Raw genomic sequence first — 144179 nt, 5'->3', positions numbered from 1 at the left:
GTTGAAAGAGTCAGATAAATCTCTCTGTTTGCTAAGCTTTAACCAGGTAGGTAAAGAACATGGATGCTCCGTCAGGGTCAGAGGTCAATGGCTGGAGTTCTAAGGTCCATCAGGGCACCAGGCAATGTGATTTTTTATTGCAACCACTGCACCCAAATGACACAGCCTGCCGACTGCACTATCAGTTCCTAGGCCCTAGCCTTTTGTGGGCCCTAAGTGATATTTGGTTGGGATGCTCCTCTTGGAAGTGGATTTTTTTCCTACAGTGTTGAAGTGCATTTCCTGTATTTCTACACATTTTGCCATGGGGTGTAGAGAAAGTGTTGCAGTTTTAAAGCAAATGTTCTGCAATTCTTCACATTTTGTCATGGAGCGGAGAACATTTTGCAGTTTCAAAACTAATCTCATGCAATTCAACTAATTTTAACATGGGGTGGAGAGAAAATGTTGCCGTTTCATCGGTAATATCCTGCAATTCTACACATTTCGCCATGGGGTAGAGAAAATGCTACCGTTTGAAAGCACATTTTCTGCAATTTTGTGAATTATTACAATAATTGTTCTATATTTATTTTAGGGGGTAGGTCAGCTTCTACTTAATACCCATACCGCATCCGGGAGCACTTTCCTAAACAACCGCTGAATTGCAGGCGCGCCAAATTCAAAAGCATCCTATAAATATTTATAATCATGCAATCACAAGTGAAATATAGCAAAACACAGCTTAGCTTGTTGTTAATCCACCTATCGTGTCAGATTTTGAAAATATATTTTACAGCGAAAGAAATCCAAGCTTTTGTGAGTGTAGGGGTTGGCATGATTTTTGAATGGCTACCCATTTCTCTGTCCCCCATACATACAACATCTGTAACGTCCCTCAGTCAAGTATTGCATTTCAAGCACAGATTCAACTACTGAGAACAGGGAGCTTCTCAAAAGCCTCTTTTAAAAAATGCCAGTGATTGGTAGATGGGTAACAATAACAAATCAGACATTGAATATCTCTTTAAGCATGGTCAAATTAATAATTATGCTGTGGATTTTGTATTAAACCACCCAGACGCATCAAAGATACAGTCGTCCTTCTGAACTGAGCTGCAGGAGAGGAAGTCAACTGCTCATCATGAGGCCATCGGTGATTTTAAAACAGTTCAGTGGCTGTGATGGGAGAAAACTGTGGATGGATCAAGAACATTGTAGTGACTCCACAATAATGACCTAAACTACAAAGTGAAAAGAAGAATACTGTCACGCCCTGGCCTTAGTTATCTTTGTTATCTTTATTATTTTAGTTAGGTCAGGGTGTGACATGGGGGATGTATGTGTTTTGTATTGTCTAGGGTTTTTTGTATGTTTATGGGGCAATGTTTAGTCTAGGTGTATGTATGTCTATGGTTGCCTAGATTGGTTCTCAATTAGAGACAGCTGTCTATCGTTGTCTCTGATTGGGAGCCATATTTAGGCAACCATAGTCATTAGGTAGTTTGTGGGTGATTGTCTATGTCTATGTGTAAGTTGCCTGTGTCTGCACTTGTCATTATATAGCTTCACGTTCGTAGGTTTGTTGTTTTGTTTAGTTTGTAAGTGTTCTTCGTCTTCGTTGATTAAATATGTGTTCATTTCACGCTGAGCCTTGGTCCTCTTCTCTTTCACGTAACGATGATCGCGACAGAATCACCAACCAAAATTGGACCAAGCAGCGTGAAAGGAGGGAACAGCGCTTTGTGGGGGAATGGACCCGGGAAAAGGATGAGTGGAGAACAACCTGGGAAGAGATTGACAGGTGGGCGATCGATCCAGAGAAAGTGCCGGAGCCCGCCTGGGATTCGCTGGAGCAGTGCGAGGAGGGTTACAGGATAATGGAGTTGGAGAAAGGAGCACGACAGCGCGGTATGAAGCCCTCGAGGAAACTCCAAATGTTTCTTGGGGAGGGGCACATGGGGAGTGTGGCGAGTTCAGATAGGAGACCTGCGTCAACTTCCCGTGCCTACCGTGAGGAGCCGAAGAAGGAACCAGAGCCAGTCAGGCTGATATTGGAGGTGAGCAATGGGAATGATACAGAGACTGTAAAGGATTTAATGGGGTTTGGAGGAAAGTGAAATGAGGGAGCTGCTGTGTTGGTGCTTGAGGCACAACATCCACCCGACAGAGCGTGTGCGGGATGTGATGAAACCTGAGTCAGCTCTCCATACTCGTCCTGAGGTGCGTGCTAACCGTCTGGGAATGACAGTGCCAGTCCCACGAACCAGGCCTCCTGTGCGCCTCCCTAGTCCTGCACCTCCTGTAGCAGCTCCACGTACTAGCTCTCCTGTGGCAGCCCCTCGTACTAGTCCTCCGGTTCCGGTACCACGCACCAGGACTATAGTGCACCTCGACAGTCCAATACGCCCTGTTCCTGCTCCCCGCACTAGCCTTGAGGTGCGTATCCCCAGCCCGGTACCACCAGTTCCGGCACCACGTACCAGGCATATAGTGCGCCTCGGCAGTCCAGTACGCCCTGTTCCTCTTCCCCGCACTCGCCCTGAGGTGCGTGTCCTCGGCCCAGTACCACCAGTGCCAATACCACGCACCAAGCTTCCTGTGCGTCTCCAGAGTCCAGTACGCCCTGTTCCTCCTCCCCGCACTAGCCTTGAGGTGCGTGTCCCCAGCCCGGTACCACCAGTTCCGGCACCACGTACTAGGCCTATAGTGGGCCTCGGCAGTCCAGTACGCCCTGTTCTGCCTCGACGCACCAGCCTTGAGATGCGTGTCCCCAGCCCGGTACCACCAGTTCCGGCACCACGCACCAGGCCTACTGTGCACCTCAGCCGGCCAGAGTCTGCCGTCTGCCCAGCGCCGTCTGCACTGTCCGCCTGCCCAGCGCCGTCTGAGCTACCCGTCTGCCCAGCGCCGTCTGAGCTACCCGCCTGCCCAGCGCTGCCTGCGCTGCCCATCTGCCCAGCGCTGCCTGCGCTGCCCGTCTGCCAAGCGCCATCTGAGCTGTCCGTCTGCCCAGCGTCGCCTGCGCTGCCCGTCTGCCCAGCGCCGTCAGAGCCGCCCGTCTGTCCTGAGCCGTCAAAGCCGCCCGTCTGTCCTGAGCCACTAGAGCCATCCGTCAGTCAGGAGCCGCTAGAGCCGTCCGTCAGTCAGCAGCCACTAGAGCCACCCGCCAGTCAGGAGCTGCCAGTGCCGCCCGCCAGTCAGAGGCTGCCAGAGCCGGCAGTCATCCAGAAGCTGCCAGTGCCGCCCGCCAGTCAGAGGCTGCCAGAGCCGCCAGTCAGCCAGGAGCTGCCAAAGTCGTCAGTCAGCCAGGACCTGCCAGAGTCGTCAGTCAGCCAGGACCTGCCAGAGCCGCCAGTCAGCCAGGAGCTGCCAGAGCCGCCATCCAGTCAGGAGCTGCCATCCAGTCATGAGCTGCCGCCAGTCATGAGCTGCCCTCCAGTCATGAGCTGCCCTCCAGTCATGAGCTGCCCTCCAGTCATGAGCTGCCCTCCAGTCATGAGCTGCCCTCCAGTCATGAGCTGCCCTCCAGTCCGGAGCTGCCATTCAGTCCGGAGCTGCCCCTCAGTCCGGAGCTGCCCCTCAGTCCGGAGCTGCCCCTCAGTCCGGAGCTGCCCCTCAGTCCGGAGCTGCCCCTCAGTCCGGAGCTGCCCCTCAGTCCGGAGCTGCCCCTCAGTCCAGTGGCGCCCTCTAGGATGGTCTTCAGTCCGGGATTCGCTGTAAGGGTCCTCGCTCCAGAGGCGCCACCAAAGCGGGTATTGACTATGGTGGAGTGGGGGCCACGTCCCGCACCCGAGCCGCCGCCGTAAGAAGGCCCACTCGGACCCTCCCCTTCTATGTCAGGTTTTGCGGCCGGAGTCCGCACCTATGGGGGGGGGAGGGTTGGGGTACCGTCACGCCCTGGCCTTAGTTATCTTTGTTTTTTTTATTATTTTAGTTAGGTCAGGGTGTGACATGGGGGATGTATGTGTTTTGTATTGTCTAGGGTTTTTTGTATGTTTATGGGGCAATGTTTAGTCTAGGTGTATGTATGTCTATGGTTGCCTAGATTTGTTCTCAATTAGAGACAGCTGTCTATCGTTGTCTCTGATTGGGAGCCATATTTAGGCAACCATAGTCATTAGGTAGTTTGTGGGTGATTGTCTATGTCTATGTGTAAGTTGCACTTGTTATTATATAGCTTCACGTTCGTCGGTTTGTTGTTTTGTTTAGTTTGTAAGTGTTCTTCGTCTTCGTTGTTTAAATATGTGTTCATTTCACGCTGCGCCTTGGTCCTCCTCTCTTTCACGTAACGACGATCATGACAAATACAAATATACAGATTTTTTATTTATTTTTTATTTTTACATGTATCCTGACAAGGCACTAAAATAATATTGAGGGGAAAAAACCCGGCAAAGAAATACACTCTTAGACCAAAATCAAAAGCCTTTTGTTTGTTTGTGGCAAATCCATCACTGAGTAACTGCTTCCTTATTTTCAAGCATGGTGGTGGCTGCATCATAGTATGGGTATGCTTTACATCGGCAAAGACTGGGGAGTGTTTCAGGATAAAAAGAAATGGGTTGGAGCTAAGCACAGACAAAATCCTAAAGGAAAACCTACTTCAGTTTGCTTTACACCAAACACTGGAAGAGGAATTCACCTTTCAGCAGGACAATAACCCAAAACACCGGGCCAAATCCATACTGGAGTTGCTTATCCAGAAGACTGTGAATTGTCCTGAGTGGAAAAGTTACAGTTTTGACTTAAATCTGCTTGAAAATCTATATCAAGACTTGAAAATTGCTGTCTAGCCATGATCCCCAACACCTTGACAGAGCTTGAAGAATTGAGTATTTTGTATAGATCGTTGACAATTTTTTGTTGTTGCATGAAATCCATTTTAATCCCACTTTGTAACACAATAAAACGTGAAGTAATCTAAGGGGGATGAACACTTATGATAAGATGTATATCAACTTTAATAACAGCATTACTTTTCCATGACTTTCTCCAATTACAGTGTATGATATACCATTGTGGAATTATGAGTCTGTAAGCCTAGGATCTTGTAAGCAGTCATATAATATCAAAGTCAGAGTGACTAACAAAATCAATGGGGGCCCTGCGAGCCTGGTTGGTAATTTGGTGATGATTGCTACAAAGTTTAGATAGCTGGCTAGACAACCTTACCTACAGTATCAATACAAAAAAGGTACCTGACATGGGCTAATTGAATGACTGTCAGTGACTGACAACAAGTGGATAACTGCTAATGCACTACCAAATGTTGAAGTTGCACCTTGTGTATTCTACTTTTATCACTCAACAGTACGTTTACTATTTTGGTCCGGGGCCCCCATAGTCTGCATACAGGCAGAGGCGGCACTGCCTTGCTGACTGCCAGTGAACACAGTAAACAGACTAGTATACTACAGATACAGTGGCAAGAAAAAGTATGTGAACCCTTTGGAAATACCTGGATTTCTGCATATATTGGTCATAAAATTTGATCTGATCTTCATCTAGGTCACAACAATAGACAAACACACACACAATTATACGTTTTCAAGTCTTTATTGAACACACCGTATTAACATTCACAGTGCAGGGTGGACAAAGTATGTGAACCATTGGATTTAATAACTGGTTGACCCTCCTTTGGCAGCAATAACCTCAACCAAACGTTTTCTGTAGTTGCGGATCAGACCTGCACAACGGTCAGGAGGAATTTTGGACCATTCCACTTTACAAAACTGTTTCAGTTCAGCAATATTCTTGGGATGTCTGGTGTGAACTGCTCTCTTGAGGTCATGCCACAGCATCTCAATTTGGTTGAGGTCAGGACTCTGACTGGGCCACTCCAGAAGGCATATTTTCTTCTGTCGAAGCCATTCTGTTGTTGATTTACTTCTGTGTTTTGTGTCATTGTCCTTTGCACCACTCAACTTCTGTTGAGCTTCAATTGGCGGACAGATAGCCTAACATTCTCCTGCAAAATGTCTTGATAAATTTGCGAACTCATGGGTCGGTCAATGATAGCAAGCTGTCCAGGCCCTGAGGCAGCAAAGCAGCCCCAAACCATGATGCTCCCTCCACCATACTTTACAGTTGGGATGAGGTTTTGATGTTGGTGTGCTGTGCATTTTTTTCTCCACACATAGTGTTGTGTGTTCTTTCCAAACAACTCAACTGTAGTTTCATCTGTCCACAGAATATTTTGCCAGTAGCGCTGTGGAACATCCAGGTGCACTTTTGCAAACTTCAGACGTGCAGCAATGGGTTTTTTTGTACAGCAGTGTCTTCTTCTGTGGTGTCCACCCATGAACACCATTCTTATTGAGTGTTTTACGAAAAGTAGACTCATCAACAAAGATGTTAACATGTTCCAGAGATTTCTGTAAGTCTTTAGCTGACACTAGGATTCTTCTTAACCTCATTGAGAATTCTGCGCTGTGCTCTTGCAGTCATCTTTGCAGGACGGCCACTCCTAGGGAGAGCAGCAACAGTGCTGAACTTTCTCCATTTATAAAGAATTTGTCTTACCGTGGACTGATGAACATCAAGGCTTTAAGAGATAGTTTTGTAACCCTTTCCAGCTTTATGCAAGTCAACTATTCTTACTCTTAGGTCTTCTGAGATCTCTTTTGTTCGAGGCATGGTTCACATTAGGCAATGCTTCCTGTGAATAGCAAACTCAAATTTTGCGAGTGTTTTTTATAGGGCAAGGCAGCTCTAACCAACATCTCCAATCTCATCTCATTGATTGGACTCCAGGTTGGCTGACACCTGACTCCAATTAGCTTTTGGAGAAATCATTAGCCTAGGGGTTCACATACTTTTTCCAACCTACACTGTGAATGTTTATATGATGTATCAATATAGACAAGAAAAATTCTATAATTTGTGTGTTCTTAGTTTAAGCACACTATGTTTGTCTATTAGATGAAGATCAGATCAAATTTGATTACCAATTTATGCAGGTAATTCCAAAGGGTTCACATACTTTTTATTGCCACTGTATCTATCTACCACCTTGACTTACTACATGATTTAAGTATATGTTGTGCTCTTTATTTTTGTATTTTTTTTACCCCTTTTTCGGGATTTCCAATTGGTAGTTACAGCCTTGTCCCATCGCTGCAACTCCCATACAGACTAAGGAGATGCGAAGGTCGAGAGCCATGCGTCCTCCGAAACACGACCATGTCAAGTCTCACTGGTACTTGACCCACTGCTCGCTTAACCCAGAAGCCAGCTGCACCAATGGTTCAGAGGAAACACCGTACAACTGGCCACACGAGTCAGCGTGCATGCGCCCGGCAAGGAGCCGCTAGAGCGCGATGGGACAAGGACATCCTGGCCAGCCAAACCCTCCCCTAACCCGGACGACGCTCGGGAAAATTGTGCACCATCTCATGGGTCTCCCAGTCACGACCGGCAGCAACACAGCCTGGGATCAAACTTGGGTCTATAGCGATGTCACTAGCACTGTGATGCAGTGTCTCAGGCCGCTGCGCTACTCGGGAGGCCATGTTATGCTCTTCTCATTGTAGGTTAAATCATTATCTGAAACATTTTATCCTGAACCTGCTAACTATTTCAAATGGCTAATAATGGCTCTGAGTTTACCATTATATGGTAGCAGTACACTAGACCTATGTTGTAAAGTTTAAACATGTTGGATCTTTCGTCTAAAATCTCAAACTACTGCCTACCTTGGAAGCAAACATTTCTTGTTAGTACACCCAGACACCTCTTCATTCTCCTCACTCTCTCTTTTCTCTGTCATGAAAAGGCCATCATCTCCACACGAGTTTTTCCAACATCCTCATCCTCTCATTTTTCATCAGTCCCTATCCCTCCATCCCCCCCTCCCTCTGTCAGTGGCACAAATGCATTTGTTCAATACCTCCAGCAAACAGATTAGAGGCCTCTTATCGGAGACAGGGAGTACGTGATAATGGTTTTCACCAGATCCCTGCACTGTCACAGATTAAAATGGCCCCGGCTAGAGCATTTTTTTTTTGTCTCTGCTTGCCATTGGATTTCCTGTCCAATCTATTGTCACAGGACCCTAAAGATACAAGGAGAAGTCAGTTTCAATCTGATAGAGGATTGTTTTTCCCCTCTCCCTGTTGCTGATTCCCTGGTCTGCTATCGATCGTGGCTTCGGCCGGCTGCTTGTCACCTTGGTGTGTGTTTGTGTGTATGTGTGTTTCTGCGTACCCATGCACGGGTGTGTGTGTGTGTATCTTAGAGCTCACCTCCCACACTTCCTTTAAACTTGATCCAAAGTGATTGATCTCGGGGTCCACTGAACAAAGGCAGACAAGTGAGCCTGAGGACAGACACAATGTGCTGTGCCACGCACCCACTGACGCTCAATTACCAGGGTTACCCGCTCTGAGACTACACCTCCCAATGGGCACCAAGGACCCAGAACCAGTGGTGGCTGGTGGCACATTAAATCGGGCAACAGGCTCATAGTAATGGCTGGAACAGAACGAAAGGAATTGTATCAAACAAGTTTATCAAACAAAACATGGTTTCCTTGTGTTTGATACCATTCCTCCCCTCACCAGCCTCCTCTGCCCCTAAACCCAGAACTCAACAGGTTCCCCTACCGCAGATGGTACACTATATTTTTCCCAACAAGCTCATTTGCATCCAACGACAGGGAATGTATAATAATACTTGATATCTGTGTGATTGAAACCTGTCTGGCTTTGCATGGAATCTATTTTCCGCTGCCTGTGTAGTGGGATCCAGTGGAGCTGGTCTATAACTAGAATATCTGAGCCATAACAGCGTAGTTATGCCTCTGCAGCAATGATTAATGAGCAGGATGCTAGCCTAATGTTTTCCTTGCAAAGCCCCGGGCAACAGGAATCAAGTCAATAATTATTGTTAGGATGCTACATTTTACAACAAACGCTTGTCTTTTTATCAGCAGGGAAGATCATTCTCATTAGGGACGAGTCAATGAAGACATACTGTACGTTGTCCTCTTTTATTATTTGGGAGGCCTCTGCCGGTGCTCCATTCCAGGTCCAGGGGAGTTCGCTCTCTCGCTTTATGTCTCTCTCTCTCGCTCTCTCGCTCTCTCTCTTTAGGTCTCTCTCTATCGCTCTCTCGCTCTCTCTCTTTATGTCTCTCTCTATCGCTCTCTCTCTCTCTTTATGTCTCTCTCTATCGCTCTCTCGTTCTCTCTCTTTATGTCTCTCTCTAACGCTCTCTCGCTCTCTCTCACAGCCCAGCCTGGCCACGCATGGCAGCCCATTAGCAGGCCAGTCCTATCCCTGTGAACACCTCAGCCCTCCCTGTCCCCTCCCTGTTCTATCCCTGTCGCTGGCAGGAATTTACTGCATGCAAATAGGCTCTAGCGAGCTCCTGCCTGCTGAGGGTGTGTGATGAGATATCCATATTTAATGAGACGGAATGAGACGTGGGCGAAGGTGAGGAGGGTGGAGGAAGTGCATGAGGCCACAGTCACACTCACGCAAACAGGCACGAACGCACACACATACACACACAAACCTACATATAGACACACCACCCCAAACACCTCGTTTGGCTGTTTTTATAGACTTACAAGGCACCAAATGTCAGTGCTGTTGTTAATCCCGCTACTGCTGGACTAATGAGGCTGTACTCGTGTGTGTGTGTGTGTGTGTGTGTGTGTGTGTGTGTGTGTGTGTGTGTGTGTGTGTGTGTGTGTGTGTGTGTGTGTGTGTGTGTGTGTGTGTGTGTGTGTGTGTGTGTGTGTGTGTGTGTGTGTGTGTGTGTGTGTGTGTGTGTGTGTGTCTTTGTGTACCTGATGCCTTGAGGATCTTTACATTGTAGCTACAGCACACACAACACTCCTTGATCTCTGACTCCAACCCTGTCCTCTTCCTGCTCTGAGGGGAGACCCAAACATGTCAGACTGGACCAGGATGAGGATGTGTTGCGAGACCTTAGCTCACTGACTGTCACCACTGTTGGGAAACCACTGTAGTACAGACACCATTTACAGTGTCCTTTGGATGGGGACAGGGAAGGAGAGGAATAAGGACTGGGTCTACGTAGGAGCTGCCAAACAAGCAAATTAAACCTAATGACTGGAATAGGATTTTGGTTGAGAGTTTCTCTTTTTGTACTTATAGTACATGTCTCGTTGAGTCTTGCCAGGTCTTGGATAGTGAGGGTTGGCTGGTTTATATTGTTAGCTTTGTGCAATAACTTTGGCTACCCTGGTAAGGAGTTGCCTGTAGCGTTTTAGATGAAGAGTGTCCGGGCTCACCGCATGTGTAGTTCAGAAGAAAATTGGATCTCTCTGGCCTGATTGTGCTGGTAAATGGAAGAATGTGAGTTAGGTTTGTGTGTGGGAATTTGCTGTGTGTGTGTCTTCAGTGTGTGTGTGTGTGTGTTCAGTGTGTGTTCAGTGTGGGTTCTGACTGTCTGAAGGGATGATAGTAGCCTGCAGTTAGAATAATTCATCCAGTTTCAATTTAAAGTGTGCAGAAACTTTTTCATTTATTTTTTTTGTTTTTTGTTTACTTTGCAATGATCTTATAGCAGCTCCAGATTTCTATGTGACTGTCAATATAGAGAGAATGATCAAAACTATTCTGGATAAATGTTTCATAGAAAGAAAGCTTATTGGTCAAAGTCTTGTTAGATCTTCACTCATGAGACAGCACTGCAAAGAATGACTGCAATAACCCTTGACTGTGAGACTTAGTAAACTCTTAGAAAAAAAGGTACTTCCTTCGGTTGTCCCCACAGGAGAACCCTTTGAAGAACCCTTTTTGGTTCCAGGTAGAACCCTTTAGGAGTCCATGTAAAACCCTTTCCACAGAGGGCTCTACATGGATCCCAAAAAGGTTCTACCTAGAACCAAAAAGAGTTCTACCTGGAACCAAAAAGGGTTCTCCTATGAGAACAGCCAAAGAGCCCTTTTGGAACCCTTTTTCTGTACCCTTTTTTTGTATTTTCTTCTTTTGAATGAATGGACTGCTTGAGCTGAACAGTATTGAAATAATAAACTATCCTTGAATTACGGAAAAACCAACATGAATAAAGAAAAAAGAGAAGAAAATCTGTAGAAAAATGCATGATGCAATGAAATACAGTCTGTATGGACGGGTGATCTTTCCAGAAATGGCCCAGCTTTAGGGAGCCTATGTAGGATTGGCAGAATCCCCCTATTACGCCATTGTGGTGGCCTGGGCCAGCACAGTCTCTGTCACCGCGCTATTATTATGAATAGTGAGCATAATGCATTGCTATGAATAGGATTGTCGGCCTGATTGTGATGTATAGTTTTTCATTACGGTTCCCCAGCCCCTGCCATTAGGCATGTGGAAAATTCTATTTATCCCCTAATTTGTAAAAATCCCCTCCCTGTCTGATAGCAATCAGAGGGCTGTAATTGTCTGTGCAGCTTTGACGGCTGGGGGCTGATGAAGAGCTATGTGCCGGAGCCTGGCCGCGGAGACCGGCCGCCCTGTCGCCCTGCTGCCGCCACCGTCACCGCCCGCCCGCCTGCCCGCCACCCCACACTTCATCCCGCCATGCAATTAATAACCATTTGCAAATGGCAGACATGTAACAGCTATCCCTATCCTGCATCCTCCTCCTGCACACCACCACAGCCACCCCTTCACAGGCTCACATATACCCATTTACCTGTATACAGGGATTGAGATAGGGATGGAGATGGAGATGGGGATGGAGATGGAGATGGGGACAGGGATTGAGATAGAGATGGGGATGGAATGGGGATGGGGATGGGGATGGAATGGGGATGGGGATGGAATGGGGATGGGGATGGGGATGGAGATGGGGATTGAGATGAAGATGGGGATGGAGATGGAGATGGGGACAGGGATTGAGATCGGGATGGAGATGGGGATGGGGATGGGGATGGGGATGGAGATGGAGATGAAGATGGGGATGGAGATGGAGATGGGGACAGGGATTGAGATCGGGATGGGGATGGAGATGGAGATGGGGATGGGGATGGGGATGGGGATGGGGATGGGGATGGAGTGGGGATGGGGATGGGGATGGGGATGGGGATGGGGATGGGGATGGGATGGAGTGGGGATGGAGATGGGGATGGGGATGGGGATGGGGATAGAGTGGGGATGGAGATGGGGATGGGGATGGGGATGGAGTGGGGATGGAGATGGGGATGGAGATGGAGATGGAGATGGAGATGGGGACAAAGATTGAGATGGAGATGGGGACAGGGATTGAGATAGAGATGGAGATGGAAACAGGGATTGATATAGGGATGGAGATGGAGATGGGGAGGAGGTATGGGTGTTTTGGTGTTCAGGTTCGACCTAGACAGGCAGGGTAAATAAAGATTTAAGGGGTGTAATGAATGAAGGCGTGTATCCTCTGGATTCTGTGAAAGAGATTGTTAATTGTGGGTACATTTAAAAAATATATGTGATGAAAGAACAAAAACTGTAGAGCTCCCTATAGAGAATTTGTGTATTTTATTGAAATCAAGTGTTCTTTTTTAGGTTGTGGCAATTAACTGAATATATACAGTACTTCTCTCCTCTTAGCTTATAAAGGTAAAAGCATAGGAAATAAAATACACTAAGTACATCTTCCTGGCTCATCATTCCTCTTATCTAGATCTATGTATGTACTGTATTCTGAGAGCTTTGTCCGTTAATTCAGTTACTGTAATTTATGATACAACATTATGCAGACAATACTGAATTACTTCTTGATTGAGGACCACTAATAACACTCCTTACCAACCCCCCAAATCTTAGCTACAGAGCTGTTTTTGTTCTACCCCTGTTTACAGTGAAGTGGCTCAGCATTTTAGTGGATCCTTTCTAAGTGGACATTGTCTGTCTTGATAAACACTTTATGCATATCAGCCTCCACTTGTAGCCTAGCAGTGAGAATAATGGCTGTCTAATTGTCTCATTTGGATGCTTTTTGCCTACAGGAAGGAGGACTTTGGATTAACTGTTTGATTGGCCAAATTTCCAAACACATCATTAGGTCCAGCTCGCTCTCCTCTCTTAATAAGGACTTTATGAGCCTCTCTGCTTTAAAAGTCTTTGTCTCTTAACGCCAGTTCCGGGACCATAATTAAGTCAAATATTTCAAAATATGGTAATGCCGGACCTGTTTCAATAAGTGTCTTCCATTTCCATAATTTCATTATCACGTAAAACACACTAATTGTGTGAGAGTGTGGGGCAGTGCTTGGCAGAAATGTTGTACTAATTACAATGAGTGGCTGGCCTAGCTGCACTCAAAGCCTGTAAGCAGCCAGACACCATTGAGACATGTTTGGCCACAGTGTCTTGATCAACCATTATTCTATCTTCCATTACTTGGATAGAGGACAGACTCAGGGCTTGTTTATGTTTATCGTCATTCATAAATTGACTTCCTAAAAGGTCAATATTATTGTATCCATTATGAGAGAACAATTGAAAACAGTTAGATTAGAATATCCAAGACCACTAATTAAAAATGTTTTAATCTGAACATAAATATTCACCTCTACTATTATTTCATCATGACAAAATACAGTATCTATCATTTTCAATAGATCTGTCTTGGTTTTTGGGCGTGTGTATTCAGTTCTTTCCTCCACTACCGCCAGTGAGGGAATGCTGTTGACAACCTGCCTTCCTCGATCCGTAGGATTGTTTTTGCACAGCCCACAGCTGTGACTATTGGTTCAAGTAGAACGTCACCATACTTCCCCTATACCCAAATGACTTGGACCAAAATAATATCCTGCTTTTTGTTCAGCTTTCCTTATTTACTAACTGCCTGGAAGTCTGCCGGAAATATCTTTATATGACAAAATGGATCTGGCTCTGGTCATAATTCTGAAGCTTAAAATGATACGAAAATGGTTAATTTGATGTTGTTGCTATCTCAATTGATATTCTAAAGAGAAGCAAATGTTATGTATTATGAAATTGTGAAATATCTGAATGTTTAGTATAAAGATTCAGTCAGAGGTTTGAAAAAAGGAGCTAGCTAAAATGGTGTGTTTCCATTCATGGAAATGTCACCTATTCAGAAATCTTAAAGCTTTCACTATTATCAATTTTAGTGACCAGGGTTTAAAAACATGGGAGGAAAATGTAATTCTTGAGTGGGGTTTCAAATAAATTAGCTTTTAGCCGTTCAGGGTTAGGCTAACCGATTATAATTTCCCATCTGCTCCACCTAAATCATCTCTGACTCTGCTTAGCACAAAGGGCATGCTTCTCATCTCTCACTGCTGGACAGATTGCATTATAGAGCAATATATACCTTCAATTTAATCCTTACCATGTAATGGAGGAGTGCAAACTCCAGTAATAAGCCACAACAGCCAAATGTAATTTTTAATCAGTCGCCTGGGCGATCAACTTGGTACTGTTTACCCAGTGCATTGTGTTACAGAGACCGTGCCAAAACATTCTCGGTGAGGGGGAGACAAACGGTTAAAAAACACCTTCTGCACTGCCACCTACAGCTTCTGCATCTGTAATCAACCTTGATGCTTAGTGCTGTTGTTTCCATTGATTTTTCTGTTTCACATGTGGGTGAAAATTGCACTTTAAGTTACCCTGAGTGTTAAATTAATAATGAAACCGCAAGAGTGCCCTCCTCTGACTTTCAATTAAAATGATCAGGCTTATGGGGATGGAGGAGACAGAGGAGAGGAGAGCCCAGTGGAAGAGAACAGACTACTCGGCCCAGTAGAAGAGATTTAACTTGTAGGCCCAGTGGAAGAGATCAGGCAGGTAGGCCCAGTAGAAGAGATCAGGCTGATAGGGCCAGTGGAAGAGATCAGGCTGGTAGGCCCAGTAGAAGAGATCAGACTAATGGGCCCAGTAGAAGAGATCAGACTAATAGGCCCAGTGGAAGACATCCGGCTGGTAGGGATGGAGGGGGGAGAGGACAGGAGAACCCAGTGGAAGAGAACAGACTAATAGTCCCAGTAGAAGAGATCAGACTAGTAGGAACAGAAGAAGCGATCAGGCTAGTAGTGATAGGCCCAGTAGAAGAGATCAGCCTAGTAGGCACAGTAGAAGAGATCACACTAGTAGGCCAAATAAAAGAGATCAGACTAGTAGGAACAGAAGAAGCGATCAGGCTAGTAGTGATAGGCCCAGTAGAAGAGATCAGCCTAGTAGGCCCAGTGGAAGAGATCAGACTAGTAGGCCCAGTAAAAGAGATCGGATTAGTATTGATATACCCAGTAGAACAGATCAGACTAGTAGTGATAGGCCCAGTTGAAGAGATTAGTCTTGTATGCCCAGTTGAAGAAACCGACTAGTAGGCCCAGTTGAAGAGTTTGGACTAGTAGTGATAGGCCCAGTTGAAGAGATCAGATTACTAGGCCCAGTAGAACAGATGAGACTACTAGGCCCAGTAGAACAGATGAGACTATTAGGCTCAGTAGAAGAGATGAGACTTGTAGGCCCAGTAGAACAGATGAGACTTGTAGGCCCAGGGAAGAGATCAGTCTGGTATGTCCAGTAGAAGAGATCAGGCTGGTAGTGATAGGACTAGTATAAAATATTAGACTAGTAGGCCCAGTAGAATAGATTAGACTAGTAGGCTCAGTAGATAAGATCAGGCTAGTAGGCCAAGTAGGAGCGATCAGACTAGTAGGCCCAGTAAAAGAGATCAGACAAGCAGACACAGAAGAAGCGATCAGGCTAGTAGTGATAGGTCCAGTAGAAGAGATTAGCCTAGTTGGCTCAGTTGAAGAGATTAGGTTTGTAGGCCCAGTGGAATAGATCAGTCTGGTATGCCCAGTAGAATAGATAGTGATAGGACTAGTATAAAATATTAGACCAGTAGGCCCAGTAGAAGAGATCAGACTAGTAGGCCCAATAAAAGAGATCAGACTAGTAAGCACAGTAGAAGCGATCAGACTAGTAGGCCCAGATGAAGAAACAGACTAATAGGCCCAGTAGAAGAGATCAGACTAGTAGGCCCAGTAGAATAGATGAGACTATTAGGCCAAGTGGAAGATATGAGACTAGTAGGCCCAGTGGAAGAGATCAGTCTGGTATGCCCAGTAGAAGAGATCAGGCTGGTAGTGATAGGACTAGTAGAAAATGTTTGACTAGTAGGACCAGTAGAATAGAGTAGACTCGTTTGCTCAGTAGATAAGATCAGACTAGTAGGCCCAGTAAAATAAATCAGACTAGAAGACACAGTAGAAGCGATCAGACTAGTAGTGATGGGCCCATTAGAAGAGATTAGCCTAGTAGGTTCAGTTGATAATATCAGGCTAATAGGCCCAGTAGAAGAGATCATTTTAGTCGGCCCAGTAGAAGAGATGAGACTATTAGGCCCAGTGGAAGAGATCAGACTAGTAGGCCCAGCAAAAGAGATCAGCCTAGTAGGCCCAGTAATATAGACGAGACCAGTAGGCACATTAGAAGAGATCAGATTCTAGGCCCAGTTGAAGAAACAGACTAGTAGGCTCAGTAGAAGAGATCAGCCTAGTAGGCCCAGTAGAAGATATCAGATTAGTAGTAGTGGTAGGCCCTTAAGAAGAGCCTCTACAGGGCTAGACAGCTGGGTCCCGTGACTACAGGAAGCAGGCCAGAGCCAACAGGCCAACAGGGATACAAACAACAGTGTTCCAGAGGAAACAGGTGCCTGCTGCTGCCTTGTAGCAGGGGCTCTGGAGCATGGTGGTGGAGTCCGCTCACAACTTCCTAATTAGACTGCTCTTCAGCCAGGTGCTTCCGCAACGGAGGAGTGCCAGGGTCCACGCCGGCAGTCCGGCATAAGCATGCACATAGCAGGAGAGAGAGTGTCTTATTGTCATTGGTCAGTGTCAGTCAGGAAAAGAACATTGTCAGCATTGCCATGTGGTCACTCTCTGACAGTCAGCCCAAACATTAGCCAAGCTATTGTAGACAATAGACATGCGACTCATACAGTGTAGGACACTGCCTCAGTGGGTGAATTAGAGGGCAACTACACACAAAGGCAGAGATCTTGTGTAGCACCACGTTAAAAGAGATGTCTTTTGGAAAGCCCTCTGGTGAGTCACTCCCTCAGTGTGGATGTGCAGGTGAAGGGAGAGTGTTGTCATGGCATGAGCTAAAAGTCCATCATGTGTTCAATAAACTGAGAGTCAGGCACTTCCTGTTGCCCTGGTGCGTCCTGGTGCGTCCTGCTCCCTGGTCCAAGCAGCGTCCACCCTCTGGGCCACGTGGAGCTATGCCCATAAAAACACACAGACAGACCCCCCTCTCCCCCCACCCCCATCCGGCTCAAAGAGTCAGGGAGCAGGTAGCAGGAGGGCTGGATGGAACAGTGAGTGGAACTCTGAGTGTGTGTGTGTGTGTGTGTGTGTGTGTGTGTGTGTGTGTGTGTGTGTGTGTGTGTGTGTGTGTGTGTGTGTGTGTGTGTGTGTGTGTGTGTGTGTGTGTGTGTGTGTGTGTGTGTGTGTGTGTGTGTGTGTGTGTGTGTGTGTGTGTGTGTGGAGTGGTTTGGAAGTCATTTCAGAGTTGTTTGATGATGAGACATCACATGGGAGGATGTTTGTGTCTAATGTAACCTCCTCTCGTCTCATTAAAGCGCAGTGCGGTCAAAGGAAATTCCATCACAGTGAGGTAATGCTGCTTCCTGAGCGATTAATATGATGTTGACGCTGGTCAAAGGGAATGAGATCTGCTGTACGTACATAGAGAGAATTCATATTCAGTATGATGAGCATGCGTAAAACAGAGTTGTATTGTCTATCACTGACTTACAATAAAGAAGTGTTCATTGTTTATTTGGTCTGTAATTTACTTTACTCAACCTTTAGAAATGTTTGTGTATGATCTATTGTATTTTGCTGTTTGTGCCTTCTCAGTAGTGAGAAGGGAGGTCCTCCCTCCTGTCACGGGCTGATGGCTGAAAGGACCATAGCTGTATAAATCGCCTGGCACATTTGCTTATGGGTGAGTGACATCTGCTGGGGACTTTTATGAGGGAGCCCTATCACTCTCCCTGACACACTTTGAGTTTAGAGAACCACATCTGGGTCTGGATTGGTCAAACCAAGAGGACAAAACCAAAAAATGTAGTTATTTTGGCCCGGTAAGGAGATGGGATATGTGCAGGATGGTGGGGATGATGAAAACATGTATTTAAGTGTAAAAATGTTTTGTTATTTATGCATGTGTACCATTAATGACAGGTTAGTTACTGTATCAACAGTGGGAAATGTATTTCGAACAGCCAAGTCCCTTTTCTTCCCCTGCCCTGTAGGAAGGAAAACCTCCCGTTTCTCTTATTCCTACATCATCAGGCACTCTATCATTACAATCTGGCTAGGACTAGTGTGCATTTGAATGTTCCCTCATAAGAAGTTGTGGGGAGTGGATTATAGGGTTCCACAGCCTATAGCCTGAGTGTCCCGGCTAGCCCGGCAGTTATTAAGCACAGTTAAATATCACTCACTAAATGAAATCCACTCTCAACACTGTCATATAAAAAACTGATCGAGGGGAGCAGGGAGGGTGCATTGCGAGTGTGCAGACAGAATCGGGGTGAGGAGAGGAGGGGTCTCTCATGACATACACGCTGAACACAAATATCATTCATTAACAGTAATCTGCTATTTTAACACTGATGTATGGCCCCCTGGTAGCTGAGCCACTGATTCACATCCCAGGCTACAATTTCAATATGGACCTGCTATGCTGGGGCTGACTGGCTATCCGTCTCCCGACCCCCATCCTGCCCTCCCCCCTCCGTCACTACCCCAGAGTCTCAGGTGCCACGCCAGCGCGCCGCAAATGAACACATTTCCAGCAGCCGGCATCTTTGATGGCTCTATGATTCCTAGTGGGTCAATAGCTGGCAGGCAGTGGGAGAGGAGAGGAGACAGCAGCACTGGAGTGGCTGGCCGACAGCATGGTGATGATACAGAGACACTGGAAGGGAGAGGAGGCAATAGAAACCACAAGGCTGGAGTGGGCCCCAGGGAGTAAAGGCAGAATATGTCTGGGTTCAGTTTGAGTTTGAGAACACAGCAATGCGGTAGCTAAAGTAGTGTTTATACTCCATTACACCTTATGCTGGAATGCAAACAATGTATTTAGCTACATTTGTTCAGGCAACGAGATTACATAAACAGTACCGCTCTTACTCTACTATTTTCAGTAACTATACTGTAACCATACTCTATGAATAAAAACAATATTATCAGTAAAAGCTCAATTTGGCTGCCATTTTCATCTATCTACTCAGCCCACTGTACAGCTTCCGTTGGTCTTTAACTCTGTCTCACATTTCAATTCACGCATTCTAGTCAGCTGCATCAATCAGAAAGCAGAATAACACTCCTGCCGGTCCCCAGGTGACTTATATGAATACCTTGGAGATGTTTTCCTGCAACAAGCCTGAGGTCCCAGAGACCCCTGGACAGACAGACAGTAGATAACCAAGCTGTCTCTTCCCTACAGGCATTGTCTGCTATATTGTTGTACAGCCGTGGCTCTTCCCCTGTCAAGCCCAGTAAAAACACTCCCCCCACTACACACCCAGCTTGTCAGCTGAAATGAATTAGTAGACATCTTAATTATCTTACCGGTCAGTTATTCGAGGTTCCAAATAAATATTTCTATAATGTGATCCATGGCAGTGTTTCCCATCAGGCCCGGCTAGCTATTAAACTGATTATATTAGAGAAGTGATAGTTTGAGAGATGGCTACTGCCATGTTTATGTGCCAATGGGCCTCAACCACCATCCACCAGGCTATTATAACACCTCAAGTCATTTGGCGAGACGCGTGTGGTAATATGAGAATTTATGCAGTCAGCTGACCTCTTTGTCCTCTCATTTCAATGCTGCCATTTTGTCGTGAGGATGGTGAGGATCCATAGTGGTGTCATGGTGGTAGTTTGTCCTCATTAGAACCACCTCTGAATAGGAGAATAGAATAGGACTAGTCTACGTGTTGTCGGACACATCTGATAACACAGCGCTGTGCAGAGTGAAAAATCTATCTGCAGAGGCTCTGACAGTGGAAATGTGTGGAGAAATTGCTTTCGCGTTGCGGGATGAGTCAGGAATGTATGTCTTCTTCACCGTGTGGAGAGAGAGAGATGGAGGGAGAGAGAGAGGAGAGAGAGTACAACAAGAGAGAGAGAATGAGATAGGGAACGCGAGAGAGCTGTGAATCATCTCTCTCCACAGTGAATACTAGGGTTATCATGACACCACATCAGTGATATGTAGCCGCTATGAGCATTATCATGCAGCGCCGTATCCTGATATACATAAGTTCATGTTTTCTTGCTGTCATTATTGTTATTGATTGGGCACATTTTATAAATGCGGAATACATAATGTAGGATATATAGAGTATATCACTGTAGATGAATTCATGTTAGAAAAAGGGTTAGCGAAACTGTTAATCATTGACTCAAGTAGATATCCTCGTCATTTTCTCCAATACTTATTGCATAGAGATCTGTAACAAAATATGCTTGGCCAAGAGTTGCAAATAATTCAAGTGTGTGTTTTGCCCAATACTGTTGTAGGCTACTGTACGTGAAGTGGAAAAACATTTTTATTCGACTACCCACCCTTCTGTCTTTTCTCCCTTTATTCTCCCTGTGGACTCAACCCTGTTTGATGTATAGACAGGAGAACACAATCATAGTGTGGCTTTTGAAGATCTAGTCATGTGCAATGTGGTCCACTGCGTCTTCAATACACCTGTCAAGGGTTATTTGAGAGCACTGGACACACACACACACACACACACACAACGGTAGATATTGGTCAGTGACAAGTGGTGACAGATTGATTTAGTGAGCATGCAGTCTGTGATAACCCCCACAAACATCCTATGGAGTCCTGCTGCTTTGTTTAGGTTTCCCCCCTGAAGGAAATACAGCCATCTCCATGTGGATAGAAATTTATGAAAATTGCATTTCTAATATTCACCAAGCCCTGCCCATGCAATGGCCCTATTAAATCAATTGGGGATGATTACATTGAGAGGAACAAATCAATGCCACCCTGTAATTGCATATTACAAAGTTATTTTCTGCATAGATATTGATAATACGTATGTTTACATTTCATGTGATTAAAATCAATGTAGTAAAGTGAGTTATGACAGCTGCCCCTGATGATACATATTTATGGAGCAGGCTTAATGGGCTTGTTGATGCTTGCCATGGATTGCCTTCATCCATCTCCATACAGAATGCTTCCGGGGGTCCCAGCCATCCAGGGTGCTCTACAGCTAATGCCTGCCTGCCTGTATCGCACATGTGCACCACTTTAACAATGCATTGTCTCTGGGGCCTGGTTATCACAGCTGCCCTGGTAAATCTTTGGCCTGCTCTGACTGTAAATATTTGATATGGATAATCTAAATATGAGTATGGATTTTGGCTTATATGTGTTGTCGTAAAATTACTATCAAAACCCAAATTTCCCGAAATGTTATTATATTCTATTTTTTTACCTACCCGGAGCCATGTTCGACCCTCAAATTTGATTCGATGATATGTCCATCACGGAAATTAGATTGAGTTCCATTTTAAGATGGATGCCCCTTTCTGATAGTTTTTTCCCTTAAATAGCTGTCATTTCACACCAGGACCACTGATCCAGTCAGCCTGGTTCTCAGCAACTAGCTAACAGCTCCTCTACTTAATAGTGTTATGTGGCTCTTTGGATGATGCATTTTACTTTGGGAGCCAATGTTTGCAGCATGTTCCTGGTATCAGGTGCCTGGGCCCTGTAGTGTGTGTGAAACCAGATCCACCTCAGGGAGACAGTTGCAGTTGAACATCATAAGAGGCACACACTCATCCTCAGCCGCGATGTCTTTAACCACCACCCGGCCCTCCCAGCTCTCCAGCACATCACAGAGAATCATTGACAGCCACAGGGCTATCGGATAGCAGGCACGCTCAAAGGACATTTGGATTCGGTGTGTAAAATGCTTTTAGGTAAGATGACTGTTTGCCTGTGTAAAATTGTTTTCCCTCCAGAGTAGACGATGTACACAATTGCTGCTTAATGACTCATAACTAGAGAACACTATGGACCCAGACAGGATTATACATTACCTTGCCACAAACATGGTTAAGCTTCCACAAACAAGCAAGACCACTGTACATATCATTGTGTCAGCCGCACGGGGGGGCAGAGAGAGACATTTACCAAGTGGATAGGTGGAGGTTTGCGGAGGGGAAAAGCACTCTCACGTTCGCCGGCATCAATCCATTGTTGGTTATTAAGGACATAACCTTGTCCATTAGGTAAAATTCATGGAAATTACCTCCTCTCTTCCGTGATGTTAGGGCCCAGATTGGGTAGAGGAGGTTAGTGGAGAGGGGCAGTGGCACAACTAACCCCTATCCATTCTACCTCCGGCCTCATCCCGAGGTTTCAAGCCGCTGCTGAAGCTTTAAGTTTAATTAAAAGTTTATTTCCTTCTAGGTGACTTATGTTCTCTGCCAAGGTGAGTGAGAGTCAGGAAAGTTGACAGAACTGATTAGAGAAGAGGGACGGGAGGAAATGAATGAAATGAGTGAAAGGGAAGGATCGTTGGATAGGCAGGCGTTCTGCAGGGACTTATGGAAATAAATGAAATGAGTGAAAGGGAAGGATCGTTGGATAGGCAGGCGTTCTGCAGGGACTTATGGAAATGAATGAAATGAGTGAAAGGGAAGGATCGTTGGATAGGCAGGCGTTCTGCAGGGACTTATGGAAATGAATGAAATGAGTGAAAGGGAAGGATCGTTGGATAGGCAGGCGTTCTGCAGGGACTTATGGAAATGAATGAAATGAGTGAAAGGGAAGGATCGTTGGATAGGCAGGCGTTTTGCAGGGACTTATGGAAATGAATGAAATGAGTGAAAGGGAAGGATCGTTGGATAGGCAGGCGTTCTGCAGGGACTTATGGAAATGAATGAAATGAGTGAAAGGGAAGGATCGTTGGATAGGCAGGCGTTTTGCAGGGACTTATGGAAATGAATGAAATGAGTGAAAGGGAAGGATCGTTGGATAGGCAGGCGTTTTGCAGGGACTTATGGAAATGAATGAAATGAGTGAAAGGGAAGGATCGTTGGATAGGCAGGCGTTCTGCAGGGACTTATGGAAATGAATGAAATGAGTGAAAGGGAAGGATCGTTGGATAGGCAGGCGTTCTGCAGGGACTTATGGAAATGAATGAAATGAGTGAAAGGGAAGGATCGTTGGATAGGCAGGCGTTCTGCAGGGACTTATGGAAATGAATGAAATGAGTGAAAGGGAAGGATCGTTGGATAGGCAGGCGTTCTGCAGGGACTTATGGAAATGCGTCCCTCTTGTAATAAATAAATGTTTTTGTACATTTGGATGTTTGAGTCCACCAGCTCTTACAGTGAGCTCCAAAAGTATTGGGACAGTGACAACTTTGTTGTTGTTTTGGCTCTGTACTCCCGCACTTTGGATTTTAAATGATACATTGACTTCGAGGTTAAAGTGCAGACTGTCAGCTTTAATTTGTTTTCATCCATATCGGGTGAACCATTTAGAAATTACAGCAATTTTTGTACATAGTCCCCCCATTTTAGGGGACCAAAAGTATTGAGACAAATTCAGTTATAAGTGTATTAAAGTAGTAAAAAGTTAAGTATTTGGACCCATATTCATATCACATAATGACTACATTAAGCTTGTGACTACACATTTGTTGGATGCATTTGCTTTATGTTTGGTTTTGTTTCATTTTGGAGTTTCTTATTGTAAATTAGAATAGATGTCACGCCCTGGCCTTAGTATTCTTTGTTTTCTTTATTATTTTAGTTAGGTCAGGGTGTGACATGGGGAATGTTTGTGTTTTGTTGGTTTTGGGTGTTTCTATGGTAAAGGGGTTATTGGGTGTAGTATATGGGTTTGTGTTGAGTTCAGGTGTCTAGCGTTGTCTATGTATGTTTAGTTATCTAGGAGAGTCTATGGTTACCTGAATGAGTTCCCAATTAGAGACAGCTGATTTCGGTTGTTTCTGATTGGGAGCCTTATTTAGGGTAGCCATAGGCTTTCATTGGTGGTGAGTAGTTGTCTATGTGATACGTTTGTAGCCAGTGTGTGCACATCGTTGTTTTAGCTTCACGATCGTTTTCTTGTTTTGTTTAGTGTTTAAGTGTTTTTGTTTCGTGTGCCTTCTTCGTTAATAAAAAGGAGATGGCTTATTTTCCTAAAGCTGCGTTTTGGTCCGTCAATCCTCCACACGATCGTGACAATAGAATATGTTTCTAATACAGTTACAGACGCACAAATATCATACCCAAAAGACATGCTACCCTCTCATGCCTCATCATTTTTTGGAGGGGTATGATATTTGTGACTTTGTGACTTTCTCACTCATCATTATTCACGATTCATTCACGATTATCCATAATCATGGTACAATCCACAATAATATAGAATTGTTTAGAGACATATTCTATTCTTATTTACAATAAAAGTGACTCCAAAATGACACTACATTATTTGAACCACTTTAACCTCAGTCATTGTATCATTTCAAATCCAAAGTGCGGGAGTCCAGATCCAAAACCAACAGAAATGGTCCCTAACTCAATACTTTGAGTTCACTGTACTTCCTGCATGAATAAACAAACTATGGTGCAATTGAAGTACATGCATGTGACATAAAATCACACAGTTTATAACCGTGTTGAAGATTTACATTTCACATTGCAGTTTAACCCTATGTTAAAATCAAACAGACATACATACTGCTAGGCCATGAATCTCTGGACGATTGCTGACTCTCCAGCTCTCAGGTAAGGCTACTCATGATGTGAGGCTAGTTGTGCTTTTCTATGTTAATGAATTTGGCCAACAATCAACAACAATAATTCCTTTGATATGCATTCTTATGCCTACATACAGTATAGATGTGACCATCCCATCCTGCTAAGCTAAGGGACTATCCTGAAACGTAACATCCTCATCTGATGTACACAGCCCAGGCCTGAACAGCAGGGAGATCCAACCCGGTTTGGGAAGGGGGTAAGGGGTGCAGAGGTGGAGGAGGAGAGGGGGACCCTCTGTTTCACTTAGTGTCTGTCTCTTCCCTCGCTCCCAGCTGAGCCCTCCCTGTGACTTGACTTTATCTGTGTTCAATCACGCTGCAGCTCCAGCAGGCCAAATCGTTCGCCACCCGGGCTCCCGGACAGTGAAATATGGCCACAATTAGCCCCGGACACAGTTCAATGATGATAAAGAGTATTCACACCTTTTAGACCATGATTAAAAGGCCTGCCTACTCTGCCATTGATAGAGAGAACTAATTTCACATTACTATTATTATCACCATCTCTTGATTATAATGCACTCATTCTCCTTCCCTCTTTTCTTTTTCCTCGGCTCTTCCTTTCCTCTCTTGGCCGCAGATAGATGCCTTGGCTCCTTTATCATTTACACATCAGTGGCAATGACTTGCCCCATTTATTTTGACTCCTTTTTTTTCCATTTATACCTATGCTAGTCTGTTTCTATTCACATCCTCCAGTCTGCATAGAGGGTAGCCCATCTCCCTCCTCCAGCCCATCACCTATACCAGCAACCCATCACCCCCCCCCACCCCCACTACCAGGCAGATAGTCACACCATCACAGTCCCCCCAAATTGTGCATGAGGAAAGTCACTCCCTAAAAGAAAGAAGAAAATGGGTTGATAAATGGAGGGGCAGTAATAAAATGGAGACATCAAGGAGCATGAAAAGGAGAGGAGAAAAGGTGAGAGGGAGGGGAGGGGGCAGTAAACCGGCAGCAACGGAGCTGTCCATAGAAAGAGAAAGGGAGCGAGAGAGATGGAGAGGGTGAGGGAGAGGGAAGGAGAGAGAAAGGCAGAGGAATAAGAATGATCGGCTCTCGCCTGTGTTCCATCAAGGGAGAAATTACACATTTACTAAGGTTTTTTCTTAAGACGACGGCCCCATAGATCAAACCACTGGATGTACGAGCCAATTTTCAACATGAAATATAGACACCAGGAATCAATTTCACATGTGTTCTCTATCACCCTCTGCCACAGAATACTACTCCTGGTTCTTTTAGGGAATGTATCTACCTGTGACTTTCACTGACAGTTACTGTACGTTATGCGATGTACTGATGATGTATTATATTGTTCATGATTATGTGAGCATTTAAATAGTCTTTAATAGTTTTATATATCTGTAAAATTGGTAAGCCAAGCCAGCACCTGTAAGGATAACAATATGTATTTGTTCTAGGAGATTAATCCATACCCTCATGAAACACATTTCATTAGACAAAAAAAAAACATTCGACACATTTCACTGATTTTAATAGAGTAAGTAATGTTGTTTTTATGAAACAAGAAAACGATTACCATTGTATACTTCAATAGAATTCAGTTAGATAATACATTATGTTTGTGTTACAGTAATTAGAAGTTTGTTTCCACACCTACTACAAATCATAAAAAAATAGGATTTTTCAGTAAAAGAAGCTGACATCACATTCATTGTTTCCTTGACCCAGGGAGTTTGACATGATGTCATGTTTGTGCTTATAGCGGTAATAGTCTTATTGTCGTTGAATAGATAGAATAGAGTACATAGAATGCCATGATACAGCTGGTGTCTCCTGCACCGTGTTGGCAGGAAGTGAGTCATCATCACTTCCTGTCTGCTCGGAGACAGACGGGAAACGCCACTGTGCAAACAGCTTCATCCCCTATGGAGCAGGAGGGCAGCTGGCTGGTTCTCTGTCTGACTGCAGACACCTTAGAAAGTCATGGTCAGCAGCATCTCAGATGACTAGGACAGGAATATGGGCTGAAATCCTCTGGGATATAGGAGAGGGAAAAAGATGTCAGGGGGAAAATAAGATCATACATGCACCTCAATGTAAGGATATTTAGGCCTGTAACAAAAGTCTGCATGTATATTATCATATTAAAACGAATCAAGATGTGTGTGTTTTTCTTCATTTTGTACTATTTGACTCTCTTATTTGACTATAGTTTACCCTTTCTTTGTCATTTTGGACTATAAGACGGTCTCCTCAGTATGTATTTTTTTAAACTTCTGAACCATGGCCGTCTATGAACATGGCATTACTTCAGCTCACCCCCAGCCCCAGTCATCCTCTGTGTCACAACGCAATTACTGCACAACCAGTCAGGGCCCGCGGTGGATAAGCAGTGGGTGGATCTTCATGTAAAATTCACTTAGGTGCCATATTTTTCCTCCTGGACAAGATTAATTGCATTATAACTCGTTTTGGGAAGAATAATGGCAGTGCTGGCGTGCTGCTCAAACACCCTGTCTCACAGCGATTTCTTAATACATCCCACCAAATGGAGGTTAAGAGGGGATATTCTGGAGGTTATCTGGATCTCCTGCACGAGGCGGAGGAGATTGATGGGCTAAAAAGACTAGTGTTCTCTGGGCCACATTCATATGGTAATGCTCTATTGTAAAGAGGAGCTGGGGCTTTTCTTAATCTGGGCTGGAGTGAAATGGAGCTAGCTGTGCTAAGCACTTTATCTCCACACCTTGATGATGCTGTATGAGTGTTTCGTGACAAAACAACATATTTTGTAAATTAAAGAGGTTTTGATAGAAAATAAATGTCACGTGGAAAATGATAACTATTTTCTGATTGAGTTATAATAACAGCTACTGTATGTCTGGTACTAAAATTATACTTCAGACATTTGACTCAAATACATATTACACTTCATAAAGAGGACAACCCTTTGATATCAGTCATGTCATTTTGACAAACTTTTGAGTCATTTAGCAGACACTCTTATCCAGAGCGACTTACAGGAGCAATTAGGGTTAAGTGTTTTGCTCAAGAACACATTCTTTACTTATCGTCTCAGGGATTCCAACCAGAAACTTTTACATTTCTAGTCCAACGCTCTTAACTGCTTGGCTACCTGGCGTACTTATCTTAGATCAAATGGCATACAGGTTCAATGTATGGATGTGTGCAAAAATATTAAATGTATGCATGTCTGCAAAAACTATTGTATATTTTCATTAAAGAAAAAATAACTATTATGATATTAGTTGCAGCATTAAATGGACAGCCCTTTCACTTTGAATGATACCTGCACTCTCTATGGATCACACATAACTGATCTATAACTAATCTATACACATCGAACACACAACTCTATGTCAGCATCCCAAATAGAAACCTATTCCCCATATGGCTCTGCTCGAAAGTAGTGCACTATATAGGGGATAGTGTGTCATGTGGTACACAGACTATATCTAGCAAGTATAGATACCCCTACTGAGAACCAGCGGAGCAGCGTCGATTAAGTTGGATGCGATGTTTTTGACTACTGGTCACTCTTTAAGTGCCCATTGGAAGCTTGTATCCTAGTGCTTGTGCATGCATTTTTCTCATTATTATCCACACACTTGCCAGGCCCTAATCAATAGGCATATTAATCATTTGGAAGAAAAAAAGGGTGACAAACCAATTATTAATCTGCCCTGTCAAGTCCAATACAGTAATGAATTTACTAAAAATGGTCTTAACTTCATCCATTCATTAACTGCTGAAGGGTGGCAGACTTCACAATGTCACAGGATTTTCTCTGCTATTGACGCCAGCTCTGGCAGCTAATTTACAACCCTGTCTCCTGTGCAGAGCTCCACCATGCGCTAATAAAACGTACAGACGAGCTTGAAATACAGCACCTTCCATCTGACTCCATGTCCAAAATAGCCCGGTTTCTGGAATTTGGAGTTCACCTTTAAAACGAACTTTCCCTAGCTGTAGTATGTGTGTGTGGCCCACTTATTCCTCTGTAGGCCACATCAATAGAGACTTCATTCCTCATATCTGCTCCTGCTTGGCAAATTTGAAATTAACTGCCTTTATGTGTTCAACATTTAGCAACAGGATTAGCTTATCCTGAACCAAATGCACATGAGCATCAATTTGATAAAAATAAAAGCTTTAAAATGATGCACTCAAATGAAACTGTCTATTGTGCTGTCTGCCGATTTCCAGTCAACACCAGTAGAGGGCGTACCGCTGTAGCTCTCCCCCATGTCTTCTCTTCACCGCTACTTATTGATGAGACTGCTTTACGCTCCACTAAGCCTGTACTCAACAGAAAAAGACCAAAGCAGGATGATGCATCGGGAAATCATTTACTGGGACCACCCCACTTCAGTAACCACAATTTATGAAAATTTGATGAATTGATGAGCTCATGTTTCAGATCGTAAGCAAGGCTGCTTGCGGAGCAGATTTTTACTAAATGAGCGCCAGCAGCAGGAGACTAACTCATCTTATATCTTCTTAAATGTTGAAACAAACATTGTCCCGTGTGGCTCAGTTGGTAGAGCATGGCGCTTGCAACGCCAGGGTTGTGGGTTCAATTCCCACGGGGGGACCAGGATGAATATGTATGAACTTTCCAATTTGTAAGTCGCTCTGGATAAGAGCGTCTGCTAAATAATGTAAATGTAAAAATGATGCATTCTTTGAGTTTTCTAGTGATAAAATCCTAGTTTCTCTAGCCCAGCCATGCAACCCAGTCTAAGATCATGTTCTATTTATACAATTTAATGTTGTTGAGTGGTGAACCCCTCTCCTTCCCCATAACCCTACATTTGCATACAAATGAAGTTCTAAATGGGCTCAATGACATAATTGACTTGCAATTAGAAATATTCTCGAGCTGGTCACTTTGCAGTGGACAGAGCAAGTGCAAAATGAGGGGAAAAGGCCTGTTTAGCATTTTAATGAAGCTCATTAGCTGTCACTTCACTAGGCTGACAAGAGGACTTATTTATGCAATGGCCTTACAGCTTCATTTGAAACGTGAGTTCTCAGCAGTAATTGTTTTTGAGCATGTTGTCCCTTGATCATCATCGAAATTAGGCCCATTTGACTGAACTTAGCCAACATGTAGAAAGTGTAGCCTACTATGTTTAACTTGGGTGTAGCTTAATCATTCTGTTTTGTTCCAAGGTAAAGCAAGTTCCAGAAGAAAGGGGTGAAAAACAATCAGACATGCTTCAAATACGTCCAAACCTTTTTATGGTTCAACATAGCTTTGTAAGAGTTCAAAACCCTATTTGAACTATACCAACCCCACTGCTTTGACATTCACAAGCCTGAACTGATTTGAACAGAGAAGTGCACGGCACACCTTACTTGGTATCCGAGGCACCTCTGTTTTATCCGAGGTACTCTGAGGAGAAACATTCAGATGCTTTGCTTGCCGGCACCCTAATTATCCTGCGATGCAGCTCTTTTTCTAGGTGTGTTCGTGCCAGGCAGGCAGGGAGGGAGGCAGCGCTACACAGGGAGGTGTTAGGTTTGGGGGGGGGGGGGTTATCTCCTATCTCCCAGACAGGTTTAGCACCCCCAGATTGTAAACAAGGGCCCCAGTCGCTTCCTCCAGCTTGTTAACATCATCTCCGTCATTCAGCGCACCGTTACTGTCAGGTCCTCGCTGCGCCCTACGCAATCAGCATTAACCATGTCAGGCCCTTAATGGGAGCGCTGTAAAACCCGCTGACAGGCCCCGCACTGTGGATTCACATGGAAGACAAACTGCCTCCTCCACCTCACAGTACTCATACGCTGTACTCCGAGACACACACACATAGCATGCACACACACACTGAAGGCTGTAGTATAGAAGTACTGTAAAGATGAGCAGCATACATAAACATCTTTCTCTCAACAAGTAGCATCATAATAGTGTTTGTAAATCTTTGTGTTATTTCCTTATTAGTACCTCAGCACTGACTGTGTCAGTTACAGTCTGATAAAGGATATTGTGTGACACCTGTGAATAGTGCATTATGAAAGCATATGTTTTAAGGGGCCATGGGCTGTGTATTTATGCATTATAGACTGTTATGAAGTACACTACATGACCAAAAGTATGTGGACACCTGCTCGTCAAACATCTCATTCCAAAATCACGGGCATTAATATGGAGTTGGTCCCCCCCTTTGCTGCTATAACAGCGTCCACCCTTTTGGGAAGCCTTTCTACTAGATGTTGGAACATTGCTGCAAGGATTTGCTTCCATTCAACCACAAGAGCATTAGTGAAGTCAGGCACTGATGTTGGGCGATTAGGCCTGGCGCGAAGTCTGCATTTAAATTCTTTCCAAAGGTGTTCAATGAGGATGAGGTCAGGGCTCTGTGCAGGCCGGTCAAGTTCTTCCACACCAATCTTGACGAACCATTTCGGTATGGACCTCGCTTTGTGCACGGGGGCATTCTCATACTGAAACAGGAAAGGGCCTCCCCCAATCTGTTGCCATAAAGTTGGAAGCACAGAATCGTCTAGAATGTCTGTGTACGCTGTACTGTAGCTTTAAGATTTCCCTTCACTGGAACTAAGGGGCCTAGCCCAAACCAGACCATTATTTCTCCTCCACTAAACTTTACAGTTGGCACTATGCATTTGGGCAGGTAGTGTTCTCCTGGCATCCACCAAACCCAGATTTGTCCGTTGGACTAGCAGATGGTGACGCGTGATTCATCACTCCAGAGAATGAGTTTCCACTGCTCCAGAGTCCAATTGCACCAAGCTTTACATCACTCCAGCCGATGCTTAGTATTGCATATGGTGATCTTAGGCTTGTGTGGGCTGCTCGGCCCTGGAAACCCGACAAACAGTTATTGTACTGATGTTGCTTCCAGGGGCAGTTCAAATCAAAATGTATTTGTCACGTACGCCGAATACAACAACCTTACAGTGAAATGCTTACTTACAGGCTCTAACCAATAGTGCAAAAAAGGTATTAGGTGAACAATAGGTGAGTAAAAAAATAAAACAACAGTAAAAAGACAGTGAAAAATAACAGTAGCGAGGCTATATACAGTAGCGAGGCTATAAAAGTAGCGAGGCTACATACAGACACCGGTTAGTCAGGCTGATTGAGGTAGTATATACATGTAGATATGGTTAAAGTGACTATGCATATATGATAAACAGAGAGTAGCAGCAGCTTAAAATAGGGGTTGGGGGGGGGGGGGGGGGGGGGGCACACAATGCAAATAGTCCGGGTAGCCATTTGATTACCTGTTCAGGAGTCTTATGGCTTGGGGGTAAAAACTGTTGAGAAGCCTTTTTGTCCTAGACTTGGCACTTGTCCTAGACTTACCACTTGCCATGCGATAGTAGTTTGAACTCGGTAGTGAGTGTTGCAACAGAGGACAGACAATTTTTACATGCTTCAGCACCCAGCGATCCCATTCTGTGAGCTTGTGTGGCCTACCAATTTGCTGCTGAGCCGTTGTTGCACCTAGACATTCCAATTCACAATAACAGCACTTATAGTTGACCGGGGCATCTCTGGCAGGGCAGACATTTGACAAACTGACTTGATGGAAAGGTGACATCCTATGGCGGTGCCACATTGAAAGTCACTGGGCTCTTCAGTAAGGCAATTTTACTGCCAGTGTTTGTCTATGGAGATTGCATGGCTGTGTGCTTAATTTTAGAACTTGTCAGCAACGGGTGTGGCAGAAATAGCTGAATCCACTAATTTGAATGGGTGTCCACATACGATTGTATATATTGTGTACCAATGAACTGTTATAAATGATAATATAAATGACTGTTATAAATGATAATTTAATACACTAAGATTTGATAGAAGGCATTATACATGCATTGCACATTATGCATCATGTTTATGTTTTAATATCCTCCATTAGCGCTGTGTCAGATTTCGTACAATTACAAAGAAGTTGTAGGCTACAGATAATTATTGCACGTTTATGACATTGCTACAAAGACAAACTAAGAGACATGCCAAAGAGGTGTGTGAGAGAGACATCTGTCTGAAAGTGAGTGAGCAGAGAGGTAAAGTCAGACTTAATGTGGTCTGTGCTGTGGCGACTGATTGCATCATCCCCCTTCACAGCCACTGACTGCATCCCAAATGACACACTATTCCCTACATAGTGCACTACTTTTGTCCAGGGTCCATAGGGCTCTGGTCAGAAAGTGCCACTATAGGGAATGGGGTGCCATTTGGGGCACAAGCACTGTCTGCTGCCTCTGCCCTTCATTTAGATTAAAGCCATTCTCCATCTCTCCTGTCCCACGATTAGTGCCCTACAGCAATTTACAGGTTATATGTGACTTCATTTTGGAGTAAAAGGGACACTCGAGAGGTGTAAGAGGGATGAATATAATGGAATGACATGTAATTTAAAGTCCAGTGGTAGCAGGGTACAATCATGGCAGAAAGGCTTGAGGTGATGGGGAGACAGACAACGTGATAAGGTTTGAGGATAGTCAGCATCTGGTTCATTCTATAGAATTGAATAACGCCATTTTCTAAGCCCATTAATAGAAACAGAGAAACCAAGAAAAATTTCTTAGAGGGGATCACTGAGGTTGAAGATGTTCTCAGCCAGGTATCCATTTGGGACATAAAAAGAACATGCGAATCGTGTCATGATCTTGCCCTTTATGTAAACGGCTCTTGGGGCCACAAAGGCTAACTGCCCCCTCGCTTGGAGCCAATAGGTGCTTTCCGGGATGCCACTTTGAAACAATCTCTACATGGTCGAGCCGAACGGCCACAACTGTGAATGCGCTTGACCTTTCCCTCCCTGGACTAATCTGATTGTGCCTTCTTTATGAAATCAGCCGGTAAAGGTCAAAGAGCTATTTAACATGGGAACCCTTTAGCTATGGAATTTGCCTTGCAGTAAATTACCTTTATTATGTTTCATTCACATGTCACCCATGCAAAAGGCTACTTAACTCATTGGGTGTCAAGAGCCAAGAGAGTCTACAGCAATGGTGTTTATGGTTAATTGTTAATGTAACTGTCTTATTTGACCGTAAATCATGTGATGGATCAGGAAATGCCAAATATGTAGGCTATGGGGTTCACGTTTTTAGGAGCAGAACCCTGAAAATGATCATACAAGGCTAGGACACATAATTTTGCATTGCTCTCGTCTATAAAAAAAAATCCACAGTGAAAGGATACGTGGTCGCTATGACTCCCAGACCTAAGAGAGCTTTCTGAATATGACCAATAATATCAATGTCTGACTTGAATATTCCCGACCATTCATCGTGAGTGTTGTTAGAGATATGTTAGAGAGAATCAGAAAGGATAGACCTTCAACAAATATCAAATCCATACTGGAGAGAGACTGTCTCGGAATTACGAAGCAAAATGTCAAGCCTTCGTTTTGGAGCAGATGTCAAAGCAGGAACTAATAATGGGCTTGTCATTTGAACTGTTGAGCCATCATTCAGTAGCTCATGACCCTTTGCTTTCATAGATACTGTATGTCAGATATCCTCGGCCCCAGTTACACTGTATGTCACTCATGGACAACTGGATTACTGTCTTATTGGTGACATCAGACTTTCTCCCGTTGCCTAGGAGGGGGATAAATGATAGGATGCATCTCAGAGCTGCAGAAGTAGGTTGAGTCCCAAACAGTGGCGTTGTAAGGCCTGGATGTTTTTGGTCCAGCCCTGAACCTTTTGATGGTCCAATAAAATAAATATTTGTATAATTTTATTAATTTCAGGCTGTACGTCTGATATGAGTTTCCATAACCGTGCATCACTTGAGCTATGCAGTATTTAAGCATTTTTTTACAGACACATTTTTATGACAAAAATTAACAATACAATATACTGCACTAGGTAGGAGCAGGCTTCGTAAAAAGCCCCTGGACTGACGATCTGGTGCCTGCTGTGATTGGTTGAGATTTCACAATGCAGTTGCCCATTCACGTTCATTGACGCCTCCCCCACTCCTACAACGACGTTCACATTTCTAGTCAGCACTAAGATAAACGACTGTCACTCAGTCAGAGTCTGCAGCATAGCACAGAGAAAATATGGATATTTGGAACTTCTTCCGAAAGAGAGGCAAAAAAAGCAAGCAAATCGAGTGTGAGCAGGCAGCAGGGAATGAGGTGGAGATGGCAGAACAGCCAGAAAGTTAAAGTGCAATAGCAGCAGAGTTTGTGCAGGGTTGGTGGTAGCCATAATTATTATTATTATTATGGTAGCATAAGGGTTAATTATTATTATTATTATTATTATTATTATTATTATTATTATTATGGTAGAATAAGGGTTGGCTAATGCTAATACGTTAGCGCTTAGCATCCATAAACTATTGGTTGTCAGTCAGAGTTATTTAATGGTAGGTGTTGACATAAGGATGTTGACATAAGTTATGATATTAGGAAAATATATGTATTTTTATGGGTTTCGTTTCTGTAGCTAGTTTAGCTAGCTAGTCACTTCAGTAGCTACTGACCGAAGAGATTAGAAAAAAGAATTCTGACTGAAGCACATATCTTCTGACAGTGACACAGTGGCCCCCTGTGGGCTGAAGCTGAACTTTACTACAACTAGATATTTAACCATGTTTAAAATGGGCAATGTTGAGGTGGTAGAACTGACTAAATTAAATGAATCATAGAGGTCTTATAACCCATTCCATTCTACAGGTAAACATTTTTGGCTCGTCCCTTAAATAATTGGGATCGGTGTCCCATCCACGGGACAGTTGATCTAACGTAGGCTAATGCAATTAGCATGAGGTTGTAACTAACAAGAGAATTTCCCAGGACATAGACATATCTGATATTGGCAGAAAGCTTAAATTCTTGTTAATCTAACTGTACTGTCCAATTTACAGTAGCTATTACAGTGAAAGAATACCATGCTATTGTTTGAGGAGAGTGCACAGTTTTGAACATGAAAAGTTATTAATAAACAATTTAGGCACATTTGGGCAGTCATCATTTTGAACAGAAATACAATGGTTCATTGGATCAGTCTAAAACTTTACACATACACTGCTGCCATCTAGTGGCCAAAATCTTGATTTGCAGCTGGGCTGGAGTAATGCAGTTTTTTTCCCTTTGTATTATCTTTTACCAAATCTATTGTGTTATATTTTCTTACATTCCTTTCACATTTCCACAGACTTCAAAGTGTTTCCTTTCAAATGGTACCAAGAATATGCATATCCTTGCTTCAGGACCTGAGTTACAGGCAGTTAGATTTGGGTATGTCGTTTTAGGCGAAAATGGAAAAAAAGGGACGGATCCTTAAGAGAATTTTATATTCATATAGGTTATGTAGCTTCTTATCTGTCTTGTTCGGAGCTGTGTGAGTCTTAATGGACACTTACATTTTTCTTTACAGTTGAGTTGCCCTGGTCGTGTCAGTATACAGTAACTTTAAAACTAACTAATGATGTGTTGCACCTCTTACCTTGCTACCTTGCAGAAGCCAAGGAGAAGGACAGATGAGAACAGCAGGCCAGTGGAGCACTTAGAACAGCAGCAGCCAGGGGCAACTGGTAGGGAAGAGGATGGTTTTGGTGACCCAGATACAGGCCGAAAACAAGTTAAGCTACCCCAGTATCCCTTCGACTGTGATGGATTGCAAAAGAGGGCCTTTCAACACAAGTGGTTTGAAACCTTTGATTAGTTAGAATACTCAATTGAGAGAAATGCAGCCTTCTGGCTTTACTGTAGACCAGGGCTCTCCAACCCTGTTCCTGGAGAGCTACCCTCCTGTAGGTTTTCAATCCAACCCCAATTGTAACTAAACTGATTCAGTTTATCAACCAGTCAGGTGTGCTAGATTAGGGTTGGAGTGAAAACCTACAGGACGGTAGCTCTCCAGGAACAGGGTTGGAGAGCTCTGCTGTAGACTATGGAAGAGAACACAGCAGAAACAATAAGGATACATTGATCAGCACAGGGTACACAAATTGGAAGACAGCTCTGGACTCATTTCATGACCATGAGAAAACCGCTATGCACGACGCTACAATGGTGTCCTGGAAAAGTTATAGGAGTAGGGTAGAGCAGTGTTTCCCAACTCCAGTCCTCAAGTACCCTTAACAGTACTAATGTTTATTGTAGCCCTGGACAAGCACACCTGATTCAACTTGTCAACTAATCATCAAGCCCTCAATTAGTTGAATAAGGTATGTTTGTTCCTAGCTACAACAAAAATGTTGGGGGTACTGGAGGACGGGAGTTGGGAAACACTGGTGTAGAGCATCGAGACGTTGTAGAGCAACTGCAAGCTGCAAGTGTGTGTGAGACTCAGGAGAGACGGGAGTACTTCCGTTGATTAGTGGCTTAGGGAAAGAGGGTGTACCCTTCCGTGGTCACGAGGAGATGGAGTCAAGTAATAACCAGCGGAACTTTCTCGAGTTCATGAAGGTCCTTTCACAATTCGATCCATTCCTCCAAAATTACAGGGCCTCTTCTCACAGCACTTACCTGTCCCCAGTCTCTCAAAATGAGATGATCCAGAACTGCTCCCAAGAGGTCAATGCAACAATTGTGAAAGAAATTAAGGCAGACAAAATGCATTCTGCAATAGAAGGTCATGCCAGGGATAGGCATATTGAACAGTTGGCAGTGGGTTACACGAGCGGGGAAGTTGGTGTACAGGCACGTTTGTGAAGTGCCTCTACACCAACTTGTGTGAAGTACTTAAGTCGCTTTTTGTGGTATCTGTACTTTACCATTTTTTTTCTACTTTTACTTTACTACATTCCTAAAGAAAATAATGTACTTTTTACTCCATACATTTTCCCTGACACTCAAAAGTACTCGTAACATTTTGAATGCTTAGCAGGACAGGAAAATGGTCCAATTCATGCACTTATCCCTGGTCATACTGACTGCCTCTGATCTGGCAGACTCACTAAACAAACATGCTACGTTTATAAATGATGTCTGAGTATTGGAGTGTGCCCCTGGCCATCCTTAAATGTCAAAAACAAGAAAATTATGCCATCTGGTTTGCTTTATATAAGGAATTAGAAATGATTTATACATTTACTTTTGATACTTACGTACATTTTAGCCATTACATTTACTTTTGATACTTAAGTATATTTAAAACGAAATACTTTTAGACTTTTACTCAAGTAGTATTTTACTGGGTGACTTTCACTTTTAGTAATTCTCTGTTAAGGTATCTTTACTTTTACTCAAGTATTACTGTAACGGCTGTTTGCAGAAGAGGACCAAGGTGCAGCGTGGTACGTGTTCATGATTTTGAATAAACCTGAACACTAGAACAAAAAATAACAAAGCGGAACAAACTAAACAGTTCTGTCTGGTGCATACACACAAAACAGAAAATATCTACCCACAAAACCCATGTGGTGAAGAGCTACCTAAGTATGGTTCTCAATCAGAGACAACGATAGACAGCTGCCTCTGATTGAGAACCACACCCGGGCCAAATAACAAAGAAATACAAAACATAGAACACAAAACATAGAATGCCCACCCCAACTCACGCTCTGACCAAACCAAAATAGAGATAAAAAGGATCTCTAAGGTCAGGGCGTGACAATTACAATTGGGTACTTTTTCCACCACTGCTGCTGTGGCAGGTGTATTTGTATTTATTTTGTACAAAATTGTTAGTAGATCAACAAAAATGTATATGTGAAAATAGGAACAGAAAATATAATAACTGAATATATTAATTGATATTAGTCTGTATATAATATATGTACCTGTGTAACCCCCATTCAAAAAATTACAAACGAAATAAAAAATTTGTCACAAAAAAATATCTTATTAGATCTAATCTCTCAATGTTCATCTAAAAGTGTACCAAATTCATGCACTAGCCGTTGATATTTAGGATGCCCCCGGGCATCCCTACTTGCTTTGGGCTAAACCCCAAATTGAGTATCACAGTATGAGTCATAATATCCATAAAACCTAGCGGTAAAACCTGGAAACAGATCGAATTGTTTTTCCACCATTAATTTTTCCGTAGGGGTTTTAGAACTACTTCTTATAAGGTCTGTGTTTCATGTAGGCTGGCATGACTTTTTGATAACCGCGCAAATCTCTATCAGACAAGGTAGCTTTTATCAATATATTCTCCTGTAATTACCCCCCTTCCCAGATGAAACGTTAATTAGCCGCTAATGTGGCTATCATACAGAAGTACAAATCCTGTCGCAAGCTTTGATGTAATCACCCAAGGCCCAGGGTGGGAAAAAACTCCACATTTCTACATGCAAACTCTCATCAACAAGTAGCATGCCTTGATGTCCTCCTCGTTGTTATCTGTGCCCCACTTTACAGACAACACCCTATCCAACGACTGATAGAGTAACACGCTTGGCCCTAACCACTGCTCCATAATTGCTGGCCGTCAACTTCCCTCTCCTCGTGGTGTGCCAGTTTGGGTTGGTGCCCTGTCCAACTGTTGCCTGCGGTATAGCCTCCTGCTGCTCCACCGACAGCGCCATGCCAGCCAGGATGCCTGTATGACCCAGGTGCCCTTGTTTTTTAACAATGTCCGGTACAGACAGGGAGGGTAGTGGTTGTTCTGGATCAGGTTCAAGGAAACAATGCCATTCCACTGAACCTGCCCCAGAAACGGTTCCTTACCCACTGAAGATCCTCCTCTGTGGGCTCTAGGGACAGAGGGTTGTAGTCTTTGGTCGGGTACAGGCCATCCACTGCCTGCACCTGATTGGGTGCAGCTGGCTTCCTCCACTCATATTCCACTTACGTATGGCCAATATTGTGAACCGCCAAAATAGGCTGCATGGGTACACTTATGAGCTCCACGGAGGCATTCCCATGTGGTAGAGAATCCTCTGGTCATCAATAGAGACCTGCCAAGAGGAAAGATGTTAAGTACCACATGCCTTTCAATGCATGACTTTGAACACCTTGAAATGCATTTGTTGTAAGAAATGTGCTATATAAATACATTTTGAATTGATTGATGACATTACAGCTGTAGGATATTTAATTAACTGTAATTTTCACATGGGGACAAGTGCAGTTTTTCCATAAACTTTGAATTGATAACTGGGGATTTTATCACTTGACATGTCAATCATACAGTGGGAAGGATCCTATAAATCAAGACTGTGTGAATGCATGTACCACTCAGAATAAATAAATACTGTGCCTTTGAAGATTTATCTCTGGTCATGAAACTACAGTACAGGCTGGATTTCTAAACAAAGTCAATTCTGAATGTCAATAGATTTTTGGATTCATTCTCATCAATGACAACATTCTAGAACTGAGTTATCAGTCATCTAAGTCTGGTATCCAGGGTAATCTGGTTACTGATTATATAATTGATTAAGTGTCTCTTTCCTTGTAGAATGTTGACAGCAGTATGGAACACATTGTATTGCTATGATGCTCAAACTTAACTTAATAGCTACACTCACCGACACAGGATAAACTTCATCCCAATGCCATGAGGTCTGAAATAGATACCAAACTTGAAATACTGTACAAACAATTATCCAGGCTAAGTACTACAATATGATTTGTTCATCTACTGCTCTGCTAAATAGCTAGCTAAAGTGTAGTCAGTGACTAGCTAAAACAGAGAAAAAGGATGGTAGAAATTCAACACTATTCGATTAATTTCAATACAGCAGATGGATTCATCATGGATTGGGCAAAGGTCTCTGATCGTGCTGGTGAACGGTAGCTGACAGTGTCGGCTAGAGATGACGTGCAGGATCTTCCTGCAGGAATTTGTAGTCGTTATCAAACGTCATGCCAAGGTAAGCCTACACCAACCACGTACTTAGTTTGAAGTGTTTGTAAAATTCACTCTGTGAAAAAACGATTGGAACCAAAACCACTAGTTTTAATGTTTATAATGACGTGTCCACTGTGCCGGACTATGTCTTCAAATCCTAGAAATGCCCCATGTTCCGAATGGCACCCTGTTCACTATGCCTGGTTCTGGTCAAAAGTAATGCACTATCTTGGGAATATGGTGCCATTTAGGACATAGTCATATGCAGTTGCAGGCAAAAGTTTGGACACCTACTCATTCAAGGGGTTTTATTTTTACTATTTTCTACATTATAGAATAATTGTGAAGACAAAACTATGAAATAACACACATGGAAACATGCAGTAACCAAAAAAAGTGTTAAACTGTCAGAAGGTGAGTGTAGCTGGTGCATGAAGTCAGGCGCAGGAGAGCAGAATGAGTGAGCAACGTACTCAACAAGGCACTGTCACGCCCTGACCTTAGAGATCCTTTTATGTCTCTATTTTGGTTTGGTCAGGGCGTGAGTTGGGGTGGGCATTCTATGTTCTGTGTTCTATGTTTTGTATGACTTTGTTGTTTGGCCGGGTGTGGTTCTCAATCAGAGGCAGCTGTCTATCGTTGTCTCTGATTGAGAACCATACTTAGGTAGCTCTTGCCCACATGGGTTTTGTGGGTAGTTGTTTTCTGTCTTTGTGTCTGCACCAGACAGAACTGTTTCGTGTTGGTCTATTTTTGTTATTTTGTCTTAGTGTTCTGAGTTAAAATAAATATCATGAACACGTACCACGCTGCACCTTGGTCCGATCCTTCTCATTCCGACGACAACCGTTACAGGCACAAGGTAACAATTACACTTGACCAAAACAAGATGGTAAAGATAACGCACGGGTGAACACAGCACCCGTCAAAAAACCAGCCATCAAATAATCCTAACTGAACATGTAATAATCCCGCACAGCACCATGGGGGAAACAGAGGGTTTAAATACAGGAACAAATCATTGTGAAATGGAAAACAGGTGTGTGAAAACAAAGACAAAACCAAAGGAAAAAGAAAAGTGGATCGGCGATGGCTAGTAAACCGGCGACGCCGACCGCCGAGCGCCGCCTGAACAAGGAGAGGCACCGACTTCGGAGGAAGTCGTGACATAAACAAATCCAAATATATTTTATATTTGAGATTCTTCAAAGTAGCCACCCTTTGACTTGGTGACAGCTTTGCACACTCTTGGCATTCTCTCAACCAGCTTCATGAGGTAGTCACCTGGAATGCATTTCAATTAACAGGTGTGCCTTCTTAAAATAACATTTATCAGTTTGAGCCAATCAGTTGTGTTGTGACAAGTTAGGGTTTGTATATAGAAGATAGCCCTATTTGGTAAAATACCAAGTCCATAAAGATCAGTCAAATAGAAACGACAGTCCATCATTACTTCAAGACATGAAGGTCAGTCAATCCGGAAAATTTCAAGAACTTTGAATGTTTCTTCAAGTGCAGTCGCAAAAACCATCAAGTGCTAAGATGAAACTGGCTCTCATGAGGACCATCACAGGAAAGGAAGACCCGGAGTTACCTCCGCTGCAGAGGAAAAGTTCATTAGAATTGCCAGCCTCAGAAATTGCAGCCCAAATAAATGCTTCACAGAGTTCAAGTAACAGACACATCTCAACATCAACTGTTCAGAGAAGACTGCGTGAATCAGGCCTTTATGGTAGAATTGCTGCAAAGAAACCACTACTAAAGGACACCAATAATAATAAGAAACTTGCTTGGGCCAAGAAAGACGAGCAATGGACATTAGACCAGTGGAAATTTGTCCCTTGATCTGATGAGTCCAAATTTACGATTTTTGGTTCCAATCGCCGTGTCTTTGTGAGACGCAGAGTAGGTGAATGGATGATTTCTGCATGTGTGATTTCCACCGTGAAGCATGGAGGGGGAGGTGTGATGGTGTGGGGGTGCTTTGCTGGTGACACTGTCTGTGATTTATTTTGAATTCAAGGCACACTTAACCAGCATGGCTACCACAGCATTCTTCAGCTATACGTCATCCCATCTGGTTTGCGCTTTCATTCGTTTTTCAAAAGAACAATTACCCAACTTGTGGAGGCTAGTGACTTAGATAGGGTTACTTACACAGTGTTGGAAATGGATCACAGCAGAGATTGAATGAGGGTAGGAGGCATGAGTTGAAGTGTCGGAGGCTTGACCAGTACAGGACAGGATTTGACCGGGAAGACAAAAAAACAATAAAATACTTTTTTGCTCCATAAAGTATTCCAACAATATGTGCACCGCCATCATGTCTAATTCAAGTCTTCTCATGTCTCTGTCATCATGACATGCAGCACTTTGGGGTGGACATCCACCTGTCTTGATCAATGAGAGATGACTTTAAATAGACAAGATGTCCACAAAAATATTTGCTTTTGAGAGGAAATATCAGTCAACAAAGGGAATGGGCTGGTGGGGCTAAAGAAGGTGTGAAAAGTCTTATGAAGGCAGTTGTTAGACAGTATGAATTGTTGTGTATGGGAGAGCACTTTTCCTCATGATATATATTCACTCACTATAGTCACTCAATTAGCCCATGTCAGTAAAAAATAATTGATTGGTAAATTAGTCTAACCAGCTATCTAAACTTGTAGTAATGACGTCCGAAATACTGACCGGGTGCGCAGGGCACATGCCCAGGGACCCCTGAGCTACAGGGGGTCCACGTCGATTTTGTTAGTCACTTTCGCTCAGATATCACATTAACCTGGCATAAGTCATGGCAAAATGTGTAAAATTACAGGAAATTTGCTTTAAAACTGCAAAAATGTCTCCCCACCCCATCGCAAAATGTGTAGAATTGCAGGGAATTTGCTGTAAAACTGAATACTTGTTTTCTTCTTCTGTAAAGCTAATTTATTTGTTTACCTTTAGTTAATCCCTCAGTATTTATTAAATTATATATATATTTTTTTGGTGGCCAAATCTTTATTAATTTTTTTTCTTGTTGGGGGGACTATATGCACAATACATAAGTACATATGATTTAATAGTTGGCTCGCAGTCATCTGTGGGCTGCCAATCAAAAATAAGAAAAACACAAATACAAAGTATTGGTCACCATGATCATAACACAGAGCCAAAAAGTAACAATAATACTGTAGTGTGTAAAAAGAGAGAGAGAAAAAAAAGAAGTGAGCCATTGTTTTTCAATTTTGCGCCAAATAGAGATTGTGTGAGACATAATAGGACCAAAGCGTAGTTTACATTGTTTAAGCGATATATCAGTGAAGACCACCTCTACCAGGGCAATAGAATACATCATATTTCTCTCTATACTCAGCCAGGGGGTGGAAGAATCATGTCTAAATCAATTTAGGATGGGACAAAATGCTAGTGCCTGGAAACAATTTAAAGTTTGGTATGGATAGCAAACTTATTTGTTTACCTTTTGTTAATAAAATAGTTTTTCTGCTAACAGATCCCTCAGTATGTATTCAATTGTAGTTATTCATTCCTGTGATGAGTTAATGTGTAGCAGCTAATTGTATAGCTAATAGGCTATGTGTTTGTAGATTGACTGAGGTTATGTTAAAGCAACCAATGTGATAATGGCTGGAGTCATTGTTGCTTGTTTTTACTGTTCTCCAAATAACATTTAAGGGTTTTTAAACTGTGTAGAAATGCAGTAAATCAGCTTCAACTTTCTAAACATTTCTTCTGAAGGCAGACCCTGGCTAAGGCCCTGGCAACAAGACTGAACTAATGATTAGTACATCCTTTATAAGGACCTATATTAATCATCTGGTGAATGGAGTAATGATTAATAAAATATTTACTAATAAATGTTTTATTACCTGAAGTTATTATAAAGTGCTACCACACATATATATTTAACTCAACTGCCTCTAAAAGGTCACTGTGGAGAATGTACTGTACTTGATTAAGATTCAGAAAATATCTGTTCCATCAATTGTAATGTAATGTGTGTAATTGATCATGTGTGCTGCAATCTAAAAAAAATACATGTAACATACAAGTACACAGAGACACAGTCTGTTCAACTAATTTTGAAATATGTTCTACATATAAGACGCAGCAACAATGTAACACATATACTCCATTCCAGATATAGTTATAGTCTTAGTTATAGGCTATAGTCTGTTCATAAGAAAATGTTTAGTCATGGCCAAGAATTTATGTATTTCTACAAAACTTCCTTTTGAAATTGGGAGCATGCTTGTATTCAAGCAGATAGATTCATGTGCGCCACAACAGCAGAACCTATAAAAGGTCACATCCAAGGTTATTATAGTTTTGTGTTTATATTTCTATTAGAAATCCAGTTTATTTTCACTTAGTTTTCAGAACAGATTTGCTAGTTTGTATTTAGTTTGAATTGTATCCAAATATTTCTATTTTGTTTTTATATTATTTAGTTTCAGTTTTCGTGTTACGGACAGAAAGCATGCGTGGGAGGCTAGGAGAGTTCGTGTTTTTTGGGACATCACTTCTTGCAATGGCGATCAGTAATACAATAATACATAGGGTGATGGTGTCAAGGGTGTGTACGGGAGGCGAAGTCAGATGCAGGAGAGCAGAGTGTAGTGAACAGGTGCACTTTAATTCCGTTACACAAAATACAGCACATAAAAACAATAACATGCCAAAAACACGGAACATGGCAAAAGTAAAGCGCCCAACAATAATCCACATCACAAACAAACAATTACACACAAAGACATGGAGGGGAACAGAGGACTAAATACATGCAGTAATTATGGAATGAAAACCAGGTGTGTAATGGAACAAGACAAAACCAATGGAATATGAGAAATGGAGCGGCGATGGCTAGAAAACCGGCGACGTAGATTGCCGAACGCCGCCCGAACAAGGAGAGGAGCCGACTTCGGTGGAAGTCGTGACAGATGGGTTAGGTTAGGATAGGTTTCAATTATAAAGTCAATCTCATTGTGACTTGAATTTAAAAGGAATTGTGCAAAGACTAATGAAAAGATATGGCCAGATGAAACCCTCTCTCGCCCATGTTTCGAAGTAGCCTACAGTGTTGTTTTGAATTATGTGCAGTGAGTGAATTTGAGATCAGATGGTGTTAACAAACTGTAGCATAGCCTATCTGTGTTTAGTTTCAATCAAAGCATATATTTTGCCTGGTGGCGCCACACGAGAGAAAAAATTGACCATTCGCACAATCATCCAGAAATTTCATAAGAAATTAGGTGGTGTTTTTTGCCTTATAGTAACATTATACCATGCTATTATATTCGGTTCTGTTATGAGTAATTCTAACATGATGTGATCTTTAGCCTACATTGATTCAGCTTTGATCTAACTTTATTAAACACGCAGCATTCGCCAGTGTAGCCTTTTTTCTCTGAGTAGAGAAGAGACTGTGCTTAAAGTAGAGAATCATACATTTGCACAAATTGAATCCGCAGGCACTCCGTTTTAACTTTAGTAGTACATGTAAGAAGATTCCAGGTAGCTAACCAGACAACTTTTTCTGCTGTTAGCTAGTGATAGCTAGTGATAGTGATACACAAGCTAGGCTTATTTGAAACATCGCCATCTCCTGGTCGCATTTACCCGCCAGATTCAGTAGTTGGATAACCCCATTGAAACCGCCAGATTTTTTACCAAAGTTTAGAAAAAAACTTTTACATAATTCATGATGGATTTTATTTTATTATGGAGTCAAAGATAATAGTTTCAATACAGTTTTTCAAACCTGTTTGTTGATTATTTTATTTAAATTTACTGAATAGTTCTGTCATGATTAGTTTTAGTTTCAGCTTACTATAATAACCTTGATCCCCCCCGTCCCCCCGTCCCCCTGAAAACAGTCCAAATAGAATTATTCATGTCTGTTTTATGTAAATGGAAAAAACACTTTTCTAATAGATTCATGTCATCATACTAAAAGCCTCTCCTCGGGAACAATTAAAGATAACAAATTAATATTGCCTATTATTTCAAACAGATTCCCAGATGCAGAATCCATAATTCTAAACCAATTGTAAAATTACTCCTTATGAATGTGCTGCAACGTGTCATTTAATGTTTCTTTTCAGACTAAAATCATTTCTTTCATTAATCAAAGGTTAATGACATTGAAGTTTTAGAGTTTATGTGATGGGAGGCCTGTGCACTCAGACTCTGAACACAACTTTCCTTTACTATATAGGATGATATGGCTTCTGTAGGGAAACAAAGCAAAAGTGTAGAGAGTGTATAGTAGTATTTTACACCCACACTAGCTTCCCTAGCAAGCCTTCATTTATTCATGTTAAATCTATTTGTTACTAGGCTTAATGACTATAATCCCCAACTTAAGCATACACCATAAGTAAGACCATTGTGTTGCTGTCACGTATACTCCCTCTCCGGCCTCTAGGTCATCAGGCTGCTGATTATCCCGCACACCTGTCACCATCTTCTCGCTCACCTGTGCCTCATGACACTCACCTGGACTCCATCACCTCCTTGATTATCTTCCCTCTATCTGTCCCTCCCCTTGGCTCTTTCCTCAGGTGTTATTGACTCTGTTTTCATGTCGGTGCGTTGTTTGTGTTTGGTGTTAATTGTTTTTTAAATGTATTAAAACACTCACTCCCTGAACTTGCTTCCCGACTCTCAGCTCACTCGTTACAGTTGCGTCGTTAAAAATTTTATGTGCATATAGTGCTCATGTGTAAACAGATATTCTCTCTCAAATTAACTGCAGTACTACTAGTAATTACAGGATTATGTACAATATCTAACAGAGCACAGTATCTCCACATCGTTCTCTCCAGTCCTTTGTTATGCGGCTGTGGGGAAAATGCTTGATGGGGGATTCATACAATCATTGCAATTTCATTATATGTTTTTGCCACCCTCAAATTGGAAAGGTTGTATTTCACTCCTCCTGAATTCACTTGTAGGTTCAGAGAGGAAGTGGAGACTGTCCAAATCTCCTGAATTTGCTATTGTAGCCAGGGACTAAACAGAATATCAAACAGAAAATAAAAATGTCCCATCTATTTCTATACACAAGAATGCAATCCAAACGCCTGCATAAGGCCATGTTGGATCATCAAGAGTAGGTTCCAGCAGTGGCAGCAGCCACACTGACTGTACTACATTGTAGAGAGGATGGCTAAGGGTCAGGTAAATAGTGCCTAGATCATGTAAAGGAGCTGTAATATTTTCCAGATAAGGTTTATATTATTTAATGACATTGTAGCAGGAAGGAAGGAACCATGCTGGCCTGTCTGTCCTGGCACATACACAGCAGACAGTGAATAGGGAAGAACAAGATGATTTAATGTAATGGGGGAAATAAAGCATCATTAGCGCAAATTAACTTTTGTCAGCCGAGGTGATCTTGTTGGGTACTAATGCCACTGGCAACCATGGAGATAGCAATTTATGCGCAGGGAGGTAGGGTCAAGTGAAGTGCACTTCGTGATGCATTTAGCCCTGAATGGCAGCGGCGGTCACCGGCGTTCCATATTGTTTTGCCTCCTTGAGTTTGCAGTGCCAAGACGAAGGAAGCACCATGTTTAATTCATACCGTTGGTTTAACTCACGGCCAGGAATGAATCCTAGTCCATTAATTAGTACCAAACGGCCATTCAAAACAAGATCTGCCTTGTATAGGTCACCGATTTTGCAGCGCTCTAGTGTTGCCTTGCTCCTTTGGCTGGAGTGGAGTGGACATCCAAGGCTTAGAGCAGGAGTCCTGCTGACTGCATGCTCACTGTAGCTGGAATATATCACATCAATACAGTTTCTCATGATGCAGATTATAGCTGCCTAAATGATGCCTTGCCTATGCCATTTTTGAGAAAGCAGTTATTTGAACCGTCAGTTTATCATTATAATTATTGAGCTGCTGATGCTGTTATGGATTATGTGATTGTTTGATATTATCATGGATCATGGAACAACAAGATGTACTGTGGACTTGTGGTTTGTCTCTTGGCTGCTGTGTAGCTACGCCTGAATACGTGGGCTGAGTGTTTCCTTGCTTTCCAAACATTTAATTGGCTTTAGTTAATTTATTATGATAGTATTGTTCAAAAGGGACACATGAAAATATTTAATAAAAGCCACTGATGAAACAGGAATACGAGAAAATATTGATGCTAAGAAAACTGTATTGCATTTTTTTCTGTCCATTTTAAACTGGCAATTAGATGACAACAGAAGTGGAGGACCTAAAATATCCTACCTCTATTATCACTAATTTTGTAAGCATCATAAATGTAAATAACTAAGTACAATTAAAAAGACTGAAGAACAGTGTTGACAAATTCAGATGGACCCTGGTGACAGGATTCTCCTTTCCTGGGGAACGAAGCCAAATTGATCTACCCCACAGTGCCATTTCCTCTCCAAAGACAGTCTTTTTCCCACCACCTTTTCATGCCATGAAATCAGTTATTACTGCAGAGGCCACAGACATCTCCCTTCTGCAGTTTATCTTTGTTTCAATTCATTTTCAATGTTATTTATTGGTTGTTCTGCTATACTTTTTGTTAACCTGTATTTTTATCTCCATTAAATTGTTTTTAGGTCGATTTTTTTTATTTTCTTCTTGGAATAAGAACTAACCAGATTACATGTATTAGTAGTAATTATTTAGCATCGCTACAACGGGAAAAGAGGAGAGCAGCGGTGACTAAAAGCATGATCTGAATCTCTGGCGGAGTAGCTGAGAGACTAGAAGCACCATGTTAGATGGGAGGGAGATTAAAGCCTTATATGTTAATCAAGCCATGATGAATAGACCATACTCACACAAACACAGGCACCTCACGAGTCCCTTGTGCATTCTCCACGCAATTGGGACGGTGGACGGGGAAAGAGAATTAATTCTATTAAGTGAGCTTGTAAGGATGCACTGTATGCAGATAAGTGGTGTGTGTCAGGGAAAATTGCGGGGGTGGGGGTCACTGGAAAGTTAAGTTCATGTAATGCACTTCTGAGGTGGGGCTGTCATCGCTGTGACATATCTAAATCTTCTTAGTTAGTGGGGTCTAGCTAACGGATTATCAGCCACATTTGAGTAATAGACTCCTCATTTAGATTTAATGCGTTTTGCATAGAGAGCAACCTCCCCTCATCACTCTTAAAGATGAATCGGCTTCCTAGGCAAAATTCTAAAGATATTAGTCTGCCGGCAACTGCATAAATCATAACATTTTACTAATGGGAGCAAAGTTAAACACTCCTCCCACCCTTTTAAGCACACATGGAGGAGGATTATGATGATGCTGCCTTGGCCATTTGTTCTCCCATGCAGGCAGGCAAAGGTCCTCTTTATTTACATTAAGCTTGTGCCCAAACGGCACCCTATTCCCTTTAAAGAACACTACTTTTGACTAGAGCACTATAGGCCTTGGTCAAAAGTAGGACAATACAAAGGGAATAGGTTGCCCCTTTATTTACATGGAGTTTTGTGTCCACACAGCCCACAGGGAAGCTGGCTTTACATAAGCATAAAGCCATCAATCATTGATATTTATTTCAATTAACTACTACATTATCATAGTGTAATTCATACTGTTTGCCTCTGCATAGGACAAATACTAATGGTAGAGTGTTGACCTACCGTGTGTTTACCTCTCATGAAAAGATTATATAAAGAGATGGCGAGAATAGTGTGAAAATGTGGATTATTAAAGGTGCGGTGCAGTCAAAAACATGATTTTGCTGTGTTATATATATATATATATATACTGTCACGCCCTGACCTTAGATCCTTTATTCTCTATTTTGGCTAGGTCGGGGTGTGACTAGGGTGGGCATTCTAGTTTCTTTTTTTCTAGGTATGGCTTGGTATGGTTCCCAATCAGAGGCAGCTGTCTATCGTTGTCTCTGATTGGGGATCAGATTTAGGCAGTCTTTTCCCACCTGTTTGTTGTGGGATCTTGTTTGTTTTTGTATTGTTGCCTTTGAACACGACAGAGCTGCACGTTCGTTTCTTTACTCTTTATTGTTTTTGTGCCGGTTCTCATAATAAAAGATGATGAACCCAAACTACGCTGCATTTTGGTTCGATTCTTACAACAACGTTCGTGACATATACACACAGTACCAGACAAGAGTTTGGACACCGACTCATTCAAGGGTTTTAATTTTAATGTTATTTATTTTATCTTTATTTTTACTATTTTCTACATTGTAGAATAATAGTGAAGACATCAAAACTATGAATTAACTCATATGGAATCATGTAGTAACGGGAAAAAGGTTTAAACAAATCAAAATATATTTTATATTTGAGATTCTTCAAATAGCCACCATTAGCCTTGACAGCTTTGCACACTCTTGGCCTTCTCTCAACTAGCTTCATGAGGTAGTCACCTAGAATGCATTTCAATTAACAGGTGTGTCTTGATAAAAGTTAGTTTGTGGAATTTCTTTCCTTCTTAATGCGTTTGAGCCAATCAGTTGTGTTGTCACAAGGTAGGGGTGGTATACAGAAGATAGCCCTATTTGGTAAAAGACCAAGTCCATATTATGGCAAGAACAGCTCAAATAAGCAAAGAGAAACAACAGTCCATCATTACTTTAAGACATGAAGGTCAGTCAATCCATAAAATGACAATAACTTAATAAAGTTTCTTCAGGTGCAGTCGCAAAGATGAAACTGGCTCTCATGAGGACCGCCACAGGGAATGGAAGACCCAGAGTTACCTCTGCTGCAAAGGATAAGTTCATTAGAGTTACTAGCCTCGGAAATTGAAGCCCAAATAATTGCGTCACAGAGTTCAAGTAACAGACACATCTCAACATCAACTGTTCAGAGTAAAATGGGTGAATCAGGCCTTCATGGTTGAATTGCTGCAAAGAAACCACTACTAAAGGATGCCAATGAGAAGAAGAGACTGCTTTGGGCCGAGAAAGACGAGCAATGAACATTAGACCGGTGGAAATCTGTCCTTTGATCTGATGAGTACAAATTGGAGATTTTTGGTTCCAACCGCTGTGTCTTTGTGAGACGCAGAGTAGGTGAATGGATGATTTCTGCATGTGTGGTTTCCACCATGAAGCATGGAGGAGGTGTGATGATGTGTGGGGTGCTTTGCTGGTGACAGCGTCAATGATTTATTTCAGAATTCAAGGCGCACTTAACCCGCATGGCTACCACAGCATTCTGCAGTGATACACCATCCCATCTGGTTTGCGCTTAGTTTTTCAATGACCCAACACACCTCCAGGCTGTGTAAGGGCTATTCGACCAAGAAGGAGAGTGATGGAGTGCTGCACCAGATGACCTGGCCTCCACAATGACCTCAACCCAATTGAGAGGGTTTGGGATGAGTTGGACCATAGAGTGAAGGAAAAGCTGTCAACAAGTGCTCAGCATATGTGGGAACTCCTTCAAGACTGCTGGAAAAGCATTCCAGGTGAAGCTGGTTGAGAGAATGCCAAGTGTATGCAAAGCTGTCATCAAGGCAAAGGGTGGCTACTATGAAGAATAAAAAATATAAATAAATAATTGTTTATCAATTTTTTGGTTACTACATTATTCCATATGTTTTATTTCATATTTGTCTTCACTATTATTCTACAATCTAGAAAATAGTAAAACATTTTTTTATAAAACCCCTTGAATGAGTAGGTGTGTACAAACTTTTGACTGGTACTGTGTATATATATATCATTTCCAAACTATGAGGTTGGAATGATACTGTGAAATTGTGAAAATAATGATAACCCACTGGGCACAGACTTCAGTTAAACGTGTAGCTTTGATTTATATTTGGTTAAGTTGTCAACTAACAAGAATTCAACTCGAAATCACCAACAATGTTTTTGGTTAGAAGTTGTGTAAAAAAATATGAAATGCCCTTTTTTTGATTACTATTTTGCAAATCCAATCGGTTTTCCATGTTGATTCACTGTCATGGCATAGATTTTGGGGGGGTTGAAATTATGTGGAAACCCAGTGGGAATATTCTTTTTAGTGTAAGAGCTGTTTAAATAGACAGACTGAAATTTCAGCCTGTTTTGGAGGGATGGAGTTTTGGCCTGCCTGGTGACATCACCAGGTGGTAAAATAGTTAATAGACTAATAAGAGAGTTCCAACCTTTGACAATAACAGCTAGTTTTCAGTTTTCCCCTCCCCACTCAGACCACTCCCGGACTGTCCTAGCAAAATCCATCATTGAGAAATTGTTCTTTGCTAAGAAGCTATTTTTGTTTCTTTTTGGAAAATCTTAATTGAAAATAATCACAGTAAGGTAATTAATTGTTCCCCACAAATGATTTGATATTGAGATACCAATACCACTGCATACCACTGCTGGCTTGCTTCTGAAGCTAAGCAGGGTTGGTCCTGGTCGGTCCCTGGATGGGAGACCAGATGCTGCTGGAAGTGGTGTTGGAGGGCCAGTAGGAGGCACTCTTTCCTCTGGTCTAAAAAATATCCCAATGCCCCAGGGCAGTGATTGGGGACACTGCCCTGTGTAGGGTGCCGTCTTTCGGATGGGACGTTAAACGGGTGTCCAGACTCTCTGAGGTCATTAAAGATCCCATGGCACTTATTGTAAGAGTAGGGGTGTTAACCCTGGTATCCTGGCTAAATTCCCAATCTGGCCCTCAAACCATCATGGTCACCTAATAATCCCCAGTTTACAATTGGCTCATTCATCCCCCTCCTCTCCCCTGTAACTACTCCCCAGGTCGTTGCTGCAAATGAGAACGTGTTCTCAGTCAATTTACCTGGTAAAATAACGGTAAAATAAAAATAAAAAAAATAAAAAAAAATGGCTGCAATGGACCTTTATCCTTTAAGCTGACTATTAAAATAAACTTATAAGGGGGAGATGATACATTTATTTTATAACCTACAAATACTCTATGAAACTGCTTGAAATTCACATAAGGAAACAAGTACCCCAGATTGTATACATACTGTACAAAATAGAGATTAATTACTTACCATTGATAATTATCGAATTCATTTAACAAGGATAACTGTATTTTGTGCCCCTGTATTTTAAACCGTATAAAACCTATAACCTAGAGGTTTCTTGGAATAAACAAAAACACACAAAGACAGTTCATGTCGACAGGAGGCTTGACGACAAGGCGTGAGACAGTATCAAAAGGCTGCTAGCTTGTGCCTGGTCCTGTGTGTGTCTGGCTTGTGGCTTTTGAGAGTCCCACAGTGGTGGCCTGTCAGACACAGGGACTGCTCTCCCCCTCATTAGACACCCTTCCCCACTGCCACTCCCTGTGTGCCTCTCTCCCCCTCCGAGCCAAATTAAACACACACATAAGTAAGAGCACACACACACACACACACAGCCCAGTACATTGTCACTGCCATCACACCGGCGATGCCTAGCTGACACACAGTTTGTTTTGTACATTTAATTTGACAGTGCTTTAACTAGAGAGCCTGCATCTTGTCAAATGTGCCGGCAGCTCATAGCTGAGCTGGAGGTGTTCTGTTGAAGGGCATCTGTGAAGCAGCAGAGTCACTTTTGAACAGGCCGCACTGGCTGCTGCTCGCCCTGTGTGCTGAGAGGTGCTGTGCACACGCTGAGGGCTTCCGTGTCTGTCTCTTTCTTTCTTTCCCTGAAGGGCGGATGGGAGACGGGGATTCTGATGATGACAGTTGTTTCCTTGTCTAGTCCAGCTCAAACCCCCACACACACTCTCTCTCTCTTCATTCTTCAATCCAAGCACCAGTGAAACATTTTAAAGTGTCTCTAAGCAGCGCTGACTTTGGTCCCTATAGCTTCCTGGCTTTGAAACAGAGAGGGTGGGTGTCGTGCTGTCACCCCCCAGCATGTTCCACAGGACACTTTGCTCATTAGTGAAGAGGGGACTGGTTTGTGGCTCCCTGCTCAACTTGATCACAAGTCAGTCAGCCAAAACAGGTGCTGAGGAAAGGGTAGGACCAGGAAGTAGGAACATCCCTGAGTGTGTTTTCAGTAAATGCCAGTGTTCTGTGCCAGAGTAGTGTGAGGGCAGTAGAGACGGAAAGACAAAACAGGGATGCTGTCTGGTGTGTTTCCTGACTCCAGACAGTCAAGGATGGAAAACAAATGCCTACGAGCTTAGACAGCCAGATACAAAAGGAACAAGATGACCAGACATATCTGTTCACATTAAACCTTTACGACTGAGACACTTTTTAAATATACATATCAGATAATGGGATGAATAGGGAGGTTGGCCCTGAAGGTGGGTAGAGGAGCAGTTTTATACTACCTTTATTATAATTTTTTTGAATCTTTTTTTTATTTAACCTTTATTCAACTCTATATAACACTTTGCTATTTGCATGGTTTTACTGTAATTGATTTGGTCAGAATTACAACACATATAACATACTGAATGTTGAATGTGAATAAAATTCAGTGAACTTAAATTTGTTCAATAATACATCTAAATGTCATAAGGATAGTTATGCCTCATCATATCCGCGCACATCATCTGAGGAGAGCAGACAGCCAACTGGGCACAGACGTCAACTCAATGTCTATTCCACGCTGGTTCAACAAAGTTCAGTCAACCAGTGTGTGCATAGTGAGAGATGTGAGCGATCTAAACTTGGTTAATAGCAGTACTTGGATAATACATTGGCCTATTGCCTGCAAACTGTAATAAATCAAAATACAGTGTTCCACCTCAAAAGCCCTCAGCTTAAATCAGACACATAGCCTGACATTAAACTCAGAGCAAAAGCAGCCTAGTGAAAGAGAGATCATTCTCTCTTGTAGGGTTGGTGCTACTGTACAAGGTTGATGGTCTACACACCAGGCAGTATACTGGTCACACATCCATCCATATTTAAGACGGCCATTTACTTAAGGGACATTATACTGACTGATGCCTACAGAAAACTTTGGAAATCCATTAGCTCCTGTGACCAGCATTGATTCACATCATCCAATCTCATGTTGTTAGGCAGGCACTGCCCCCTGAAGAGCAAGACTCGAAATGCTCGAGACATATATGAGACTATCAGATTAAACTGAGAAAATGTTGCTCAATTACCAAATGCTACCACTTAACACCATTCATCTTAGTGCTTGCCTTGCTTGCTGTACGAACGCTGAGCGTCCTCTAATGTAAGGAGCTTGACAGTTACCATTTTCTATGGAAGAGGAGGCTAAAGAGGCCCATTGACCCCTCCTCACTACAATTTTCCCTCATCGTGTCGAGAGACTTCATTAACTTTTAGGGCAATTTCAGCACATTTTCAGATCAGAGCAACCTCCTTAGAGATTCTACTGTCAGTTACACAGCCCTACTACTGGTACATCAATGAAAGCATATCCTATAATAAAGTGTTTGGCATTGCGGTTATTTGAAGGCCATTGAACGGTAAAATTGTGTAAATAATATACTAGAAAATACACAGTAAAATGTGAGCAATTACACCTTCTATATTTCAAGAGCAATGAGAAAGGGTACAGTGCTTAACAACATTTGAAGAAAATCATTGTGTGTGTACGCATACAGTATATTGTGATGAGATACAGAATGACTGATAACAATAGGTTGTTGAGAATAATGGGTAAATGCTGCCCTCCACAGGTCTCAATACAGCTCAACTACTGTAGGAGTATGTGAACACATGGATCTTAGACCTAGAGTTGTCCAGCGTTTGACTCACAACAGTAGTGCCATTATAGTCACTATAGACCTGCTAGAAAGCAGATTGAATAGTTCATTGGATTGATATTGGATGAGTTCATGAAAAAAATCCAGACATTTTGGGGAGGTATTTGTTACACTTCAGGGATCTAGACCTTGTTGTGGGGGAAAGCCTAAAAAGAGTGGCAATTTGTCACACTTTTTTTAAATGAACAAAATAATGAATGAGGCAGGTTAAGAAAATTACAAAGTAAATGTTTTTATTACAGATGACAAGTTTATTATTGATTACAAGCTGTTGTTGTGTTTTGGGCCATCCACCACCCCACCGGAGGACAAAAATAACTTTGTTTTACGGTGTTTCTACAGCTATTTTGTGACACCCCCCAAAAAAGTGATAACCAGTTTTTAGGGTACTCAAAACGTTTACTAGAAAATGTAATTTTGCCAACACTAGGGCCTGCTACAGTAAATCATAATGGATCTGGATGCACACTCAGACAAAATGGAGATAAGGTGAGGAGACCACATAATTGGCCTACTGGTGAATAGAACCAATGTTCTTTTGTTTTAAATGATAATAGGTGTGAGAACACATTTTTAAAGAGGGTACTTTTACCTTTTTAGACTTAGTGTTCACATTTTAACAGTCTTATGTTGAGTAAAACAATGTAAATAAATAAATACAGTAGCACAACTGGTGGATTACAGGATCAATTCTGTGTTGTACAAAATGGGACGGAATGGGGGAGATTTTCAAAAGGACAAGATTGTTACGGGACTGTGACATTATAGAAGAAAATTTCAGACTGAGCAAGATAGCATGTTGCGTATCACGTTTAGCCAATCAGACCAGGGGTAAAAATACGTAATGCTCCAACCTGATTGGCTGAACGTGATACGCATCTGGGACTAGCATCAGGCACTGCAGCGTGGTGGAAAATTGTGTTTCATAAAGACAGCACGCCTATCTTCCCCATTTTTTCTGCCTTCTCGCCATTAAATCGAGTAAAGGAGGAAATCGATGCCTTTGAAGCCTGAATGGAGAATATTTTATGTACGAACTGGTCCACGGGGGGTACAAGTGTATAGCCAGCTGTACAGATTCCCTTTGGATGGTAAGATTAAACATCTCAATATCGCCATCTGCCTGCCTTTGTGCTACATCGTCGCACCATCGGTTCGGCTCTGAACTCTCTAATCAAATCTTTGTGCATTAATAATTCTAGAAATGATTCTATAAAAGTATATAAAGTAATATTATCAAAACCTTTTTGGAAAGACTATTTGTATTGCAGCAATGTTTTCTGATATTTTGATTATTGATTGCAAAGAAGAAAAAAACGTAGTATAGTTTGTGGTTGGAATGCCAGATATTGTCCCATAGTTTCATCATCCTGTTTGTTGTTATTGTTGATGTTATTATAATATATTTTGTACAGTTTCACCAACTTATTCCTCAACTGTTAATAAAAGCCCATTCAGAGAAATTGCACCTGACCATCCTTGTCTGCCTCCTCCCTGAACATACACCACAAAGGCCTACCTCACAACTCCACAACAGGGTGTTGTCCAAGGTCAAAACGTCACAGTCTGACAGGTGGACACAAGAGAGTTGCCAACAGTGGTGGCGAGGTCTTGGAGCGGGAAGGACTTCCCAAAGAAGGAATAGCAATGTTGTCTTTATGTAGAGGTTGAGGTGGTGGGCCAACATGGAAGTGAGGAGGTCTGCCGGACACTGACAGATCATACAGGTGGGGTTGGGAGAAAAGGGTTGAGCGCCATCAGAATAACAGTGTTAAGAAAGACCTGTCATGCCCTGATCTATTTCACCTGTCCTTGTGCTTGTCTCCACCCCCCTCCAGGTGTCTCCCATCTTACCCATTATCCCCTGGGTACTTATACCTGTGTTCTCTGTTTGTCTATTGCCAGTTCGTCTTGTTTGTTAAAGTCAACCAGCGTTTTGTATCAGCTCCTGCTTTTCCCCAGTCTCTCTTTTGCTCGTCCTCTTGGTTTTGACCCTTGCCTGTCCTGACTCTGAGCCTGCCTGCCATCCTGTTCCTTTGCCCCTACTCTGGATTACCAACCCCTGCCTGACCTGACCCTGGGCCTGCCTGCCTGCCGTCCTGTACCTTGGCCCCACTCTTCTGGATTATTGACCCCTGCCTGCCTTGACCTGTCGTTTGCCTACCCATGTTGTTGCAATAAACATTGTTACTTCAACACAATCTGCACTTGGGCCTTACCTGAAACCTGATAAGACTATGTGAGGATGTGACAGAACTAAGTGACTTGTTGTACAGACAGAACCAAAGGGGACCCAGTACTGAGTCCTGGGGATGCAAGTAGTGGGTGCGTAAGTCAGGTGTGAACATAAGGAGTGAGGGGGTAAGGTGTGGACACTGACCCTTTCCATGTTACCCGGTAGGAGCCAGGCAACAATAGTAGTCTCTGCGTCGGCCCCAGCCACTCCAGAACTGCCAACACAGAGGTGGAGATTAGAGTAAGGGTAAGGTGAGGAGCATTATGCCTAAATTGTGCTAACATTTGCCCAGGTCAGGAATCAGTGTACGTTGCAGCAGCAGTCATCTCTGATTCGTGGAGTTGTCAATGGTAATGGAGAGGTCTTGGAGCTGACAGGCCTTCCCAAGGAAGGATAGAAGTGGCATCTTGTAGAGTATGAGCTTGAGGTGGTGGACCAACATCCAAGCAGAAAAGTCTGCCAGACACACAGCGATCAAACGTGAGAGGGGAGGTGGGAACAAAATAGATGAGTGCCATTAGCAGGCCACTCCAAAACTGTCAACACAGAGGTGGAGATTATAGCAAGGGTAAGGAGGGGAGCATTCTGCCTAAAATATTTGAACACTCACCCAGGTCAGGAATCAGCTTACAACAGCAGCTGTCTGCATCATAGTACAATTAGTTCATTTCTGAACTCCACAACAGGGTGTCGTTCAAGGTCACACTGAAGTTCTTCGCAGCCTGGGAGGTGGACACAAACAAAAAATGAAACGTTACAAGGGCGGTGGGACAAAAATATTTTAATTGTGTTAGCATAACAGTGATAAGAGCGATTAGGTTGTGACAGAACCAATTTGTGACTTTGTTTACAGAGAAGACCAAAGGGTACCTACTCGTACTGAGAGCTAGGGGAGACCAGTAGTGAGAGGGTGAGATTCAGACACTAACCTTTCTACAGTGCATTCGGAAACTATTCAGACCCGTTGACTTTTCCACATTTTGTTACATTACAGCCTTATTCTAAAATGTATTGAATAGTTTTTTTCCCCTCATCAATCTACACACAATACCCCATAATGACAAAGAGCAGGTTTTTCATCTTGAATGCTCCAAACCCAACAATGCAGTAATCAATATCAATGTGGCACTAAAAATAACATAAGATATAACAAAAACACACAAGAAATAAGACGAACAAGAGAAAGTAAGAAGCTATATACAGGGTCAGTTCCAATACCATATTTACAATATGCAGGAATGCTGGAGTGATAGAGGTAGATATGTGTAGGGGTAAGGTGACTAGGCATCAGGATATATGATAAACAGAGTAGTAGATGTGTAAATTATGATTGTATGTAAGTGTGTGTAGAGTCAGTATAAATGTGAGTGCAGGTTGTGCATAGAGACAATTGCAAAAATCTAACACAAGGGTCAACTCAGACAGTCCCTGTAGCCATTCTGTTAGCTACATTGAACAAAAATATAAACGCAATATGTAAAGTGTTGATCCCATGTTTCATGACCTGAAATAGAATATCCCAAAAATGTTCCTATATATCTGGCTTCTTCACCTGCAGGATCGTCTGAGACCAGTCACCTGGTCAGCTGTTGAAACTGTGGGTTTACACAACCGAAGAATTCCTGCACAAACTGTCAGAAACCGTCTCAGGGAAGCTCATCTGCGTGCTCGTGGTCCTCACCAGGGTCTTGACCAGACTGCAGTTTGGCATCGCAATCAACTTCAGCGGGCAAATGCTCACCTTCGATGGCCACTGAATCCTTTCAACTGTACCGGGCAGTCGTGTGGTTGAGCGGTTTGCTGATGTCAATGTTGTGAACAGAGTGCCCCATTGTGGCGGTGGGGTTTTGATATGGGCAGGCATAAGCTACAAACACAATTGCATTTTATTGACGGCAATTTGAATGCACAGAGATACCGTGACGAGATCCTGATGTCCATTGTCATGCCATTCATCCGCCGCCATCATGTTTCAGCATGATAATGCATGGCCCCATGTCGCAACGATCTGTACACAATTCCTAGAAGCTGGAAATATCACAGTTCTTCCATGGCCTGCATACTCACCAGATATGTCACCCATAGAGCATGATTGGGATGCTCTGCATCAATGTGTATGACAGTATGTTCCAGTTCCCGACAATATCCAGCAACTTCGCGCAGCCATTGAAGAGGAGTGGGACAACATTCCACAGGCCACAATCAACAGCCTGAACAACTCTATGCGAAGGAGATGTGTCGCGCTGCATGAAGCAAATGGTGATCCCAACAGATACGGACTGGTTTTCTGTTCCACGGCCCTACTTTGTTTAAGGTATCTGTGACCAACAGATGCATATCTGTATTCCCAGTCATGTGGAATCCATAGATTAAAGAATGTATTTCAATTGACTGATTTTCTTTTATGAACTGTAACTCAGTAAAATCTTAGAAATTGTTTCATGTTGCGTTTATATTTTTATTCAGTGTATTTACAGTAGTAGTCTTATGGCTTGGGGATAGAAGCTGTTCAGGAGCCTGTCGCCGGCAGACTTAATGCACCAGTATCGCTTACCGTGCGGAAGCAGAGAGAAACGTCTATGGCTTGGCTGGTTGGAGTCTTCAACTATTTTTTCCCGTGCTTTCCTTTCACACCGCCTGATATAGAGGTCCTGGATGGCCTAGGCCCCATTGATATACTGGGCTGTCTGCACCACCCTTTGTTGGATTTACTCTGTTAATCCAGCAACCAGTTTGATTGAACAGACCCTACCTCTTCCATTTTAAATAATGGAGGACCAGATGGGGCATTGACTTGACCAACCCCCCAAAACAACTCTAACATGACCATACCTTTGCTTTTTTATCTGTTAAATATTGAGATGCAGGCCTATGCCGGGGATCACATTCAGCCACTTTGTGATTGAATATTGACCAGACCTGTAAGAGCAAGAACAAGTTCTGAAATACATTTGTATAAATGCATACTGGAATGTCCTGCATTTTTAGTATAATTGGTTTGAATGCTATGTCCTAACATTGGAATAACCACGATTTGTTTTGCTGTAGTACTAAATAAAAGCAAACTAAAACAAAATAGGTGTATAAATGGGTTAATTAAAACTTCTTCAGGATCGGTGGGTCCCCTGTGGGACGGTTGAATTAACGTAGGCTAATGCGATTAGCATGAGGTTGTAAGTAACAAAAACATTTCCCAGGACATAGACATATCTGATATTGGCAGAAAGCTTAAATTCTTGTAATCTAACTGCACGGTCCAATTTACAGTAGCTATTACAGTGAAATAATACCCTGCTATTGTTTGAGGAGAGTGCAGAGTTTTGAACATGAAAAGTTATTAATAAACAAATTAGGCACATTTGGGCAGACATTTTGAACAGAAATGCAAAAGATTCATTGGATCAGTCTGAAATGTTGCACATACACTGCTGCCATCTACTGGCCAAAATCTAAATTGCACCTGGGCTGGAACAATACATTATGGCCTTTCTCTTGCATTTCAAAGATGATGGTACAAAAAAAATAATGCACATTTGTGGCCTGCTGGAGGTCATTTTGCAGGGCTCTGGCAGTGCTCCTCCTTGCACAAAGGCGGAGGTAGCGGTCCTGCTGCTGGGTTGTTGCCCTACTACGGCCTCCTCCACTTCTCCTGATGTACTGGCCTGTCTCCTGGTAGCGCCTCCATGCTCTGGACACTACGCTGACAGACACAGCAAACCTTCTTGCCACCGCTCGCATTGATGTGCCATCCTGGATGAGCTGCACTACCTGAGCCACTTGTGTGGGTTGTAGACTCCGTCTCATGCTACCACTAGAGTGAAAGCACCGCCAGCTTTCAAAAGTGACCAAAACATCAGCCAGGAAGCATCGGAACTGAGAAGTGGTATGTGGTCACCACCTACAGAACCACTCCTTTATTGGGGGTGTCTTGATAATTGCCTATAATTTCCACCTTTTGTCTATTCCATTTGCACAACAGCATGTGAAATGTATTGTCAATCAGTGTTGCTTCCTAAGTGGACAGTTTGATTTCACAGAAGTGTGATTGACTTGGAGTTACATTGTGTTGTTTAAGTGTTCCCTTTATTTTTTTGAGCAGTGTATTTTAAATGTACGGATAGCCAGGGGCATGCTCCAACACTCAGACATAATTTACAAACGAAGCATATGTTTAGTGAGTCCGCCAGATCAGAGGCAGTATGGATGTTTCTGTCCTGCTAACCATTGAAAATGTAGCGAGTACTTTTGTGTGTCAGGGACAATGCATGGAGTGTAAAGTACAGAATTTTATTCAGGAATGTAGTGAAGTAAAAGTAAAAGTAATCAAAAATATAAATAGTAAATTAAAGCACAGATACCACAGAAAACTACTTAAGTAGTACTTTCAAGTAATTTTACTTAAGTACTTTACACCACTGAATCTAGGTACAGTAGGTACACATCATGTGATGTGTGTTATGACGGCGAAGAGACAGCTGCTCATTGGTTGAACAGGGCCCCTGCATGCCTAACATTTCTGCTGTGGGCTAGCAACGGGAAGATGGCTGAAGTGGATGCTGAGTTCGAATTAAGCACATCGAGTGGATTTGGTGAAGACCAATGTTCTAAATGGACAACAGTAGTATCAAAAACTGGAACAAAAAGGAAATTGTCTAAAATTGGAGTGGAGAATACATGTATGAATGATAATGAATTGTTTCTTGTTGGGATGCGTTTGTTGAGTACCTCCAGTATTTATGCTGCAGTAGTTTATGTGTCGGGGGGCTAGGGTCAGTCTGTTATATCTGGAGTATTTCTCCTGTCTTATCTGGTGTCCTGTGTGAATTTAAGTATGCTCTCTCTAATTCTCTAATTCTCTCTTTCTCTCTTTCTCTCTTTTTCTCTCTCGCAGGACCTGAGTCCTAGGACCATGCCTCAGGACTACCTGGCATGATGATTCCTTGTCCCCAGTCCACCTGGCCGCGCTGCTGCTCCAGTTTCAACTGTTTTGCCTGCGGCCATGGAACCCTGACCTGTTCACCGGACGTGCTACCTGTCCCAGACCTGCTGTTTTCAACTCTCTAGAGACAGCAGGAGCAGTAGGGATACTCTGAATGTGATCGGCTACAAAAAGCCAACTGACATTTACTCCTGAGGTGCTGACCTGTTGCACCCTCTACAACCACTGTGATTATTATTATTTGACCCTGCTGGTCGTCTATGAACATTTGAACATCTTGGCCATGTTCTGTTATAATCTCCACCCGGCACAGCCAGAAGAGGACTGGCCACCCCTCACAGCCTGATTCCTCTCTAGGTTTCTTCCTAGGTTCTGGCCTTTCTAGGGAGTTATTCCTAGCCACCATTCTTCTACACCTGCATTGCTTGCTGTTTGGGGTTTTAGTCTGGGTTTCTGTACAGCACTTTGAGATATCAGCTGATGTAAGAAGGGCTTTATAAATAGATTTGATTTGAGTAAGGATGGATATGCAGGAAACCTGTTTGAGGTGTGGAAAATGGTGAAGTATGCGCTTGGAAAAGTGGAGTCTGTCAGAGTGACCAGGAGTGGTCTTATTTTGAGGAGGAGGAGTAGGGATTGGACCAAAGCGCAGCGTTGTGATATGACATAATGAATTTATTAAAGAAATGACGAAACACAAAAATACTGCAACAAACTACAAAAACAAATAAACGATGTAGACAGACCTGAACGAGAGAACTTACAAAACACGAAGAACGCATGAACAGGTACAGACTACACAAACGAACGAACGAACAAACGAAACAGTCCCGTGTGGTGCACAGACACAAACACGGAAGACAATCACCCACAAACAAACAGTGTGAACAGCCTACCTTTATATGGTTCTCAATCAGAGGAAACGTCAAACACCTGTCCCTGATTGAGAACCATATAAGGCTAATTACCAATGACCTAAACATAGAAACACAAAACATAGAATGCCCACCCAAACTCACGCCCTGACCAACTAAACACATACAAAAATAACAGAAAACAGGTCAGGAACGTGACAGTGACGACGGTAGTTCAGGTTGAATACCTGAAGAAAATTCCTGGTGTGGTTGGTGCCCGGCGTCTAATCTACTGGGTGAATGGAGAAAAATAAGAAAGTCTGTCAGTCCTGTTGTTTTATGATAAAGAGCAAACACCTACATATGTGAAGCTTGGTTATGTAAGAGCTTTCATCCCCAAACCACTGGAGTGTAAGAATGTAAACGATTGGGCCATGTTTCAAGTGTGTGCAGACGAACAGAGTATGCTGAAGAAAGGTGTGTAAAAGGACGACGGTGTTGCAATTGTGGTGGGGATCATGATCCTGAGTTCCTGGAGTTCCCTGTAAGGGTGAAGGAAATTGAGGAGCTAAAAGTTAGAGTGGTCAATCGAATGTCCTATGCAGAGGCGATCATTTTGGGGGGAGAAAATAAGTGATGCTAGTGAAGATAATGGTAGTGGATATACTGGAGCCTGTAGTAAATGTTTGCTGCCAGACAAAAAATTACCTGTGTGTTTAAAAAAAGGTATTGTTGCATTCATCGCCACAGTTATAAACTGCAGAGCACAAGTCTCAAAGAAGTCAAAGAAACTGGACATTATTGTGGATGCGGCAGAAAAGTTTTGGGGACTCAAGGTTTTTACATCTGAAGACTTGCAAGGGGTACTGTCACCAGAAGACTCATCTTCTATGATATAATGGAATTCCGCAAACCAATGTTAAAGGTGCATGCCACCACCTACTGTGCTGGAGTGTGTGGTAATCACAGTTTACAGCATTTATAAATCCTCCTATTGTAAGGGGTGCGAACTGGCGGTAGAGAAGTCAGACGCAAGAGAGTAATAACTGTGTTTCCAATGGCGCAGTTTATTAACAAAACCCACCGGAAAACAGAACAATAAAATAAATGGGTACATAACCCAAACGCACACCAGGACAGATGTTCACAAGCAGTTACAAAAAAAACTATCACCGACAAGGACACGAGGGGGAACAGAGAGTTAAATACACAACATGTAATTGATGGGATTGGAACCAGGTGTGATGGAAGACAAGACAAAACCAAAGGAAAATGAAAAATGGATCAGTGATGGCTAGAAAGTCGGTGACTTTGACCGCCGAACGCCGCCCGAACAAGGAGAGGGACCAACTTCGGCGGAAGTCGTGACACCTATGTAACTGAGTACTTCTGAGAAAACAAAAAAGAGCCCTACTAACTTCTACTAGACCCTCCCCATCCCCCAAATCCCTTCCAATCCCCCCCAACCCTGTCCAACCTCAATGACCATACACTTCGATCTTTCCCTCTCCTCAACATACTTACAACAATATAACAACACATGCTCCACCGTTTCATTGACCATACACTCCAGACAAACCATTCATGTGCTTGCCAACCAGACGTAATGACAACTTCAATGTATAATGTCCTAAGTGCAATCGAGCAAACACCACCTCTCCTTCCTAATCTGACTTTTGAAACTTGGTCCACCGACCTTCCTTTGGAGGGCATATAAATACCGGCCCTTGGGCTCAGAGTCCCATCTCTTCTGCCACACATCTATCAAAATGGCTCTGATCTTACATTAGGTCTCACCTCTACACAGTGGAACATTAATATCAATTATATCTCGTTTCAAAGCTCTTTTAGCTAACTGGTCTATAATGTCATTCCCTTCCGCACCTGAATGTGCTGGAACCCAGCAGAATCTCTGTCCTTGGATCCATCTGTGAAAAGTTGTAAAAAAGCACGTTCACGTTCTACCAATGTAATTGTCAACCAGTTTCCCTATATCACTGACTTCTAGTGGGTCAATTTCTGCAACAACGAGGAGCGTTGAAGAGCGAGACCAAACTTCTCTGATGTTGTGGTCCTGTAGGTACCACGTTGTAGCATTGGTCACCGCCTTTCAAGGGTGTTGTATTCGGGAGATTCTGACTTGTGCCTACATGTCGACTGTAGGAGCATTACAAAAATCATGTGATCAAAGGTCAAGAAGTTTTGACTGCAGTCAACTGCAAGTTTCTGCAATTGCTCTTCACCAACTTCATCCTGCAGCCATCGCCTGCATTGTGAGAGGCTCTATTGTCAACCAATCATATGGTTGTTTTTGTTTGACCCACACAAATGTGACCAAAGACATGACTGAAACAGGAACCAATTTGTCGTGATTAATGTGTACAGTAGATATATACAAATCCATTTGATATTTGAGGCTCTCTCTCAGTAACTGATTGTACAATGTGTACACACCTATTATATTATGATTTCAGTTTGTGAGTATGTGATATGGGGTTTAGATACAGGTAACTGCCAAAATAATGGAAACACGAGTAAATGAGCGATAAAAAGTGTATTGAAAGCAGGTGCTTCCACACAGGTGTGGTTCATTGGTTAATTAATTAATATCTGTTCATGCTTAGGGTCATGTATAAAAATGCTGGGCAGGCCATTATTTTGGCTACCATGGCTATGCCCCCATAGAATGACAATGCCCCCATCCAAAGGGCTTGAGTTGTCATCGACTGGTTTGATGAGCATGAAAACAATGTAAACCATATTCCATGGCTCTCAGTCACCAGATCTCAACCCAATTGAACATTTATGAGAGATTCTGGAGCGGTGCCTTAGACAGCTTTTCTTGTGGAAGAATGGTGGGGCATGCCTCCAAAAGAGGTCTAGACACTTGCAGAATCTATGCTAAGATGGATTGAAGCTGTTCTGGCTCGTGGTGCCCAACGCCCTATTAAGACACTTTATGTTGGTGTTTACTTTATATTTATTTCTGTCACAATAAAGAGGCGGATGCAAGATGCAAGCAACGATGGTTTAATGAAAATAGTTTACAGTATCCACAGGACAGACAGAATATACTCAGACAGAATCCAACCCAGGGCCTAGGGCACATCCTCTGATGATAGCGTGCTGAGAAATCCAAGGGAGTGAGTCCGGCTGGGTAGGAAGGAGCACAGCAGATAATCCCCACAAGGGCTGAGAGAGAATGAGCACTGACACACGACACAACCTCAGGGAAGAAACAACGATCTGACAACAAGAAACACAGGTTACAGAACATATAAAGGGGAAGATAATTAATTCCAGCTGGCGCAGACAATCAGGCCAAGATTGGGAACCACGCCCACACAAACACAGGAGAGAGAGAGAGAGAGCGAGAGAGAAAAGAGAGAGTGAGGCAGTGGATTCATGAACCGTGACAATACCCCCCCCCCTAGGAACGCCTCTTGGCGTTCCCAGACAAATTTACCTGTCGATTGAAATCATCGATAAGGGAGTGATCCAGAATGTCCCTAGCGGGTACCCAACTTCTCTCCTCCGGACCGTAACCCTCCCAGTCTACCAGGTACTGGAATCCGCGTCCCCTCCTTCTCGAGTTCAAAATCCGATTGACAGAAAAGGTGGTCTCCCCATCAACAAGTCGTGGCGGCGGGGGAACCGGGACCGGCGGGTTAATGCGTGCCTGAAACACCGGTTTTATCTTGGACACATGGAAGGTAGGATGAATTCTCCTATACGCCGGAGGAAGCTTGAGCCGGACCGCCACCGGACTAATGATCCTGGTGACCCTGAACGGCCCGATAAATTTGGGGGCAAGCTTGTTAGAAACGGATCGGAGTGGAATGTTCTTCGTGGAAAGCCACACTCTTTGTCCAACAACGTATACCGGAGGCTTCGACCGGTGGCGATCGGCCTTAGCCTTGGTGCGCGCCCCCACCCGGAGGAGAGTCTCACGGGCTCTGCTCCATACGTGACGGCACCTCTGGATGAAAGCGTGAGCGGAGGGAACAGTGACCTCGGACTCTGTACTGGGAAAGATAGGTGGCTGGTAACCTAAACTACACTCAAATGGAGAGACCCGTGGCTGCCACTGGCAACGAATTGTGAGCGTACTCAACCATAGAGAGTTGTTGACTCCAGGAAGAGGGGTTCTTAGAAACCAAACATCGCAACACTCTCTCCAAATCTTGGTTGGCCCTCTCCGTTTGACCGTTGCTCTGGGGATGAAACCCTGAAGAAAGACTGACACTTGCTCCCAGTAACCTACAAAACTCCTGCCAAAACTTGGACACAAATTGGGGCCCACGGTCAGAAACTACGTCCATCGGCAGGCCATGCAAGCGAAAGACATGATCCACGACCGTTACCGCTGTTTCCTTGGCAGATGGTAATTTAGGCAAGGGAATAAAATGAGCCGCCTTCGAGAACCGGTCCACCACAGTCAAAACAACCGTCTTGCCCTGGGAGGGCGGGAGACCGGTAACAAAATCTAGCGCGATGTGGGACCAGGGTCTCGAAGGGACCGACAGCGGTTGGAGTAACCCATCTGGGGGTCGATTAGAACTCTTCCCAGTGGCACAAACCGAGCAAGCCAAGACAAAACTGTGAATGTCACGAGCCATCAGCGGCCACCAAAAGCGTTGCTTTACTAAAAAGCTAGTACGGCTGACTCCTGGATGACACGCTACGTTGGAGCAATGCCCCCACCGAATAACATCGGACCGACACCCCTCCGGCACAAACAACCGATTAGGCGGACAACCGGGCGGAGGCGTTACCCCTTCTAAGGCCGTTCTGACCCTCGATTCAACCTCCCATATAAGTGTGGAGACCACTAGGGTCCTGGGTAGGATGCACTCGGGAGTGGATGGGCGTTCGGAATGGTCAAAAATACGAGAAAGGGAATCGGGTTTGACATTCTTGGAACCCGGGCGATACGAGAGAGAGAAGTCAAAACGTCCGAAAAAGAGTGCCCACCGCGCCTGCCTGGAGTTGAGTCTCTTGGCTGTTCTGATATATTCCAAATTCTTGTGATCGGTCCAAACTATAAAAGGTACCCCCGAACCCTCTAACCAATGGCGCCACTCCTCCAATGCTAACTTTACTGCCAACAACTCTCTGTTGCCAATGTCGTAGTTGCGTTCCGCAGGTGATAACCGATGGGAAAGGAACGAGCAAGGGTGCATCTTGTTGTCAGATGCGGCACGTTAGGAAAGTACCGCACCTACCCCCACCTCTGAAGCGTCCACCTCCACCACGAACTGACGCGAGGGATCGGGAGCTATGAGGATGGGGGCCGAAACAAAGCGGCTCTTGAGTTTGACGAATGCAGCCTCGGCTGTATCGGTCCACCTGAACGTCACTCTGGGGGAGGTTAAGGCGGTAAGGGAAGCGACTATCTGGCTAAAGTTGCGAACAAAACGCCGGTAGAAATTGGCGAATCCCAGAAACCTCTGTAGGGCCTTACGGGAATCTGGGCTTGGCCACTCCACCACAGCCTTAATCTTGTCAGGATCCATGCGAATACCTTCAGTCGAGACGATGTAACCTAGGAATGGAACGGATTGTGCATGAAAAATGCATTTCTCCGCCTTGACAAAAAGTCCATTCTCCAACAACCTCTGGAGCACTCGTCTGACGTGCTGAACGTGTTCCTGGAGAGAAGAAGAAAAAATCAGTATGTCATCCAGGTAAACATATATGAACTGATCAATCATATCTCTCAGCACGTCATTGACGAGTGCCTGGAAAACCGCTGGGGAGTTGGATAGCCCAAAAGGCATGACCAAATATTCAAAGTGCCCTCTGGGGGTGTTAAACGCGGTCTTCCATTCGTCCCCCCTCCTTATGCGAACCAAATGATATGCATTACGTAAATCCAACTTAGTGAACACGGATGCTCCCTGTAACCTTTCAAAGGCTGAGGACATCAACGGTAAGGGATAGGTATTCTTCACTGTGATGTTATTCAACCCACGGTAATCAATGCAAGGACGCAGAGATCCGTCCTTCTTCCCCACAAAGAAGAACCCCGCCCCCGCTGGAGAAGAGGAAGGACGAATGAATCCAGATGCCAGAGAATCAGAGATGTATCTCTCCATAGCCTCCCTCTCAGGAACAGAGAGTGAATATAACTTGCCTTTAGGCGGAGACTCACCTGGCAATAATTCTATTGCACAGTCATAGGGACGATGCGGAGGAAGAGAAGCAGCACGGGACTTACTGAACACCTCCTTCAGGTCGAGGTATTCAACGGGCACGTTAGACAAATCCATTGCCTCCTCTAGAAACACAGAATCAGACACAGATGAACAAGCAGACACTAAACAGGACTCAAGACACTTGTTACTCCACATGGATATAGAGTTATGACCCCAGTCAACTCTGGGGCTGTGTTGGGTGAGCCAAGGGTGGCCGAGAACTAATGGTGCAAGGGGTGAGTCCATGAGTAGAAATGATAGTGTCTCAGTGTGATTGCCAGAAGTGATGAGTGTGATAGGTTCAGTGGTGTGAGATATGTTGGGGAGTTCTTGACCATTGAGAGCGTTGACGGATATCTTGTGCGTGAGTGAGGTGATAGGAATCTGGAGCTTGTGAGCGAGCTTGAAGTCCATGAAATTACCCTCTGCTCCTGAGTCCAGTAAAGCTTGGGTGTCGTGCGTGTGGGTGGCCCATCTTAGTCTTACCGGGAGGAGAGTAGATGATGAGGTCTTCTCTGTGGTGACACCACCCGATAGTAGCCTCATACTTACTACCGGGCCTGATCTTTTACCGGGCAGGAGTGGATAAAGTGGCCCGCTCTACCACAGTAGAGACAGAGTCCTTGTGATCTCCGCCTCTCCCTCTCCTCCCGGGAGAGGCGAGCTCTCCCCAGCTGCATGGGTTCGTGAGCGGAGGCTGAACTGACCGTGTTCCCGCCGCTGGTATGCCAGCCCTCCGTGTCGTTATACGGTCTGTTAGGGCATGCTCGGTGGCCAATACGACTCAGACGAGCATCGACCCTCAAGGCTAGTTCCACTAGTCCATTTAAACTCCTGGGAAGGTCCAGAACATAGATCTCCTTCTGGATCCGGTCCCCCAGCCCATGCAGGAAAATGTCCCACTGCGCCTCCTCGTTCCACAGACACTCTGCGGCCAGAGAGCGGAATTGGATGGAGTATTCCGATACTGAACGGTCTCCTTGGCGAAGGTCAGCGAGTAGTCTGGCCGCCTCCCTACCCGCCACGGCCCGATCGAAGACCCTTCTCATCTCCTCGGAGAGTGTCTGGAAAGAGGTGCAGCATGGGTCCTGGTTCGCCCACACCGCCGTTCCCCAAAGAGCCGCTTTGCCTGATAGCAGTGTGAGTACGAATGCTACCTTAGACTGTTCACAGTTGAAGGTCCGTGGCTGCAACGAGAAATGCATTGAACATCTCGTAAGAAAAGCTCTACAATAGTCCGGATCACCTGAATAACCCTCTGGTGTCGGTAGTCGTGGCTCTAGCTGAGAATCCAGCTCTGGCGGGGCGTGTGGAACTGCCGGTGTAGGTGGCGCAGCGAGACCCTTCAGATGTTGTAATTGTTGGGTCAGCTGGGATACCTGCGTCGCCATGGCTTGTACTGCCCGACCTGTGCTGGAGATGTTCTCCTCTTGTTGGTCCATTCTCGTGATACTGCGGGAAATGAATTCGGTCAGACTCGTTGAACTCGCTGCATCCATGATATGGTGTCAGATCGTTCTGTCACAATACAGAGGCGGATGCAAGATGCAAGCAACGATGGTTTAATGAAAATAGTTTACAGTATCCACAGGACAGACAGAATATACTCAGACAGAATCCAACCCAGGGCCTAGGGCACATCCTCTGATGATAGCGTGCTGAGAAATCCAAGGGAGTGAGTCCGGCTGGGTAGGAAGGAGCACAGCAGATAATCCCCACAAGGGCTGAGAGAGAATGAGCACTGACACACGACACAACCTCAGGGAAGAAACAACGATCTGACAACAAGAAACACAGGTTACAGAACATATAAAGGGGAAGATAATTAATTCCAGCTGGCGCAGACAATCAGGCCAAGATTGGGAACCACGCCCACACAAACACAGGAGAGAGAGAGAGAGAGAGAGCGAGAGAGAGAGAGAGAGAGAGAGAGAGAGAGAGAGAGAAAAGAGAGAGTGAGGCAGTGGATTCATGAACCGTGACAATTTCAACATTATAAAAAAACAACTTAGATTTGTATTTAATTTCACCTTTTATTTATACAGGTAAGTCAATTATAAACAAATTCTTATTTAGAATGATGACCTGCCATGTTGATGTGACCCTTGCTGTTAGAAAACCAGTGTCCGTTTGTTAATAACATATTTGGTAGCCTACAGGCAGATTCGTTTTCTCATTTCAGCAGGAGCCATTTGCTTTTCAATCTGTGTTTTCCCGTGATTGTATTTGAAATATTGGCCTGTTTTGGCTGCATGCTGTTTGTTCACTGACAGATTTGCCATGTGTGCCCAACTGTAAGCATGCCTTGTGATTGGGCTACACAGAATCGACAGCTAGGATATTTTTTTACAAGTTATTGATCCTCTGTGGCTAAATGATAGGCCTACTCCTGGTGTAGTCTTCTGAATTATTTACTTTATTTCTGAACAGACATATATTACTTTGGTAAATGTATTTACATTTTTCAAGGGTGCTGCGGCACCTCCAGCAATCTTCTCGCTGCTATGATTCTATTTAAGCAATAAGGCCCGAGGGGGTATGGTATATGGCCAATATACCACGGCTAAGGGCTGTTCTTATCCTGTGCCTGGACACAGCCTTTAGCCGTGGTATATTGGATATATACCACAAACCCCCAAGGTGCCTTATTGCTATTATAAACTGGTTACCAATGTAATTAGAGCAGTAAAATTAAATATTTTGTCTTGCCCATGGTATACATTCTGATATACCACGGCTGTCAGCCAATCAGCATTCAGGGCTCGAACCACCCAGTTTAAAAAAGGAAATAAATTATGAAGTGAAATGCTGGAGAGATGAAAGTTGCAGGCTCATGTCTATCAGAGCAGAGCGAGAAAGGGAATGTCATTCTAGTTCTGTGAGAGATACAGGCGAGCACCTCTATCTCACCACCGCAATGACCACGTGTTGGTCTATAGGCTACAATGTTGCGCAAACCATAAGCCCGGCCCGGCACAACTCAAATACATTTTTGGAATATCAGGCATCTGCCATAGTTCCTGCCCTTGGGATAGAAAGAACATTGCTTACTAACTTCAACCTTCTGCAGAGATAATAAAGGCAGCAGTATCACTCCGTAGACAACAAAACAAATGTATAACTCCTCTTCCAATGCAGTGCAGTTCTAATCATACCTTCTCTGCACATCTGCCATAGTTCCTGCCCTTGGACTACCAATCTCTGCGTACATCTCCCACACACCAGGACCAGTATGTGAGCACCGCTCCAGATCAGAGTTCTAGAGCAACATCCAGCTTGGATTGCATTGGGTAGGCACTGATGTCTGACTCTGCTTCTCCCTCACAAAATCTTCTCCAAAGTAATAATATCTACTGAGGAAAGTGTTTTATAATATGTGGGTTGTTCCACCAATTGAGTACCTTTTTGGGTAGTGCAACTTGGATTTCACCTAATTTTAACATTCTGTCATAAAGATTACATGGTAATCTTACAAGATTACAAGGTTACAATTTAATAAAAAAATATGTTTTCCCATCTCAAGAGGTTAAATACGAAAAGGGTTGACTAACAGGGTTGACTGTAAAGGGGGAAAGGAAGCTTGTTGTGTGCAACAGGGAGGGGCAATCGAATACAAATTTGAAATAATAAAATGTCTAGTCTGTCTACCTATCGGTTAAAGGGTTGACGTGTTCTGCTCGACCCGCTCAGTTTTCCACCAGAAAACCCCAGAAAATGAACAAAGAGTAGAACCAGCTCACCTGCTTTCACACTAGAAGTTCAATGTTTCTTTTGACAAAAAAATTAAAAAGCAATAGTTTCACCATATTAAAATGAGAGTTCAGTTCACGTAACAGTGTTGACCTTGTAATGAGGGACAGATGTAAATAAATCACATCAAATAAATTATCATCTTAAGTGGGTTAAAATCTTCCTAGAAATCACAGAGGGTGCACTGAGGGACATTAGCAAGTCTTTATTCATATATATAATCAGATGTATTGAATTTTACATGTGGTCTATATTACAGATAAAATCCGCAGTAGGGGAAATAGAGCCACTGTCAGTCCCACCGCCATTGTTATTGTTGACGAAGTGGGGGTGAGCGTCGTGCAACGTGGTGTTCTATCGCTCGTGCAATGATGTCTGAGGGTAAAAACTGTGTTTGTTGATGCAGTAACATCTTTGTTGTTATATTGCAAAACGGACGAGGCAGTCTCACCTTTCAGGATTCCAACTTCAAAGGAAACTTAATTTAATATAACAGGCTTTTAAAATTCAATATTGGTGCACATGACAGTCATGTGACAGTATTTACATATACGTGTGGAGATACTCAAAGGGTGTCCTAGCCTGTGGAATAGAGTGTGTGTATTGTGAGCGAATCTACCTGACACTTGTCCTCTGTAGGCAGGTAACCAGTCTCTGAAGGAGGACTTGAACAGGGAGACTGCAAAGTCCAGGCACAGTGAGGGCAGTGAAAATAAGAGGAAGTAACAAGCTGTAAGTGTTAATATGTCAATATGTATTTACAGAAATGCTGAGGAATTGACTGGTGAAGCAAGAGTGGGCAGATTTACATCAAGGCTAACACAAGCAAAGATATTTAGCGCTTTGCCCGGCTCTCACCCAACCTAGGGCTCTATTCAATCCGTATCACGGAAATTCAGAGTTACAGAGATGTTGTGGTAGAATTGGGAATGGCTGTCGTAACTTCTCAAGGGTTATGTTATTGCTCTGTTAGACTGTGATGTTATGCATTTCATAGACTCCTGTTATCACTGCACCCTAACAAAATGCTATTGTGTTCTGGGACTGTTGCCTGTATAAAATAACTGTTGTGTAACAATATGATTATATTATCACCTCCCACTATATAAGGAACATGTAACCATTTACTGTTCAATCTCCTTCTCTGACTGCGATCAGAGACGGATCTACCTGCCAGCTGCTCGTATGCATTAAAGATTTTTCTATTATACAATTAAACAGCCTCTGCCTTAATCTTGGGATCTAATTATCAACAACATTTGGTGTCGTAACACGGATGAGAGCGCCTTGACTTTTTGACCCGTTTCACTCAGCTTGGACCCAGACATCCCTCTGGCCACAATTAAGAAGGTAAGAGGGACTGTTTGTTTTCCAGCCAAGCCTTAATGGTGAAAGATCTCTTGCCCTCCTCATCCACAAAATGTTAGGGTTCAATATTTTCCTATAATAATTAATCTGGCCAGTTAACATTGATCAATGGGAGCACAGGGGTGTCTCTAATAGTAAGGATTGGTTTTCCTACAATCACGTGAAAATACTGTTGGATCAGTATAAATACTGTTGGGTCAGTATTTAAATAGGGATTGCTTTCTCTACACTTGCAGGTGAAGACTGTTGGATCAGTGTAAATACTGTTAGTTCAGTGTAAAATATTGTTTGATCAGTATAAAATACGTTTGGATTTGTATTAAATACTGTTGGACACAGACACAGCAGGTGTTCAAACTGTAGAACCTAGTTTATAATTTGTTTTATTTAACCTTTATTTAACTAGGCAAGTCAGTTAAGAACAAATTCTTATTTACAATGACGACCTACCAAAAGGCAAAAGGCCTCCTGCTTGGACGGGGATTGGATTCTCTACACTTGTAGGTGAATACTGTTGTGTCAGTATGAATACTGGTGTGTCAGTATGAATACTGTTGTATCAGTATGGATACTGTTAGGTCAGTATGAATACTGTTGTATCAGTATGAATACTGTTAGGTCAGTATGAATACTGTTGTATCAGTATGGATACTGTTAGGTCAGTATGGATACTGTTAGGTCAGTATGGATACTGTTAGGTCAGTATGGATACTGTTAGGTCAGTATGGATACTGTTAGGTCAGTATGGATACTGTTGTATCAGTATGGATACTGTTAGGTCAGTATGAATACTGTTGTATCAGTATGAATTCTGTTAGGTCAGTATGAATACTGTTGTATCAGTATGAATACTGTTAGGTCAGTATGAATACTGTTGTATCAGTATGAATACTGTTAGGTCAGTATGAATACTGTTGTATTAGTATGAATACTGTTAGGTCAGTATGAATACTGTTGTATCAGTATGAATACTGTTAGGTCAGTATGAATACTGTTGTATCAGTATGAATACTGTTAGGTCAGTATGAATACTGTTGTATCAGTATGAATACTGTTAGGTCAGTATGAATACTGTTGTATCAGTATGAATACTGTTAGGTCAGTATGAATACTGTTGTATCAGTATGAATACTGTTAGGTCAGTATGAATACTGTTGTATCAGTATGAATACTGTTAGGTCAGTATGAATACTGTTGTATCAGTGCATTCGGAAAGTATTTAGACCCTTTACTTTTTCCAAACGTTGTTACGTTACAGACTTATTATAAAACTGATTAAATTAAGGTTTTTCCTTATCAATCTACACACAATACACCATAATGACAAAGCAAAAACAGGTTTTTAGAAAAACAGAAATACCTAATTTACATAAGTATTCAGAGCCTTTGCTATGAGACTCGAAATTGAGCTCAGGTGCATCCTGTTTCCATTGATCATCCTTGAGATGTTTCTACAACTTTATTGGAGTCCACCTGTGGAAAATTCTATTGATTGGACATGATTTGGAAAGGCACACAGTAAAGCAAATCGTAGCCTACTATAGGAAACAAAATGCCACATCTGCAGTAACCAACTATTCCAGCCACTATCTTCTTATGAGCCAGTTTCTATTAATACAAGTCTAATGACGTATCCTCATAAAAATCTGTCAGTTTTAGCTAGACATTTTATTTGTTGCATGGACTGCATCTCAATCCACCGCATCCGCCTATCAAATCAAATGTTATTGATCACATACACATATTTAGCAGATATTATTGTGGGTGTAGTGAAATGCTTGTGTTCCAACAGTGCAGTAGTATTTAACAATACACAACAATACAAACAAATCTAAAATTAAAAGAATGGAATTAAGAAATATATAAATATTAGGACAAGCAATGTCGGAGTGGCATTGACTAAAATAGAATACAGTTTATACATCTGAGATGAGTAAAGCAGTATATAACATCATTAAAGTGCCTAGTATTCCACTATTAAAGTGGCATGTGATTCGATGTCTATCTATATACGGCAGCAGCCTCTAAGGTGCAGGGTTGAGTAACCAGGTGGTAGCCGGCTAGTGATGGCTATTGAACAGTCTGATGGCCTTGAGATATAATCTGTTTTTCAGTCTCTCGGTCCCAGTTTTGATGTATCTATGTAGGCCTTCCGCATCTGCTGTAGAAGGTGGCCGAGCTACAGTGGTGTTTGTCAGACCATGAGACATCCCGAAAATCGGTCTTCTCATGAAAACATCTGTGAGTGTCCAAACGGTTTGGCCTACAAATGAATATGACCACTCTATGAAAGATGAGATTTTCATTAACAGATTTTCGCAGTTTTGCTACATCCCCCACAAGTGTCATGGGACTCCTCTGAAGGTAACCCTGAACTGGTAGAAAGAAAAAAAACGAATGGAAGTATGGAGGTAATTTTGTGCCAACAAATAAAAGAGTGTTAAATATGTGTCCAAAAACACTTTAGAGCTTTCTTATATATCCTAGATATAGGACAGACATTTCAACGTCTTATTCCTTATGATACATTTTTTGACTGTCTGTTTTGCCATTCATGAATCCATCATTCAATGCGTTTCTATGGGAAATAGTCGTAAAGGCCAAAATCAAAGTCAAATTGAATGTTTTGGGACAGAAAACCTGCAGCTAGGGTAGGATTCTAGGCTAACCTGGGCTGGCTCCTCTCTTCCAAGATGGTCAGGAACAGTCAGAGGTGAAGGGGGCTGTGGATCCGTTATCCTGGCAGCACTTGTTGAGGGGTGGGTAGGCTTAACACGTGGAGCTAGCTGCTGGGCTTGGCATCACTAGCCAGCTACCACCTGGTTACTCAACCCTGCACCTTAGAGGCTGCTGCCCTATATACATAGACATGGAATCACATGGGCTTGCTGCTGCTGCTCATCGCTCTCCTTCTCCTTTTGGCCTTGTTTGGGTACTTTGGCGAAGCCAATTTCTGATCGAGATTATTGAAGTAAGCATATTGTTAGCTTAGCACAATTACTGGAAGTCTCCCACAGTAGCCATCTCCTCTCAAAAACATGGAAATAGACATTCTAACTACTCGAAAGCTGGGTGGGGTGGTTAGTCATTTATAGTCTTACAAGGCTATACATAGTAATCTAGATTGTATATATTTGTTTATTTTACTGATAATCATAAGAAACAAGATTTTATCCAATTTGTCATTCACTGTGCCATTGGCATATAGACATCACAACATTGTATCTGTTTCATTATGGCGTCTGTAAGCGAACCATTGAGACAGATGCAACGTTGCGATCTGCTGGCTACTGTATCAGGAGACTTCCAACAATTGTGCTAAGCTAATGATATGCTAACTCAAATAATCTCCAAACTGCACGCAGAGAAATAAAAATGGTTTTCATGAGTTAATTTGACTCTGGGTAAGTAGAAAAACAACCTAAATCTTGCAGAATCCCAAATAGTGTTGTTTGACGTGTGTCTTTTTTGACACGCAAAAGACACAAACGGCGTTCCATGAATTTGCTAGCTAACACAAGCTGACTCCTGACCTTCTGCTTCAAAAAGTCCCGCGGTTGATGACGTTTCCCATTTCAACCAATCTATTGTCTCTATTTAAAAAACAAATTTTAGTGTCAACTTAACCCCATTAGCATCAGCTGATTGATGCTAGAGACAAAACCATTTGAACCAAAATACTTAATCAAAGATTTTAGATTTCATTAGAATAAATCCCTCTATAAGGCAGACATATTCAGGTCATACAAGCTAAAGAAAATAAACATCCACAAAGAAGATAAAGAACACAGACCACACACACTCCTTTTCATGTTTGTGTATTTGGCACATCCTTGCTATTAGGGGACAGTGTGTATGAGTCTGTATTGTCACAACGTAGTTTATCCACAAATCACCTCAGTAATTCATTTTTTCCTGTCTTTTGTAATATTGCTATTCAGACTTTCATTAATTGGGCACACCATCCAAATGGTTATTCATGTTTGCTCTTCATCTCTTTAAAGTCAGGGAGCAGTTAGGTTTAAATCAGATCAGCAGGAAGAGTCTGCATCTCTGGAAAACATTCCCAAAACAACCATTTGGCAATGTGAGCCATGCAGCCACCCAACTAACAAAAATAATCTAGTATGTACTCCAATAAGCTTTGTTCATCTGTGTCTGCAGATGTGTAAACTTTTCCCTTCTCCTTTGAGTGGATATAAATTATGTATGAAGTGCCAGGGTGAGCTTTCTGTGGAGACAAATGCCCATGACTCTCTCCAAAATGTCAAATTTGACATTCAGAATCATTCAATAATCATCTCTACCTGACCAACTTAGAGCACTGCTTTTCAAACTATCACTGATGTCTGGCGAGGCAAAGGCTGAGTTTAGACAAGGCCAAAGGTAGCCATGCACAATCTGCAGTGCTAGGTTGAGTGAAAGGGGTCCTTCCCCAATCGCAGCATCATACAGGTCATCACATCAGAAAGAATATTTTTTTAAATGACCTTTTGTGTGATGCAATATTTACAGTATAGTCAATAAGAATGCTGAACTGCTTTACTACAACTGTGAAATGTTATTGAATTGTAATCATGTGTTCAACCCGATAATTTCACAAGAAACCTAATTCATGTAACGACCATTGCTAACTGTAATAGTTAATCTTCCAGAGTAATCTAAGGTTCCGCATTTTCAAACAAGTAGACCAAAAGAAAGGCAAATGTTGACATAACGCTTCTTTAATTTATAGAAGGCACAATAGTTAAACACGTGTTTAGTAAGTACATACATTCTTAGTCAATCACATTCTTTTGAAATATCAACCACTGGATTAAAGATTCACAAACAGTACCAATCAAAATTCACAGCACTGGCACTTTGGTTATCACCTGTCTAATTTTGCTTAATTGTCTTCAACTCTTAAAACTTAAGCATTTGAAATAAGATGTTCAGTGGAGGTGCAGATTTCCAAGTACAGATTTATACATGTGTAACATTACAGTAGAATCACAAAAACATAAGTGCCATAGACTTTTGAGAAACATTAAAGTAGTGTGCTTTCAATGCTGGATCAAGTGTCGCTTTTTTATTTGCGCTGTTGAATCCTTCATGCAGTTGGTCAGGAAATCCAGGCATCTCTTGGAGTACTCCTCTGGAAAGTCACGGAAATGGCTCACGTGGGCAGGGGTTTTGAAGTCATAACTTTCTACAGACACCCCTTTCTCCTTTAGCGTCTTGACCATGAGCTCAACATCACTGTACCGAATCACTCGATCAGCTCTGGAGTACAGGTACAGCTGGGGCCAGGTAGGAGGGCGCTCCCGGATGGCATCATAGTGGTTCTTGTGGATGTACTTGGTTATGGGGTACAGAACCACCCTAAGCAGGAAAACAGTTACAGCAAACAGTGCCAAGAGCACACACCTCAACATCACATTGATTTTGGGTCCCAGAGTGGCTGTAAGAGCCCGTAATGCCCCCCTCACATTTCCACTGCCTGGGGCACTGTCCACCACAGTCCCAACTATACATAGGGTACTGAACTGTTTATGACTGTGCAAGAGCTCAACAATGTAGCGGTACAGCATAAATCCCCCGTTGCTGAACACATGGAAAAATATAGGGCTGTTTTCCACCTCGTAATCATAGAGTATCTCAAGTAGTTTGTGGGCAGTGTTACTCAACTCCTTGTAGCCAAATGATTCAGAGACGAATACTGTCTTCAAGGGCGCAGTATAGCAAATAGTGACACAACCCTGGAACAAAGAGAGGGGGAAAGGTAAGTCACACATGAATAATGAAGTAGAATAATAATTTATTGAAATGACAGGAGACATTTACCACCACAATAATAGTTTTTACGCCAACCTGTTCGTTATAAATGGAGCTGTACTTGGCAAGATGTTTGTCTCTGCAACCAGCCCATCCCAGCAGTATGACAACTGGTTCCTTTGTTCCGTGCCAGTGTCTTTCTAAAAGGAGAGGAAAACAAATCAGTTATCTGTTAAGTAAACTAACTGCATAACCAGGAAAACAAATTTAGCTAGCTAGCAAGCAGTCTTTGAGTCAGTCCAATTCAGCTATAATTGAATTATAGACAAACCTGCTAGTGCCCACGTTAACGTTGTCTAAATAGCTCATGGGTCTGTCTGACAGCTAACGTTAGCTAGATTAGTGTTGTTAGCTAGCCTAAGCAAGGCTAGATAAAGTGCTCACCCGAGATCAATGCATCTGGAAATACAATGTTATAGTCCATGCCATCATCTTCCATTCTGTAGCCGATTATATTACAGATAGAACAATGAGCCCTTTTGCTATACGATTCATTTGGCTGATGCGCTGAACCTCAACGTTTTCGCAGGTTCGCTAGTCGCTACGGAAGTCAAGATTTGTTCGTTCATTGTTTCTGATTGGTTCGTTTTCCCTTCACTATACATTCAGTTCCATGTTCCTCCACGAGATGACGGCCAATGTCCATATTTGAGTTTTCTACAGTAGAAAACGAATCGAATATTTCACTCAGAATAACATGGGAGTTATTTGACAACATTATGCAATCTGTTGAATAACACTTTTGTAATTTATTTCGTTTGAACAAAATATTGTAACGACCCACAATATATTTAGAGGTGTACCCTGTACCATATTATGTGATGAGTGTTGTGGTAGTGTGAAATGTGAAATAACTGTAGACTATTAGAGTCCATGCATAGTAGAGGGAAATTATTATTCACAGCTGGTGAAATGATTATATACGTTCAAACTACCATCAACATTCGAGTTAACACAGTCAAATATTGTACATTACACACACCCCAACAAAAACATTATTGTGTCGCATTCTTGTCCCTGAATGGAAGCCTCAGCTGTCAATCTGGACGTGAAAAAGGGGATCGCAGTTTAGTGGGAGTGTTAAAGGCGGTGCATGGTCAATCTGCTGTCTGCATTGACCGTGCAGCGTTACGGTGATATGGCCATTCATACTTCTTGTGCTTCGCAGAGCTGTTGTGAAGGAAGTTGTCAAGAAAGTGAGTTTATGTTTATACAGGACCTCCCGTCTTCACCTACCGTCAACCAATCATGTCAATGCGGAGCCCTCCACATTGTTAAAAAATCTAAGAGGCGCACAGCGATGCGGCACAGAGCTCAATATGTGCCTCTGCGTGTCTCTGGGTGCTCCGCAAAATTGCGTCACACCATCCATATGGCCTCCGACCACATTTTCGGATCAAGCATAAATTGGCTCTTAGGGGAGCCAGTCAACACTGCGTAGCAGAGCTGTCAAACGACTGAGATGTCTTTAACCACTGCGATTGTGTTTTAATGAGAAAATAAATGCCACATAAGGTGTACTGCGAGTTCACATTTCGATTTGAGGTAAGCTATAATAAGTGTAGTTAGAGTAACTTCTCGTTTGTTAGCAAAGTGGAGTGGCTACCGTTAACTAGCTTCTCCTCATCTCTTGTTGACAAACTAAACTAACGTTAGCGAGACCAGCTAACTACAAGCAAGTTAGCCAGCTTGTCGCTACTAGCTCGTGCATGGTGAGTAGACCGACTAGCCTGCAAACTATTGCAATGAGATGGAAGTAACTGAGTTTAGCTTGTCATTTCATCAAGTTGTTGTTGAAGAGTCCAACATCTCATCATCTTCATGACAAACAACAAGGTAAGAACTCTGGCTAGCTCTGCCAGCATGCGAAGTTTGCTAGCTAGGTAACGTTAACGTTAGCGGATGAAGCCTGTCACTCAGTATGTGTCCGTTTAGTAACTAACGTTAACGTGAGCTAGTTGGCCAGCTAGCTTAGCAGGCTAAAATAAGCTAACTAACGTTTTCATGGAAAGTGAACCGCGTGGGGTAAACAGACCAACATTTGTTGCAAGTAGTAGCTAGCTACCAGTAACAACAAAGTTACTTAATTAAATTGTTTCAACATTGTAGCTATTGCAGTAACTCCTTGTTTATAATGGAGTATTGCACTGAACTAATCAAACGGCAAGTGTTCAAATAATACTGGCCAGGTATTTGATTAGCGTATTGTATCCGAGCTCATATTGTAGGTTATAAAACTGTTCCCTCCCCTATGAACAAGACTGGGTCATTATTTAAAATCGCAGGAATGTCAGGTATGCTGTTGCTGCCTCGGATACCCATCCTTTACAACTGACTGGGCTCTGATAGCGATAATAAAATGTGAATAGAATCCATTGACTATTTCACAACAGAATAGAAACCTAAATAAATGTTTTACCCTCAAACACTCTCTGATCATCCCTCTTTTTCATGGGGATTTTTGATCTTGCGTTTCATCATAACCAGATGACCCTCCAGTTGGCGATTTAACAATAAACATATTTTATTGTAGCACATTTGAACAGCTGGATAGAGCACAAATACTTGGTGTCAGGCGACCACAGGAATGTCCAGGGCTTGACATTCAGGTAAAGATGCCAATGGCACACCGGACAAGTGCCAACCGAAAGCTACTGGCCCAAATAAAATTTACAAAAGACTGTCCAGGTCAGGATCTGTCAGGGAAGCAAATGATGCGCGCATAATTTCAATTGCAGGTTATTTTCTTTCATTTGGGCTGAGCAAGCATACACATTCAAGGTCTTTCAAATACCTTTTCATGCACTTAATTTTCATTTTCATGGAACTACATTTTATATCTAATTGTTGTAATAGCCAATATAAAAAAACATCTGCATTAACACTTAGAGAATAATGCCTGTTTTACCGCAACAGACTAGCGCAACATCCGAAACAAATGAAAGCTGCTGCATCTCACAAACATTTATCAGAAATTAAATCGCAGAATAATTATTTTGAGCAGTAGAACTTCTAAATCAGCTACCATAACTTCAAGGGCTTTAAGGACCAAATATCCTTGAGGAAATGTCAAGTTAGGCTATTCCATGATGAGTGAATTGCGCATAGCAAATATTCAACCATCAACTAAGACTGAACTTTTTATAGCTGGTTTGCATACCCATTCTTGATTATTGCCTTAGCATTTACTAGTATATATCATAACTTGGAACATCTTTCCTACCGCTATTGGTGTCCTATCGAGTTGCTGCAATCTCAAATTAGGCTATATTTGTGCGGCGCGCGTGTGATAAATCATCGACATGACGAACTAACAGCTTCAGGAATGAATCTTTCTTTTTACCAGTTTATGTAGCCTAGATTTTTTTAATAGCATTATTACAATATTTTGTCCAAGCAGGCCACTGACAGGGATGAGCAACTGGCCAGGAGGGTTTTCAAAACCTCCCGGGCAAGTCAAGCCCTGATGTCCCATGGGCATTTCCATTGAAAAGGACCCATGAATGCAAACGTGACGTTCATCGGACCATATATCAAATTGGGTGTCAAATGGAAGCTTAGTCTATATTTCTGGGAAATGAAGGCTTTGATTTCTGGATTAACAGATGAAAAAGGGGTCTTAGCAAGAATCTACCAGAAAGAGTCTGAAAAGGTATTCATCAAAACACAATCTTGACATAGTCCCTGCCAACTAATATCAACACTTCCAATACATTCGCAAAGTATTCAGACCCCTTCCCCTTTTCTGCATTTTATTACATTACAGCCTTACTGTAAAATGAATAAAAAATATAATACTAATCAATCTACACACAATACCCCAAAATGACAAAGCGAAAACAGGGTTTTAGAAATGTTTATCTTATAAGTATTCAGACCATTTGATATGAGACTCGAAATTGAGCTCAGGCCCATCCTGTTTCCATTGATAATCATTGAGATGTTTCTACAACTTGATTGGAGTCCACCTGTGGTAAATTCAATTGATTGGACGTGCTTTGGAATGACACACACTTGTCTATATAAGGTCCAAGCCATGAGGTCAAAGGAAAAGTCCGTAAAGCTCCAAGACAGGATTGTTTCGAGGCACAGATCTGGGGAAGGGTACCAAAACATTTCTGCAGCATTTGAAGGTCCCCAAGAACACAGTGGTCTCCATCATTCTTAAATGGAAGAAGTTTGGAACCACCAAGACTCTTCCTAGAGCTTGCCGCCTGACCAAGCTGAGCAATCGGGGGAAAGGTGACCAACAACCTGATTGTCACTCTGACAGAGCTCTAGAGTTCCTCTGTGGAGATGGGTGAACTTCCCAGAAGGACAACCATCTCTGCAGCACTACGCCAATCAGTCATTTATGGTAGAGTGGCTGGACAGAAGCCACTCCTCAGTAAAAGGCACATTACAGCCCACTTGGATCTCTGGTCTGATGAAACCAAGATTGAACTATTTGGCCTGAATGCTAAGCGTCATGTCTGGAGACAACCTGGCACTATCCTTACCGTGAAGCATGGTGGTGGCAGCATCCTGCTATGGGGATGTTTTTCAGCGGCATGGACTGGGAGACTAGTCAGGATCGAGGGAAAGATGAACTGAGCAAAGTACAGAGAGATCCTTGAAGAAAACCTGTTCAGGACCTCAGATTGGGGCAAAGGTTCTCCTTCCAACGGGACAATGACCCTAAGCACAAAGCTAAGACAACGCACAAGTGGGTTGAGGACAAGTCTCAATGTCTTTGTGGCCGGACTTGAACCTGATCGAACATCTCTGGAGAGACCTGAAAATAGCTGTGCAGTGAGGCTCCCCATCCAACCTGACAGAGCTTGAGAAAATCTGCAGAGAAGAATGTGAGAAACTCCCCAAATACAGGTGTGCCAAGCTTGTCGCGTCATACCCAAGAAAACTGTAATCGCTGCCAAAGGTGCTTCAACAAAGTACTGAGTAAAGGCTCTAAATACTTATGTAAATGTGATATTAGTGTCTTTTTGTTGTTTTTTTACAAATGTGCAAAAAATTCTAAACCTGTTTTTGCTTTGTCATTATAGGGTATTGTGTGTAGATTGAGGATGTTTTAAAAAAATGTTTTGAATGAAGCTGTAACGTAACAAAATGTGGAAGAAGTTGAGGGGTCTGAATAGGAGAAATTGTTTACCTTCTGTAAGTTAAGAAAATATATATATATATTGTCTTGTGCCTTATAATTCCATTACCAAAAGCACACACATCTTTAAGATCTTTAATTATTTCTCTCCCTGATGTGGAGGGAGGATAATAAATGTTCACAGAAGTAATAAGTAATGGTAGACCTGACAATTTAGTTATAGTGATTTTACTGATATCAATTTTGTTTATAAATTAAGTGATTTTAAAACAAATTGGTAACAGAATTACCAAAACATCAGTAACGGAATTACTGCAACTGAATTGGCTACAATGGGAAATCAGTCACAAACCACAGTTGGGTCACCTGCTACTGTCCTCCCTTCCACTGGCATACTGTGATGTTCAGCTCATTACTGTTTTCTTTGTCTTTCTATTGTCTGGTGGTCAAACTAAGATTCACTGCACACAGTCGGAGTCTGGACAACCCCTCCCTCTACCTCTCTCTTTCCATTTAATGTCAACTCTCACAGCTCTTACTGACACCTACCCATGAGCCCCCTCTCTTTCCATTTACTGTAACCAGCATCCTCACCCACTGAGAACCGGACGTCCATGGATGTTAACATGTAGTTGAAATTTGTTTGGTCCACCCTGGCCTTGACGTTAGCGTCCACAGACGGACCGGACTGGACCAAATCTGAACCTATTATAGAAGTATGTTTCACAAGTTTGGATAGCACAGTAGAGTACAGTCAGTAAAGCAGAGTACAATGCAGTAGTAGAGTACAGTATATTGTACTGAAATATACTGTACTGACCTCTGCTTTGCTGTATTGTACTGCACTGTACTCTACTGTGATGCCCAAACTTGTAAAACATGAGGAGAATGACATTCATATCCATAATTATGCATATCTGTGTAGTATAGATCAGGTAAACATGATGTAATTCTGTTACCGGGTGTAAATCCACTTCACTTACTGTAGTTCAATAACCAAAATATATATATATATTTTTAAATCAAGGTGCCATGTCATAGCTGGCATCCCATTCTTTCTGCAGACGTACACTACACGGCCAAAAGTATGTGGACACCTGCTCGTCGACTATCTCATTCCAAAATCATGGGTTTTAATATGGAGTTGGTCCCCCCCCTTTTGCTACTATTACAGCCTCCACTCTTCTGGGAAGGATTTCCACTAGATGTTGGAACATTGCAGTGTGGACTTGCTTCCATTAAGCCACAAGCATTAGTGAGGTCAGGCACTGATGTTGGGTGATTAGGTCTGGCTCACAGTTGGTGTACCAATTCATCCTGAAGGTGTTTGATGGTTTTGAGGTCAGGGCTTTGTGCGACGTGTGGTTGAAATAGCCGAATCCACTCATTTGAATGGGGTGTCCACATACTTTTGGTGATGTAGCGTATTTTAATCTTAATTCGTAGCAAATGTAAGCGTTTTTGGAAAATGTGGTAGCGTAAAAGCAATAGGGTCCAGCTGCGACCTGGTCTCTCAGGGCAGTCATCCACAGGGTCTCTATGCTTCCACCTACTGATATGTCATCGCTCAGTGCATCTCAAGAAAAGTGGGGGTGTCGAATGGAACCATATAAGGAGAACTGGGGTTTTCAAAAAGTCTTAACAGCAGGAGCGCTGGAATTCCGTAATTACTAGAACCACCATGACTTGATATTTCAATGATTGTTATTTCAAATATTCAATAATAACTTACATTTTTTTTAAATGATTTAAGGTAGCTAACGTTAGCTAACATTTACAATATACTTAACCTTACATACATTGCTACCGGTAGGTAACGTTCAAAGACACAGCTCACAGTGAGTGAATAGACACATTTTTTTTTGCTTAACTGAAATTTCTTACTGTCAACTCTGCAGGCCATGACTGACATTCAATAACCCAAACAATGTCTTGAGTGGTACCTTTCAAAACCCTCACTTCTCCATATGATTCCTTTCGACTCCCCCACTTTTCCTGAGAGATGCATTGAGCGATGACATCTCAGTAGGTGACATCATAGAGACCGTGAGGGATGACTGCTCTGAGAGGTTGCACCCTTCTCAATAAAAGGGAGGTGTTACTGTAATGTTACCAAAGTTTGTATCTGCAAAGTTCTAGTGTTATCATGATACCAGTCTTGCGATAATAAATGCCATTTAGCAGACACTTTCATCCAATCATGCGTGCATACATGTTACATATGGGTGGTCCCGGGAATCAAACCCACTATCCTGTCGTTACAAGCGCCATGCTCCACCGAGTTACAAAGGACCACTGCGATACCAGATTTTCCGCTTCGTGTTTTGCTTCCTTTCTTCCTAGTATTGTGATACTGGTATTGTGACCACACTACACCGTTCATCCACAAAATTAGGTTTCGTGTATATTTCTTTCAGTGGACATCATTATGTAGTCCTTGTGCATGGAGTTGTATGATTTGTTAAACTTTGAAATTAATGGGGGTTTTTTGGCATACATTTTAAATTGAAAAACTGATTCAAAGTTTAAATCCGTTACCGTGGAATTGCCCCCATCTGTAATTTTGTAATTAGTGCCCCACTGTAAAATCCCTCTACTTCCTCCAGTTCATTATCATTGAGACTGATTTATCACTTTGGAAAAATGCATTATGTCCACACAAGCCTACAGTGCCTTCACAAAGTATTCATACCCCTTGACTTATTCCACAATGTGTTACAGCTTGAATTCAAAATGGATTCAATTGAGAAAAGAGAATCTCACCCATCTACACTCAATACCCCATAATGACAAAGTGAAAATGTCTTTAGACATTTTTGCAAATGTATTGAAAATTAAATACAGCAGTCTAATTTACATAAGTATTCACACCCCTGAATCAATTCTTTGTAGAAGCACCTTTGGCAGCGATTACAACTGTTAGTCTTTCTGGGTAAGTCTCTAAGACCTTTCCACACCTGGATTGTGCATCATTTGCCTTATTCTGAACAGGATTCCTTCTTTTCACTCCGTCAATTTGGTTAGTATTGTGGAGTAACTACAACGTTGTTGATCCATCCTGTTTTCTCCTTTCACAGCCACTGAACTCTGTAACTGTTACATCATTGGCCTCATGGTAAAATCCCTGAGCGGTTTCCTTCCTCTCTGGCGACTGCGTTAGCAAGGACGCCTGTGTCTTTGTAGTGACTGGGTGTTTTTGATACACCATCCAAAGTGTAATTAATGACTTCCCCGTGCTCAAAGGGATATTCAATGTCAGTTTTTTTTTTTTTTTACCCTTCTACCAATAGGTGCCCTTCTTTGCGAGGTATTGGAAAATCTCCTTGGTCTTTGTGGTTGAATCTGTGTTTTGAAATTCACTGCTTGACTGAGGGACCTCACAGAAAGATAATTGTATGTGGGGTACAGAGATGAGGTAGTCATTCAAAAATCATGTTATACCCTTATGTGACTTGTTATGCACATTTTTACTCCTGAACTTATTTAGGCTTACCATAACAAAGGGGTTGAATACTTATTGACTCAAGACATTTCAGATTTTCATTTTACTTTTTTTCTCTCAAAAAAACAAAACAATTCCGCTTTGACATTATGGGGTATTGTGTATAGGCCAGTGACAAATCTAAATGTCATCCATTTCAAATTCAAGCTGTAACACAGCAAAATGTGCAAAAAGTCCAGGGGTGTGGATACGTTCTGAAGGCACTGTAGTTGTTTTCTCACCAGCTACAAAATGTAGGTTGCTGCTGAGATGCTAGGGAGGGAGTGAGGGAAGTACGGGTTCAGACTGGAGAAGTCATGAATTCACTATCTGCATTATTGCTGTGGGAGGATGGATATGACACTTAAGTGTTTCTGCTTTGAATGAAGGGACATTTTATAATTTTAGTGACATTTATGACTTGTTCTTGTGAACCCAGACGACTAGGCCTAGCAGCAATTGAAATGAAAAACAGCCCTCATATATTGTACATTCGTTCTGCTTCTGAAAAGCAGATTTACTAAAATAGCAACTTTAAACATTCTTGGCACACCGAGTCTGATCATTGTCATACACTTGCAAAATGGCAAAAAATGCCTTTAGTAATGGAGGAGGATAACATCCTTTTAAGGGTACGGCTGTAGCAGCAAAAATATCCCAGAACTAGTCCAGTAACTTTGGATGATTTGATTTCAGTTTTCATTTGGGATTGGATGGGGGATGGGAATCACACAAGGTTGAATTAAGAATAGCATTCTTCTCCCACAGTTTTTAATAGCTTCTCTCTAGTCTCTAACTCAAGGAAAGGGGAGGACAGCAGAATAATCCAGACATCGCCTACTTACAACCAGCCCATCGAGTAAGCTCAATAGACCTGTGCATGCTGGGGAAATCGGGGGTCCTTAACAAATGCTGGATGCTTCAAAGTACTAGTGCCATGTGAAAGGTCATCCTCGCCCTCACTCAGTCATCATTTAAATCAAAGGACTGCTTCCTATGGTCATTACTATGGGGTTATTATGTCTCCTTGTGTTCCTGTACATGCTCCCTTGTTCGTTTTGGATCCCAGTCTTGGACTTAGGCTTTATCTTGGCTTAATCTCATATAATTGGACAATCCATCCCTATTAGAGCCATTATTTGTAGGCTTGTCAGACCAGAGGCGGGTTAGGACCCCTGTCATGTGTGTCTAAGTAGATTGATCTTGTGTGAAGTAATGCTTTTGTCTTAGTATTTGAAAAAAGTTGGAGGAAATGTCAGAGGATTGTAATAAAATAGATGAGGCTTATTATCCCCCTCATGATAACACAACTGTGTTCTGTTTAAATGAACAGAATGGGGATATAAAGAAAAACACACACACTGATTTATTATACTTCAGGGGTGCATAAAACGCCATATTTTCCATACAGATACTAGCTGAAACATCAGTGTTTTCTGGCTTGTTATTTGTGTTCTGTGAACCATAAGCTTGTACTGTACATTCTAAACTACAGGAAAGTACAAATATTATTAGCTGGCACCAAAACACAATTTTTTCAGTCTGCCTGCTGAGAATGGATTTTGGTGTTTCCTTCCTCTTAGGGCTGTAAAGGGTTGCCAAGCAGTTATGGAAAATGTGAAACCTTCATGGAGAAGTCCCCCACAGAGTTACCAGTGAAGAGACAATGATGGATCGGAACAAGCGCAACTCCATTGCCGGCTTCCCCTCCATGAGGCCAGACCGGCTCGATGACCTGGATGGTGGAGGGGAGTGGGCCCTGTCTCAGGTGGGAAGAGTGTGCCCCTCGTCGTACCGCGCCCTCATCAGTGCTTTCTCCTGCCTGACGCGCCTTGATGACTTCATCTGCGAGTGGATTGGCTCCGGCTTCTTCTCAGAGGTCTACAAGGTGGGTTTATGTTATGATTGACCTGAAATGCAAGAGTTTTATGGTAGGTAGGTGGTACTGGTAGGTAAATAGTAGATTGTGTGAGGACTTTTATTTCACCTTTTATTTAACCAGGTAGGCAAGTTTAGAACAAGTTCTAATTTACAATTGTGACCTGGCCAAGATAAAGCAAAGCAGTTCAACACACAACAGAGTTACACATGGAGTAAAACAAACATACAGTAGAAAAATAAGTCTATATACAATGTGAGCAAATGAGGTGAGATAAGGGAGGTAAAGGCAACAAAAAAAAGGCCATGGTGGCGAAGTAAATACAATATAGCAAGTAAAACACTGGAATGGTAGATTTGCAGTGGAAGAATGTGCAAAGTAGAGATATAAATAATGGGGTGCAAAATAAATAAATACAGTAGGTGGGAGGTAGTTTGGGCTAAATTATAGATGGGCTATGTGCAGTAATCTGTGAGCTGCTCTGACAGCTGGTGCTTAAAGCTAGTGAGGGAGATAAGTGTTTCAGAGATTTTTGTAGTTCATTCCAGTCATTGGCAGCAGAGAACTGGAAGGAGAGGCGGCCAAAGGAAGAATTGGTTTTGGGGGTGACCAGAGAGATATACCTGCTGGAGCGCATGCTAGAGGTGGGTGCTGCTATGGTGACCAGCGAGCTAAGGGGGGACTTTACCTACCTTGGAGCCAGTGGGTTTGGCGACGAGTATGAAGCGAGGGCCAGCCAATGAGAGCGTACAGGTCGCAGTGGTGGGTAGTATATGGGGCTTTGGTGACTAAACGGATGGCACTGTGATAAACTGCATCTAATTTCTTGAGTAGGGTATTGGAGGCTATTTTGTAAATGACATCGACGAAGTCGAGGACCGGTAGGATGGTCAGTTTTACAAGGGTATGTTTGGCAGCATGAGTGAAGGATGCTTTGTTGCGGAATAGGAAGCCAATTCTAGATTTAACTTTGGGATTGGAGATGTTTTATGTGAGTCTGGAAGGAGAGTTTACAGTCTAACCAGACACCTAGGTATTTGTAGTTGTCCACATATTGTAAGTCAGAACCGTCCAGAGTAGTGATGTTGGATGGGCGGGCAGGTGGGCAGCGATTGGTTGAAGAGCATGCATTTAGTTTTACTTGTATTTAAGAGCAATTGGAGGCCACGGAAGGAGAGCTGTATGGCATTAAAGCTCGCCTGGAGGGTTGTTAACACAGTGTCAAGAGAAGGGCCAGAAGTATACAGAATGGAGAGGTGGATCAGAGACTCACCAGCAGCAAGAGCGACATTGATGTATACAGAGAAGAGAGTCGGTCCAAGAATTGAACCCTGTGACACCCCCATAGAGACTGCCAGAGGCCCGGACAACAGGCCCTCCGATTTGACACACTGAACTCGATCAGAGAAGTAGTTGGTGAACCAGGCGAGGCAATCATTTGAGAAACCAAGGCTATTGAGTCTGCCGATGTGGTGATTGACAGAGTCGAAAGCCTTGGCCAGGTCAATGAATACGGCTGCACAGAATTGTTTTTTTTTGTTTGTTTTTTTTATCCCCTTTTCTCCCCAATTTTCGTGGTATCCAATCGCTAGTAATTACTATCTTGTCTCATCGCTACAACTCCCGTACGGGCTCGGGAGAGACGAAGGTCTAAAGCCATGCGTCCTCCGAAGCACAACCCAACCAAGCCGCACTGCTTCTTAACACAGCGCGCCTCCAACCCGGAAGCCAGCCGCACCAATGTGTCGGAGGAAACACCGTGCACCCGCCCCCCTCGGTTAGCGCGCACTGCGCCCGGCCTGCCACAGGAGTCGCTGGAGCGCGATGAGACAAGGATATCCCTACCGGCCAAACCCTCCCTAACCCGGACGACGCTAAGCCAATTGTGCCTCGCCCCACGGACCTCCCGGTCGCGGCCGGCTGCGACAGAGCCTGGGCGCGAACCCAGAGACTCTGGTGGCGCAGCTAGCACTGCGATGCAGTGCTCTAGACCACCACAGTATTGTTTCTTATCGATATCGTTTAGGACCTTGAGCATGGCTGAGGTGCACCCATGACCAGCTCTGAAACCAGATTGCATAGCGGAGAAGGTATGGTGGGTTTCTAGCTTCCCTGAAAAGTTGCATATCACGGGGGCTGTTCGATGCTAATGCAGAACGCCATAGGATGTTTTTGTGTTGGTTAAGGGCAGTTAGGTCTGGAGAGAACCAAGGGCTATATCTGTTCCTGGTTCTAAATTTCTTGAATGGGGCATGCTTATTTAAGATGATGAGGAAGGCATTTAAAAAAATAAATAACCAGGCATCCTCTACTGACAGGATGAGATCAATATCCTTCCAGGATACCCCGGCCAGGTTGATTAGAAAGGCCTGCTCGCTGAAGTGTTTCAGGGAGCGTTTGACAGTGATGAGTGGAGGTCGTTTGACCGCTGACCCATTACGGATGCAGGCAATGAGGCAGTGATCGCTGAGATCTTGGTTGAAAACAGCAGAGGTGTATTTAGAGGGCAAGTTGGTTAAGATGATATCTATGAGGGTGCCTGTGTTTACGGCTTTGGGGTGGTACCTGGTAGGTTCATTGATAATTTGTGACATTGAGGGCATCAAGCTTAGATTGTAGGATGGCTGGGGTGTGAAGCATGTTCCAGTTTAGGTCGCCTAGCAGCACGAGCTCTGAAGATAGATGGGGGGCAATCAGTTCACATATGGTGTCCAGAGCACAGCTGGGGGCAGACGGTGGTCTATAGCAGGCGGCAACGGTGAGAGACTTGTTGTTAGAGGTGGATTTTTAAAAGTATAGGTTCAATTTGCTTGGGTATAGACCTGGATAGTAGGACAGAATTCTGCAGGCTATCTTTGCAGTAGACTGCAACACCGCCCCCTTTGGCTGTTCTATCTTGTCTGAAAATGTTGTAGTTAGGAATGGAGATTTCAGAAATCGGTGGTCTTTGGTGAAATTTGGTCTTCCTAAGCCAGGATTCAGACACGGCTAGAACATCCGGGTTGGCAGAGTGTGCAATTCTGCAGGCTATCTTTGCAGTAGACTGCAACACCGCCCCCTTTGGCTGTTCTATCTTGTCTGAAAATGTTGTAGTTAGGAATGGAGATTTCAGAAATTGGTGGTCTTTGGTGAAATTTGGTCTTCCTAAGCCAGGATTCAGACACGGCTAGAACATCCGGGTTGGCAGAGTGTGCTAAAGCAGTGAATAAAACAAACTTAGGGAGGAGGCTTCTAATGTTAACATGCATGAAACCAAGGCTATTACGGTTACAGAAGTCATCAAAAGAGAGCGCCTGGGAAATAGGAGTGGAGATAGGCACTGCAGGGCCTGGATTCACCTCCACATCACCAGAGGAACAGAGGAGGAGTAGGATAAGGGTACGGCTAAAAGCTATGAGAATTGGTCGTCTAGAACGTCCGGAACCGAGAGTAAAAGGAGGTTTCTGGGGGCGATAAAATAGCTTCAAGGTATAATGTACAGACAAAGGTATGGTAGGATGTGAATATAGTGGAGGTTAACCTAGGTATTGAGTGATGATGAGAGAGATATTGTCTTTAGAAACATCATTGAAACCAGGTGATGTCATCGCATGTGTTGGTGGTGGAACTGAAAGGTTGGATAAGGTATAATGAGCAGGGCTAGAGGCTCTCCAGTGAAATAAGCCAATAAACACTAACCAGAACAGCAATGGACAAGGCATATTGACGTTAAGGACAGGCATGCTTAGTCGAGCGATCATAAGGGTCCAGTGAGTAGTGAGGGTGGTTGGGGTAACGGCGATTCAGACAGCTAGCCGGGCCAGCGGTAGCAAGCTAGCATAGGATGGAGGTCTGTTTTTAGCCACCTCGTGCGTTTCCGACGGTAGATTAGTGGGGTTCCGTGTGGTAGAGGGGAATCAATCCAGTTGGCAAAATAGATATAGTTATAGTGACCCAAGAAAAATTGTCAGATAGCAGCCGATAAGACGGCTAACGATTAGCGGGCCGCAGATGGGCGTTCAGGTAACGTCGCGATGGAGGGGCCAGTTGGATAACTCCCTCGGGCAGATAACGTCGGTAGTCCAGTCGTGAAGGCCCGGTGGGGCTCCGCATCGGCAGTAAAACGGGTCCGGATAGGTGATTGTAGCCCAGGAGTGGCTGTTGGAACTCTTCAGCTGGCTAGCTCTGGAATAATTGATGTTTGCTCCGGGATCGACGTAAACCAATAGTCACACGGATAGTAGCTAGCTAGCTGCGAGATCCAGGTGTAAATGTCCAGAGCTTGTGGTTGAAATCCGGGGATATGGAGAGAAAAATAGGTCCGGTATGTTCTGGTCTGAGTCGCGTTGTACAAAACTGCCGATAGCTTTTCGAGCAAAGGATAGCTGATGACCACAAACCGTGGTTAGCTGAATACTAACGTTAGCCAGTAAACTGGCTAGCTTCTGGGTAGCTTCTGGCTAGCTTCTATTGTGGATTTCAAATTTGAGGTAAATAAAAATAATTTAGGCTAGGCTAGCAGAAAAGCTATGGTATGTCATCACCAGGATTACATAAACATATAATCTCACACCCTGAGCTGTGTCTCAGCCCTCATTCTATTATTAAACCTCAGTGTGTGTGGTGCAGAATACAGTTAGCTAATACATTGAGCGAGTGACAAGGAGACAGCAACCAACCAAGACGACTTTTTTATTTTTTTTATTTAACCAGGCAAGTCAGTTAAGAACAAATTATTTTTTACAATGACAGCCTAGGAACAGTGGGTTAACGGTCTTGTTCAGGGGCAGAATGACAGATTTTTACCTTGTCAGCTTGGGGATTCGATCTAGCAACCTTTCGGTTACTGGCCAACGCTCTAACCACTAGGCTACCTGCCGCCACTATCGCTATAGTAGACTACTAGCTACCATAGTAGACTAATAGCTACCATAGCTAGGTTGTTTATCATCAAATATGATTACGTAGTACCTGTCTTGACTGCATCAAACTTGGAGAAGCTAGTAAAGCTATCTAATGGTAGCTAGCTAGGCTAATTGAGGCTGCAGAGCATTTTAAAAAAATGTTTTTTAAAATTGCAAGCACATTCTCATCCTACAGTTACAAATACCAAGTCTGTTCAGAATATTAAGTTGTACTCTGCCTGTTGGCGCTTAGTCGTTGTAGCCTATCGTTCTCCTTAACTTTTAATTCTGTTTTAATTCTGTCACTTCCATTGATTAGATACTTTTGGTCATGTAGTGTATGTGGACACCTGTTCGTTGAACATCTCATTCCAAAAGTATGGGTATTAATATGGAGTTGGTCCCCCCCTTTGCTGCAATAACAGCCTCCACTCTTCTGGGAAGGATTTCCACTCGATGTTGGAACATTGCTGCGGGGACTTGCTTCCATTCAGCCACGAGCATTAGTGAGGTCGGGCATTGATGTTGGGTGATTATGTTTCCACTTCACAATAACAGCACTTAGTTGGCCGGGGCAGCTCTAGCATGGTATAAATTTGACAAATGAACTTGTTGGAAAGGTGACATCCTATGACTGTACCACGTTGAAAGTCACTAAGCTCTTTAGTAAGGCCATTCTACTGCCAATGTTTGTCTATGGAGATTGCATGACTGTGTGCTCGATTCTATACACCTGATAGCAATGGTGAACGGAAATAGCCGAATCCATTAATTTGAAGCGTTGTCCACGTGTGTGTGTTTATTTATACATACACACTCACTCACTCACTACCGTTCAAAAGTTTGTGGTCACTTAGAAATGTCCTTGTTTTTGAAAGGAAAGCACATTTTGTTTTTGTCCATTTTTAAAATAACATCAAATTGATCAGAAATACAGTGTAGACATTGTTAGTGTTGTAAATGACCATTGTAACTGAAAACGGCTGATTTAAAAAATAAAAAATAAAAATAAATATTGATGGAATATCTACATAGACGTAGAGGCCCATTATCAGTAACCATCACTCCTGTGTTCCAATGGCACGTTGTGTTAGCTAATCCAAGTTTATAATTTTAACATGCAAATTGATCATTAGAAAACCCTTTTGCAGTTATGTTAGCACAGGTGAAAACTGTTGTGCTGATTTTAAAGAAGCAATAAAACTGGCCTTTAGACTAGTTGAGTATCTGGAGCATCAAATCCAATTTTATTGGTCACATGCGCCGAATACAACCGGTGTAGACCTTACAGTGAAATGCTTACTCATGTGCCGCTAACCGACAGTGCAGTTTCAAAAAATACGGATAAGAGAAATGAAGCTGGCAGCTTCATTAAATAGTACCCGCAAAACACCAGTCTCAACGTCAACAGTGAAGAGGCGACTCCGGAATGCTGGGCTTCTAGGCAGAGTTCCTCTGTTCAGTGTCTGTGTTCTTTTGCCCGTATTAATCTTTTATTTTTATTGGTCAGTCTGAGATATTGCTTTTTCTTTGCAACTCTGCCTAGAAGGCCAGCATCCCAGAATTGCCTCTTCAATGTTGACGTTGAGACTGGTGTTTTGCGGGTACTATTTAATGAAGCTGCCAGTTGAGGACTTGAGAGGCGTCTGTTTCTCAAACTAGACACTTATGTACTTGTCATCTTGCTCAGTTGTGCACTGGTGCTTCCCACTCCTCGTTCTATTCTGGTTAGAGCCAGCTTGCACTGTTCTGTGAAGGGAGTAGTAGAGAGTTGTACGAAATCTTCAGTTTCTTGCCAATTTCTTCCATGGAATAGCCTTCATTTCTCAGAACAAGAATAGACTTATGAGTTTCAGAAGAAAGGGCTTTGTTTCATTTTGAGTCTGTAATCGACCCCGCTGATGCTCCAGATACTCAACTAGTCTGAAGAAGGCCAGTTTTATTGCTTCTTTAATTAGGACAACAGTTTTTAGCTGTGCTAACATAATTGCAAAAGGGTTTTCTGATCAATTAGCCTTTTTACAATGATTAACTTGGATTAGCTAACACAACGTGCCATTGGACTACAGGAGTGATGGTTGCTGATAATGGGCCTCTGTATGCCTATGTAGATATTCCACAAAAAAATCTGCCATTTCCAGCTACAATAGTCATTTACAACATTAACAATGTGTACGCTGTATTTCTGATCAATTTGATGTTATTTTAATAGACAAGAAATGTGCTTCCTTTCAAAAACAAGGACATTTCTAAGTGATCCCAAACTTTTGATCGGTAGTGTAACATACATACATACATACAGTACCAGTAAAAGGTTTGGACACAGCTACTCATTCAAAGGTTTTTCTTTACTTTGACTATTTTCTATATTGGAGAATAATAGTGAAGACATCACAACTATGAAATAACACATGGAATCATGGAATATATTTTAGATTCCTCAAAGTAGCCACCCTTTGCCTTGATGACAGCTTTGCACATTCTTGTCATTCTTGAAGGAGTTCCCACATATGCTGAGCACTTGTTGGCTGCTTTTCCTTCACTCTGCGGTCCAACTCATCCTAAGCCATCTCAATTGGGTTGAGGTCGGGGGACTGTGGAGGTCAGGTCATCTAAAGCAGCACTCCATCACTCTCTGTGGTCAAGTAGCCCTTAAACATCCTGGAGGTGTGTTGGGTCATTGTCCTGTTGAAAAACAAATGATAGTCCCACTAAGTGCAAACCAGATGGGATGGCTTATCGCTGCAGAATGCTGTGGTAGCCATGCTAGTTAAGTGTAGCTTGAATTCTAAATAAATCACTGACAATGTCACCAGCAAAGCACCCCCACACCATCACATCTCCTCCTCTATGCTTCACGGTGGGAACAACACATGCGGAGATCATCCGTTCACCTACTCTGCGTCTCACAAAGACACAGTAGTTGGAACCAAAAATTTGGACTCATCAGACCAAAGGACAGATTTCCACTGGTCGAATGTCCATTGCTCATGTTTCTTGGCCCAAGCAAGTCTCGTCGTCTTATTGGTGTCCTTTAGTATTGGTTTCTTTGCAGCAATTTGACCATGAAGGGCTGATTCACATAGTCTCCTCCTCCTGAGCAGTTGATGTTGAGATGTCTGTTACTTGAACTCTGAAGAATTTATTTGGGCTGCAATCTGAGGTGCAGTTAACTCTAATGAACTTATCCTCTGCAGCAGAGGTAATTCTGGGTCTTTCCTGTGGTAGTCCTCATGAGAGCCAGTTTCATCAGACCTTGATGGTTATTGCGACTGCACTTTAAGAAACTTTCAAAGTTCTTGACATGTTCTGTATTGACTGACCTTCATGTCTTAAAATAATGATTGACTGTTGTTGCCATAATATGGACTTGGTCTTTTCCCAAATAGGGCTGTCTTCTGTTTACCTTGTCACAACACAACTGATTGGCTCAAACGCATTAAGAAAGAAATTCCACAAATTAACTTTTAACAAGACACACCTGTTAATTGAAATGCATTCCAGGTGACTGAAGCTGGTTGAGAGAATGCCAAGAGTGTGCAAAGCTGTCAAGGCAAAGGGTGGCTACTTTGAGGAATCTCAAAGATATTTTGATTTTACACTTTTCTTTTGGTTACTACGTGATTTAAATGAGTTTTTTCCCTATTTTTGATGTCTTCATTATTATTCTCCAATGTAGAAAATAGTAAAAATATAGAGAAACCCTGGAATGAGTAGGTGTCCAAATATTTGTCTGGTTGTGTGTGTGCATGCATATCGCTTTTGAAATGCACAGAGGCTCTGACTGTAGCCTATTGTCGCTTTGATGACTTATGATTGGACAACAAGCTACACGCGCCACTCCCCACTTTCATGAAAATCAAGAGCAGCAGCATAAATGATCCAATTTCTCCCTCGCGCACGCACAGCAGTCGCTTTCTGATATGTACAGGCCCTTCCGGATAAGTCAGTTAAAATGACCCATACCCGTAACAATCAGATCCAACCCAAACCCATGACATTATTTAGAATTCAGGATTGGGTCTCAGGTATTCGGGTACAGGTGGATCCGTGAACACCTCTAGCACACAGATACTGTGGCCGCTCCTTATTACATTGATCTAGGCTATTCTCTCACAATCGACTGATTTGGGACGTGTGAAACGCCCTTTATTTCCACGTCGCTCTGGTTGCGAAATGAAAATATAGAAGGGCTGAAGCGGTTTATGATGGCGACTAGACGTTAGGCTACAATGGCTGTCTAAGTGCTATATCGTCTATTACACTAACACCCTGACAGGGTTGGTACTTCAATAGATATGGCTGTTGGGGTTAGATGTCCTCAAAATGTCAGTAAAGGAGTTGAACATGTTAGCTACGTTCACTTTTAGTGTAACCCACATTGTAATTTCCTCCAACCAGAGTCAGCCTCATGAAAGTTACTTTTACTTTCAATGATGGACTTTCAATTAGTTATAGGCTATAGACTTCAGCTTCACCTACTGAAAAGTCGGAGTCAGGGCATTCTATATTGATGTCACAACCACCACAATAATGTCAGCACTTTCTATCTCATGCCTCTATCTTAGTCATACTATTTCCTTTCCAGCTGTATGTATGAGTCATACATACTGATGGACTGGAAATAGAATTCCAATTTAGTTCTTAGCTCAAACAGGAAACTAGCCTAATTACAGAAAGGAATAGAAGTGTTGCTATGTCTGGAGCTGTGATGCACAGTAATCTAATGGCGGCTTCAGAGCATGGCCACAGTGGTCTGCCTTAGAACTACTCAGTCACTGCTCATTGGATTCAAAGGGTTAATGCAAAGGACCCAGTGCTGACTTGGTGGGGGAAGGGCAGCGTGTAGGGTCCTGCCCCAGGCTGCCTGAGGGGATGTCACCACACCATGTATTTTAGGGAGGGAATGCCCATCCAACCTGAATATGACTGGGGCCTTCTGCCTTTACAAATAGTCCTTGTTGAGCAAACCTTAAGAAAAAGGTTCCTTTATTCACACACACATGCTCAACCATGTTTTAAAAGGTGCTGTTTAATCCTTGGGGCCATGATATTGTTATATTGCAGCTGTTTCCTCTCAAGTCAAAATGATGACTTCAGCTTTATTAGTACAACAATATTTACCCTCATTGCTTCTCACTTGCAATATTTACTCTCGTTGCCTCAGACTTGCTTCTCTAAATGCTTAACGGACACAAATGTTTCCTGTGTAATGAGAGTTCCATATTTGTCTAAGCAAGGGGACAATGGATCTACATTAAATTAAATAAAAAATGGAATTATCTGTTTGTCTTCGACTGTGTGTCCTGTCTACAGGGCTAGGTATTGAAGAGGCTAGCTGGATTGATGGAACAGATTGGAGGTGCAGGGTCTTGCTGGGGCAACATTATGGGTCTTTGTTTGAGCCAGGCTGCGCTCTCTCTCCTGGTGGGCAGAGTGGGGGAGGTGGTCTAGAGGAGGCCATCTGCTGTCTGCTCCTCTCCTACAGGGAAGACTAGCTGCACCTTTGTACTAGAACTTCAAGAGTGGCTAAAGAAGCACTACGAACTGGATACTCATCCAAGTGCTATATAAGTCTAGATTGGTCTGCTTCCCTTTTCTGTACCTCAAAATTCCTTTTTATCTCCACTCCAACAAATGTAAACTAGCTATATAACCAGATATGCATTGTATCTGTTACTGTACTCGCAGACCGACCTGAGTTGAGACTTAGTATCTTCTTATTCACTGGTTTCAGTGTCTTAATATTTTATCTGGAGGAAGTGAGCAGTAGCAGATACAGCTTATTTTTCTCACCCTGACTCATAACTTCCTGTGGTTGTTATGGCTTTGAGGAAGCAAATCATTCTGATTGTTGGGAAATAGTTTTATGTTTGTATTGTTGTAGTTAGAAAAGTATTCTGCCTTCTCTGCCAAAGAAAGGGGTTACATTTTAGGTAGTTGTGATAGGCTAACACCTAGGTTACATATCACAACATTCATATTCTTGGCCTCGGCTCAGTATTCTTTCTAGTGCACCAATGTGTGGATCAAAGCCAGCCACTCATCTTTGATCACATTGGAGTTAATGCTGCAAGGAAGGCCAGTGACTGACCTAATTCACAGGAGAAATAGACTAGGTTTACTTCCCGTTGTTCTGGATGTGGAATGACATTCATTTTGCTGCAGAAATAGAGACAACCGTTCTTCGTGATCTTGGAATAATGATAAGTGAATATTGATAAGGGAACGGTAGTGTTAAAGAGAAGCGTTCAGATAATGCCTAAATGACCGGATTGTTGTGTTTGTTGCAGGTACGCCACAGAGTGTCGGGCCAGGTGATGGCTCTGAAGATGAACAAACTGAGCAGTAACCGAGCCAACATGCTGAGAGAAGTCCAACTGATGAACAGACTGTCCCATCCCAATATCCTCAGGTGACCTACAGGAAACAAAACGCCAGTCTTCCACTACATTTTGGACAGTTGATTTTTTTGGGGGGCACGCCACCATCCTCAATATTTTGCATAGTTTGAATATCAATCTGTCCTTTGGAGAAACATAGAAATAAAATGCCTTCTGCGATATTATACAATTCTTTTTAATTCTTGGTCAGTTACTGATTTAAATTATCCCAGCTTTTTAGTAACAATCTCAAGGGGCTATTCAAAAAATGGGTACAATACAGGGCTAGAAAAGTTCCGTTATGGTGCCATATTCAGAAATGGCGTTATTTTCTGACTGACTAATAGCCTAATCCCTTTTTTTTCTAGAAAGTGACTCAGTATCAGTCATTTGTGAATCCTTCATCTTTGAAAGATACTTTGATCTGTAGCTTTCTGTCAAAATGATATTAGCCTCCCCTTTTTTTAATGGAATCAGTGGGGTAATAAATAATATTATAAACTGGGTGGTTCGAGCCCTGAATGCTGATTGGCTGAAAGCCGGGGTATATCAGAACGTATACCACAGGTATGACAAAACATTTATTTTTACTGTTCTAATTATGTTTGTAATCACTGATGCAGCAATAAGGCACCTCGGGTTTGTGGTATATGGCCAATATTCCACAATTTAAGGGCTGTATCCAGGTACTCCGTGTTGCGTCGTACATAAGAACAGGCCTTAGCTGTGGTATATTGGCCATATACCATACCCCCCCCTCCCCCCCTCATGCCTTATTGCTTAAAAATATGCCTTTTAGCAGACTCTTATCCCAAGCGAATTACAGTAATGCATGCATACATTTTACGTATGGGGTGGGACCTTGATCTCCGCTGTTCCACAGTATTTAACAATGGATTTTCTGGAACAACATCCTGAGTTTGAATTTCATTGACATGAATTCCCTTATGAGGAACAACCTTTCCCTTTTCACTTCTCACCAAAGCCGTTTATTTTCGTATTAAGTTGGGAGCCTGCAAAATGGGCACACATACATATTTGACCAAACCCATCACGATAGAACAAATAGTTTTGGATTTATTATTGTATGACAATGTTTTATGTTGTCATGGACAATAATATGGAACAATCTGAATTTCCTATCCTCAAATGGATTAGGCTGACCGGGGCTTTGCATTATACACTACAGAGCTCACTGCTGTAGGTGGTGGGTAGGAAAGAGATGGTCGGTGTGTGCTGTGTTACAATCACAGCTTTGTGGCAGTTAGTTCTGTGGTGGTTGGCTGAGAAGAGAATTCTGAGGGGTTCTTTGTCTGAGAAACCCTTTGAAGAACCCACAAAGTTCTGTCTCGCGTTTATTGGGTCATAACTCAGGTGCGCCAATACTCGCTGTGCGTACAGCCTGGCTCGTGTGTTAGGATATTCATACAGCCAGTTTGTCATTTACAAAAACAGACTGCCTTGACTGTGACTCCTGCCTGTTAAGATTTGGAAGCAGTGGCTCAAAAAAAAGAGGGAGAAAGAGATGGAATGTGGGTCAAGAGAGTGAGCCTTGTTTCCACCTAGAAAATGACTTTCTTGTTTGCACCGCTCTTGTTGGGTCTTTTCTTCCAGTGCAGAAGTATTTAACCACCAAGAGCTTTGTCATTTTGCTCTCGAAAGGACTATGCTGTCGTCCTTGGGCCAGATAATTACTTTTTTTGCGCTACATATAGACCCACTCAAATCTTAAACTCTAGCCCCCATAGCTTAGTTTTGTCATGTCAACATGAGATGAGCATAACAGGAGATCCATAAATATGCATCCACCACATGTCTCTCATGGTATTTTGTGGTAAATATACTGAACAAAAATATATAAACGGAACAATTTCAATGATGTTACTGAGTTATAGTTTAAGGAAATTAGTCAATTTTAAATAAATTCATTAGGCCTTAATATATGGATTTCACATGACTGTGCAGCCAAGGGGGTTCAAACTGTAGAACCCAGTTCGTACATTTTGAATATAAAAATGTATTTTATCAAACAAAACTATGCTACATTTTATCTTTGTAAATTGGACAGTGCAGTTAGATTAACAAGAATGTAAGCTTTCTGCCAATATCAGACATGTCTATGTCCTGGGAAATGTTCTTGTTACTTACAACGTCATGCTAATCACATTAGCGCATGTTAGCTCAACCGTCCCGTGGGGGGGACACCGATCCCCGTAGAAGTTAAAGACCGAAATAATTGTCCGTTTCATTAGCTGTCCGGTGGCTGGTCTCAGCCGATCCCGCAGGTGATCAAGCCGGAAGTGGAGGTCCTGGGCTGGTGTGGTTACACGTGGTCTGCGGTTGTGAAGCGGGTTGGATGTAATGCCAAGTTCTCTAAAACAACGTTGGAGGCAGCTTATGGTAGAGAAATTCATTTTCAATTCTCTGTCAACAGCTCTGGTGGACAACTGCACATTTTAGTGGCCTTGTATTGTCCCCAGTATAAGGTGCACCTGTGTAATGATCATGCTGTTTATTCAGCTTCTTGATATGCCACACCTGTCAGGTGGCTGGATTATCATGGCAAAGGAGAAATGCTCACTAACAGGGATGTAAACATATTTGTGCGCACAATTTGACAGAAATAAGCTTTTTGTTCGTATGGAAAATGTCTGGGCTTTTATTTCAGCTCATGAAATGTTCATTATACATAGAAACAATAACTGACTGATGTCTTTGTCTTCCTCTAGGTTCATGGGTGTGTGTGTTCAGGAAGGCCAGCTCCATGCTCTGACTGAGGTAAGAGGAACCACTGTTCTTCTTTGTGACTTCGAGCCTTGTATAGATGGCCTACACCTCAGAAACATGACTGCGCCGCTTGCTGTCGTGTTTCAGGTTGAAGTTGGGACACTGTCTTCTTATTCTCTTTTTCCATCCACTCTATCATGGAATGTGATTCTAGAAACATGATGGGTTTTCTAGCATCAGTATAGGCCTAAAGGCGTTTTACTTGTAATGTAGCTAAACTGTCATATTGCTCATTGAGTCCTGTTGCAGTATGGTCAGCTTGTTATGTGATGTAAGTCTCAGATAAGTATAACCCACTGAAGGGTGACCTCATAGCCATGATTATAATGAAAAGTTATTGTGACTGAATGTTTATCAAGGGTTTTTCTTCAGGTGAACACTAAACAGTGCCGCATCGCCCAGAAGGACAGCAACCTGTAATTGAAAGAACCTTGTGTTTCCCTGCATAGTTTACATGTGAGCAAATAAAGCTGTGTTGATGTTCTCAATGAAAAGCCAGGGGATGGGTTCCATTAGGGCTAAGGGTTATGTTTTCAAGATTGACCTATTTTTAACCTATCTGTGTGACTGAGTCGGCGTGTCCATGTAATCCAAATAGATAGCCTTGTGCTAATGATAAGCGTCGATTAGTAAGGGGAGTAGCTTTACGACTGACTGCCCCATCTGAGCCCAAGCACTCGTGTGAAGTGAATGATGGCAGGAAGTTATCCAATATGTGGATCCATGGAGATGAAGACTGGGAGAGAGGGGAAACTTCTCACACACCAGTCTCCTGGGGCTGTGGCGTCAGCAGCCTCAAGCCAGGCTGTGAATACTGAAAACACGGCATCATGGGGTTATGTTTTGCTGCTACTGCTGTATAAACAGAACTAGCTGCTAGCTGCTAGCTACCAGCACTGTCTGCTTTGGCTGGATCCTGACCTTAGCAACGGGCCTGACAAGTCTCCATGGTAGGAAATGAAGAGTCAAGTTACCGTGCAGCCACAGGCTTAGAGATACAATCACTCATCAGGGCTCTACAGTGTGACCATTTTACTCCCATATATGCCTAAATATTCTGTGTGACCTAGAATTTTAATTTAGGAGGACCAGTGCCCCTAGAAAAATGAAGGATTCTAGCTTTATTACCTCCTATATTTTTTTTATTGTGTTCCTAAATTTCTTTGTTTGCCTATTTTTCCATTTAGAATCACGTGCTCTGTGTAAAGCCCTGCTCCTCCGATCAAAACTCCCTTTGACTCCGCTGGCCCTGCCAGGGCCCGTCGGGTCGGCACACTAACCTCTGCTCTGCTTCCCACTGCCTGACAGACCTAGTTTACACATTAGGCAAAGACCGATTAGGAGCATTATAATCTGGGTAATCCATGAGCCACTGGGGGATTAGGCCATTATTTGAAGCTGCTCGCAGTGGTCACACGAGACCATTAATTCCCATTTCCTTTCTGGCTTTCTTAGCTTTAATTCAGGAAGACTCAGGGAAAGCCTTGTCTTCAGCTAAGTGTATCAGTTAATGATTTCTAAGAGTTGCACCTGCCTAGAACAGTGTTTTATGTATGTTAGTTGTTTTGGATATTGTCTAGGGCTATGCTACTATTTTCTAAGTAAGATTACCTTTTTTAACATTAAACCTGTCTTCTCTTGAGATTCAAGTCATGTTTAGTTTTACTGCAAGATATGAATTGCCACAATGTTTGTTAAAATGATGTATTTTAGTGTCTCTGCTGCTATGGACACTTAGGGTAATATGGATGATCTATCCCATTAACAGTTTGGCCTGTCAATCAATCACTGTGGGTGGGATGTTTGAGGCAGAGTTGGTAGGTTTTCAGACCTGTTAATCAATCACTGTTGGTGAGACATTGATGGAAGGCAGTAGATTACTAATCAAGACAGAAAAAATTGTCTTGTCTACCCTTTCAATTGAGTTTGTGGTTAAAATCTAAGAAAAAAGGTTGTGTTATGTGTCAAGTAACATATTGTTTCTCAATAGGGAATATATTTAAGGGGGGAAAAAATGCAAACATTTTGTGCACCTTCGCTTTTATACAAAATCAAGCGCCCATTAATAATAGACCGACAGGTATGATTTGAACAATGAAACAAGTGTTAAACATGGGCTTTTCTACACAGAACAAACTCAATCATCAACTTTGCTGACGACAAAACAGTGGTAGGCCTGATTACCAACAATGATAAGACAGCCTATAGGGAGTAGGTGATAGCCCTGGGAGTGGTGCTAGGAAAATAACCTCTCCCGCAACGTCAACAGCAGAGAGAGCACTTCCCCATCCACATCAACGGGGCCACAGTGGAGAGGGTCAAAAGCTTCAAGTTCCTCAGCATGCACATCACGGAAATGGTCCCTCCACACCGACAGCGCCTCTTCAACCTCAGGAGACTAAAGAAATGTGGCTTGACCCCTAAAGACCCTCACAAACTTCTGTCGGGCTGTATCACCGCCTGGTACGACAACTGCACCGCCCACAACCACAGGGCTCTCCAGAGGGTGGTATGGTCAGCCCAACACATCACCAGGGGCACACTGCCTTCCTTCCAGGACATCTACAGCACCCAGTGTCACAGGAAGGCCAAGAAGATCATCAAAGACCCCAGCCACCCGAGCCACGGCCTGTTCATCCATCTAGAAGGAGGAGAGACCGTACAGGTGCATCAAAGCTGAGACCTGATAAACAGCTTATGTCTCCAGGCCATCAGACAGTTAAATAGTCACCACTAGCCACCCAGTACCCTGCCCTGAACCTTAATCACTGTTCTAGCCAGCTACCACCCAGTACTCTACCCTGCACATTAGAGACTGCTGCCCTATGTACATAGTCATTGACCACTGGTCACTTTTAATCATGTTTACATACTGTTTTACCCACTTTATATGTATAAGCTATATTCTAGTTATGGCTCATCCTATATAACTACTGCTGTACACCTTTTCTATTAATATACTGTCTACACACCATTATACACTCAGTGGCCAGTTCACTAAAATGGTTCAGTCACTTAGCAATGGCTTGCTATATAAAGCAAGCAAAAAGGCATCCGGGCATTCAGTTACTGTACGATTGAACGTTAGAATGGGCAAAACGAATGCCGTCCGTTCGCAAACAACCAATCACTAGGCTACACCAGTGACTGTATGGGGCTACGCTGACGAGTCACTTTAGCGGTCACTGGCAGGCTTCGACTCCTAGGAAAATACAAACAAGATCTTTGGTTTATGTGTCCTGATGCCATGGACATATAACTACGTTGTATGATTCATGAATAGAAAAGTGGGATATAGGAGATTGACTTTATTCAGTCAGTTTGACACCTTTTATAAACTACTCAGCACAAGCTGTTTGGTCTTCTAATCAAATAACAGTAAATATCCTATATGACCACCGATTCTGTGGCTGGCTAAACACGCAAAAGAAAATGTAAATGAATGTGCCATAAAACACTAATTATGTGGATTCCAACTCATCTTTAACACTTACATTACATGGGACATGTAAATTCACTCACAGGAGACGACGAAGAAGCATCATGCTCTCCCTCCTCCGTGAAAAGAAATGTTACCGCAGCCAACCACAGCGCACAAAAATAACACCGGTACCGAGCGGCAGGTCAGACAGCAGACTGGCAAACCAGAAGTTTGGCTTTGTGACTGACAGGCGCCTGTCATTGCTGGCTGTGACTGACAGGGGCCTGTGCTATCAATAGATCACTACAAGATGCATATCGTTCATTCTAGTGGAAAAAGGCTATACAGACTTTTCTGACTATCCAATTTAAACGTTTAAATGAAAAGAAGCCTAGTTAATGAAGTGGGGGAAAAGTAGCCAGCTGACAATGTGTCTGTTATCGTCCATTTAGCCGACATCCGGCGCTTGTGGAAAACATTGCTAGATTTGATTCTCCATCAACATATCCTGTTGAGTCATTCACATTTTCACTGCCTGGGTTCTGCCCTTTTATCCTTCAGTCCACTACTCTTGCTCTCTGTGATCATGTGTTAATGGCCTTCCCTTCTCCAGGTTACCTTGTCAGGGTTTGGGGTGGAGGTGAGTTGATGTGGCCTTGTGTGCCTAACTTTTGGCCTTGGCTCATTCATCTGATCTGGAGACTGTCGCCTCAACCTACAGGTTGCATGGAGTGGATCATGTCTGCACTGACCGACTGGCAGCAGGATTTGTCTGGGCTTTACCCCTGTGAAGTGGAGGCTCCTAGTGGAGCGCTAGGCTGGCAGACTACAGATGCGGGGGGCTACAGAGGAATTTGTAAGGCAAACGAGCTGTAATCCTCTCCTGCGTCTGGAATTGGTTTGGGGATGGTCTGCAGGGCAGGGGGAGAGACCAGACAGAGGGGAGAGAGTATTACAGCGTGTTGGCCTTTCAGTGCGTAAGACCAAATGACACGCGCACACACACTTGAGTTGGTGTGTTTCTAGGTTTACTTATTAGGCCTCCTTCCAACATTCTACCTGAACAAAGGTAGAAGACTGCAGCGCAAGTAAAATGTGAGTGATGCTGTAACCTCCGCTTTGGGCGGGCTAAATTCCAATGAAAGGTTAAGCTGTTAAAGGTACAGGCTAAGGGAGTTTAGTCTTCGTTCACATACCTAATTTATTTACAGTTCCAACTGGGAGAAGACAGATGCGTTTTGACTAATATTCTCTTTTCTTGAAGTCCTCTCTGTATTAATTGACAGTTTGCCAAGAAACCTAAAACACACCAGTCTAGAATCACAAGGGAGGCCCAGAGAAGTCTGGTCAGTCAAGGGACCCCAGTCTCTCTTTTCGTTACCCTTATCTACTTTAATTTCTCGCCGTAGTTATTTTCCAAATATTTTTGTTTTGTGGATGGATTAATCATTCTACACTACATGACATAGGTTAGGCTAGTTCTGTGTAGGACAGCCAAGCCTCTCCCGATTTTAGAGCCGACAGAGCTACTTTTAAAACTACTGAGTGGATTTCCAATTCACTTTTTTTTCTTTTTTTTTTCAATTCGCTTTTTCTGCAAGCAGCCAGGCTTGTCTGTCATTGTCCTCAGCTGTGCTTGGCATTAGCATCAATCTATGTTTAGAGCGCTCAGAGTAAGTCGATTGACTTTGACCGGTCTTCCTGAATGGGGCGGGGCATAGCCCCAAATTACCAACAGGATGCTGTAACAATGTCTGTACAGAACATTACTTCATATCGCAATACCTCATGTAGAGTATGTACAGGATATAGTCATTGAATTCAGTAGAGTGTACATTTACTGATAATGTGTACTTTTTCCTACCCAGCTTTTGCTCACATCAAGGTGAAAGCCTGTGATAGAGGACAACTTTCTCCTGAACTGTCATTTGAAACCTTCCTAAATTGTTCTGTTTTCCCCCTCTCTCAACCTTTCTGCAGTACATCAACGGTGGGAACCTGGAGCAGCTGTTGGACAGCAACAAGCCTCTGAGCTGGGCAGCCAGGATCAAGCTGGCCTGTGAGATCGCCAATGGCCTGGGCTACCTGCACTCCAAAGGCATCTTCCACCGGGACCTCACCTCCAAAGTGGGTGGCAGTTGACTGTGGATGGATGCATCTGAAATGTGGTGCACTGTTTCCTTTCTGAAACAGAGATAATAGATCTAGTCAGCATTTATATACAGTAACGTGTGTTCCAGTGCATTTTCTTCAAACCATAGGAGTTGGGACCTGGTTTCCATGCAATAGTACTTGACGTTATTGTGATTCTCTGGCTATCGGTTTCTTCTGTTGCGGGTTGAAACTGAGCCACGTGGTGTTTTGACTCATGCAGGGTGTAAACCTCTTGAGTTGAATCTAATCGAACAACATGCAGTACATCAAGTTCATTTGTCATTCAGTTCAAGTATGACTAATTGAGCATTCACTGAAACTTTCCCTTTTCCTCCATAAATGTCAGTCATTTTAGAAGCTCATAATGGAATTTGTGCTCACTGTCCTCAGAACTGCCTGATCAAGTCAGATGAGAACTGCTACACTGCAGTGGTCGGAGACTTTGGTCTCGCTGAGAAGATTCCCAACTATGAGTAAGTCATTTCCACGGTAACGGTTATATTTTAAACGGGCCAGTGCTATACAAACACAATGTTGGTTTACATTCATTGCTTAAACGGTTTTTAGCACGATACATAAGATTAAGTTCAGCACTGAAATGGAATCCCACGGTTTTATTTTTTTACTCCAAAAAGAAAATCAAGATTTGCTCCTTTGAGTCAAAGTCCAGTGAAATGTGTCTGTAGTAAATGAATGTGCGGCTGGGAGGTAAAGGGATGGACAAGTGCCAGTAGGGGAGGGTCATTTGATTAGGCAGGAACATGAAGTACTGTTTTGGAATAAACTGGTACGCTAGGCTAATAATACCAGAGCAGGTTAAGAAGGCCCCGCTCTCTCTCTCTCCAGGCTCTGACTTCATTATTACATATTAAACTGATGAAGAATCGACCTGCTTTCAAAACAAAGTTAGAGAAATAACAAATATTTTGGCTTGTCTGATAATTGTTGTGATAAATATTGCAAAAATAGTCATTGTGTTGTTTTTTTAACCTTTTATTTAACTAGGCAAGTCAGTTAAGAACACATTCTTATTTACAATGACAGCCTAGGAACAGTGGGTTAACTGCCTTGTTCAGGGGCAGAACAACAGATTTTTACTTTGTCAGCTCAGGGATTCGATCTTGCAAACTTTCGGTTACTAGTCTAACGCTCTAACCGCTAGGCTACCTGCCGCCCCGATCTACTGTAATGAATTGTATTATTCCCTCACCCAAAAGGCTTGTAACCTCCAGTCTAATGTTTATCTTCCTGTACTTGTGTTGTGCCTGCAGTGGTGAGGGGGAGAAGCTGGCTGTGGTGGGCTCTCCCTTCTGGATGGCCCCTGAGGTGCTGCGAGATGAACCCTACAATGAGAAGGTATTGGGATTTTATTAAGATCCCCATTAGCTGTTGCAAAAGCAGCAGCTACTCTTTCTGGGGTCCACACAAAACATGAAACATAATACAGAACATCATTAGACAAGAACAGCTCAAGGACGGAACTACATACATTTTTAAAAAGGCACACGTAGCCTACATATCAGTACATACACACAAACTATCTAGGTCAAATAGGGGAGAGGCGTTGTGCCACGAGGTGTTTCTTTATCGGTTTTTTGAAGCCAGGTTTGCTGCTTATTTGAGCAATATGAGATGGAAGGAAGTTCCATGCAATAAGGGCTCTTTATAATACTGTGTTTTCTTGAATTTGTTTTGGATTTGGGGACAATGAAAAAATCCCTGGAGGGATTGTGTGTGTCAGAGCTGTCTGTAAATTGACTATGCAAACAATTTGGTATTTTCAACGCATTGTTTCTTATAAAAAGAAGTGATGCAGTCAGTCTCTCAACTCTTAGCCAAGAGAGACTAGCATGCATAGTATTAATATTAGCCCTCTGATTACAATTAAGACCAAAATGTGCCGCTCTGTTCTGGGCCAGCTACAACTTAAATAGGTCTTTCCTTGCAGCACTGGACCACACGACTGGACAAAAATCAAGATAAGACAGAACTATAGCCTGCAGAACTTGCTTTTTGGAGTGTGGTGTCAAAAAAGCAGAGCATCTCTTTATTACGGCTAGACCTCTCCCCATCTTTGCAACCATTGAATCTATATGTTTTGACCATGACCGTTTACAATCTAAGGTAATGCCAGGTAATTTTTTCTCCTCAACTTGTTCAACAGCCACACCATTCATTACCAGATTCAGCTGAGGTCTAGCACTTAAGGAATGATTTGTACCAAATACAATGCTCTTAGTTTTAGAGATGTTCATGACCAGTTTATTACTGGCCACCCATTCCAAAACAGACCAACTCTTTAAGGGGTTTCAGTGACTTCATTAGCTATGGTTGCTGATGGATATATGGTTGAATCAACACCGTACATGGACACACATGCTTTGTTTAATGCCCGTGGCAGGTCATTGGTAAAAATAGAAAAGAGTAGAGGTCCTAGAGCTGCCCTGCGGTAAACCACACTTTACATGTTTGATGTTAGAGATGACCAACTGGCAGGTGTCTTCACTGACATTTTCAACATGTCCCTGATTTGAGTCTGTAATACCAACATGTTTCAAGCAGACCACCATAATCTCTGTGCTCAAGAACACAAAGGCAACCTGCCCAAATGACTACAGACCCGTAGCACTCACGTCCATAGCCATGAAGTGCTTTGAAAGGTTGGTAATGGCTCACATCAACACCATTATCCCAGAAACCCTAGACCCACTCCAATTTGCATACCGCCCAAACAGATCCACAGATGATGCAATCTCTATTGCTCTCCACACTGCCCTTTCGCACCTGGACAAAAGGAACACATGTGAGAATGCTATTCATTGACTACAGCTCAGCGTTCAACACCATAGTACCCTCAAAGCTCATCACTAAGGTAAGGAGCCTGGGACTAAACACCTCCCTCTGCAACTGGATCCTGGACTTCCTGACGGGCCGCCCCCAGGTGGTGAGGGTAGGTAGCAACACATCTGCCATGCTGATCCTCAACACTGGAGCTCCCTAGGGGTGCATGCTCAGTCCCCTCCTGTACTCCCTGTTCACCCACGACTGCATGGCCAGGCACGACTCCAACATAATCATTACGTTTGCAGACGACACAACAGTGGTAGGCCTAATCACCGACAACGACGAGACAGCCTATAGGGAGGAGGTCAGAGACCTGGCCGGGTGGTGCCAGAATAACAACCTATCCCTCAACGTAACCAAGACTAAGGAGATGATTGTGGACTACAGCAAAATGAGAACCGAGCATGCCCCCATTCTCATCGACGGGGCTGTAGTGGAGCAGGTTGAGAGCTTCAAGTTCCTTTGTGTCCACATCAACAACAAACTAGAATGGTCCAAACACACCAAGACAGTCGTGAAGAGGGCACCACAAAGCCTATTCCCCCTCAGGAAACTAAAAAGATTTGGCATGGGTCCTCAGATCCTCAAGTTTCTACAGCTGCAACATCGAGAGCATCCTGACTGGTTGCATCACTGCCAGGTATGGCAATTGCTCGGCCTCTGACCGCAAGGCACTACAGAGGGTAGTGCGTACGGCCCAGTACATCACTGGGGCTAAGCGGCCTGCCATCCAGGACCTCTACACCAGGCAGTGTCAGAGGAAGGCCCTAAAAATTGTCAAAGACCCCAGTCATAGACTGTTCTCTCTACTACCGCATGGCAAGCAATACCGGAGTGCCAAGTCTAGGACAAAAAGGCTTCTCAACAGTTTTTACCCCCAAGCCATAAGACTCCTGAACAGGTAATCAAATGGCTACCCGGACTATTTGCATTGTGTGCACCCCAACCCCTCTTTTTACGCTGCTGCTACTCTGTTTATCATATATGCATAGCCACTTTAACTATACATTCATGTACATACTACCTCAATTGGGCCGACCAACCAGTGCTCCCACACATTGGCTAACCAGGCTATCTGCATTGTGTCCCGCCACCCACCATCCCCTCTTTTACGCTACTGCTGCTCTCTCTTCATCATGTATGCATAGTCACTTTAACCATATCTACATGTATATACTACCTCAATCAGCCTGACTAACCGGTGTCTGTATGTAGCCTCGCTACTTTTATAGCCTCGCTACTGTATATAGCCTTTCTTTTTACTGTTTTATTTCTTTACTTACCTATTGTTCACCTAATACCTTTTTTGCACTATTGGTTAGAGCCTGTAAGTAAGCATTTTACTTTTTGGCGCACGTGACAAATCAACTTTGATTTGAGATGCTTCCATTAAAGAAAACCCTTTGAGTTCTATTAGATAGATTGCCATATTGTGGATTCAGAGCCGAGGTTGAAAAGCCATAGCACTTAAGTTTTTTTCAACAACCGGTTATGGTCAATAATATCAAAGGCTGCACTGAAATCTCACAGTACAGCTCCTACGGTCTTCTTATCATCAATTTCTTTCAACCAATCATCAGTCATTTGTGTCAGTGCAGTACATGTTGAGTGCCCTTCTCTATAAGCATGCTGAAAGTCTGTTGTTAATTTGTTACAGAGAAATAGCTTTGTATTTGGTTGAAAGACCAAAAAAAATTCAAACACCAATTTTTTCAGCAGTTTCCTAAGAGCTGGCAGCAAGTTTATAGGTCTGCTGTTAGAACCAGTAAAGGCCGCTTTACCACTCTTGGGTAGTGGAATTACTTTAGCTTCCCTCCAGGCCTGAGGACAAAGACTTTCCTCTAGACTCAGATTAAAAATGACAGATCGGAGTGGCTATACAGTCAGCTACCATCCTCAGTAGCTTTCCATCTAAGTTGTCAATGCCAGGAGGTTTGTCATTTTTGATAGTTAACAATTCTTTTTCCACCTCTCCCACAATAACTTTACAAAATTCAAACTTGCACAGCTTTTTCTTTCATTATTTGTTTTTTATACATTAATATAATTGCTCACTGTTTGTCGTGGGGATTTCCTGCCTAAGTTTGCCCACTGCCAATGAAATAATCATTAAAATAATTGGCAACATTAAATGGTTTTGTGATGAATAAGCCATCTGATTCTATGAAAGATGGAGTTGAATTTGTCTTTCTGCCCATAATTTAATTTGAAGTACTCACGTTTTTTTTCCATCATTCTTTATATCATTGATCTTGGCTTCTAATAAAGATTCTTATTATTTTTTTCACATTATTTCTAAATTTGCAGTAAGTTAGCCACTCCTTTTGCCCCATCTCTTTCAACCATAGAGTTTTTCAAAATCCTCATCAATCTATGGAGCCTTAAGGTAGGTCCCTGATCTCTAACCCTTGACCTCTACTCTTGACAGGACTACTGGTCTGATACACATCAACCCCTCAAGCTAAGAACTTATCTCAAACATCTGTCTCTCTGTTTTCTTCTGTTTCCAGGCGGATGTGTTCTCCTACGGTATTGTCCTCTGTGAGATTATTGCCCGAATACAGGCCGACCCCGATTACCTTCCTCGCACTGAAGTGAGTATTGCGCCATTTCCTCAGTCCTCCTCATCCCCCATCACATTACATAAGACTCATATCTGGGATTTAGTTGAAACGAATTTCCTACCTGACCCCTCTCTCTCTCTCTCTCTCTCTCCACTCCCTCTATGATAGAACTTTGGCCTGGATTATCATGCCTTCCAGCACATGGTAGGAGACTGTCCTCCTGACTTCCTGCAGCTAGCCTTCAACTGCTGCAACGTAAGTGGGCCCTCAATCTCTCCGTTTTCCCAAAACACAAAACTGCTTCCCAAATCTTTATTCTCTTGTGTGGGATAAAAACTATAAACACAATCTGATTTAGCAGTACCCCTGATCTTGTTTGACCTGGCTGCTGTATCCCCCTCCCTTCCCCCCCCACTCCTCACCATGTCCGTGTCCACTTTCTCCAGATGGACCCCAAGCTGCGACCCTCGTTCCCTGAGCTGGTAAAGAGGCTGGAGGAGATCCTGTGTCGGCTGAAGGCCGAGGAGTCTGAACGAGAGAGGATCCCCCTCAGTGAGGACAACGATAAGAAAACCATCCCTAAAGGTGATGCCTCCAACCTCCTATCTAACCCCTTCAGAAGCCTGACTGCCATGGCAGTGGAACTGTTTTATGGAATAGCATGATCAAAACATAATTTTATGATTTCATAACAAATGCACGATCAAAACCATAAACATCACCACCTAACAAACTCCCCAAAACAATACAAACTGTGTAAAGATGCCCCTCAGCAATCCATTTCCCTTCAATGTACATTTCTACAGGCAATAAAAGCTTGCCTCGCATGCCTGCCATGTTAGCCCGCAGTCCTGCACCACTTGACACCCAGTTTCCATGTAATAGCTGCACGGTGCAATGGTTTCTTGGAACCAGGAAGAAGCTGTTGTGCCTCTCAAATGGCACCCTATTCCCTTTTGTAGGGTAATACCTTTGACGACAACCCACACTATGTAGAGTATAGGGTGCCATTTGGATGTACCCCAGGTCTACTCTAAATAGGTCCAGTTGCAAGCCAGCGATGTCCTTTCCCTCCCAAGCCCTGTCCCAAATAGTCCCCTCAGTCCTTTTCTCAACATTTATGATGCAGTGTCTGCTTGCAGGTTCAAGTTGCCTTACAATTTAACATGACGTAAACCTCTAACCTCTTGAGTGTTTCGCAATCACCTGATTCTGTGAAGCAAAGAATAAGATACAGTACGGTTATTTGTTATGTGGAAACCACCATGTATCCTTTGAGTAGGTTGTAAATAAATAATTAGTATTTTCTCAGATCCTATTTCAATTCTAATTTGGTTCAGGGGCCATTTGGAATGTTAGGGCATGGCTTTGTTTTTGTTTAGCTGGCTTTCATTCCTTGACCAGTCATTCCCTCTTCACTATTTACTTCTGCATCTATAATCTCTGAGGCCCCAGTCCACTTTAGTATTTCTACTTTATATCTTAATTATTTGCATGTATTTCCCATAATGTTTTGACCTAGGCCATTTACTTCAATGTAAGAATTTGACTGTCTCGTTTATTTTTATGCCTGTACTTTATATCTTTGCATATATTTCCCCCTGGTGGCTACATTGGGAACTAACACTTCAAAACAATGTGTTGTCTAGTAGAGATTTGACTTGTCTCGCTCTCTGTCGGTCTCTCTCTTTCTCTGTGTCTCTGTCTCCCTCTCTCTCTGTCCAGGTGACAAGGTCCAGGGGATTAAGAGGTTGAACCCGTTGGGTCTGGAGGATGATGATAAGATCTCTCCCAAGTCACCTCGTCCTCGCCGCAACATCTGGCTGTCCCGCAGCCAGTCAGACATCTTCTCCCGCAAGCCCAGCCGGAAGGTCAATGTCCACGACCCCTACTACAACCCGGGCCCCAGGGCTGTGCCAGGGGCCCGCAAGATCAACCCCTTCAATGCCCGCGAGGACCTGTGTGGAGGCAAGATCAAGTTCTTCGACGTGCCCAGCAAGTCTGTGTTCTCCCTGATGTTCGACCTGCACTCTTCTCAGGACAATGTGTTCTCCTCTGGGACCCAGATCCACTCTGGAGCCCACATCCACCCGGGTATGTGGCAGGAGACCTGGTTTACTGGCAGACAGTGCCGCTCTCTGCCCGCCTCCCCCCAGCTGGCCCTCTTGGATGGCTGCTGCCCCCCTGCCTCCTGCCCCCTTTCTGCCACTGTCTCCAAGTGTGACCCAGCCCAGCTGGGCCAAGAGGTCCGACAGAAGGTGCTCAGCGCCTGGGCCAGGAAATATGCTGTGATGGAGATCCCTCCATACTGTGGAGGGAAAGAAACAATAGAGGAGGAGAACAGAGTAGATGAGAGCGGGTCTCTCTATCCCATGCCCAGTGACCGTACAGAGGCTATGGACTGCTCTAGCAGCCAAAGGAGTCCAGAGGAGGACAACGTCAAGGACAAACATGTCTGCTGCCCCATGCAGGCCCAGAATGGAGGCCCAGTGAGGGACAGTAGGGATGCGGTGTCTGTGTCTGAGGAGATGGAGGCTGAAGACCAGGAGGGCATGCAGCAGCACCGTCCAACTGTCACCATCAGCCCAGCCACAAACCAAGACCATCTGAATCCCATTGTACTGGTGCCATGTACGGCCCCACACGCCTCCACAGAACCGCCCTCTAAGTGTGACATCATCTAGGCCTTAAACAGGTCAAGGAGAAAGGGAGCCTTGTGTGAACTCGTTTTTAACCGAGAGACACTCCTCAGATAGGAATGATGACGTGTGATGATCAATGCTCTGCAGATAATCTCTTGATTTAAAAAAAAAAAAAAGTTTTCTATTTAAATACTGAAAAACTTACTTTATTTCTTAAAAAGGCACCCCTAAACCAGGGGTCTCATAATTCCTTGAGGTTCTGTGTGTATGCTGGTTTTAAATCACTGCCTTCTCCTTGATATTCAATGGTATTGTGTTTTATCTTCTGCCCCATGTGGAGATGTAGGAGAGTAGATGCATATGATATTAAAGTAACACATCTAACACTCCTACCAGGGAGAAAGGGTTGAATTCTGAGTGAAAAGCAGCATACTCACTGCCTATCCAACATTGAGAACCCCCACCCCTGCATCATCTTGATTAGTGGTATTTCTGTACTAGACAATGGTGCCTGCCAGAAAGGAGAGTCCAAGCCAGATCCAGACCATATCAAGTCTAGTAAAGGAGTGTGGTTCACCAGACTACAGAGGTCTCTTATGGAGACTAAAAATAGACTGCGCTTAAATTTGCAGTAAAACCAAATACAGTTTGTGTAAATGTGCACGCCCATGTGCACTGGAAATCGTTTGTACGTACCTTTTTAACATTTCTATGATTTTAGCGTTTGGTATAACCTGAGTGTACAAAACATTAGGAACAACTGCTGTTTCCATGACACTGACCAGTTGAAAGCTATGATCCCTTAATGTCACCTGTTAAATCCACTTCACTATAGATGATGGGGAGACAGGTTAAAGAAGGATTTTTAAACCTTGAGACAATTGAGACATGGCTTGTGTGCCATTCAGATGGTGAATGGGCAAGACAAAAGATTTAAGTGCCTTTGAACGGGGAATGGTAGTAAGTGCCAGGTATACCAGTTTGAGTGTCAAGAACTGCAACGCCGCTGGGTTTTTCACACTCAACAGTTTCCCGTGTGTATCAAGAATGGTCCACCACCCAAAGAACATCCAGCCAACTTGACACACATGTGGGAAGCATTGTAGTCAACATGGGCCAGCATCCCTGTGGAACGCTTTGGACACCTTGTAGAATCATGCCCTGACGAACTGCGGGGGGGGGGGGGGGTATTTTATGTCCGTCCTCCATCATGAAAAATGATAGTTCTCTGAATGATATGTTGTGTTGAAAACTTGTGGAATTAGGTGTGGCTTGAATGTGTGGTCACACTTATGTTGAGGTGGGTCCTATTTTGGCCTTAAGTTGAAAGCTCTGTTGGGTATAAGCTGTGTAAGGAGCACTAGTTGGCATGGATGCATCACTCACACACACTAGTTGGCATGGATGCATCACTCACTCTGGTTCACTACTCCCTTAGCACATGTTTTGGTCTCTTGAAATACTCTGCACTTGAAAGGAAAACATTTTAGTAAACTTTATCACTAAATTTCTATGCAATAAATGTAAACTGCATCAGGATAATTTTACATAGAGGATCTATTTTGATGTAAAACTCAATCTCCTTTTTAGGTCTTACTCTGAGGCATGTGTAGATGCCATGGTGTGATAGAGATGTTAGAACTATCCTTTGTGTTTTCCATCTTGGCTGATGTATGAACATGTAACAGGATCTTTCAGGCAAAGCTGAAGAACTTACAATTCAAATCTACTTTTTTTTTTAAGTTGATAAAGAACATGCGTCCAATCGTTTTTTAAATAAATGGCTAACTTTAGCTTCTTGTGCTTATTTGTGTGATCCTATGAACATAGTCATACCGAGTGCACTACAGGCTGATGAGGACTAATGTGAAATCAGCTCACTTTTCCTGCCAAACCTCACATCAAGTTGTTTTAAAACACAAATTACCATATTTGTCATAACCAAGGAAAAGCCTTTTTATTGAAACATAACTGTATCAACAAACATTAAAATGTGCAACAAAGCATGTCTAACTAAAAATGCTTTATTATAAACCAGGAATACATTTGGTTCCATTGAATGTTTATACAGCTCCCTCTGCTTTGCTAGCCACACTGCTAGAAAAGCCTTTTCCCCACACAATGTCCATCTTGTGCATGTGAGCTTTGGAGGACTTGGAGAAGGTGCTCTTGACAATATGCATTGGGACAGACTTGCCACTGAGGTAAACTTTGTTCAGGCACTCAGGGAGCCAGGACTCTGAACACGGTGGCTCAGCTACTCTCTCTGTCAGAGTGGTGGCATAGGAAAAGATGTAGCCGGTCATGAATGCATCGAACCCTGCCCGGTGGGAACCTCCTTCCAGTTTCTTCCTCTTGGACTTTTCTTTCTTCGCTGCATCAGATGTGGCCACAGGCTGTGGCTCTGACACACCATTACCTTCCACCTTTTCTTTGTCAGTCTTCATTTCTTCATCTGCAGACACAGCCTGTGGCTCTGCAACTCCGTTGCCTTCCTCTACCTTCTCTGTCGTCATTTTCTCACCGCTCTTTGACCCCTGTGCCGGAGTCCCATCTACCTGCTCTGTGACAGGGGGAGGTTTGCTGTCTGTGTCAGGGATCACCTGGTCCGGGCCCTGCTCTCCATCCTTCAGCTCCATATGAGCCTGCTTATTCTCGGAGGCACCTTCAAAGTCCACGTTCCCCTGAGAAGAGTTTTTTCTTTTCCTCTTCCGTTTCTTTTTCTTTTCCACCTTGTTTTTTTCATCGTGCTGGATGATGAGGTCAGTGTCATGTGACAAGGGACACAGTGACCCATTGGGGCACCAACCGTAAGCCTACAAAATACAGAATGTTATAAGTTAACAAAATAGAAAAATTGGACTTATTATTTGTATGGCAGCACAGCCCCTGAAGTGACTCTTCTTATCAACTGTATGCAAGCATTCTCTTATCTTGCCAACCCCCATTGTCACACTTGAGAAGCAGAGGTTCTGTTGTCTTTACAGGTCTGATATCTGATTGGAGGTTAACTTTTGAATCTAAACAACTCAGATGCTTATGAAAGGGTCTTTCACTTTTTTGTTCCTGAACTGATGTGCTGCGATACCTACACTCTCACATGAGCCATGGTGCACCTCTATCTCACTCAACATGCTTAGAATAATGCTTTGTAACTTAGGCTTTGCCTTGTATGTGAACCCATTCAAGTTATTAAATAATACTTGCTTTGATATTCGCTACTCATTACCATTCCTTGATCTTAGTCGGCTAAATACATTATACTTGCATATTGCTAGTTATCTTATGTAGGCAGATAATTATTTTAATGGGTTAATTGCTTAGTCTTATTACGAGTGAGGTGTGTATATATATAAAATACTTATGATAAATATTACCCCACTACACGTGTGTCAGCTGAAGTGTAACAGGGTCAAGACACTGCATTGTTCAGATTCAGTTTATTATCATTAGAAAAATAGCTTGGTTATACACTCGTTATTGCATAAGAGTCCATGAAGTGCCCCAGTGCTGGTCATTATGGCACACATTTTTGGGATCCTTTAAAACAGAATCTGGGGTTGCCTACAAGTTTAAGAAGTGATGTACTTACAGAGAAACGCTGGCAGACATTCAGCGGTCCCTCCAGGCTAGACCCGGCCAGGCAGGGCCTGAAGTCCACATAGCTGGACAGGTGGCCTGAGTATTTGCAGAACTCCAGGAACAGATGGTGTCCATTACTACCAACCTCAAGAGACTTGCTGTTGTCCAATTTACTGTGGGGGAAAAAAAAGCAACAAAAATAGTGTAACTACTTCCTTGAATGTGTAGTAGTATGGCTAGATGTGTCATATTTAGTGTTTAGTTTACTAACCATTTCTTGTAGGCATACTCCAGGTAAGAGGCAGCAAAGCGCAGCTCATACTCTGTGGCGTACTTGGTGTCATATATCCCAGCTGGGAACATCTGGGACAGGTCAGCAGTGAAAGTGCCAAGTTTATCTGGCAGGTGGGCATAGAAGCACTGATACAGGAACACCATGTCGATCAAGCCATTGTGTAGAACCAATGGCTTGCGAGCACGCAGGAGTTCCACAAACAGCATCCGCATGTTAATTCCATGGGAATCCCCTCCCTGGATACAAGAAAGGAACAGAACTCTGGATCACTTCACCACTTAAATGTAAAAATAAGGAATAGTCCAGGATCTATGACAGATCACAACAAAAACTTTATCTCACCATGTCATTGCCTTTGAGATAAGGGACACCTTCAGCATATTGTTTGTTGAAGTCAAATCCATGTTGCACCAGGAACTGCACAGATTGTGGTTCAATTACATACTCCTCACTGCAGAGCAACGTCAGGTTGTACACCTGGACAAGGTACGTATCATCATCCTGGAAAGAGATATAATACATCAAATAAAACAATGTAACATTTTATGTTAAGCTTTCTGAATGTCAGAATGTGCAAAGGTTACATTTACCTTGTTTTCAAGTTTCTTAAAACAAGCAAACCCAAGGGAGAGAATTGAGCGTGTGCGAGCTGCATTGCATATGGCTTTGTAACGGTCCTCTATGCATCTTAAAATGAAAACAGAGATAGAGCTAATGTAAATCTTGAGATTGAGATAGCATAGTGATTGTACATTGGGTAAACCCAATTGAATTAAATCCCTTTTTGACAGCATCCCTTTAGACTTAAACAAAACTTTCCATACATGTTTGCCTGTGGAAGAAGTGGTCAGAAAGTGCATTTTTGGACCTGAATGACATAACATTCAGGAGATGGGGGTGGTCAAAGTTGACCCATTTTGCATACCCCACCATACCATGAGACATCCATGTCTTCATCACTGGAATATATAAACGGTTGAGTTTGATCATTTAATCAAAATAGTATCAGATGTTATATTTGCATATGTTTAGATCCTATTTCACATCTGAAGTTTTTGTGTTGTGCCTGCCATCGGTTGAGACAGCATGCTCTTGAATACAGGGTGGCTGTCATTTCAATCCTAGAAATAGATTTCATAGAATGGACCTATCCCTTCAGACCACTGCAACTTAGCTGGTATACCATCGAAATGTAAATTGAATTGAAATTTGAACATCTAATTAGTACAACAAAGATCAACGCCAGTCCAACCACTGTCGAATATCAACTTAAATCATGTATTTTCTATGATATTTCAAAGGGCTTCCTATGGAAGTTTGACTGTATAATTTAAAGGAACAGATATGCCCATTCAAGTCAACAAGTATGGACCTCCATCTTTGTAGTACCATTTTAAAGTTGACATTTCAATGTTATTCCCATTTTAGTACATTTAATCAACCAAAACATGACACCCACTCTGTATCCACGAGCATGTTGTGTCTGAACCGATAGCGGGCACAACAAAAACCTTAGATGATGTAAAATAGGTTATAAGCTACAACATATGCAAATATGAAGAAAAAAATAGGAATGTACATGTTTTTGGTAAATAGACTTGATGTTAACGATAAAAGAAAATACTTATAGAAAATAGTTTGACAACCCTGTGTATAAGCTTTTAAATGATATAAATCTCAGCCTATTGAAAAGATGGATGTCTCATGGTATGGTATGCAAAATGGGTCAACTTTGACCACCTTTATCTCTTGAATGTGTTGGCACTCAGGTCCAGAGTCGCTTTCTAAAAACTACTACAATTGGCAAAATGCATGGAAGGTTTCGTTCAAATCAAAAGGGGGTCTGTCAAAGTGACTGAGTGACTGAATTCAAATGGATTTACCCCATTAGCTACATTAAATAATGAAGAAACCCCCAGAATCAACCATACTCACTCTGCCAGCAAAGCTTTTCTGCTTCCAAGCCCACTCAATTCCTGAAACAAAACATGCAGACATTATATGTGTCAATGGGCTTACATAAAGACGTAAACCATCAATGTACCCACAGCTGTTTGTCTGCAAAGCTCGCTGTAACACTTACTGTATCCAGTGCAATGAAGGAGGCAGTCTTGATTGCAAGGACCATAGCAGGCCACAGTTCTTTGAAATTATCATTTTGCACATCAATAACAGGGACTACCATGGAGGATGTCATAGCTAACTAGTTAATATTTGGAACACAACCAAAATGTTCAACTGAGTGTAAGCTAGCTAGCTAGTGTTAGCTAACTGAACACTGGGAGTGACTAGACTTATTGAATGGTCAAGGAGTTCATTGCATGAGGTTTTCGGTTTTCCAGTGAAAGCTTCCTGTTCACTACTATGCGTTATTCTTCGTTTGTCGGATTGCATTGATTCGTTTCTCAACAATAGTTTTCAGCGAGGAAGACCCAAATTCTTGGCAAGAATGAAGCGCAGCTGTAAACATCCAACCAACGTGGTCTGAATGGGTCCTAACAGATTGTACACCAACAACACACAAAGGACCCCAGTAGGAGTGGACAAAATTTTCCAATTCAAAATGTAGAACATTCGTTTTTACCATCCTATAACCATCCTTTCAATATGGGGACGAAATATATATTGTATATTTTGTTAGTCTGTATAAATCGAATTTTAATTAAGGATACTTTATAGTTCTCTTGAAGAAATATTTGAAACATGCAGTCATATGGGCAGCTCAAACCCGTGACGTTATCAAACAACCGTTGAGGGCAGGTGCGCCATTTTGGCTCAAACAAACTCGGAAATTATTTACTTTGCAATTTCATATTATTTGGCATGCTAGCATCGCTTAATACTTTTGTGAACATTTGGGATGATAAAATATCTTACGTGAGCTCATGTTTCAACCATGTTCTATTTAGTTTTGTTTCCTATGAGAACAAGTGTAAAGTTCTGGTAGCCTTCGCTAGTTACAAGCTAGCTCTGTTGTTTGATTGGAATGCAAGTAACTGGGGCTATAGTTCGCTTGCTAGCTAGCTGCATTAAGCAGTTTTGACTTGTTAGCTCGATAGGTATGGGTGGGTGTTCCGCTCCAAATTGCTCAAACTCAACAACCATTGGGAAACAACTATTTCGTTTTCCAAAAGAGCCTATACGCAAGAATAAATGGCTTGTAAACTGCCGGCGTAATTTTGTACCAACTCCACATTCCAGACTGTGCCAGGCAAGTTTATGGATGACTAATGTTAACCTTACTGGCTAGCTAACGTTAGCTAGTTTGGTCCACCAGTCAACAATTCCCAACTCCAAATTAGAACAAAACATGTTGACATGTTTGTCTACACTTTGAATATAATAACTTAATTGATTTAGTGCAATATATAATGCACCAAGAGAAAATACATCGATATTTAGCCAGCTAATCCTACAGCTATGTCTTCTTGCAGGACCATTTTGAGCTGAGTCAGTTTGAAGAAATAGCCAGGTCGCCAGCAGGGGGAAAGAAGCTGAAACCAAACGCTATCCCCACTCTTTTCAGTGTGCAAAATCCACCTTATCCCATCACCCCACAGATAGTGCTACCTTTCAAACCAGAGCCAGGTAACTACTTTTTTCTTTATTTCTCAAAATCACAACATCTGTCAAAATAGATATTGACACATCAGATAGCCTACTATTGTTGAATACTAGTAGGCCTAATGCAAATGTTGGTCCAGTTGTGCTAACAAGTTTTTTTTTAACTGTTAGTTCCTGATTGTAACATTGGATCAAGTGAGTGATTCAGATGTGTTGTTAATGTTCTCTGTATACCTAGTAGAGAGAGATCTGAATGTGGGGGATCATGGCTATGCACGGCGGCAACCAACTCTGGGCATGGAGGAAGATGCTGATGAACTACACAAGGCAGAGGAACGTCCCTGCACCCATTGTCAACCTTACAAAATCCTGCTGGAACAAGAAATGCAACACACTGCCAGACTTCAGAAAGAGGTGTGTTGGTAGCTCCCCTTTCCCAACTAATTTCAGACTATTGCCTCATATTTCCTAAAACATCTTTCTCTAGTCAAATCTTTTCAGTGTAAATTATCAGGTTATGTGAAATTATACAATGGACCCTTTACGCTTTCAGTCATTAGAATTTTCTCACAGAAGAAAAATATAACATTTTGTGAGAATCTTGGAAAAGATAACACCTCCTCAACATGTTAACTTGTGTGCAGGCTGAGGAAATGAAGAAGAGGATGTTCAAACTGGACAGAATAGAGAGGGGCCTCCAGACATTTCTGTATGAAGACCAGATCCGTGCCCTGACCCTGACCAAGCGTTCCCGGAGAGCTGTGTGGTCCCACGAGACAGTGCTGAAGGCTCGTAAAATCCGATGTGCAGTTGGTGCCAAGGGTTACGAATTCCTTCGGGAGTTAGGCTACCCATTGCCCTCTTATAGAACTTTATGCAACCGCCTGGAGGAAAAAATCATGGTGACGACAGCCATGGGCTGTGATGAGCTTGCAGAGCTTGGTCTAGGAATCATATCTACATGTGACAGTCCAGAGGGAGATGGGGACAATGAGGAGTCTTTCATTGGAGTGATGTCATGACTCATGAAAGAGAGATTTTTGATCAGTTTGTTTGAATATGTGTTTCATTTTGAAGAATGCAACGCAAAATGACAGGACAATATAACAAAGACTGACGACAGCTACTAGGCCTATGCGGTGAAGAAAATGTGGAAGCATATGCACAATGGGAGATGTTAGTGTTAAAGCGTTCTTGCTTCTGGACTTGGTTTCACTTAAGTGTGTTTTTAGAATGGTTTACTCATGCTAAAGAAGTTGGTGTTTATTTTGGGAATGAAACATAAAGCTCCTTCAAAACAATAAAGAGCAGCAGTCATCTGCCTTAAAGCGGCAATCGGCAGAAGAAACAATAACAAAGCGGCCTCCTCACCCCTGGATCAGTAAAAAGCTGAGAGATGGGGCTGGAGAAATTGAATCACTCTCAAATTCATAGACCTATGGATGCAAGCAATGACCATGATATCAAAATTATAATTTTAACAATGTTTTGAGGTTTTATAGTGTTTGTTACATTTTCTTTGTCTATAAACATTGGAGTTAAACAAGCTTATATTTGGAGTTCTAATGGGGTACGACAGTTGAACTAAGTTCATAAGTTATATTCTTCGAGAATCAATGGGTACATATCATTAATTTCTAAGTCCAAAAATTGATGTAGCAAATGCTGATTGCTCCTTTATGCTTTGAAGCTGCAATTTCAAATCACCTTTCTGTGCTCAATGTGAGGTCATAATTCAGAACCTACGCTAAATCATTTGCTGTACACCTTTTTTCTTCAGCTGAGAATGTTTGACAAATGCAAAGGAAGAGCAGAATTTTAACCCCTGTTTGCAGAGTTTTTAGTTGTTCTTCATTGTCACTTATGTTAAGTGGACAAATTGGATGATTCATTTGTATTTTGTAATGGGAATCTGTTTAGCTGCATTTGGAAACTGCAATGCAGTATGCAGCCTTTGGAGAACTGTGGTAGCTGCATTGTATACTGGCTGCTCCACCTGAACTTAGGCTGAATAACCTGAGGCTTATTTTGTTACAATCACTAATGGGATATTAGCCAGCAAGCAGAACCTCTGGGTGGGAGGAGGTTTGTAGAAAACACACTAAAGAGGCAGGAGAGTATACAGTACCCTGATCAAAACAATGGTACTGTAAAAGAATAAAGAAATCTATCAAGTAATGCCGGGAATTGCCAGGGACATCATGATACAGTATTATCACAATACTTTTATTGCGATTCGATGTTTGGTATTTTATTAGGATCCCCTTAGCTGTTGCAGCAAAAACTCTTCCTGGGGTCAACACAAAACATGAAATGTGACAATGCAGAACATTAATAGACCCCAAAAAAAGTCATACGTAGCCTACATATCAATACATACACACAAACCCTCTAGGTCAAACAGGGTAGAGGCGTTGTGAGGTGTTGCTTTATCTGTGTGTTTTTTTTTTTTTGCTGTTCATTTGAGCAATATGAGATGGAACGGAGCTCCATGCAATAATGGCTCTATATAATACTGTACGCTTTCTTCAATTTATTCAAGATTTGGGCACTGTGAAAAGACCCCTGGTGGCATGTCTGGTGGGGTAAGTGTCTGTGTCAGAGCTGTGTGTAAGTTGACTGCAAACAATTTGGGATTTTTAACACATCAATGTTTCTTATAAAAATAAGTGATGCAGTCAGTCTCCTCAACTCTTAGTCAAGTGTTCCAAACATATCGCTCATATGTCTTCTGCAAAGGGACAAGAAAGAGCCTTGAGAAAACAAGTTTTGATCAGTCATGGAAATAAAAGTGCTGAAAACAAATTGGCTCCCTATTTAAAAAGAAGATGGAGAACAAGCTATGAAGAAGAAATACTAGAGTTTTGGTGCAGGTACAGTCAACCAGCGTAAAATATAATATTGAGATATTGTCAAAATGATACATTGTCAAAAAAATATACCAATATGTAACTTGCTTTTTTTTACTTTACTCCCATCACTACTATCAAGTAGGATGCCTATGTTTGTGGCTTTTGTTTTTTGTGATGTTGAAGTGTTCACTTTTATCAACAGTGTGAAACATTGTTTTGCAAAGGAGACCATACCTTACTCATAGCACAATAACTAGACTGAACAAAAATATAAACACAACATGTAAAGTGTTGGTTCCATGTTTCATGAACTGAAATTAAAGGTCCCAGAAATGTTCCATACGCACAAAAAGCGTCTTACTCTCAAATGTTGTGCACAAATTTGTTTAGATCTATGTTATTGAGCATTTATCATTTGCCCAGATAATCCATCCATCTGACATGTGTGACATCAAGAAGCTGATTAAACAGCATGATCATTACACAGGTGCACCTTGTGAAGTTTTGTCACACAACACAACGCCACAGATGTCTCAAGTTTTGAGCGAGCATCCAATTGGCATGTTGACTGCAGGAATGTTCACCAGAGCTGCTGCCAGAGAATTGAATGTTCATTTCTCTACCGTAAGCTTCCTCCAACGTCTTTTTAGAGAATTTGGCAGTACGTCCAACCGGCCTCACAACCGCAGATCACGTGTAACCACGCCAGCCCAGGATGCCACATCCGGCTTCTTCACCTGCGGGAATGTCTGAGACCAGCCATCCGGACAGCTGATGAAACTGAGTAGTTCTGTCTGTAATGAAGGCCTTTTGTGAGGTAAAACGCCTTCTGATTGGTTGGCTCCTAAGTGGGTGGGCCTATCCCCTTCCAGGCCCATCCATGGCTGAGCCCCTGTCCAGTTATGTGAAATCCATAGATTAGGGCCTAATTTATTTATTTAAATTGACTGATTTCCTTGTATGAACTGTAACTCAGTAACTGCATGTTGCATTGATATTTTTGTTCAGTATAGATACTATGAAACTGATTCTTGAAACAGCAACTATTCTGTTCACATATTTATTATATTTGGATTTGGATTCATATCTACAGCGCTCCTCTGGAATGTTGTGACCTTTGAAAAGCCATGCCCATCACCCTGTAGATTTACTTTTAGCCTGTACTGTACTTTGACCTAATCATTCAGAGTAGAAAGAGCATTGCTGTTTATGTGGTCAAAATCAACTGCAGTGTTTTTCCAAAATTCTGAGAGCCAAAAGAGGGGCAGAAAAGACGTTTCTGATTTTTGTTACTCCAAATATGAAAAGACCATTGGTGCTGAATTTATTTGGAGTTCTCAGAATCAGACATGCTACTTGTAGACGTGTTTGTATGTCACGCATTTATTCTACTCCCACACAGTTGGACCCCTGACCCACTTCTTGGTAAACCTTGCTAAATTGTGATCAATGATTTCTCATTGTGGAGTATATATACAATCAGTTTGATAATGTTGTTTTTGAAGATTTACACAACCCTTTTTGTTCTATAGTTTTCCTGTTTTGGCATTATTTGTCAGCCATCACACACAGTATATGAGCATGGAATGAGCATGGAGTCAGCATGGAAAGAGCATGGAATCCGCATGGAATTCAGTGCCTTGGATCTGGTGTCTATAACATTTATTAGAATACAATACCATTTGACCAATTTTCCTTACCATGAATTACATTATCCAAAATTGTAGCCTCATAGAGAAGAAAACATATCTGGAATTGACAGGTTAGTGTTGGGTTTCACAACCCTCTTACCCTAAAGTAAACACAGTGGCTTACTCTGTTTGTTTTGGGGGCAGTGCTTACCTGAGATAAGGGCTTAAAAACAGCAGCGTAACATTGTATTGCTTAGTTGTGTGAAGCAGAAGAGAGGCTCAACGAGGACAGAGGTCAGTCCAGGTATCATGCCATTCAGAAGTCCATATTTTGCATACTGTATGTAGCAGAGACTATGGCTATGTTCCTTGCTAGTGATACATACGAAGAGTTGTAATGACCATCACATCTGGAAAATGAACTTCTGACATCGGCCTCTCTCTTGGAACTCTTTTTAGGTGATATTTGGATTACATGATGCAGAGTCTCTTGACTCTGTGGCTGTGTGCTGCTCTGCCAGTGCTCCTATGCGCATCGCCTCTGTTAGTAGAAGGGGACAATGATGCCTCCAAGATCTGCAAGCCTGCACCACACTGGGAGATCAAGGGCCATGGGGTACCCATGAAGGAGCTGCTGGGAAATGTAGTTGTTCTGGCTCTGCTGAAAGCCAGCTGACACTTCTGCCTCACACAGGCCTCCAAGTAAGAGAGAAGTCTTCCGAATCTGTCTTGCATAACATTACTGTAGACCTACTGCAACATACTGTTATTATACCACTGTGCAAAGATTTGGTATAGAAATCATAAAGATGTAATAATAATGTATTTACAAACAAATGTATGTAAAGTTGTTGATGTAATGCTGCTGGTGATCCATTTCAGATTTATTGAGAGCAGCCTTCCCAAACAGTAGAGAGAAATTATCTGAATTATGAAAGAATGGGAAATTAGTAAATAACGCCATCTAGTGGCAATCAAGTGGCACCTCGTCATGACTGATCTGCCATTGTCCTGTTGCTGCTGAGTAGACTAGGAGGCCTGCGTGACAAGCTGCTCCGCAGCAACCTGACAGACGTGTCGTTCCTCATCGTGAACGAGAGGGAGGCCCAGTCCAGAGCCATGTACTGGGAGCTGAAGAGGAGGGCCCCCCCGGGCATCCCTGTCTACCAACAGGCCCCGTTACAGGACGACGTCTGGGAGGCCTTGGATGGAGACAAGGACGACTTCCTGGTATATGACAGGTAATAATGGAAGGTAACACTGCTGCTATTACCTCGCTTTCCAACCAAGGTGCAGAAATTGAGGCGCAAAAACCATGATGACCCATGATAACATCTGTCAGAGAGAGGAGGGGTTTTACTTAAAGGTCCAATGCAGCAGTTTTTTTCTCAATATCAAATGATTTCTGGGTAACAATTAAGTAGGCCTACCTAATGGTGATTGTTTTCAATTAAAATGTAAACTTTTTGAAAAAATACCTTCTTATCAAAGATACATTTCTCCAGCAATAATTGTTCTATGACTGTCTGGGAGTGGTCTTGAGTGGGGAGGGGAAAACTGAAAACGAACAGTTACTGGCAGAGGTTTGGAACTCTCTTTCTTATTGGTCTATTAACTAATTTACAGACCAAAACACCATCCCACCAAAACATGCTGACATTTCAGTCTGTCTTTTTAAACAGCTCTTACACTAACAGGGCATTATCATCATTTTCACAATTTCACTCTTTTGGGTCTTAATTTAAATGGAGGATAGGCAGGCAATGGAACAGGGATTTTTCCAAATAAGAGGCACTTCCGGGTTGGATTTCCTCAGGTTTTCGCCTGCAAAATCAGTTCTGTTATACTCACAGACAATATTTTGACAGTTTTGGAAACTTTAGAGTGTTTTCTATCCTAATCTGTCAATTATATGCATATTCTAGCATCTGGGCCTGAGAAATAGGCCGTTTACATTGGGAACGTTATTTTTCCAAACATAAAAATTCTGCCTCCTAGCGTCAAGAAGTTAAACAATAAATAAGTCATTTTTTCAACTTCCACTGTCCTCCAAGAGTAACTGAATTACTTCTTCACTTCAATATGACAGATAAGAGCCATCAAAGAGGCCCAAAATACTGTCATGTTGTTTCTCAAAATGATACATCTCTCATGAATAAGGAATGGGCTTGTATTGATTGAAGGAAACCCGTCAGCCCTAATCTAAAGCTTATCACTGCTCTTTGACTTTAATGGTATGAAGTATCTATCAGGTTTTATTGAGACATTTTCTATCTACAGAGATCTTTAGAACTGGTGTGACACCTCATTCGTGTGGCCATGTAATGTATCTCTCTCCTATCCCCTCCTCTCTCTGACAGATGTGGGAGACTGACGTTCCACATAGTCCTACCCTACAGCTTCCTCCACTACCCCTACATAGAGGCAGCCGTCAGAGCCACCTACCACAAGGACATCTGTGGCAACTGCACCGTAAGTGAAAGCACAATTCTTAAGGGAACTGCAGACATTTCATTTCAGTTTGGCTTCTCAATTGAAAACACTACTGTCTGCAGAAGTGCTCCATAGAAATAGAATTACTAAAACAGGAAAACACCACATACTCTTCTCTTTCTAGAAATTCTCTATGATTTGGCTTTGTAGCGTAATAAAGGTTCTGATTAGTGAACCAAATAATAGAGATCTCTCTGCGGATCTCCTAGGTGTATTTTTAGCTTGTACCTATTTTGTTAACTTTAGTTTGTTCTACTCTTCTACAGGTGGACTCCAACACAACCTCCTCAGCTAGGTGGAACAGCACCCAGAGAAACGAGACACTGAGCAGTTCAGAGATGCGTGTTAACGAGACAGACAGCACAGTGGTTGATACAGTGAGGTCTATTGATGTCGATACCGTCAGCAACCCAGTTCCAATTGATGGACGCCAGATGTCGTCTGAGGGGGGTGGTAACATGTCACACATACATCACCAGCATCATCAGTACGCCCACCACCAGCAGCATCATCAGCACCACCACAATCATGGGTCAGATGCAGATAAACAGGACTCCAATTAACATTGTCTGTGTCGTTTCTGAGATGAGTAATTGTTAATTAGCATGGTGGTGGTGGTGGTGGCTTGTGTCAGTGACTTGACCGTCCGATAAATAGTTTTGTATGAATTAAATTTGATTTTGTCTGTACCTGTCAATTGTGTCTGATAAGGCAAACCTGTACAGTAAACTGGAATTATTTAGGCCCTTGAAATACAGTATGTCTTCCCTACATGTGGTCTGGTGACAGGTCCTGCTCTCCTCTGCAGTTTATGAAGTCTGCAGGTCAAACCTTACGAAGGTGTCTGTAGACAGATGCTGTGCTAAGGAAAGTTGGACTGACAGTCACCGAACCCATGCAGGGCAGTGTGCATGACTTCAGGGTATACTTGCCAACGTCTTGACTATATTTCCTATTCATTTTGCAACTAATTTCATGTATGTTTTCATGGAAAACAAGGACATTTCTAAGTGATCCCAAACTTTTGAAAGGTAGTGTATATATACATATATGATATATACATTCCGGACTCCGACATAAGATTTACGTTCCAGGTTGCTGGTTGTTCCATGATTAGATACTGGTTATTCACAAGCAGGTAGCCTAAGCCTACTATGTTCTATATAGCTAATCTGAATTCACAAATAAACTTATGATTATGTTGTTGTATTAATGTAATCAAAATAATTTCAATATGTTGTGTTTCTATGTAATAAAGGGTGGGGCAGGGTAGATTTATTTTGCTTGTCTGGAGCAGTGGTGGGAAAAGTACCCAACTGTCATACTTGAGTAAAAGTAAAGATACCTTAATATATAATAATTCAAGTGAACGTGAAAGAACACCCAGTAAAATACTACTTGAGTAAAAGTCTAAACGTATTTGGTTTTAAAAATACTTAAGTATGTTAAGGCTGTCGCTCTCCTCATCCTCGGACGAGGTGAGGAGAGAAGGATCTTCAGACCAATACGCAGCTTCAGGGAAATAAGCCATCTTTTTATTTATAAACGACAAAACTGAATAATGATGGCAACACGAAAACAAACACTTTACCAAACTTTACAAAAACAAGAAAACGACGTAGAACGAAACCTGAACATAAACTCACATCACTAAATGTTAACTCACGGACAGGAACGTTACATCTAAACGCACGAACAGCCAAACAACCCCGTAAGTGAATAACATCGACAACACGAGAGACATCACAGGAGACAATCACCCACAAACAAACAGTGAGAACGCCCTACCTAAATATGACTCTTAATTAGAGGAAAACGCAAACCACCTGCCTCTAATCAAGAGCCATACCAGGTAACCCAAAACCAACATAGAAACAGATAACATAGACTGCCCACCCAAAACACATGCCCTGACCATAAACACATAAAAAACAACATAAAACAGGTCAGAACTGTTACAAAGTATCAAAAGTAAATGTAATTGCTAAAGTATACTTAAGTACCAAAAGTAAAAGTATAAATAATTTCAAATTCCTTGTATTAAGCAAACCAGACGGCACCATTTTCAAAAAATGTTAAGTTACGGATAGCCAGGGGCACGCTCCAACTCAGACATCATTTACAAACAAACATGTGTTTAGTGGGTCCGTCAGATCAGAGGCAGTAGGGATGACCAGAAATGTTCTCTTTATAAGTGTGTGAATTAGACAATTGGCCTGTCCTGCTAAGCATTCAAAATGTGTACTTTTGGGTGTCAGGGAAAATGTATGAAGTAGAAAGTACATCATTTTCTTTAGGAATGTGGTGAAGTAAAAGTTGTTAAAAATATAAATAGTAAAGTACAGATACAGATACAGTACCAAAAAAAATGACTTAAGTAATACTTTCAAGTATTTTTACTTAAGTACTTTACACCACTGGTCTGGAGTTACTGTCAGTGGATACAGGGAGGAACCCGAATATGAATACATCATCAGCAAAACTTAAAAAGTAGAAATAATACGAGTTTCATAAAGTGATCTAAGACAAGCACCCAGGGCAGACAGTCGGGAGGGAATTCGTAATGCAGTTTGGATCTAGTCTGACTCTGAGCTGATGAACAACTCTGTTGCTCTATCACTGATGTGCCAGAGAGCCGTTGGTGAGCTGAATTAGTTGAATGAGTCTTACCTTGCTCCCACTGACCTGTGAGCCATACATTGTTAATGAGCAGTAGGGCTACATCTCAGAGTCATTAAGTGTTTGACTTGGACTGAAATAGGTGCCGGTACTGGTGTTGGGTGCCGGTACTGTTTATATTTAGGTGCAGGAGCTCCACAATACTTTTGAGCTAATTATTCTATGAAGAACAGGAGCTCAAGCATTAGAACATTTGAGGTGCCGGAGTACTGGTGAGCTCCTGTCTAAATCAAGCACTGAGCGTCAATATTGTTTCACCTTTATGTAAACTCATAGGCTATTTCCTAACAAATAATAGGTAAATGTTACTGTTTGTGTTTGGGCCTATATCTATTTACTATTCTTTGAAACCATACATTTATTCAAGTTAAATAGTTTCTCACAAGTGGGCAAGGCATGAAATAGATAGCCTAGGGCTCGGCTATAGGCTAAAATACCATGCACAGCAGGTGGATTACCTCATTGCCGCGGGGGGTGATGGTAAACGACAATTCAGCTCACTCATATCGCCATCAACACTCAGAGAGAATGCTGCGCTGGATGGCGGACAAATTCAACCATGGTTAGATGGTTTGCGACCATCAGATCTGCAATTTGTGCATTCCGGTCGATGAGTGCAGCCTACGAAGTAAGTTCTGTTAATCTCGCACCTGAAAATAGACAATTACAGCCTATTATAAATGACTTTCGTATGACAAAATCAGTTAGGCCTAGACTAAATAGTTATTTTGTCATTCCTAAAAGGAATGTCCCTCTAGCCTAGACTGTAGTGGTATAACCAAGAGAAATACCTTCATAATTGTATCATCACCATTATTATCTATACCACTATTCATGCCAACACCTTGTTATTTCATAAAGAGCTATACACATTTCTGTGAGAGAGAAAAAATCATAAAAGTGTAACTCTTGTAGGCGACAGAGAGTTAAAATACAGAAGAGGTTATCCGAGGTTCAATATGCTGTGTCGTTGTGTCAGGGATTTTCTAAATCCTCCTGAAGCAAGAAGCTAAACCTACTTTAGCTTATCCAGCCGGCCGACTGATTTGAGTAGCCTATCAACAAAACATCTCAGATACAGTATTTCTGTGCGTGTTTTGCAATTGTGACCCTTTTCATAATTTACCAATCTGACGTTAGGTGGCAGTACTGTCGCTTGCATAGACATCCTTCTGAAATCTGCTATATGAGTTATAAAATGTAAACTTCTAGGAGCAAATAATTCACACCAACTATTTGGATAGCTTCATCAGAGTGAATATTTACTTTATATAATGTATAGTGATAAAATGCATTTAACTCATCATATAATGCATTTTTGCAGCGTTTAGGGATGGCCACAACATGGCAGAAAATCCAACTGTTCTACCAAGGGGTGCTAGATAATGGAGGTAACTGTGCCCAGCTTCTAAAACCAGACAGTGCTGACTGAAGTTACCAGTGCATGACCAACATATGTAAATCATTGCTTCACCTATCCATTTTCCTATCCTATAGTAATGCGGTCTCTGTGTGCTTTCAGACAAAAGAACTGACAGCTGGTTGCTGGTGTACTCACCTGTGCCAATCACTTGCATCTTTCTGTGCTACCTGCTCCTCATATGGGTGGGCCCCAAGCTGATGGCTCAGAGACAGCCAGTCAACCTCAAGCCTGTGCTCATCATTTACAACTTTGCTATGGTCTGCCTGTCCGCCTACATGTTCTATGAGGTATGGAAACAGTGGAAAGCATGGATAACGTGTAGCTATTTTACTCATATTGGATGTGCTTTGGATCTATTGTACACATTACAGTACCTATCTACATCCTTGTTATATAGTGTATGTGTAAATAAGTGATGATGAGTAGCTATTTCTCTACCTGTAAGCATGTAGTATTTTAATGCATTTGACTCTCTCCTCAGTTCACAGCGTCATCCTGGTTGGCAAATTATAGTATATTATGTCAGCCTGTGGACTACAACACCAGCCCACTGGCAATGCGGGTAACTCATATCCACTGCAATGCTTTGCAATTGCCTTAATGTACATATACTGTATGTAAATGGTTTCTAATCTTAACCTACTGCTGAAATGTATCTTCTGTGTGTTCTGAACAGATGGCCACGGTCTGCTGGTGGTTCTTCTTCTCCAAAGTCATCGAGCTCAGTGACACTGTAAGTACACATCAGGGATTCTACTATCCCAGGTTGAAGCAAGAACGGTGTGCTCTTATTACATCTCTTCTATCAAGACATCTTTAATGTGCTGTCTTCTGTCCATGTGACTGTAGCTAATTGTGTTTCTTGTCATATTCTTGTATATCTGTCATGTTTGATAAATAAATGAAATATGACACGTCTCTTCCAGCTTTTCTTCATCCTGAGGAAGAAGAACAGTCAGCTGACGTTCCTGCATGTCTACCACCACGGCACCATGATCTTCAACTGGTGGGCTGGGGTCAAATACGTGGCAGGAGGCCAGTGTAAGGGTTGTCACATTACTACAGCCGAGACGGTGATTCATTTACCCAGTGTTAGACCCAGACAGTTCTGTCCTATATGTAACAGTATGGCACTGCACAATCTATTTCTTGTGTCTGCTACCTGCTCAGTCTTGGTTGAAATAATGAGTAGGCTATTCATACAGGACTTGTTCTGTAGGAGACATACAGTACACACACCCACACATTGAAATGCACCTGACATTTCAATGAATCTGGAACACATGCCGTGATACCTACAGTGTCCTTGGAACTGTTCCATACCCCTGCTATTTGAAAAGGACATTTGCAGTGGTCAAAGCAGTGATCAAAATAGACCAGCTAGGAACAGAACGGCCAGGATTAAGACAAGTTTTTGGCACTAAGATGCTGTATAATTTGTTTAAAATGGCGGTGAGTTTGCAGAAAACAGCTGGCGAAGCATCTTAGTGCAGCATTTGCCCTCCTTTTGGTTTAAAGATAGTCAACACAGCCTGGCTATTTATTTTCACATTGCATGTACTAAGATGGGCAGATAGTTAGTTACGCCTTGAGATAAAATAAAGGATGAATCAAAACCTTGTCATTCAATTAAAGAACCCAGCTTTAGAAACAAGTTATAAACAACTGACCTTGTAATAAATGAAGAACTGCTGTAAACTTATGACTGAAAGAATCGCCCAATCTCTGTGTATTGTGTGTTCTCCTCCCTCTAGCCTTCCTTATAGGCCTTATCAACTCATTGGTGCATGTGGTGATGTATCTATACTATGGGCTGGCAGCGCTGGGGCCTCACATGCAGCAGTATCTGTGGTGGAAGCGCTACCTCACCTCCCTGCAGCTGGTGAGTAGAGTCGCCTTGATGCAGAGCCTCTGCTACAGTATGGCCTCCAAAATGGCGCCCATACAGTACATTCACTAGAGTCTAGATAAAACAAATGTACATTTACTTTATATCCTGTAGGGGATTTTACCCTAAGAACCTCAAAGGGCTTTAAAACCCCTTTAATGTTAAGTCCCCTATATTACCGGTTCTGACTGACATGTTGCTATACAAAGCACTATGTGAACTTCACAGGGTCCAGTGCCTTATATTGGCAGAAAGCCCCATCCGTCTGCTCTCCACTACCACTCTGTCAGTAGATCTGGCTTGAAGTATACGTTTTCATACCCCACATTAGCATAGGGAGTGACATGTCACATTTTCTGGCTTATCCAGACAAATAATAGATTTGCTCTCCCTCTGAGCAACTGAGACGACATATTAAAGGGGAGAGTCTAGCGATTTCAGCTATCGTGGTTTCATCTCACTGTGATATTCTCAGCCGGATTTAGAACTCTCAACATGAAAACATTGCAAATAATTTCATAGAATTGAAACACGACCACTTTCTTTTGGTCACAGAGGGACAAACTCACTTTGTGTGTAAAGAAAGCTGAAGTTGTAACGAGTCTGCAGCAATTCGAATGGCGTTGCTCAGAGGAGGCTTGGCAGAAAATGCTCTGTCTTCAGTTACATGAAATGGGGCCACATTTGTACTGTCACTAAATGCGATCATATTTATTTTACAGTTAAAATAAATATTAAATCTCATAGTAAGTTGTTTCTAATTGTATTTAGTTATTTAGAAAGCATTTCAGTCATTTCAAGAGCTATTCCACTTTTGTTGAACATACAGTACCAGTCAAAAGTTTGGATAAATGAAAATATATTTTAGATTTTAGATTCTTCCAAGTAGCCACCCTTTGCCTTGATGACAGCTTTGTACACTCTTGGCATTCTCTCAACCAGCTTCACCAGGAATTATTTTCCAACAGTCTTGAAGGAGTTCCCACATATGCTGAGCACTTGTTGGCTGCTTGATGGTTTTTGCGACTGACCTTCATGTCTTAAAATAATGATGGACTGTCGTTTCTCTTTGCTCATTTCATCTGTTCTTGCCATAATATGGACTTGGTACTTTACCAAATAGGGCTATCTTCTGTATACCACCCCTACCTTGTTACAAAACAAATGATTGGGTCAAATGCATTAAGAAGGAAAGAAATTCCACAAATTAACTTTTAACAAGGCACACCTTTTAATTGAAATGCATTCCAGGTGACTACCTCATGAAGCTGGTTGAGAGAATGCCAAGAGTGTGCAAAGCTGTCATCAAGGCAAAGGGTGGTTACTTTGAAGATCTCAAATTTAAAAATATATTTTCATTTCTTTAACACTTTTTTGATTAATGCATGATTCCATATGTGTTATTTCATAGTTTTGATGACTTCACTACTTTATATAGAAAATAAGAAAAACCCTGGAATGAGTAGGTGTGTCCAAACTTTTGACTGGTACTGTATATTTTTATAATATTTGTAATATTTACTTGAGCTTGTGTCCTCGAAAGTAAGTACACTTCAGCAATGTACAACTATGTTTAACCAGACCTTCCTAGAACTATGCAGCAATTAACTAGTTATTGTTTATGGCCATCTCAAGAAAAATAATTACTTTTGGGTATGTCTATTTCGGCAAAAATCTACATTTTGCATTATCAGCTGGAATCCTTAATTGAAACAATAACAAAGCTGTCTTCCCACCTGTGTTTTGGTAAAACGTTGAGGGATGGGCCTGGAGAACAGGACCCACTCTCAAATTCAAAGCAAGAGCTATGTATGCAAAGACTGACGATCCATGATATCAACATGATAGTTTTAGCCATGTTTTGAGATCATCACTGACCTTATTAACCCTGAAGCCTTATTGTAAGACCCCCGCTAATAACTGTTGTGTGAAGACAATAGGATCATACTGCATGTACTGTATGAAGCTGCATCAGTGCTGAATACGTGAACTATTTTTATGGGCTCTACAACTGTGTACTTTCAATGTGGTCACACTAGAAGCCCACAACTGAGCTTTCTTCTTATTGACACTGGTTATGTTGACCCTCTGTGACCCCAGCTCCAGTTTTTCATAGTGACCATCCACACCAGCTACAACCTGTTCACTGACTGCGACTTCCCAGACTCCATGAATGCTGTGGTGTTTGCCTACTCCCTCAGCCTCATCGTACTCTTCAGAAACTTCTACTATCAGAGCTACCTCACCAAGAAGAGCAAACAGACATGAGACACGGATGTAGAGGCAATTATTACTTATTTTATTAAATTGGTCATGTATGTTTTTTAAATATTTATTGACCCATCACGTTTAAGTAAAACAGGTCTCTATCCGCTGGACATAAGCTTCTGTTTGTTTCTGTTCCAGCCTCCCCTCCAACCATTAGGGTAACACACACACACTCAGGGAGAGCTAGCCCTCACCCATTCCCTCCCATCCCCCCTTAGGTCATTAGGGATGAAGTCCCAGCCACGCTCTGGCGACTCTGCCAAATTGAAATAAACCTGAGCAGGCCTCCTGCTCTTCACTCCACTTATTTATCTAATCTCTCTCTGTGACACTTCATTTGTCTTCGGAGTCATTGGCTGAGAGGTTAGCCAATCGCAAGTCAGCTGGCAGTCTAAAACCGCACCCTGTGCCCCTCCTACTCTCTCCCTCTCTGACTCTGTTCTGTGAGTCCCAATAACTCAACTAGGTGAACCAAACAAGTGTGCTCGCATACTCCCTTAGAAGACTTTTGCTTGAAAAGAAAAAAAAGTGGCAATAGTACTGTTTGTCCACCTTGAGATGCCGTAGCCAGTATACACTTCCTCAAATTAGTCAGTTATCTTAATCTAAGATAACTCAAAAATTCTGTAATTCATTTAAAAGTTTTTCATTTAGAAGTCGCTAAGATGTTTGGTGCAGTATTTCTCAAGGGAACTATTTTTTGCATGAAAACAAGTCGTCTATCGTTGTGAATGACAACAAACACTTGAAGAATCCCTACTGCTGACCAATGAGGCGTAGACTTCAGCTACCGAAATTCTGCTTGCCTCAATAATTTTTTTGTTCTTATGAACAGCCGAAAAACCTTTGCTAAAGAACAAAACGAACAAAAACGTCAAAATGTCTTTATAATATATGCACAAACTGTTTTGGATGGAAAGCCTGCAGACGCCTTTAGCTGATCCTGTTTCTAGTGTCTATTTGAACCATTCAAGTGAGGATGACTTTGAGGGGGTTTCCATCTTATGTCACTACTTTATGACTTGTGAACAGTAAAGCCTAATTTCATTACTCAAACTGATAAACCTGTTTCCCTTCCTTCTTTGAAAGTCCTTAAAGTCGAGTGACAATTAGTGTCTGTCCGTATAGTGTCACCAGTGACTGACTGTTCTAGTTTTCCATCCTGAGTGTGTAACTCTCGCTATTCATGGGTTCTGGAAAATGACGTAGCTTGAATTGCAGTGCATGTGCTCAGTCTGTTGTGTTGAATTGCATGACAGCTGTCTTTTAAGAAAGCAGTTCAACAACAATCACTAAGAGTTCAGTCAAGCAGGCACTGTGACGTCTTTGTGACGCGTGTCATGACCAAGGACAGAGGGGCTTTGTGGCCCCATGTAAAGTAGCCGGTTTGAAATGTCTCTGGTACACTCTTAGCCAGCAGCATACCACCCTGCATCCCACTGCTGGCTTGCTTCTGAAGCTAAGCAGGGTTGGTCCTGATTGGTCTCTAGATGGGAGACCAGATGCTGCTGGAAGTGGTGTTGGAGGGCAAGTAGGAGGCACTCTTTCCTCTGGACAAAAAATATCCCAATGCCCCAGGGCAGTGATTGGGGACATTGCCCTGTGTAGGGTGCCGTCTTTCGGCCTGGATGTTAATGTCACGCCCTGACCTTAGAGAGCCTTTTTATTCTCTATTTTGGTTAGGTCGGGGTGTGACTAGGGTGGGCATTCTAGTTTTGTTATTTCTATGTTGGCCTGGTATGGTTCCCAATCAGAGGCAGCTGTCTATCGTTGTCTCTGATTGGGGATCATATTTAGGCAGCCTTTTCCCACCTGTTTGTTGTGGGATCTTGTTTTTGTATAGTTGCTTTGAGCACTGCAATAATGCATGTTTGTTATATTCTTTGGTGTTTTGTTTGTAAGTTTCATTCATTCAAGTTTCATTATTAAATATAATGTGGAACTCTATGCACGCTGCGCCTTGGTCCACTCATTTCAACAACCGTGACAGTTAAACGGGTGTCCTGACTCTCTGT

At 42.5% G+C, this 144179-nt stretch overlaps 6 protein-coding genes across 10 annotated transcripts; 4 read left to right on the top strand and 2 right to left on the bottom strand.

The window, feature by feature from the left end:
* Positions 1-80244: 80244 nt before the first annotated feature.
* Positions 80245-81927, bottom strand: LOC129814099 (transmembrane protein 53-like). Its single transcript, XM_055866890.1, has 3 exons — positions 81738-81927; positions 81390-81493; positions 80245-81277 (listed from the first exon to the last, which is right to left on the bottom strand). The coding sequence occupies exons 1-3, from the start codon at positions 81790-81792 to the stop codon at positions 80582-80584; spliced, it is 855 nt and encodes a 284-aa protein (XP_055722865.1). The 5' UTR covers positions 81793-81927; the 3' UTR covers positions 80245-80581.
* A 599-nt stretch (positions 81928-82526) lies between these two features.
* LOC129814095 (dual specificity testis-specific protein kinase 2-like) lies at positions 82527-121282 on the top strand. Of its 3 annotated transcripts, none has more exons than XM_055866883.1 (11): positions 82527-82549; positions 91516-91820; positions 102988-103109; positions 105807-105855; positions 111266-111412; positions 111830-111912; positions 112711-112795; positions 116794-116877; positions 117016-117102; positions 117294-117432; positions 118573-121282. In XM_055866883.1, exons 2-11 carry the CDS (start codon positions 91599-91601, stop codon positions 119529-119531), a joined length of 1977 nt encoding a protein of 658 aa, XP_055722858.1. In that variant the 5' UTR covers positions 82527-82549; positions 91516-91598; the 3' UTR covers positions 119532-121282. The 3 variants fall into 3 exon arrangements, with proteins under 3 accessions (XP_055722858.1, XP_055722857.1, XP_055722856.1); XM_055866882.1 differs by lacking the exon at positions 82527-82549 and adding an exon at positions 82663-82898; XM_055866881.1 differs by lacking the exon at positions 82527-82549 and adding an exon at positions 82663-83189.
* Positions 121283-121420: 138 nt separating this feature from the next.
* LOC129814096 (target of EGR1 protein 1-like) lies at positions 121421-125877 on the bottom strand. Its single transcript, XM_055866884.1, has 7 exons — positions 125450-125877; positions 125302-125342; positions 123957-124053; positions 123709-123867; positions 123343-123602; positions 123082-123244; positions 121421-122305 (listed from the first exon to the last, which is right to left on the bottom strand). The coding sequence occupies exons 1-7, from the start codon at positions 125561-125563 to the stop codon at positions 121553-121555; spliced, it is 1587 nt and encodes a 528-aa protein (XP_055722859.1). The 5' UTR covers positions 125564-125877; the 3' UTR covers positions 121421-121552.
* Positions 125878-126116: 239 nt separating this feature from the next.
* On the top strand, positions 126117-130264 carry LOC129814097 (THAP domain-containing protein 1-like). 2 transcript variants are annotated; one of them, XM_055866886.1, is made up of 4 exons: positions 126117-126577; positions 126801-126954; positions 127172-127344; positions 127575-130264. In XM_055866886.1, the coding sequence occupies exons 1-4, from the start codon at positions 126428-126430 to the stop codon at positions 127950-127952; spliced, it is 855 nt and encodes a 284-aa protein (XP_055722861.1). In that variant the 5' UTR covers positions 126117-126427; the 3' UTR covers positions 127953-130264. The 2 variants fall into 2 exon arrangements, with proteins under 2 accessions (XP_055722861.1, XP_055722860.1); XM_055866885.1 differs by having other exon boundaries at positions 127169-127344.
* A 1343-nt stretch (positions 130265-131607) lies between these two features.
* Positions 131608-135115, top strand: LOC129814098 (selenoprotein Pb-like). 2 transcript variants are annotated; one of them, XM_055866888.1, is made up of 5 exons: positions 131608-131707; positions 131873-132115; positions 132442-132654; positions 133774-133885; positions 134173-135115. In XM_055866888.1, the coding sequence occupies exons 2-5, from the start codon at positions 131889-131891 to the stop codon at positions 134467-134469; spliced, it is 849 nt and encodes a 282-aa protein (XP_055722863.1). In that variant the 5' UTR covers positions 131608-131707; positions 131873-131888; the 3' UTR covers positions 134470-135115. The 2 variants fall into 2 exon arrangements, with proteins under 2 accessions (XP_055722863.1, XP_055722864.1); XM_055866889.1 differs by having other exon boundaries at positions 131630-131717.
* Positions 135116-136959: 1844 nt separating this feature from the next.
* On the top strand, positions 136960-142350 carry LOC129814597 (elongation of very long chain fatty acids protein 4-like). Its single transcript, XM_055867771.1, has 8 exons — positions 136960-137213; positions 137910-137976; positions 138108-138295; positions 138490-138570; positions 138685-138741; positions 138935-139049; positions 139763-139890; positions 141997-142350. Exons 1-8 carry the CDS (start codon positions 137145-137147, stop codon positions 142162-142164), a joined length of 873 nt encoding a protein of 290 aa, XP_055723746.1. The 5' UTR covers positions 136960-137144; the 3' UTR covers positions 142165-142350.
* The last annotated feature ends 1829 nt before the right edge of the window (positions 142351-144179 follow it).

This window comes from Salvelinus fontinalis, chromosome 17, assembly GCF_029448725.1.
Source record: "Salvelinus fontinalis isolate EN_2023a chromosome 17, ASM2944872v1, whole genome shotgun sequence".
NCBI lineage: Eukaryota > Metazoa > Chordata > Actinopteri > Salmoniformes > Salmonidae > Salvelinus > Salvelinus fontinalis.
The sequence above is the reverse complement of the archived record's forward strand: the minus strand, read 5'-3'. Positions and strand labels throughout refer to the sequence as shown.

What these genes read in the sequence shown, in the direction of transcription:
- LOC129814099 (XM_055866890.1), bottom strand. Translation starts at nt 81,792, where the DNA reads ATGGAAGATGATGGCATGGACTATAACATTGTATTTCCAGATGCATTG. An exon ending in TCCAGATGCATTGATCTCGG is followed by an intron (nt 81,494 to 81,737) that starts GTGAGCACTTTA and finishes CTCTCCTTTTAG; the next exon opens with AAAGACACTGGCACGGAACA. An exon ending in GCTCCATTTATAACGAACAG is followed by an intron (nt 81,278 to 81,389) that starts GTTGGCGTAAAA and finishes TCTTTGTTCCAG; the next exon opens with GGTTGTGTCACTATTTGCTA.
- LOC129814095 (XM_055866883.1), top strand. Translation starts at nt 91,599, where the DNA reads ATGATGGATCGGAACAAGCGCAACTCCATTGCCGGCTTCCCCTCCATG. An exon ending in ATGAACCCTACAATGAGAAG is followed by an intron (nt 112,796 to 116,793) that starts GTATTGGGATTT and finishes TTCTGTTTCCAG; the next exon opens with GCGGATGTGTTCTCCTACGG. An exon ending in ATTACCTTCCTCGCACTGAA is followed by an intron (nt 116,878 to 117,015) that starts GTGAGTATTGCG and finishes CCTCTATGATAG; the next exon opens with AACTTTGGCCTGGATTATCA.
- LOC129814096 (XM_055866884.1), bottom strand. Translation starts at nt 125,563, where the DNA reads ATGACATCCTCCATGGTAGTCCCTGTTATTGATGTGCAAAATGATAAT. An exon ending in ATCTCAAAGGCAATGACATG is followed by an intron (nt 123,603 to 123,708) that starts GTGAGATAAAGT and finishes TCTTGTATCCAG; the next exon opens with GGAGGGGATTCCCATGGAAT. An exon ending in GAGTATGCCTACAAGAAATG is followed by an intron (nt 123,245 to 123,342) that starts GTTAGTAAACTA and finishes TTTCCCCCACAG; the next exon opens with TAAATTGGACAACAGCAAGT.
- LOC129814097 (XM_055866885.1), top strand. Translation starts at nt 126,428, where the DNA reads ATGGGTGGGTGTTCCGCTCCAAATTGCTCAAACTCAACAACCATTGGG. An exon ending in ACCTTTCAAACCAGAGCCAG is followed by an intron (nt 126,955 to 127,168) that starts GTAACTACTTTT and finishes CTGTATACCTAG; the next exon opens with TAGAGAGAGATCTGAATGTG. An exon ending in CTGCCAGACTTCAGAAAGAG is followed by an intron (nt 127,345 to 127,574) that starts GTGTGTTGGTAG and finishes ACTTGTGTGCAG; the next exon opens with GCTGAGGAAATGAAGAAGAG.
- LOC129814597 (XM_055867771.1), top strand. Translation starts at nt 137,145, where the DNA reads ATGGTTAGATGGTTTGCGACCATCAGATCTGCAATTTGTGCATTCCGG. An exon ending in CCGCCTACATGTTCTATGAG is followed by an intron (nt 138,296 to 138,489) that starts GTATGGAAACAG and finishes CTCTCTCCTCAG; the next exon opens with TTCACAGCGTCATCCTGGTT. An exon ending in ATACGTGGCAGGAGGCCAGT is followed by an intron (nt 139,050 to 139,762) that starts GTAAGGGTTGTC and finishes TCCTCCCTCTAG; the next exon opens with CCTTCCTTATAGGCCTTATC.